At 35.3% G+C, this 144179-nt stretch overlaps 1 long non-coding RNA gene and 1 other non-coding gene across 2 annotated transcripts; both read left to right on the forward strand.

Annotated features, from left to right (window-relative positions):
- The first annotated feature begins 20281 nt into the window (after nt 1-20281).
- Nucleotides 20282-111904, forward strand: LOC131819572 (uncharacterized). The gene is made up of 5 exons (XR_009349243.1): nt 20282-20346; nt 28606-28672; nt 79300-79496; nt 97336-97488; nt 111730-111904. It is a non-coding gene; the product is annotated as an uncharacterized LOC131819572 (long non-coding RNA).
- LOC131822817 (U4 spliceosomal RNA) lies at nt 96162-96297 on the forward strand. Its single transcript, XR_009350322.1, has one exon. It is a non-coding gene; the product is annotated as a U4 spliceosomal RNA (small nuclear RNA).
- Nucleotides 111905-144179: the final 32275 nt, after the last annotated feature.

Here is a 144179-nt window from a genome sequence, read left to right on the forward strand (position 1 = left end):
AAGTAAAAAAAATAATAATAATAGATAAATAAATAAATAAAACCAAATCCTAGGGCAAAATGCTGGCAAATTATTTGATAGGTAACTTGATATCTGAAAAATGGAAATCATAACTCCTTCCAGCATCACTGTGGATGGAGGGACCTAAAAATGAACCTAAGTCACTGGAGTTATATTGCCATCATGTGGTCTTAAGAAAGGAAATATTTTTAAATACAGATACCTCATGTAGAAAAGTATACGGTACCTATGAAAAGATGACATTAAATTTGGATGTAGGAATTTAGTTCTTTGATTAGAGATATCACCTCTGAAAATGTAATTAATCCATTTTATCCAAAATTTGTATGACTTTTAGTATTAGAAAAACCGTTTAGTTTTTGTTCTTTAGATAGCAGGAAAAAATAACAATGCATTTTAAAAACTAAAATAAATTATGATGCATGAGAATTAAATGACAAAGCAAAATGGAAAAAGATATAAATTGTACTAAAAGAGAAAAAGAATATTTATAATAGAGGCAGTTTTCCCATGAAGCTTATGAAGCCTAAATTTAGGAACTGTCTCTTATATCCCTCTCCTTATTTTTGTATTAGCCATTTAAAATTTTCTTTTGAAAAGACCGTGTTTATCTTGGATCCCAGAATCTGAAGCAGAGTCTCATATGTGTTGTCTTTACCATACACACACACACACACACACACACACACACACACACAGGAATGCAATGACACAGGAAAGGGACAGATCCAGTTTTTATGGAACCTAAATCTTATTAACTTTAAGAGGTTGTGAAATCTTCATTCCCTACAGCTCTAGGTTTCCCCTAACTGTAATCCCTGCTGGTTTTCAAAGCCAGACATAGTTAGGGCTCATCCTTCTAGTGTAGGATCCAAGAGTTGGGATGCCTGCTGGCACATACAAATCCCTTGCTCCTTAGAGAAAAGCTCTGGGGTTCGTTCGTTTGTTTGAGATTACTCCCAATTGTGGGTTACAGCAACATGGGTATGATTTTTGGTTAGAGTATGTCTCTGCCCCTCCTACTCATTGAAGTGAAGTCCTTCTATCTTTTGTTGCAGAGCAAGTGTTCATCGAGGTCTCAGGTTCTTTTGAAAGGGAATTGTTGCATATATAGCTGCATATTTGTTGTTTACACAGGAAAACGTGACTTCAGCCTCTTCCTATGCCAGCATCTTGGACTCTCCATAGATGTTAGACATTGTAGATTAAAAGATATAGGAAAATGTTATCTTCCTCCTGTTCTTCTGACAGGTAGCAAGCAAGCAAATCACCTTAATCTTGCTGATGTCCTTTTAGTTTTTTTGTTTTTGTTTTTGTTTTTCAGGCTACTCTATTTTAGGTCTTTCTGGCCCTCCAAGGCAAGGTTGATATGCTTATGTCCAAAGGATTTGAGCTTCAGCCTCTTTCTCTCCTTCCTGAAGGCCTGTTACAATGTTGGCTCAGCTCTTTGGCTTCCTGGATGGTGTCTTCTGCTGGGATTACTATAATTACACCCTGGGCTTGCAGCTTTAGAGTTGTACTTAGGAGGAGGTTACAAATTCAGTACCTCATTTCCCAAGTAGTTTCCTCCTCTTTGGGATTCTGTGCCTCAATTCTCAGTTTCTTTAGATGCTTCCAACTACAACATTTGTCTCTACAGAAAAAAGGTAAGACTGCTACCACTTGCTATGATTCTATGCCAAATAGGGTTTTGGCAGCACAACTACCTTTCTGCAGATTAGCCCTAAAAAGGTGAAAATTCAAATGTAAACAAGTTCAGGTTATCAGCCAATTACTGAATCTCATGCTAATATAAAACTAAACATTCTTCAGAAGAAGATAATTCAGTCTAAAGACTTAACATATCCAAAATCCTCAGCATGTGATAAAATATTACAGAACATTCAAGGAAAGGGGAAAGTGTTACTCATAGTCAAGGTGAAAACCAGTCACCAGAAAACAACTCTGAGGTGCCCTAAATGTTGGATTTAGCTGAAGAAGCTTTAAAGTAACTAATACAAATATAATCAATGAATGAAATGGATGCATGTTCAATGAATTAAAGGCAATTAAGGGAATGAATAAGGGAAATTAATAGTGAATGAATAGGGAATCAATGCAGAGAAATGGAAACTATAAAAAATTATAAATTCTAAAACTGCACAAAGTATATCCAACATCTCAGAAACCATGAGAGCAAGAGAAGAATGGATTGAAATATTTAAAGTATTGAGAGGAAAAACTCACCAACCTAGAATTCTGTACCCTTCAAAATTATTCATCAAAAGTAAAGGAAATAAGGGCATTTTCAGACAAATAAATAAAAATTGAGGATATCCGGGGTGCCTGGGTGGTGTATTTGGTTAAGCATCTGACTTGGTTTTGATTCAGGTTGTGATCCATGGCTTGTGGGATCGAGCCCTGCATCAAGCCCTGGCTCCATGTTCAGTGGGGAGTCTCCTTGAAGATTCTCTCCCTCTCCCCCAACACTTGTCTCTTTCTCAAATAAATAAATAAATAAATCTTAAAAAAATAAAAAAGCCCAGAGGGTGCCTGGGTGGCTTAGTTGGTTAAGTGTCTGCCTTTGGCTCAGGTCATGATCTTGGGGTCTTGGGATCCAGTCCCGCATCAGGCTCCCTGCTCAACAGGGAGTCTGCTTCTTCATTTCACTCTCCCTCAGTGCTCTTCCTCTCTCTCCAATAAAGAAATAAAATCTTTAAAAAATTTTTATATCTTATCAAATTGGTATTTTCACATTCTTTGGGTAAATACCCAATAGTGGAATTACTAGATCATATGATAATTCTGTTTTTTAACTTTTTGAGGAAACTCCACACCGTTTTCCAGAATGGCTGCATCAGTTTGCATTCCCAACATTGCACAAGAGCTTTTTTTCTCCACACGCCTCTCTATATTTATTGTTTCTAGTTTTGTTTTTTGTTTTTTGCTTTTGTTTTTACCATTCTGAAAGATTCAAGGTGATATATCATTGTGGTTTTGATTTACATTTCCCTGAGGATTAATGATTTTAAGCATCTTTTATGGGTTTGTCAGTCATCTGTATGTCTTCTTTGGAAAAATAAAAAGTGTATTCATGTCCTTTGCCCATTTTTAATTGGATTATTTGGGTTTTTTGGTATTGACTTGTATAAGTTCTTTATATATTTTGGATATTAACCTTTTATTAGCTATATCAATTGCAAATATCTTCTCCCATTTGGTAGGTTGTCTTACTTTGTTGACAGTTTCCTTTGCTATGCTAAAGCTTTTTATTTTGGTGTAGTCTTAATAGTTTAATTTTGCTTTTGTTTCTCTTGCCAATGTGACTGTAGAAAAATGTTTTTATGGCTAATGTCAAAGTGATTATTGCCCATATTTTCTTCTAGGAATTTTAGGAGTTCAGGTCTCACATTTAAGACTTTAATCCATTTTGAGGTGTGTGTATGTGTGTGTGTGTGGTGTAATAAAGTTTTATTGTTTTATATGTAGCAGCCCAGTTTTCCCAACACCATTTCTTGAAGAAACTTTTTCCTATTGTATAATCTTGCCTCACTTTTAATATTTTAATTGACCAGAGAAATGTGGGTTTATTTCTAGGCTCTCTATTCTTTCTGTTACATTGATTTATGTGTCTATTTTTGTTTCAATATTATGCTTTTTGATTATTATAGGTTTGCAGTATATTTTGAAATCTGAAATCTGAGGTTATGATAGCTCCAGCTTTGTTCTTCTTTTTTCAAGATTGCTTTGGCAATTCAGGGTCTTTTGTGGTTCCATACAAATTTTAAAATTATTTGTTCTAGTTCTGAGAAAAATATTGTTAGTATTCTGATAAGGATTACACTAAATCTGTAGATTGCCTTGGGTAGTATGAATATTTTAATAATAATGGTTCTTCCAATCCATGAGTTTAGAATATCTTTCCATCTGTTTGTGTCATCTTCAATTTCTTTCACCACTCTTTTATGGTTTTCAGAGTATAGCCCTTTTGCCTCCTTGGTTAAGCTTATTTATGGGCTTTTATTTATTTTTTATTATTATCTTTGTTTTGGTTGTACTTCTTGATATTTATCCAAAGGAGTTGAAAACTATGTTCATATAAAAACATGCACATGGATATTTGTAGCAGCTTATTCATAACTGTGAAAACTTGGAAGCAATCAAGATGATGTTCTTCTGCTGGTAAATGTATAAACAAACTGTGGTATATCCAAACAATGAAATATTATTCAATACTACAAAGAAATTAGTTGTCAAGTCTTAAAACAACATGGAGGAAACAATTATATTACTAAATGAAAGAAGCCTATCTGCAATTGCACTACTGGGTATTTACCCCAAAGATACAGATGTAGTGAAAACAAGAGCCATATGTACCCCAATGTTCATAGCAGCGATGGCCACAATTGCCAAACTGTAGAAAGAGCCAAGATGCCCTTCAACAGATAAAGAAAATATATATGACCATATATACAATGGAATATTATGCCTCCATCAGAAAGGATGAATACCCAACATTTTATGAACATGGACGGGACTGGAGGAGATTATGCTGAGTAAAATAAGTCAAGCAGAGAGAGTCAATTATCATATGGTTTCACTTAATTGTAGAGCATAAGGAGTAACATGGAGGACATTAGGAGAAGGAAAGGAAAAGTGGTTTGGGGGAGACCAGAGGGGGAGATGAATGATGAGAGACCGTGGACTCTGAGAAACAAACTGAGGGTTTTGGAGGGGAGGGCAGTGGGAGGTTAGGTGAGCCTGGTGGTGGGTATTAAGGAGGGCATGGATTGCATGGAGCACTAGGTGTGGTGCATAAACAATGAATCTTGGAACACTGAAAAAATTAAATTAAAAATAAAAAGCCTATCTAAGAAGGCTACATACTGTATGATTCCAACTATATGACATTCTGAAAAAGGCAAAACTTTGGAGATAGTAAAAAGATCAGCTGTTAAGGGTTGGGGAGGAGGAACAATTGAACAGTTGAGGTATAGAGGAATCTGTTCTGTCTGACACAATAATGGCTGAAACATGTTATACATTTGTCCAAATCAATAGAACATATAAATCAGCAAACTTATTATATTTTATTAAGAAGGAAAGAATCACATGGCCATTATTATCTAAAAGCTGTTGCTTTGAAATAAAGATTTTAGGATAGTATTTTGTTGACTTCTTTATGTTATTCTCAAGGTTACTTAGTTTCATATTTCTTCTTTGGCCACTTCCTACAGATTTTTTTTTCTTTTCAGAAAATTGTCATTTTGTCTGTTTGCAAGCTTAGCACCATAAAGTGGTTCAAATGTTTGTTCTGTTAGTCATTTCCCTTCCTTCATTTCTAATTTTGGTTATTTGTGCCTTCTTTTCTCTTATTCCTTAAATAGTTTTCCCATCAGTTTACCTATTTTAGTAGTCTTTTTAAAGAACTGGTGTTAAGAAAGACAACTATCATATGATCTCCCTGATATGAGGAAGTCGAGAAGCAACATGGGAGGTTTGGGGGGTAGGAGAAGAGTAAATGAAACAAGATGGGATTGGGAGGGAGACAAACTGTAAGATACTCTTAATCTCACAAAACAAACTGAGGGTTGCTGGGGGCAGGGTAGGGGTTAGGGGGAGGATGGTGGGGTTATGGACATTGGGGAGGGTATGTGCTATGGTGAGTGCTGTGAAGTGTGTAAACCTGGCGATTCACAGACCTGTACCCCTGGGACTAATAATACATTAAATGTTAACAAAACATTAAAAAAAAAAAAAGAACTGGTATTGGAAAGAAATATATTCTTCATGCTTCAGAATTCAACATAAGAAAAATATTAGAGGCTAATGGTAAATTTGCTGCCTCCATCTCTAACTTAACTTATTAATTATAATTTTAATTATAAATCTATTGTTAGCAATTGTTAATACATTAATGGTTAATATTTATGTTAAATTTTAAGTAAATTTTGAATAATATTAAATACTGTTAAATTATGAATGTTTTTCAGAGAGAGAAAAGAAAAAGTAAAACTGATAGCTATTGTGAAAGGTGTAAATATTTAGCTTTCTATAAATGCTGTTTCTCCTCTCACTCCTTCTTTTAATTTTTCTCTTTCTTCTCAGCATTCATATCAATTTTTATAGAAGCTTAAGTGTTAAATAAAGGAGAAAATAAAAGGATCATAATCAAGCTATTGGGTTTGATGTTACTGTAGGAACACCGCAGAGAGCAAATTGATAATATAAACTGGTTTTGACTTGTGAAGCTATTACTAAAACTACAGGTTGTATCTCAATTTTCACTCACCTTTAAAGAGAAAATTTATGAGTTTAATCCCAAACCTCTTTTCCTTTTTTAAATTTAATTTTATTTTTTCAGTGTTCCAAGATTCATTTTTTAAGCACCACGCCTAGTGCTCCATGCAATCTGTGCCCTCCTCCAGCATGGCCTCCCAAACCTCTACCCTCCCCCCGTCCCAAACCTCCAGTTTGTTTCTCAGAGTCCACAATTCTCATCATTTGTCTCCCCATCTAATTTCCCCCAACTCACTTCTCCTCTCCATCTCCCAATGTCCTCCATATTATTCCTTATGCTCCATAAGTAACTGAAACCATATGATAATTGACTCTCTCTGCTTGACGTATTTCACTCAGCATAATATCCTCCAGTCCCATCCATGTTGATAAAAAGTCAAGTATTCATCCTTTCTGATGGAGGCATAATATACCATTGTATATATAGATCATATATTCTTTATCTGTTCATCTGTCCAAGGTTCTGAAAAGCAGAAACAATTAAATCACATGCAATCGTAAGTCTAATAAATGACACAAAGTCATAAATACCTGTAGGTGCAAGTATTACCAAATCTTCATTTATTTATTTATTTTTAAAAGATTTTATTTATTTATTTGACAGACAGAGGTCACAAGTAGGCAAAAAGGCAGGCAGAGAGAGAGAGGGGAAGCAGGCTCCCCACTGAACAGAGAGCCTGATGCGGGCCTCAATCCCAGGACCCTGAGATCATGACCTGAGCTGAAGGCAGAGGCTTTAACCCACTGAGCCACCCAGGTGCCCTCAAATCTTCATTTAGAAAAAATAAACAAAACCCTATAAAAACATTTTTGCCTTTCTTTATGCCCAGAGCACCTAAAAAGAAATACACAATTAAAAGTACTACATTATCTATGGAGACATCTAAAATGTTTCTTTCATTTCTCTCTTTGACAACAGAACCTTTAGGCTTTACCTTAAGAGTGGAGTGAATGCCTCCCAAATTTACCCTCTGTAGTACTTTTTAAAATCTAACTCTTGAATTGGATATAATGGGCTTAACACCTTAGACACTTCAGGGGGCAGAAATCCTTGCCTTTCTAAGTAAGAGTTATCTTCTGTCAGCCCACAGAAATGTTATCGAAAATAGAAAGTGTCAATAGAAATGTCATCTAAAACCAGAGCTTATAAGCTACAAACTATTCTGTAAATTGTTTTTGACACTTGGCTATGCTTTTTATGCATTGGTGCTATCTACTTATGCCTCCGCTTTATAACCAGTCCACTTTATTCCTGCAGGTACTTCATATTTTACATTCAATTTGAAATATCATTCTCAGATGGTCTACACTAAATTGAGCCAGATAATAATTGATTACCTGGAACGCTATTAGGATTTTCCTCTGATGGTTCTCTCTAATTTCCTTACATTGCAAGTTCAAAATTTTTATGAGATTCCTAAATGGGTCCCTTGATAGAGTAAGTTTGGAAAATCATCTATTGGCTAGTTCTTTTTTTAAAATAAAATATTAAATTCTCTGAATACTAAAAGAATTTTTAAAAATATTTGTTTAATGATGTTTTTCCAAACTTATGTAACCAAAGATTCCCTCTTATGCTACACACTTCAAATTAAACATATTAACATCTTGTAACACTGATTTTTAGTAAACACTTTTTGGGAAAAAACTATGTTGTTGTGCACATTTGTATTATGCATATGTTTTAAAGCCTCTAAAATTTGTTTTAGAACCTGTTTTTGATGGTTTTATCTGTTTCAATAGAGTATACTATCTAAATTAAAAATGCATCTACATGATGGTTCTAGTTATTGTATGCATTTATTAAAAACCTAAAAGCAATGATTAGGGGAAAACTTTATAGACTAGGATGTGAGTGGTACCATATAAAGCTGGGCAACATAGCACCCTTGTAATGACAAAGTTAAAATCAAAAGCAGAATGTGGTTGTATCACCACAATTGATTTATTCTTTATTAGAATGGTGCAGTTCTCTATTCTTTCTGCATGCAAAATGACTGATGTAGATTAAGTAGGCAAGAAGACTAATCATTACAGTTTAGTTTGTAATATTATATTAAGAATAAAAAAGTTCAAGACTACATCACTCATATATTTCTGATGGGAATGCAAAATTATAGAGCCTTTCTGGGGCACAGTTTGATAGTTTCTTAAAAATTTAAGTATACACTCACCATTAGATTCACCAATCTCACTGTTACGTGTTAACTGCAAAGAATGAAAATTTATAATCACACAAAATGCCCGTGTTTATAGCAATTATATTCATAATGGCCTCAAACTCAAAATAACAAAATGTTCTTCAGTGAATTAGTGGATAAACAAGTGGTACATTCATGTAATAGAATACAACTCAGTGATAAAAATATAACTTAGATGTCTCTTAAATGTATTATGCCAAGTGAAAGTAACCAGAGTTAAAAAGTCCCTTACTAAATGATTCCACTAATATGAAATTCTGTAAAAACTAAAACAATAAAGATGGAGAAGATATAGGTGGTTGCCAGAGACTAGGGTTGGGGGGTGCATTTGATAAAAAAAATAAGGGTGCTTGGGTGGTTCAGTCAGTTAAGTATCAGACTCCAGATTTTGGCAATGTTCATGATCTCATGGGTGGTGAGATGGAGTCCTGCATCTGGCTCTGTGCGTAGTGTGGACTCTGAGATTCTCTCTCTCCTCCCTTTGTCCCTCTCTCCACTCACACTAGCTTTCTCTCTCTCTCTCTGAAATAAATAAGTGAAATCTTTTCAGAAAATTAAGTAACGTAAAGGAATTTTTGAAGATGAAGAATCTGTTCTATATTCTGATTGTGGTGATAGTTGCATGACTCTTTCTATTTGTCATATCTCACAAAATTGTAAAAAAAAGTGTGAATTTTATTGTATAGAAATTTAAAAACCAGTATGTTAAATATTCAACATGTAATTAAAAAATAAATGGATGGCAATATATTTATTTTAGAAGTAGTTTCCCCAAATAGATATATAGATAGATAGATATAGTGATTATCTTTTTTATAAAATTATGTTAAAATTATAATATATAGTTACTAGAAATACAGACAAATTCAACAACACCATACAGAATGGAAATTAAGTGACTGTAATGGTTTACCTCAAGAAGTAGAATGTATGGCAACAGGATGGGGTGCCCACATTTTTGAATGAGGATTGCTCTCAGTTTCCTGGCTTTTGTTTCAAGTAGTGAGTTTTGGGTACTCATATTCTAAAAATATTACTTAGAAAACCATACATCTTTTCATTAAATAATCAAATAGACAAAACTTGATAGTAAGTTAGTAAAAGAGAAAATATTTCTAGTAAAATTATCTTGCAAGCAGTTGAGAGAGAAAGAAAACAGAAAAGTAAATTGTTAAGGAAGAGAAAATACGAGTTGTAATCAAGGTTTCACTAGAGACCCAAAAAGAAAAAAGATAAGAGAATAAAGGAACAGTATTATTTGAAAAGATAAAGAAGATAAATTTTCAAAATTGGTAAAAATCAGAAATCCTCAAACCCGCCAAGAATGGACAGCAATCCCTGTACCAATGGATGAAAGATTACTCTAAACTTTGCTGTGAAAGAAAGAAAGTGTGGAGGGTGGTGGGAGTCAAGGCTCAGAGACAAGACCCTTTGCCCTTCTTTGCTTCTGCTTTTATTGGTCCTTCAGGATAAACACAAAACTTTATCACCATTTCTCAAGCATGTGATGTGTGACAAAGGGTCTTACTGGAACTAGGAGGATGTATTTACAGGAATGATATAATATGCTAATCTCTCTGTTCTAAACTCAGCCAAACATAGCCTAGGGGACAATGCATATATCTCTTAGATCACAGGGCAGGTGTTTGGGCTAGGAAAGCTTTGGGGAAGGCAACTCCCTACAGCATTCCTATGGCCAAGTGGTTACAAGGGCCTTGGTATTCCAAAGACCTAAGCCCTTCTCTGAAAACTAAACCCCTTCACATGTCACATTTTACCAAGCCAGGTATTTTGGATGATTTCATGCTGTACATTAATCCCAACACAAGCCCATAAAGTCAAATATTTAGAAAGCAGGATAAATACAAAGAAACTGACACCTTTATACATTGAAGTATATTTCCAGAATATCAAAAACAAGAAAAAGTACTAAGAACAGAGAAAAAAGATAACTTGACAGCAGTCTTCTCAATAAAAACCAGAATGAAGATAATGATATCTTTAATATGTTGTCATTAAATAACTGCCAAACTATAATTCTATAATTAAAAAAGGTATCTTTTGAACATGCATGCAGAATTTTTGTCCTCAGTAATAGCTAAGTAAATTATCACATTGCCCTCTAGCAGATAAAAACTTGAGATGATATACAAAAAACACCCTGCTTTTAGGCACTAGAGAGTGACAAAAGCAGGTCCTCTTCCTTTTGTCTTCCTTGACACAGAGTTAACACATTTGGAAGGATGAAACAGTTCTGGATACATTTCCTGTTGTCATGGCACCTAGCATGAGGGCACACAGAGTCTTAATCATGTGGCATGGGTAAAGACTTCTTTACTCTTTCTGGTTTGAAGAACAAGACAACAGAACTGGGAAAACCAAAACTGTTGAAAAGTGTGGGGAGACCACAAGAAAGGAGTAGGGAAGAGGTACCCCCAATTCTGTTTATTAACTTCCCCAGTATTTGGGTGAAAGTGGAGCTACCACATGAAAGTAGAGTCTAGGGAGTCCAGCTAAACTGTGCTGAGGTTTTACCTGCCACCCAAGAAATATGGTCTAACCAATTTAATAGTCTATTAAAGTAATCAGCTAACAATTCAGTTTTAAAGAAGTAAAACCAACCAACCAACAATGACAACAATAATGAAAGTCTTCAGATAATATAACACAACATAGATACCCCACACATAACATTTACAATGTCCAGAATAAAATCTAAAATCACTCAACATGAAGAATCAAAGAAATATGACTTATTCTCAAAAGAAATGATTATCAAGGTTTAATAACCCTATAATGGCATAGATGAGGGAGATGTAATTAACAGAAATGAATTTTGAAGGATATTATATTTATGCTTGGTCAATGGTATAAAGGAATATATGTTTAAAACAAATGAAGTCATAAGAACTCTAAAGAGAGAAATATAAACTATAAAAAATAAACAATAGACATTCTAGAAACAAAAGTACCATATCTGAAATTAAAAATTCACCAAAAAGCCTTAAGAGGAAAATGGAATTGACACAAGAAATAGTGAATTTGAAAATAGATCAATTCAAGTCATTTGGTTCAACGAAAAGAGAAAAAGATTTGAACAGAAAAACAAAAAAACCGAGCCTCAGAAACAAGTGGAACAATATCAAAAGGTATAACATGTGTAACTGGAGTCCCAAAAGAGAGGACCAAAAAGAAAATGGCAGATAACGATATGTGAGAAAATAATGATTAAAAACCTACATAATTTGATGACATATATTTATTGGAGTCCCAGTAAAGTAGAAAAATATTAGAAGATACAATGACAAAAATATCCTCAGATTTGTGAAAGACATAAATTTATAGATTCAAGAAAGGAGTAAATTCTAAGAACAAATATTACAAAGAAGAAAAAAACCCATTCAGACACATAAGAGTCAAATTACTGAAAAGCAAACATACAAGAAAAACTAGCAAATAACTAGAATGACAACAACAACAAAAAGTAACTCATTACATAAAGAGAAACAAAAATTCAAATGACCACAATTTCATGGTCAGAAATTAGAGAGGCGGGCGCCTGGGTGGCTCAGTGGGTTAAGCCGCTGCCTTCGGCTCAGGTCATGATCTCGCGTCCTGGGATCGAGTCCCACATGGGGCTCTCTGCTCAGCAGGGAGCCTGCTTCCTCCTCTCTCTCTCTCTGCCTGCCTCTCCAACTACTTGTGATTTCTCTCTGTCAAATAAATAAATAAAAAAATCTTAAAAAAAAAAAAAAAAAAGAAATTAGAGAGGCAATAAATCAGTGACAAAAATGCTGAAATGAGGAAAAAATAAAATTAATCCAGAATTTTTATCTAGCTAAAATTTTCTTCAAGAATGAAAACAAAATAAAAACACATTTTGACACAGAAAACTGAGAACTGATCACCATCCTACTCATACAACCTGAACTACTGAAGGATGTTTTTCAAGCTGAAAAATTATATATAAACGATACATATCTTTGGAAAGAAATAAAGAGAATCAGAAGTGGTTTGGCAAAATATAAACGCTGTTTTCCTCCAAATTCCTTTAAAACGCAGAACTGTTTTGTTTGGCCCTGTTTGTTCATGGCCCTGTTTGGAAGATGGCCAGTTTGAGTTAAGACAACAAAAAGTTTTACCAGCTTTAGAGCTATTTCTCTCACTGTACCAAAGCAGGAAATCTAATTCATAACGCCACTCATTGTTTTTGCAACCTTCAGCCCGTCTGATGTAAGTACCTAACCAGAGGACATAGAAAGTTGCATAGCTGATTCAATAGCCCTGTGTACAGTGGCACTCAAACAGGGAACACAGCACATGGTTATTTGGTCTTCAGAGCAAAAGTGGTAGCCTCACCTGACCACAGCATTCAGTATACACTCTGGCCTGATTAAGGTCTCCAAGCAATAGGCTATACACACACTGAGTCTTGCTGCTCTGCCAGGAAAGGAAATAACTCATAGCCCGATCTGCTACCCATCTTCTTACCAGTGAGTATTTACTTTAAATGTAAATGAATTAAATTCTCTAATTAAAAACAGAAATGTTGAATGGATTAACAAATAAGATCCAACAATATGCTGTGTACAAGAGAGTAATTTTAGCTTTAAAGACATACACAGACTGAGAGTAAAGCAATGGAAAAAGACATTTCAATCAAATGGTAACCAAAAAAGGCAAAAGTAGTTATATATGCATCAGACAAAACAGATGTTTAAAATGGTTTAAAAAGAGGAAAAGAAAGTCATTATATAATGGTAAAGGGGTCAATATATCAAGAAGATAGAACAATTGTAAATATGTACCCAATATTGAGGCACCTAACTATACAAAGAAAAAACTAACGAAGCTAAAAAAAACATATAAACAGTAATACAATAATAATTGAAGACTGTCTCTCAAAGTGAATAAATCATGCAGAGACTCAATAAGGAAATGGTGCACTTGAACAACACTCCAGACCAAATGGACCTAACACACAGATACAGAACAGTATATTCAATAACAATAGAATGCACGTTCTTCTTAAGTGTACATTTAATGTTTTCTAGGAAAGATCATATGTTAGGCCATAAAACAAGTCTTAGCAAGTTCAAGAAGACTGCAATCATATCAAGTATCTTCTTTAACCACAATGGCATGAAACTAGAAATCAATAATGAGGAAAACCAGAAAATTCATGAACACAGAAATTAAACAACTCTTCCCAGACAACCAGTAGATCAAAAAATAAATTAAAAATGAAATAAAAAAGGTTTCTTGAGACAAATGAAAATGGAAACACACTCACCAGAACTCCAGAACTTGTGAAATGCATCAAAAGTTATTCCAAGACAGAAATTCACAGCAATAAATACATATATTAAGAAACAAGAAAGATTCCATATAAACAACCTATCTGTGCTTTAATGAATTTAAAAAAGAAAAACAAACTAAACCCAAAGTTAGCAGATAACAGGAAATGATAAAAATTAGAGCAGAAATGAATGAAATAGAGAAGAGAAAAACAATAGAAAAAATTAACCAAACTAAGAATTGGTTCTCCGAAAAGCTAAACTAAATTAACAAACTGTTAGCTAGAATAACCAAGGAAAAATTAACAAAATTGTAAATGAAAAGGGACACATTACAATGGTTCCTACAGAGATTCAAAGAAACTACTATGAACAACTATATACTAACAGGTTGAACAATGAGTAGAAATGGGAAAATTCTCAGAAACATACAGCTTACCAAGACTGAATCAGGAAGAAAGAGAAAATCTGAATAGACCAACTACTAGTAAGGAGACTAAATCGGTATTAAAAAATCTCCTAACCTTCAGTTTTTTTGGAACAGCTTCAGGAGAATAAGTATTATTTCTTCTTTGAATGTTTGATAGAATTCCCCAGGGAATTCATCAGGTCCTGGGCTCTCGTTTTTTGGGAGGTTTTTGATCACTGCTTCAATCTCATTATTAGATATTGGTCTATTCCAGTTATCAATTTCTTCCTGACTCAGTTTTGGAAGTTTATAGGTTTCCAGGAATGCATCCATTTCGTCTAGGTTGCTTAACATTTGGGCATATAACTATTGATAATAATTTCTGATCATTGTTTCTATCTCCTTGGTGTTACTCGTGATCTCTCCCTTTTCATTCATAATTTTATTAATTTGGGTCCTCTATCTTTTCTTTTGGATTAGTTTAGACAATGGTTTATTGAATTTATTGATTCTTTCAAAAACCATCTTCTAGTTTCATTGATGAGTTCTACTGTATCTCTAGTTTCTATCTCATTGATCTCTGCTCTAATCTTGATTATTTCCCTTCTTGTGTGTGGGGTTGGCTTAATTTGTTGTTGATTCTCGAGTTCTTTAAGGTGTAAAGAGAGCTGGTGTATTCTGGATTTTTCAATTTTTTGAGGGAGAATTGGATGGCTATGTATTTCCCCCCTAAGGACCACATTTGCTGTATCCCATAGGTTTTGGGCCGAAGTGTCTTCATTCTCATTGGTTTTCATGAATTGTTTAAGTTCTTCTTTGCTTTCCTGGTTGATCCAAGCATTCTTAAGCACCGTGGTCTTTAGCTTCCAGGTGTTTAAATCCCTTCCAAACTTTTTCTTGTGGCTGAGTTCCAGTTTCAAAGCATTGTGGTCTGAGAATATGCAGGAAATAATCTCAGTCTGTTGGTATTGGTTGAGTCCTGATTTGTGACCCAGTATGTGGTCTATTCTGGAGAAAGTTCCATGTGCACTCGAGAATGAGTATTTTGTTGTTTTAGGGTGGAATGTTCTGTATATATCTATGAAGTCTATCTGGTCCAATGTGTCAGTCAAAGCTCTTGTTTCTTTATTGATATTCTGCTTGGATGATCTGTATATTACTGAGAGTGGTGTGTTAAGATCCCATACTATTAATGTATTCGTATCAATATGACTCTTTATCTTTATTAACAGTTATCTTATGTAGTTGGTTGCTCCCATATCGGGGGGCATAAATATTTACAACATGTGTTGGAGAGGTTGTGGAGAAAGGGGAACCCTCTTACACTGTTGGTGGGAATGCAAGTCAGTGCAGCCAATTTGGAAAACAGTGTGGAGATTCATCAAGAAATTAAAAATAGAGCCGCTCTATGACCCTGTAATTAATTGCACAACCCTGCGATCGCACGACTGGGTATTTACCCCAAAGATACAGACATAGTGAAAAGAAGGGCCATCTGTACCCCAATGTTCATAGCAGCAATGGCCACAGTGGCCAAACTGTGGAAAGAACCAAGATGCCCTCAGTGGACGAATGGATAAAGAAGATATGGTCCATATATACTAGGGAGTATTATGCCTCCATCAGAAAGGATGAATACCCAACTTTTGTATCCAACATGGATGGGACTGGAAGAGATTATGCTGAGTGGAATAAGTCAAACAGAGAAAGTCAATTATCATATGGTTTCGCTTATTTGTGGAGCATAAGGAATAACACAGAGGACATAGGGAGATGGAGAGGAGAAGTGAGTTGGGGGAAACTGGAGGGGGAGACCAACCATGAGAGACTGTGGGCTCTGAGAATCAAACTAAGGGTTTTGGAGGGGATGGGAGTGGGAGGTTGGGGGAGCCTGGTGGTGGGTATTATGGAGGACACATATTGCATGGAGCACTGAGTGCATGAATAATGAATTCTGGAACACTGAAAATTAAAAAAAAAAAAAAAAAATCTCCCAACCAAGAAAAGCACAGCACCTGATAGCTTTTAAATATATTTATTTATTTATTTGACAGAGAGAGAGAGATCACAAGTAGGCAGAACAGCAGGAAGAGAAATGGGGGGAAGCAGGTTCCCTGCTGAGCAGAGAGCCTGATGTGGGGCTCAGTCTCAGGACCCTGAGATGATGACCTGAGCTGAAGGCAGAGGCTTAAACCACTGAGCCAACCAGGAGCCCTAGCACCTGATAGCTTTATAGGTGACTTTTACCAAGCATTTAAGGAAAAATTAGTACCTATCCTTCTCAAACTCTTCCCAACAAATCAAAGAAGAAGGAATACTGTCAAACTCATTTTATAAGGCTAGCATTATCCTGGTACCCCAAACAGAAAAGAACACTACTAAAAAAGAAAACTACAGGCCAATATCCCTGATAAATAAAAATGGAAACATTTTTGATAAAATAATAGGAAACCAAATTCAGAAGCAAAAATTGATCATTTTGGATTTATGCCTGGGATGCAAATATGACTCAACACATTTAAAGGAATAGAGTAAATGTTGAAAGCAATAATAAGTGAAAAATTTCTAAAGTTAATGATAGACACCAAGCCACAGATTCAGGAAATTTAGCAAAAACTAAGCAATATAAATAATAAAAATCTTTACCTAGAAATATATTCACACTGCAGGAAACAGAAAACAACAAAAATCTTTTAAAAAACCAGAAGGAAAGAAATAGGAGCAAGGTTATGAATTACATCAAATATATCTTTAGAAACTATATAAGTACGGAGAGAGTTGAGTGAAATACTTAAAGTGTTGAAAGAACTTGTCCTCCAGTTTTCTTGGAAAAGTCTCTTATGAGAAATAATTCTGAATTCTCTCCTATTTAAAATGGTGTGTCGTGCTTATATGTAGCAAAAACTTGTCTGGATATAAAAATCATTGATTCTTCTCTCTTCTCTTAAATATCCTGTAGATGTTACCTCTTTCACTGTCTGCAACTGTCTGTTGCTAGGGAGAAGTATAATCCCAATCTGATTTATTTTCCTTTACAAGTAGCTTATTTTCACTCAAATGTTCAAAAAATTCTTCCCTTAACTGAAGTCCAATGACTTTACTAGAGTATATTTCAGTGTTAAGAATTTTGGGTAGGGGCACCTGGGTGGCTCAGTGGGTTAAGCCTCTGCCTTCGGCTCAGGTCATGATCCCAGGGTCCTGGGATCGAGCCCCACATCGGGCTTTTTGCTCTGCAGGGAGCCTGCTTCCTCCTCTCTCTCTGCCTGCCTCTCTGCCTGCTTGTGATCTCTGTCAGATAAATAAAGAAAAATCTTAAAAAAAAAAAAAAATTTTGGGTAAATATTCCTGGATACAAGGTGTGCCTTTTCAATTTATAGATAAAGTTGTCTTTTAATTCAGGGAAGTTTTCTTGAATTATGGTTTTAAATACTGTTCAACTTTAATTTTTCTTTACATTTTCCATTATTTTGCCTTTTTTCTTCCTAATATACTGTGATCATCACTCACTGTTGCCTGGACATCTTTAACGAGACTTGCTGTACTTTTGATGTGATGATTTCCTTCACAGTCACAATCAATTTATTAAAAGACAATCAAATTTTAGTTTGTAATATTATAATCTAGGGTTCAACTGCTTTGTAATTACTTTGTAAAACTCATCTGCTGAAGTTAGGCTGTACTTTTCATCTTTCTTTCTTCTTTCCTTTTTCCTTAGAGTATTTTGGTTGTTAGAATTTTAAGATAACAAATCTAGGTAAATGTTAAATTTGGTTACAATACAATTAACTAACTCTATTACCATATTCCTGAACTGCTTACCTTGTTTGCAACACTGCTTCCCTAATTCCTGTAGCCATATGAGCTTTTCGTCAACAAGAATATATATTAGTTTTCTCAAATGAAGAAAAATTAGGTGTCCTTGATATCTTAGCACCATATATCTCACTAAAAATAGACCGAACTTACACTATTCTGCTTTTTCACTGGCACTTTGAAGAAAGGAAGTCTTCTCTCATCTTCAAACTAGATCTATGAACAAATTAATGGAGGTTCTCAGCAAGGTGATTTGTGTAAACTCTGGTATATGTTTGTACATATATATTTTATCCAGGGGTCGGGTTTGTGATTTTCCTTATATTCACAAGGGAGTCCAAAACCAAAAACAACAATAACAAAGGTTAAGGATCATTTGGATGGAAGAAAGAGTAGTAAAATAAGACGTAGGGAAATCACAATTTGTACACTTACTGGCTATGTCAGTACATCACTTACTACCTCTAGGGAATAAATGATTTTAAAACTTCTTGCCTTGAAAATTCTGTGATTCTAAGGCTAGAAGTTTTTCTCAAATGCTGGCTGTCAACAAATCTATAAGAGCAATTCACAGATATCCCTTCCTTGCTATCTTCATTATGTGGCACAATAATCCAATTTTGTGTTAGTCAGAGCTGTGGCCAGCTGAGCATAAAGCTATAAAATACTCTTTGTCTTAGACCTAAAAGACAGTGAAGATCCAACAGAGTGCACAGATTCCAGCACTTGAAGCCACTATTTTTTTTATGACATTTAGATTGAGCTTTTAAGGTCAAAGTTAAAAGAGAACACTTAATTTAGAAGGAAAGCTGCTGTGGACAGCAATTTAAAGTTCACACAGAAAAAGACTGGTCATTTTTCTCTGGTTATTTTTATGCTCAGGTTAGAAGTTAAGGTACTCAGAAATCCCTCAAAGGAAATTTCTAACAACTAGTCCTCCCCTAATCTCACACCCTTCACACCTTATTAAACAAAACAAAACGAAACAAAAACAAATCCAGTGTAAGAGATTTGAATCTATAAAAAAGCAAATATTCTGTAGGCAACAGCATAATTATAAAAGAAAACTATCATTTAGAGTAGTGGTATGAATTCCTTGCAACTCTACCTCAGCAGCCACTTTCTCTGGCAAATGACTATCAAACTAAATGAGACTTAAAGACCCTTCTTTAATCAGAATTTTCTTATTTATTTATTTACTTATTTATTTATTTGACAGACAGAGATCACAAGTAGGCAGAGAGGCAGGCAGACAGAAAAGAGGAAAGCAGGCTCCCTGCTGAGCAGAGAGCCCGATGTGAGGCTCCATCCCAGGACCCTGAGATCATGACCTGAGCCGAAGGCAGAGGCTTAACCCACTGAGCCACCCAGGTGCCCCCAGAATTTTCTTCTTAATCCATTATGATTGATTATAAGGTTTTGAATTAAAATTTCAGCACTAAATTAATTAATTAATTAAATTTAAATATTTATTTCAAATCCTGCCAAATTAATTATTTATTATTATATTATTAATTATTAATTATTATCATATTATTAATTATTATTAATTATTAATTATTATATTAATAATTATTAATTATTCTGCATCTCAGTTTTCTTACCTGATAGATGGGAATACAATAGTACTTACCTTACAGAGTTGTAACTTTTTTTTTTAAGAGAGAGGGAGAGAGTATGTGCATGCCTGCATGGGGAGGGAGGCAGAGGGAGAGGGAGAGAGAGAAAATCCCAAGCAGGTTCCATGCTCAGTGTGGAGCCTGATATTGGTCTAGGTCCCACCACCCTAAGGCCATGACCTGAGCCAAATTCAAGAGCTAGATGCTCAATCCACTGAACCACACAGGAGCCTCTAGGGTTGTAACAATTAATGAATAAATATGGGGTTGTAACAATTAATGAGTAAATATGATATATGAACATAGTAAACCCTATTATTAATAATAAAATTAGTAATTTCCACAAGTGAATGATAATGCATTTAAACTTTTGTACAGTATGAGCATTTTAGAGGTTGTACATTTATTTCAGGAAAGCAGTCGTAGTAAGCAGCCTCTAAGATAGTGACCAATGATCCTGCTTCCTGGTGTTCAGGCTATAGTGTAACCCTCGCCCCTTGAATGTGGGTTGGACCTAGTGATTCATTTCTAATGAGGAAAAATAAATGTAAAAGTGATAGGATTTCACTTCTGAGATTAGGCCACAAAAAGGCTGTGACTTCCTTTTTACTCTTTTTTCCCTTCTTACTCCTTCTCTCTTAGATCCATTGCTCAAAGAGAAAAGCCAGATGCCATGTTGTGAGCCGTCATATGGAGAGACCCCTGTGGTAAGGAACTGTCTCTGGCCAAAAGTCAGTGAGGACCCGAGGTCTAACAACACCCTTTTGGAGTAGCAAATGGTAGTTTAAAGATATTCAAAGAATCAAATTACAAGTAGTAGGAAAAATGGGATTCTTTAATTTCTATACCAACAGTTTTAAAATAATCCACCTCTTTGTTCATAAAAAAAAAATCATTAGAATTTCCAAGTTAAAAATGTCTGTGCTTTGAAACAAAGACATATTATTACAGATAGAGCCTTTATAGAAATTCTAGCATGGAAATGAAACTGAAAGCTTCATGTCAATTTTACCACTTGATGGAGCCAGAATGCCAGAGAACACTTCAAAAATCACCATGTTTACAAGGAAGCAATCTTTATGACAGATGTGAATAAAACATATCATTCGAAGTCTTGGTTGGGATCATTCTAGCGATTACCTTCTCCTGTCATCAAGCAATTTCTATAACACGTCAAAGAGAAAACTATATATAATAATCCCGAACTGTTAGGGGAGGAAAATTTGCTAATTTTTATTTTAATAATCTAGAAAATTTAAGGTTATTCCCTAGAAAATACTTACTTGTGCTGGGAAAGATATAATGTAATAAAATGTAAAGATGAATATTAAATCTTCTAAATATCGATTGTTTAATATTATGAGAAGGAAATGTGAACCTTCTTGGAGAGCAAAGGTTATGAAAGATTCTTGAGCCCAGCAGTAGTAGAAGAAAACGGATTTTTTTTTTCAAAGATGAAGGAAGATTCAAAGGGTGGAAGTGTTGGTCATGGGCAGACATAAAAGATTTATAGTCTCTATTCCTTATTAAAACTATTGTGTTTGGGGGCACCTGGGTGGCTCAGTGGGTTGAGTCTCTGCCTTCGGCTCAGGTCATGATCCCAGAGTCCTGGGATCGAGCCCTGCATTGGGCTCTCTGCTCAGCGAGGAGCCTGCTTCCCCCCCTCTCTCTGCCTGCCTCTCTGCCTATTTGTTTTTTTTTTTTTTAAAGATTTTATTTATTTATTTGACAGAGAGAAATCACAAGTAGATGGAGAAGCAGGCAGAGAGAGAGAGCGAGGGAAGCAGGCTCCCTGCTGAGCAGAGAGCCCGATGCGGGACTCGATCCCAGGACCCTGAGATCATGACCTGAGCCGAAGGCAGCGGCTTAACCCACTGAGCCACCCAGGCGCCCGTCTCTGCCTATTTGTGATCTCTCTCTCTCTCTGTCAAATAAATAAATAAAATCTTAAAACAACAACAACAACAAACTATTATGTTTGGTAAACACAGGTCCCTTATCCCTTCTCTAAAACTTTGGAGCCAACTGTGTTTTAGAATTCAAAATTTTTCAGATTAAAAAAGACCCAAATATGGCAGTTATATCATATAGTACATAACATTTTCAGCAATGTCTAAGGTAGTGCCCTTAAATAAATATGTTGTCTCGGGCTACTTGCTATAAGAATCAGACTCTGTGACAGGTACAGGGAAGGATGTTATTTGGATATACTCTTGGGACCAAAACCAGGTGAAGAGAATTGAAGGAGGCAGGATTGAGCAGAGGGGAATGTTCCAACAAGAGCTTGAGGCAATCACATGGGAAGTTCTTGACTTGTTGCAGTCCTTTAGAGTTGTTTCAAATTTGAGTGAGGAGGATGAGTATTCATACCCTCCGTTTTGACCAGTCATTGAATAGAGGCTGCTGCTGGAAAAAAGGATTTTAGGTGCTGTTATCTTTTTGTGATCAAAAAGGGCTGACACTTGGAGGCCTTCTTCTGGCAAACTTTCCAGCAGCTGAGAGAAGAAATCCTTCATTCCAGTGGCATTGCTCAGACCACCCTCACCAAGGTTTCTGAGCCTTAGGTCACCAAGCGCTTTTCAGAAAAAGGTTACTGGGGGCACCTGGGTGGCTCAGTGGTTTAAGCCGCTGCCTTCGGCTCAGGTCATGATCTCAGGGTCCTGGGGTCGAGTCCCGCGTCGGGCTCTCTGCTCAGCGGGGAGCCTGCTTCCCCTCTCTCTCTCTGTCTGCCTCTCCATCTACTTGTGATTTCTCTCTATCAAATAAATAAAATCTTTAAAAAAAAAAAAAAAAGGAAAAGGTTACTGAATTCTTCCATCAAACATCAAAACTTGGTGATGGGGCACCAAGAGGTATCAAAATGATTATCTGCATATTAAAAATATTGTTTCCTGTCCCCTTTGATTACTTCTACTAGTGAAAAATGTCAATTACCCTTAATGATATGCTACCACTTGCATTCTGGTCACTTGCAAGAGAAGCATGGATTATTTAGGAGGCAATTATTAGCTTATAGTTAAACAGGGGTCTTGCTGTGTGTATTGATGGAAAGATTCCCCTTTTGAGAGAAAAGCACCTGGAATGACAGGGATGAGAAGCACAAATTTGCCAAGTGAGTCACTGAGGATGATAGTAAGTGGAATTAGTCCTGCTTCTACACTTTGGTTCCTGGACCAACATATTTTTCTTATTGAGGCACAACATCATAAAAAGGTCTTTGAATTAAAGGGATACTGTCCTGGAGAAAATGGTATCACTGTAAAGTATCTCCTATAAACTAGCTCTTTGCCTCCAGCAGGCTATTTCGTTGCTCTATCTGGCCAGCATCTTTCAAATGACATGATATATAAGATGGCTGGTGGACCATGTGTTAGGATCAGCTGCAAACCCCCTGTTCTATCAAATGGGTCCTTTGACTCAACCCAATATTATATGGTGAGAGATGATTTTTTTAAAGATTTTATGTATTTATTTGACAGAGGGAAAGAGATCACAAGTAGGCAGAGCAGCAGGCAGAGGGGGGCGGGAAGGAGGCTCCCTGCTGAGCAGAGAGCCTGAAGCGGGGCTCGATCCCCTGGGATCACGACCTGGGCCTAAGGCAGAGGCTCAACCCACTGAGCCACCCAGGTGCCCCGAGAGATGATGTTTTATAGACCCTGGGACAGTGGTCTCCTAGGTCTCCTTTCCTAGGGCTCCATCCCTAGGAAACACAACTCCATAGACATAATATGTATTGATTCTTCTCAAAATGAATTATTATTTTCAAGGTGGAAGAGATCCAGTTTATTCAGCTGACCACCAAGTAGCTAGTTGATGCCATATAGAAAGAAGGCTCAGCTCTGGTCTCTGTTGCTGACAGGTTGTACATTCTAAGGCTTTGGAAAGTAGTAGCCCATATTATTGGCCCATGCATAACCTGCATCTCTGTTCTCATGGATACTTCTCTTAGGTCTCCTTTGTGTCAACATGGGGATGGTTGCTGGCTAGAGGCTGGCTCATTTCAACTAGCCCATTCAGTTTTGTTGATCAGGGTGTTTATTGGCTCTTCCATGTTGTCGGACTGCTGGTGCCCAGTATGGTGTGATATGAAGATCCCCACAGTACATGACTATTTTCATATGTTCATGTACAGGCCTCTACCCAGAACTCCTTGAAACTGATCTTTCATTTCTTTTCTCTTTCTAGGCCCCTGATCAGTCAAGCCATTTATTATTGTCCATTATTCCATACATACACTAAGCTTGAGCCACGTTTCTGTTTACATAAAGTAGATTACCAGGGAACGATTTGAACTTCTGCTCAATGACGATTTTCCATCGCCATTATTATTATTTTTTTTATGTGTTGTTTTCTTATCTTTGTAAACATTTTTTATTTAATTTCAGTTTAGTTAATATACAATGTATTACTAATTTCACGGGTATAATTCAGTGATTTATCAGTTGCATATAATACCCACTGCTCATTATATTAAGTGCCCTCCTTAATGCCTGTTTCCAAATTACCTCATCTCCCTCCACCCCACGACCTCCCATCCAGCAACTTTCAGTTTGTTTTTTATAGTTAAGAGTCTCTTATGGTTTGCCTCCCTCTCTGTTTTTATCTTATTTTTTCCTTCTCTTCCTCTCTGTTCCTCTGTTTTGTTTCTTAAATTCCACATATGAGTGAAATCATATGGTTTTTGTCTGACTTATTTTTCTTGGCATAATACCCTCTACTTCTAACCACATCATTGCAAATGGCAAGAGTTCATTTTTTGTTAGCTGAGTAATATTCTATGTATATTATTAATCCATATATACATATATAATGGAATATATTATATATACATATACATACATACATATGCATACATACATGTATGCATATGTATGTATGTATATTACCTCTTTGTTATCCATTCATCAGAGCTCTTTCTATATTTTGGCTGTTGTGGACATTGCTGCTATAAACATTGGGGTGTATGTACTCTTTTGAATCACTATTTTTGTACCCTTTAAATAAATACCTAGTAGTGCAATTGCTGGGTCATAGGGTAGCTCTACATTCAACTTCTTGAGGAACCTTCATACCGTTTTCCAGAGTGGCTGCACCAGTTTGCATTCTCACCAATAGTATAAGAGGGTTCCCCTTTCTCTGCATCCTTGCCAACATCTGTTGTTTCCTGAGTTGTTAATTTTAGCCATTCTGACCAGTGTGAGGTGGTATCTCATTGTGGTTTTGATTTGTATTTCTCTGATGTCAAGTGATGTTGAACATGTTTTCATGTGTCTGTTAGCCATTTGTATGTCTTCTTTGGAGAAACGTTTTTTGAGTGTTGAGTTTGCTAAGTGTTTTTTTTTTTTTTGTTTGTTTGTTTGTTTGTTTTTACAGATTTTGAATATTAGCCCTTTAATCTGATGTCATTTGTGAATATCTTCTTCCATTCTATAGGTTGCCTTTTAGTTTTGTTGATTGTTTCCTTTGCTGTAAAAGCTTTTTATCCTGATGAAGTTTCAAGTGTTCGTTTTGGTTTTGTTTCCCTTGCCTTTGGAAACGAGTCTAGCAAGAAATTGCTGGACAAAGTTAAGGAGGTTGCTGCCTGTGTTCTCCTCTAGGATTTTGATGGATTCCTGTCTCACACTGAGGTCTTTCATCCATTTTGAATTTGACTTTGAATTTGTTTTTGTGTATGGTATAAGGAAATGGTCCAGTTTCATTCTTTTGCATATGGCTGTCCAGTTTTTCCAACACCATTTGTTGAAGAGACTTCTTCGATTGGGTATTCTTTCCTGCTTTTCTGGTTTTTCTATTCTATACTGTTCTATACTGTTGATAAGTGTGTCTGTTTTTGTGCTAGTACCATACTGTCTTGATGATTACAGCTTTGTAATACAGCTTGAAGTCCAGAATTGTGATGCTTCCAGCTTTGGTTTTCTTTTTCAACATTCTTTTGGCTAGTAGGGATCTTTTCTGGTTCCACACAAATTTTAGAATTGTTTGTTCCATCTCTGTGAAAAATGCTGGTGGTGTTTTGATAGGTATTGCATTGAATGTGTAGATTGCTTTGTGTGTAATATAGACATTTTAACAATTATTTGTTCTTCCAATCTATGAGCATAGACTGTTTTTCCATTTTTTGGTGTATTCCTCAATTTCTTTCATAAGTATTCTATACTCTTCAGAGTACAGATCTTTAATCTCTCTAGTTAGGTTAATTCCTAAATATCTTATACCATCACTACTATATTACCCTGAATGAGGAATTCATGCAGTTGTTATGCATATATAGTTCTCATCTATGTCCACATACCAAGTGGACCCATTTAAGGACCCAAACCTTTCCATCACTGGTTATAAGGCATCTCTGTTGCAGACACAGATGTGAGCAGAAAAAAAGGCACTGGTACAACAGTGACAGATGACTTGAGGGTCATTATGAGCAATTGCATGCACCAGGTTTCTGATGGTTAACCAATGCCACTGACCTCCATTGTTTGGGGATATTATTCATTTTCTGTTGTTAGTAGTGAGTTCAGTCTCCCTGTCCTCCCCTTCCCACAGAAGAGAGCTATCACCTAAATTCTTAGTATTGTTGGTGCTACTCTCACTAATGTCATCCTTACTGTGTTGGAAAATGAGGTATCTTTGGGGTCTTTAATTTATTGGCTTTATTAATAATAGTTAAGACCAGAACAGAATAGAGATCCTAAAGTTAACCCATGCACATACGGTCAATTGATTTAAGACAAAGGAATCAAGAACATACAATGGGGAAGGGAAGTTCCTTCAATAAGGGTATTGAAAAAACCTTACAGCCACATGCAAAGAAATGAAACTGGATCACTACCTTATGCCATATTAAAAATGAACTCAAGATGGATTAAAGATTTGAACTTAAAATCTGAAGCCATAAAAGTCCTAGAAGAAAACATAGGCAGTAAGCTCCTTAGCATTGTAATTATGTGTGGTGATGAGGTTAACTACACTTACTGTGGTGATCAGTTTGCAATATGTACAAATATTAAAATGATTACCTAGTTCATCTGAAAATAATATAATGTTATATGTCAATTTTGTCTCAATTAAAATTATACAATGAGAACTATGCAAGAAGAAAAATAACTGTTGAATTTCAGAGATCTTTGTATTTTTGGAATTATGGATAAGGTGTTGTTAGGCAGAGAAATCCCTCTATGAGATTCCTATGACAACCTTTCATAAACAGGATGTCCAGAGAGAGCAATGTATCAGTGCTTTTTATTCTTCACAGTTCATGCCCATTCTCATTTGTCTAACAACAAACATGTCTCTACCCCAGACATCCTTCAAACTTCCTCAAGACCTTTTAATCTTTTCTTTACAGGCCCTTGAGCAGTCAAACCATTTGCCATTGCCCATGATCCCACATTTGTACTTTTAGTTTAGATACAGTACTGGGTGACTCAGAAACATAGGGATAGAAGCAGACTGGATACCAGAGTCTGATGACACAGATGCAATTATTTAATTGCAACCATTCACCTGTAACCCTGACCATCACGGGGCAGGAACATTAATATACCATAGTAGGAAGTTGGAAATCTGAGAAAATCCTCTTTACCTAAGTGGCTACTAGCTGACGACATAGCTATTGGTTAAATAATGAAACAGAAAAAAAAACACAAGTGGTTATTTCAAAACACTCGTCAAAGATGTAGTAGAAAAAAAACTGTAAGAAATTTTCAGTGTTCGTTTTGTAGATTGTTATCTTAAACTCAATTTACTTGAAATCAAAACAAACTTTGAGACTCAAAGATAGGGCATTCCAATGTTTATATTTCTAGCACTGGTACAGAGATCCTACATTCAACCAATCCTTACCATTTTTTCCCTTAAAAACTGATTCATTCTGCTTTGTTTCTATTGCTGGCTTCTGACTGCAGACCTATTTCAGTTTTTGATTATAAATTACCCTAATTGAGTTTTCCCTGTCTAAAGAGGCTGCCTACCACTGCGAGGTTAGTTTTCCTTAAAATATATTTTTAACAGTTCAATTTTGACCCCAAATTACAAAAAACATAAATAGAAAGCTGCTCATCAAATACCCTTAAACAGGTTTAAAAAGAAGGACCCAAATAGCAAGTTTATTAGCAAGTTTATTTTCATTATTACTTTTTAAACTTGTTACTACAAAAGGGATGCTTGCAACTTCTAAGCAAAAGGCTCCAAAGAAAAATAGGAAAATATCACAAGTGATAATTCACAAATGAAGAAATATAAACCGACAATGCACATGAAAAAAAAATTCGAAGTTGATAATAATGGAAATGTAAGTTAAAATACAACTCACACCTTTCTGTGCTACCCAGAAAGGGGTACATATGATATTCTGCATTCCCATTATAATTAAAGGTAAATTTTTACAATATCTAGAACCTTTGATATCCCACAAATGAAGGACAATGTCCTCAAATCTCTTGTAGCAGGACTCCACTTACATGCGCCAGACTTGACTTCCAAATGGAATAGTACATCTACAAAGGAAAAGAGAGCATCTATATCATAAACCTGAAGAGAACCTGGGAGAAGATTCTGCTGACTGTTTGTACTATTGAAAATGTAGCTGATACCAGTGCCATATCCTTTAGGAATACTGACTGGTGAGATGCACTGGTTTGCTGCACCACTGAAGTCACTCCTATTGCTGGTCACTCCTAGACACTTTGCCAACCAGATCTAGCCTTTGGGAGCTGTGACTTGTAGGAGTTACTGATCCTGGGGCTCACCGGTAGTCTATCACAGAGGTGTGTTGTGTTAATCTGCCTACTGCTGCTCTCCGTAACACAGACTTTGCTCTGCACTATGTGGACATTACCATTCCTTGCAACAAGGGAATTCATTCTGCAAATCTGATATGGTAAATGATGGCCCAGGGAGCTCTGCGCATGCATGGCAGGATCTCCCTTGAACTTCCATGGGAGGTAATGCATGATCTCTACTTACAGATATCCTGGAGAGAGTAAAGAGAACAGGCTGCTGCTGAAAAGCCTGTGACCAAGAAGGAATTTCAGGGTGAGTGGACTGCTCCAGCTCCCTAAATTTCCTGCTAACTCAACCTGAAATCTCAGGCTGGTCTAAAGGTACAGAGGTTCCCTTTGTGCCCATCCAGTAGTTTCTTACCGAAGATTAGAGTGCTCAGCCTGTCATGGAAGACTGGTCTGCAAGTCCTACTGCTCAGGCCACTGAATGAATAGGGATAGCCACTGAGACTTTAACCTCTTCTTCCATAGACTCTTAGACAGAAAATGGAAATAGGGGTAATGGAAAGTATTTTTTTTTTAAGATTTTATTTATTTATTTGAGAAAGAGAGTGAGCAAGAGAGAGAGAATGAGAGCAGGGGGAGGGAAGAGGGAGAAGCAGAATCCCCATTGAGCTGGGAGCCCAATATGGAGCTAGATCCTAGGACCCTGAGATCATAACCTGAGCAGAAGGGACTCTTAACCGACTGTGTCACCCAAGTGCCCCTGGAAAATAGTTTCTTAAAAAAGAAAATTCAGCTCATTATTAACTGGCTTTCATGTTGGTCAAGGTTACAAAGAATGATAATCAGTGAAGGAGTGAAAAACAGATCCCCTCAGGAATACTGCTGAATTGAATGTAAATTAATGTCGATTTTTGAGAGAAAGATTCCATAATTTGTTCTTAAAATTGAAAAATATGTAGGATCTTTTATCTAGGATTTACACTTTTAGAAATTTATCCTAAGAAATAATTAGGCATTTTCCCAAGATTTAGCTATAAAAATCTTGTCTCAAAACATTTATGCTGAAAAATGATATATGAAAGAAAAATAAGCAAATAAGCTGGTTTAAAAAATTGTGTAATCTGCATGTGGTAAAATACTTTATTCAATCATCAAAATGATGTAATAGAATATATTGTAGGGAAATATATCCAAGTTACAGCATTAGGTAACAAAAGCAAGTTTTGTTTTTGTTTTTTTAAATTTTATTTATTTATTTTGACAGACAGAGATTACAAGTAGACAGAGAAGCAGGCAGAGGGAGGAAGGGAAGCAGGCTCCCTGCTGAGCACAGAGCCTGATGCGGGGCTTGATGCGGGGCTCCATCCCTGGACCCTGGGATCATGACCTGAGCTGAAGGCAGAGGCTTTATTAACCCACTGAGCCACCCAGGTGCCCCAACAAAAGCAAGTTAATAACTAATATATACAGTATGAAATCATTTTTAAAGAAAATAAACATGCATTAACAGAGAAAGGTCTCAAAATACATAACCCAAAATGCTAATAGGATTTTCTGTAGTGACCTTTCTTTTCTTTTTTTAAGATTTATTTATTTATTTTAGAGAGGGAGAGAGTGTGGGGGTGGTGGAGCGAGTGGGAGAGCACGAGCAGGAGGGGCAGAGGAAGAGGGAAAGAGAATCTTAAGCTGACTCTGGGCTCACTGTAGAGCTGGTTGTGGGGGCTTGATATCATGACCCTGAGATCATGACCTGAGCTACAGACTCAACTGTCTATACCACCCAGGTACTGATCTTTCTTTTTAAATTAAAAAATACCTCTTAAATATGGAACATCTTATATAAAATGAATGAGTTTTTAATTGTAAAAATAAATGCCTATTACTTGCACTCTAAAGAGAATAGCTGAGGACCACAGTCGTTATAGATCCCATTGTCCTGTCATTTTTCTGTACTTACCTTCCCTCCCACATAACCAGCCTGGGCCACTGAATTAACACAACCCACTTAGTCTGGAGGCTCTCACAGGGAGGACAGACGACCCGGCTGCATAACAATTCTTCAGTATTTGTGTCCATGGTCCTCTTCAACATTCAGCTTCAGGAATGGCATAAATAGTTTCAATCAGATAAACCAAATTCCAAATCTATCCAGAATATTAACAGGGTGACAGATTTTGAAGTTAGATTTTCCTCATATTCAACTGAAAGAGTTATATTTAAGGATAGTATATTTGTTGTTCAAATGAAGGCTTTTAATAAATGTCTTCTCCAGCCAATTTAATTAATTAATTAAACCTGAGGAACAAATAAAAAATCCGTAATCTTTTGAAAAGTTAGAAGTAGTACTGGTAGCTTCCACTTCTTGTCTCAAGTTGTTATTATCAGTAAATTATATTCTCTTGGAATGAAACATATTTAAAAATCTCTTAAGCACACATAAGTAACATATACCTATAAACACAAACATGGCAATATATACACATCATGTAAGACAGAGATGGTATTTCTGAAAGGTTTAATCATGAATGGCAGCAGGTGTTATAAGAAAAATATTCCCTAGAATATGATCAATCTTCATTTTTAGCACAGGAGAACATTTCATTTCATAGTATACATTTCACAATGTATATTCATTTCATAATACCTGATTAAAATTCATTTCATAATACCTGATTAAAATCAGGGGAAAAGAACAATGTTATGGAAAGCAGCCAGGGGCCATGCATTGACCAGTTGGTGGGGGACCAGTTTCAAAGTCCTACCCATAAGGCACAGGGACAAGTTGTCAAATATTTACGTGTAGATATATCAAGAATTTACATGGAATTTTCATTTATTTATTTAAATTAAAAAAAATATTTCAGTGTTCCAAGATTCATTGTTTATGCACCACACCCAGTGGAACTTTTAAAATGTGCATTTCCTTATCTGTGTTTAAGATACGCTAATGTATCTTAGGGAAGCCTGGGTGGCTCAGTCAGTTGGGCTGCTGCCTTCAGCTCAGGTCATGATCCCAGGGTGCTGGAATAGAGTCCTACATCAGGCCCCTTGTCCAGCAGGAGCCTGCTTCTTTCTCTGCCTCTGCCTGCCTCTCTGCATGCTTGTGCTCTCTGACAACTAAATAAATAAAATCTTAAAAAAATATATACTCTAATGTATCTTAATAACGCATTTGATCATGATATTGACCAATTTGGAATAGAAGTGCCCCTTCCAAATAAGGAGTAGGATCGTTTCTAAATTCAATGGAACAGCAGTCTTCTTCTGTGGTCTTGACTTCCAGTGACTGCTGAATGACAAAATGTTTCCTTCTCCTGGTTTAGTTTCTCAGCCTCCTGTTGCTTCTGCTGTTCTGAACTTTTTAACATGAATGCCAATTGTTTGCTGACAACCATGGCTTCTGAAACACTTCTAAAACACTCATTTTTTGCTTCAAGTTGCAAATGATCTTCAAGGGTTTTATTCATCAGCTTCTGCTTTGTGGCAGAATCTTTGAAACTTCTGATTTCTCCTGCTTTAACAACATAAAATGGGGGCTTGAGGACTGTCTGCTGGTTCTCCCTCAGTCGTTCTTTCCTCTTCAACTTAGTCTTTTTCGTCATCTGAATTCTTAGAACTTTCTGCATCACACAGTTTTCCTTTTAGTCTTTTCTTTTTTCATAAAGTATTTGTTACTCTAAGAGTCTTCTTTCTTCACTAACTTTTTAAACAACTGGATTCAAAAGCTTAAATTCTTTACTTTCTTTCTCTACTTTGAAGTCAGTGTTCTCAAACAACTCTAAACCAATCATTGGTAAGGATATTATAAAGGCTCTTAATTTTCTTTTTCCAAGTAGATTTTTGCTTCTCTTTCTCGTCCTCAATTAATTTAAGTTTCAGCTTTTTGTTAAATTCTGGCAACCCTTTAACTGGACTCTGGGCACAACATCTGTCTTCTATCAGATCTTATTTTTCTTATATTCTTCATATGCAAATCACTTTACTGTCAGTTTCACCTGTGACAGAGTCTAACATCCAGGAAAATTCATGCATACATGCCTGGTGAAAATGAGATGGATGAGCCCTAAATTTTCAAGGTCTGTCTTAGTGACAAATTTGTAATCATCATAAACTACTTTCTGGATTCTTTTATAATTCTTCTGTTGAGTTGCCTAAAAAGAAACACCACCTGGAAGCAGAACTTAAAACTAGATAATTAGATTTTAAAAGGATGTAACTTAGAAATTACTAAGGCAGATTAAAGAGATGCACAGGGCGTAGGAGGGGAAAAGGGCCCAGAGTTTCCATACTTTTTCCTCGTATGCTACTTCCTGAAACTCTACATGTTCACCAACCCAGAAGTTCCCAGGATAAAGTATTTTTGTGAACCAGAACATGAAACATGGATGTCATATATAAAAGTATAATTATGGGTACAGTGAAGCAGCTTATTTTAACTTAGAATTGTTTTGGATAATCTGGGATATATTTGAAACATCTTCAAAAAGTGGTGGAAAAACTGCTTTTTATTATTATTTTTTTTTTGGAAAAACTGCTTGTCAACTTAGGTCCATTACCATCGCCAAGCTTTCAGAAAAAATGAGAAAAATTAAGGTAAGCAATTCTTAAGAATTTTTAGAGTATCATGATAAAAAAAATCAACAACAATTTTTTTTTCTTTTTATGATTTTTATTTTTTATAAACATATATTTTTATCCGCAGGGGTACAGGTCTGTGAATCACCAGGTTTACACACTTCACAGCACTCACCAAAGCACATACCCTCCCCAATGTCCATTTTTTCCCTTGCTTCCCTTGCCTTTTGCGTTGTTCCTAGGAAGATGTTGCTGCGGCAGAGGTCGAAGAGGTTGCTGCCCGTGTTCTCGTCAAGGATTTTGATGGATTCCTTTCGCACATTGAGGTCCTTCATCCATTTTGAGTCTATTTTTGTGTGTGGTGTAAGGAAATGGTCCAATTTCATTTTTCTGCATGTGGCTGTCCAATTTTCCCAGCACCATTATTGAAGAGGCTGTCTTTTTTCCATTGGACATTCTTTCCTGCTTTGTCGAAGATTAGTTGACTGTAGAGTTGAGGGTCTATTTCTGGGCTCTCTATTCTGTTCCATTGATCTATGTGTCTGTTTTTGTGCCAGTACCATGCTGTCTTGATGATGACAGCTTTGTAATAGAGCTTGAAGTCCGGAATTGTGATGCCACCAACGTTGGCTTTCTTTTTCAATATCCCTTTGGATATTCGAGGTCTTTTCTGGTTCCAAATAAATTTTAGAATTATTTGTTCCATTTCTTTGAAAAAGATGGATGGTACTTTGATAGGAATTGCATTAAATGTGTAGATTGCTTTAGGTAGCATAGACATTCTCACAATATTTATTCTTCCAATCCAGGAGCATGGAACATTTTCCCATTTCTTTGTGTCCTCCTCAATTTCTTTCATGAGTACTTTATAGTTTTCTGAGTATAGATTCTGTGCCTCTTTGGTTAGGTTTATTCCTAGGTATCTTATGGTTGGGTGCAATTGTAAATGGGATTGACTCCTTAATTTCTCTTTCTTCTGTCTTGCTGTTGGTGTAGAGAAATGCAACTGATTTCTGTGCATCGATTTTATATCCTGACACTTTACTGAATTCCTGTATAAGTTCTAGCAGTTTTGGAGTGGAGTCTTTTGGGTTTTCCACATATAGTATCATATCATCTGCGAAGAGTGATAATTTGACTACTTCTTTGCCGATTTGGATGCCTTTAATTTCCTTTTGTTGTCTGATTGCTGAGGCTAGGACCTCTAGTACTATGTTGAATAGCAGTGGTGATAATGGACATCCCTGCTGTGTTCCTGACCTTAGCGGAAAAGCTTTCAGTTTTTCTCCATTGAGAATGATATTTGCGGTGGGTTTTTCATAGATGGCTTTGATGATATTGAGGTATGTGCCCTCTATCCCTACACTTTGATGAGTTTTGATCAGGAAGGGATGCTGTACTTTGTCAAATGCTTTTTCAGCATCTATTGAGAGTATCATATGGTTCTTGTTCTTTCTTTTATTAATGTGTTGTATCACATTGACTGATTTGCGGATGTTGAACCAACCTTGCAGCCCTGGAATAAATCCCACTTGCTCGTGGTGAATAATCCTTTTAAAATACTGTTGAATCCTATTGGCTAGTATTTTGTTGAGTATTTTCGCATCTGTGTTCATCAAGGATATTGGTCTATAGCTCTCTTTTTTGTTGGGATCCTTGTTTGGTTTTGGGATCAAGGTGATGCTGGCCTCATAAAAAGAGTTTGGAAGTTTTCCTTCCATTTCTATTTTTTGGAACAGTTTCAGGAGAATAGGAATTAGTTCTTCTTTAAATGTTTGGTAGAATTCCCCCGGGAAGCCGTCTGGCCCTGGGCTTTTGTTTGTTTGGAGATTTTTAATGACTGTTTCAATCTCTTACTGGTTATGGGTCTTTTCAGGCTTTCTATTTCTTCTTGGTTCAGTTGTGGTAGTTTATATGTTTCTAGGAATGCATCCATTTCTTCAAGATTGTCAAATTTATTGGCGTAGAGTTGCTCATAGTATGTTCTTATAATAGTTTGTATTTCTTTGGTGTTAGTTGTGATCTCTCCTCTTTCATTCGATGATTTTATTTATTTGGGTCCTTTCTCATTTCTTTTTGATAAGTCAGGCCAGGGGTTTATCAATTTTATTAATTCTTCAAAGAACCAGCTCCTAGTTTCATTGATTTGTTCTATTTTTTTTTTTTTTTTTTTGGTTTCTATTTCATTGATTTCCGCTCTGATCTTTATGATTTCTCTTCTCCTGCTGGGCTTAGGGTTTCTTTCTTGTTCTTTCTCCAGCTCCTTAGGTGTAGGGTTAGGTTGTGTACCTGAGACCTTTCTTGTTTCTTGAGAAAGGCTTGTATCGGTATATATTTTCCTCTCGGGACTGCCTTTGTTGTGTCCCACAGATTTTGAACCGTTGTATTTTCATTATCATTTGTTTCCATGTTTTTTTTTCAATTCTTCTTTAATTTCCCGGTTGACCCATTCATTCTTTAGAAGGATGCTGTTTAGTCTCCATGTATTTGGGTTCTTTCCAAACTTCCTTTTGTGGTTGATTTCTAGCTTTAGAGCATTGTGGTCTGAAAATATGCAGGGAATGATCCCAATCTTTTGATACCGGTTGAATCCTGATTTAGGACCGAGGATGTGATCTATTCTGGAGAATGTTCCATGTGCACTAGAGAAGAATGTGTATTCTGTTGCTTTGGGATGAAATGTTCTGAATATATCTGTGATGTCCATCTGGTCCAGTGTGTCGTTTAAGGCCTTTATTTCCTTGCTTATCTTTTGCTTGGATGATCTGTCCATTTCAGTGAGGGGAGTGTTAAAGTCCCCTACTATTATTGTATTATTGTTGATGTGTTTCTTTGATTTTGTTATTAATTGGTTTATATAGTTGGCTGCTCCCACGTTGGGGTCATAGATATTTAAAATTGTTAAATCTTCTTGTTGGACAGACCCTTTGAGTATGATATAGTGTCCTTCCTCATCTCTTATTATAGTCTTTGGCTTAAAATCTAATTGATCTGATATAAGGATTGCCACTCCTGCTTTCTTCTGATGTCCATTAGCATGGTAAATTTTAAATCTGGAGGTGCCTTCGGGCTTAAAATGAGTTTCTTGGAGGCAACATATAGATGGGTTTTGTTTTTTTATCCATCTTATACCCTGTGTCTTTTGACAGAGGCATTTAGCCCATTAACATTCAGAATAACTATTGAGAGATATGAATTTAGTGCCATTGTATTGCCTGTAAGGTGACTGTTACTGTATATGGTCTCTGTTCCTTTCTGATCTACCACTTGTAGGCTCTCTCTTTGCTTAGAGGACCCCTTTCAATATTTCCTGTAGAGCTGGTTTGGTGTTTGCAAATTCTTTCAGTTTTTGTTTGTCCTGGAAGCTTTTAATCTCTCCTTCTATTTTCAATGATAGCCTAGCTGGATATAATATTCTTGGCTGCATGTTTTTCTCGTTTAGTGCTCTGAAAATATCATGCCAGCTCTTTCTGGCCTGCCAGGTCTCTGTGGATAAGTCTGCTGCCAATCTAATATTTTTACCATTGTATGTTACAGACTTCTTTTCTTGGGCTGCTTTCAGGATTTTCTATTTGTCACTAAGATGTAAATTTTACTATTAGTGACGGGGTGTGGGCCAATTCTTATTGATTTTGAGGGGCGTTCTCTGAATCTCCTGAATTTTGATGCTCGTTCCCTTTGCCATATTGGGGAAATTCTCCCCAATAATTCTCTCCAGTATACCTTCTGCTCCCCTCTCTCTTTCTTCTTCTTCTGGAATCCCAGTTACTCTAATGTTGTTTCGTCTCTTGGTGTCACTTATCTCTCGTATTCTCCCCTCGTGGTCCAGTAGCTGTTTGTCCTTCTTTTGCTCAGCTTCTTTATTCTCTGTCATTTGGTCTTCTATATCACTAATTCTTTCTTCTGCCTCATTTATCCTAGCAGTGAGAGCCTCCATTTTTTATTGCACCTCATTAATAGCTTTTTTGATTTCAACTTGGTTAGATTTTAGTTCTTTTATTTCTCCAGAAAGGGCTTTTATATCTCTCAAGAGGGTTTCTCTAATATCTTCCATGCCTTTTTCGAGCCCGGCTAGAACCTTGAGAATTGTCATTCTGAACTCTAGATCTGACATATTACCAATTTCTGTATTGATTAGGTCCCTAGCCTTCGGTACTGCCTCTTGTTCTTTTTTTTTTTTTGTGTTCAATTTTTCCGTCTTGTCATTTTGTCCAGATAAGAGTATATTAAGGAGCAATTAAAATACTAAAAGTGTGGCAACAACCCCAGGAAAATACGCTTTAACCAAATCAGAAGAGATCTCAAATCGTGAGGGGGGATAAACGGGATAAAAATAGGTTCAAAAAGGAAGAATGAAAAAAAAAAGAAAAAAGAAAGAAAAAAATAAGAAAAGAAGAGAATTTTAAAAAAGAAAACAAATAAGAAAAATATAAAAAAGAAAAAAATATACATATTAGATAAACTAGTTAAAAAACGTTAAAAAAGAAAAAGGTAAAGGTTAAAAAAAATTTTTCCAGAAGGCAAGAAAAAAAAACACAAAAAACTAAAAAGAAAAAAATTAAATTAACTGCAAGACTAAAAAAAATCACAGGGAAAAAGCTATGAGTTCCGTGCTTTGCTTTCTCCTCCTCTGGAATTCTGCTGCTCTCCTTGGTATTGAAACTACACTCCTTGGTAGGTGAACTTGGTCTCGGCTGGTTTTCTTGTTGATCTTCTGGGGTTGGGCCTGTTGTAGTGATTCTCAAGTGTCTTTGCTCCAGGCGGAATTGCACCGCCCTTATCAGGGGCCGGGGTGAGTAATCCGCTTGGGTTTGCTTTCAGGAGCTTTTGTTCCCTGAGTGCTTTCCGTAGAGTTCCGGAGGACGGGGAATACAAATGGCGGCCTCCTGGTCTCCGGCCCGGAGGAGCCGAGAGCCCAGGGCCCCACTCCTCAGTGCGCCCTCTGAGAACAGCGCCCAGTTACTCCCGTCTGCCTGACCTCCGGCCGCGCTCCGAGCTCACCGAGCCTGTGACCGGTTCAAGGTAACACCGAGCTGCGAGCTTACTGTCGGCTCTGTCTCTGTAGCCGGCTTTCCCGTTCCAATACCTGCAAGCTCTGCGACACTCAGACACCCCCGATCCTTCTGTGACCCTGCGGGACCTGAGCCCATGCTGACCCCGCGTGGGCTTTGCGCCGGTTTAGCCTCTGGAGCGATGTCCCTCAGTGGAACAGACTTTTAAAAGTCCTGATTTTGTGCGCCGTTGCTCCGCCGCTTGCCGGGAGCCGGCCCCTCCCCCCGGGGTCTATCTTCCCGTCGCTTTGGATTCACTTCTCCGCCGGTCCTACCTTTCAGAAAGTGGTTGTTTTTCTGTTTCCAGAATTGCTGTTCTTCTTCTCTCCGATCTGCCGATGGATTTTCAGGTGTTTGCAATCTTTAGATAAGCTATCTAGCTGATCTCCTGGTAGCTGAAGTAGTCTCAGCCTGCTACTTCTCTGCCATCCCTCCTCCTCCCCTCAACAACAATTTTTTTAAAGAAACAAATATACCAACATGTTCAAACTGAAATCATAGGATTAAAAAGTGATGTGACTTTTTAAAATGCATACCATATGCTAAGTACCTTCTTATATATTAGCTTCTTAAAGATACATATCAACTCCATAGGATATATATAGAAAGGAGTTTAGTCTAGCTAGTTAGCAGAAATACTAAGCGAAATTAAAAATCTCCTGACTCTCTGGGAGAGCTGGAGGAGAACCAGACTTGGATGCTACACTGACAGGAATGGTAGAGAAAGGAGAAACTCCCAAAAAGGACTTATAAATAAAAATTATTCTGAGAAGTTTAAAAGGCATGAAGGAAGTATTAATAATAGTTTCATCAGAAACTGAAATTACTTTAGAAAACATATTGAATAGCTTTTCTTAACTTTTACATGCTTGATCTGCATCCAATTTCATGGCCATTGTAGGTACCTAAAAGCAGTATGTGTCCTTCACACTTGCTGACATTAATTCTAGTTCTAATGACGATTAAACAAGTGTTACAAATTACAAGATGGTCAGTAAAGTGATTCTCAGTGGTGGGTTGTATTATTTGCTTGCAATTACTTGTCTCCTCCCCATCCTTGCCATGATTCTCAATCTGCAGGGAACAATCTCTTGCCCACTAACACTGATTTAGTCATATGACTTGCTTTGGTTGCTGGAGCGAGAGTGGATGTGGTATACATTTGTTCAAGTAGAAGTTTTAAATGTGTTGCCTGGGTTGGCTCTGTCCCACCTGAGCAGCTGTCCTGTGCCATGAGAACATCATATCACAGACGGTGGCTCCTCCTTTAGAAGAGATTCAGGAGCGAGAGGACTCATGGATCAGGGCTGAACCCAGTGGAGCCCAGCAGAGAACAGCCTCCAAATTATGCCCACAACAATAAAAACTGTGCAATGTGGAAGTGGCTGCAATTTTGTTGCCGCCATTTACAAAGTTGGCTAATATACAGATAAGAACTACTTTTTAAAGTGGGCTTAAATTTAGAATTTATTAAATTTGGGAAATCCTTAAGATTAAATTAAGACTGAATTAATCTTACTTCCAGACACCATCCCTAGTAATTTGCTTCTCCTTACAGAAATATATTTTAGCAAAAGAAATAAGAGTCCACAGGGGCCTCAATCTTGAAAGAGAGTATATAGCATATCTTTCACTTTTTATATAATATAGGAATACCTTTTGAGAATTTCCTAAATTGTATTTATAATTTTTTCTCAATCATAATCAGTTTCAGATACAAATAAAAATAAAATTGAATGCAGAATTCAGAAGTTTTGATAATTAGTATGAATTTGTTTTAAAACAATTTCTGTGAACTAAAAATTATTATTGTTGGTCATGTTTAATTATAAGGCAAACTTTTTTTTTCTCCTAAAATACTAACCCACAGATAACAGGATATAGTTACTTTATATCCAGGTCTTACAAAGTCTACGTATTGCAGTTCCTCTCTCTGTTTACTAAATTTGACTAATTAAGTTCTGTTTAGGGAAAAAAATACACTCCTGAAACTACATATGTCACTACTAGTATTAAGTGATTCATTAGTTGGTGACAAAGCAAGAAATTTTTTTTTTTTAAGATTTGACTTATTTATTTGACAGAGAGCGAGAAAACAAACAGGGGGAGTGGCAGGCAAGGGGAGAGGGAGAAGCAGATTCCCTGCTGAGCAGGGACCCCAATGTGGGGTTTGATCCCCATGATCTGAGCTGAAGGCAGCCGCTTAACTGACTTAGCTCCCAGACACCCCAAGAAAAAATTTGATACAGATTTCTTCATTACTCTAGTGAGCATGACTTCACAATTACAAGTGTTTGATTATAAATAGGCCTTTCAAAATTTGCCTAAAAAGCAAAGCAAAAAGTGCTTATGTTGGGGAGATCACAAATGCATATACATAGTACAATATAAAAATAATGTACTCATGTTTCTTGGTTGTATAGGTGTGTAGAGTTAGGATAGATTTTCCAGTGAGAATATAATATACAGATCCAAAATGGTTTTATCTAAAAAAAAAAAAAATGTAGACCAATAAAATGTGCTTTCGACAAAAGCATTAGAGGATATAACAAGCGACTCTAATGATGATGAGACTATTTTAGAAGATGCATATGGAAAAAGGAATACAATGCAGCCATCAAAAGAAATGAAATCTTGCCATTTGCAACGATGTGGATGGAACTAGAGGGTATTACGCTTAGCAAAATAAGTCAATCAGGGAAAGACAGTTATATGATCTTCTTGATACGAGGAAGTTGAGAGGCAACATGGAGGCTTGCGGGGGTAGGAAAGGAATAAAGGAAATAAAATGGGATCAGGAGGGAGACAAAGCATAAGAGACTCGTAATCTCACAAAACAAACTGAGGGTTGCCAGGGGGTGGTGGGTAGTGGGAGGGTGGTTGGGTTATGGACATTGGGGAAGGTATGTGCTATGGTGAGTGCTGTGAAGTGTGTAAACCTGGTGAGTCACACACCTGTACCCCTGGGGCTAATAATACATTATATGTTAATTTTAAAAAAAGAAGATGCGTATGGAGAGCTTGGCTAAAATATTTTTGAGAAATGTGAAAAAACATATTTCTATATTAATAAGGTAATTATATAACTTTTTTGGTTTGTTTTTTTTTTAGATTTTTTAAAAATTTATTTATTTGACAGATCACAAGTAGGCAGAGAGGCAGGCAGAGAGAGAGAGGAGGAAGCAGGCTCCCTGCTGAGTAGAGAGCCTGATGCGGGGCTCAATCTTAGGACCCCAGGATCATGACCTGAGCTGAAGGCAGAGGCTTTAACCCCCTGAGCCACCCAGGCACCCCGGTAATTATATAACTTGATTTTGAATACATTTCATAACTTACTTAACAATTTAAATATTAAAAGCTAATATTTAACCATTTTATATACATAATTAAATGTTTATATAGTAGAGTGAGTTTAAAAAAAAACTCTTTTTGAATCTTCTTGTGAATGGAATATAGGGGTTAACTCATAGTAGGGATATATGGTACCTGACTCAATTTGACCCATTTCCCTTTAATATTGACTACTATTAATCTCTCATACCTTTCCTACCCAAGATCAGTTCACTCATTCATTAATTAGTGAAGAAGACCAGAATGCAATTTGCAAGAAAAAAAATAATGTCCATCTCTCCTAACACCAGAAGGTTTACTAAACACTAAAGGTTCAGTAGAAAGACAGAGGTCTTATTTAATCATTCTAACATATGTGATTATTTTTTTTTCTTTTGATTAATGAAGAAGCAGCCAGAATTCAAGAGCCAAAGAGTATGCTGTCACGTCAGGCTCAGATCAACCCTTTGCTAATTAGGACACTGTTGAGCCCAATTAGACAAGTAATGATTTGACTACTATCATTGGTAAACGGGGACAGGCTCAATTGATTTCCGGCAAACACATTTAAAATGAATTTTCATGTGATCCATAAAGGCAGATTTCTTAAAAAAAATGGCAACAACAACAAAGGAAGACTACATTTTCCTTTTGGGGATCTCTTTTCCCATGGTTCTAATATTCCAAAATTAGAGGTTGTACTAACAGGAAAGGACACAAGTAGAAAGTACTTTCCATTGGTTTGTGAGTGTACTGAAATGAGTCCATCTAGGTTAATCCTGCCAGAATAATAATTAATAAGACTGTCAAAGTTATATCAGAAGTATGTACTCATGTCCTTTCCAGAAAAACATGGAAGACATAAGATAATCCAAAGATTCTCTTGGAGCCTACCTACAAAAAATTTAATTTTGAGCCCTTCAGGTTAGCTTGTTCCAGTATTTTAATTTTAAGAATTAGTCTTTTAAAGAAGCACTTGTGGGTTTAGACAACTTGATCTAAAACTATTGTAAAAATTAGTATTTTTATAAATTTGATTGGTTCCTACTCTCATCTCTTTTCCTGTGCTGCTGATTCCCATGCCAGCCAAATCATCCCCAGCTAATAATCCCTTGTCTTTTCATATCTGTGAGTGACGTATCATACATGCATGATGACTATGCTCAAGAGCTTTGCTCTTTGAAGTGTGGTCTGTAGTCAAGTTCACAAAAGAGTGGACTAGAAATGCACTCAAAGGCTGCACTCAAACCTATTCTACTAGAATCTGCATTTTTAAGATGACTGGTTTGCACTTTTGAATTTTAAGAAACATTGGTATTTCCTTATTGTTATTCTTCAGAACAATAGTTCTCAGCCCAAGAGCTGCACATTAGAATCACCTAGGAGAATTTCGAAATCCCTAGTCCATAAGTCCATAAGACCAGGCCTTATACCTGACTATATCAGAATCAGTAAAGGTGGTCCAGGCATTAGTATATTTTAAAGATTCCCCAAGTGATCCCAATGTGCAATCAAGGTTGAAATCCTTCAGTGTGAATAAGAATCATGTAGTGGGATTCTTTTTTTTTTTTTTTTAATTTAAACTCAATTAGCCAACATGCAGTACACATCATTAGTTTCAGATGTAGAGTTCAATAATTCGTCAGTTGTACATGGTGTAATTCTTAAAACAGATTCTAGCCTCTAAATGTCCAGCATTTAGTAGTAATAGGTAGGATCTAAGATGTTGTATCTTGAACAACTTCCAAATCACCTAGTGCTTGCTGTCCTAGTGGCCATGCTATGAGAAATATGAACTTAGAGGATGTGACTGAAAGGTAGAAATTCCAAAAATCATCACCTAGGATAAAGTTTTCAGCCTATCTCCTGCTATCACCTTATCAATAAATTGATGAACTCAATATTTATGATGCATCTGACACCCCGAACTTCTTTCTTCTAAAACCTCTATTACTACAATTCTTCATAATCCCAATCACAGAACCACGACATAGATTTTTTTCACTTTTAAAGGGTCAAATTTCATGCTAGGTGGATACACGTGAATACAACACAACCACACCTGCCAATTTCCTCTTTCTGGATTTTTAATCTCACTAAATGATATCATCATTTACCTCAGATATCTAATCTATCAGGCATCCATCATTTTTTATTATTTTTCTCTTTTACCTTATGTCCAATATGCCAAGAAGTTCTACTGATCATTTTCCTGATCATTTCCTTTAGTCATATCTCCTCCTTACCCTATAAACCAGGAGCAATCAGGTTAGTCTCTAACTCTTTGCAGATGATTATAGCTCCCTCCAGCCTCATCCAGTCAGGCATTGACTGAATTCCTAAAATATAAATTGCTTTGAACACAAAAATCTTGCTTTCATAATCAAGATGTGCCAATAGTTATCCATTACTCAAAATAAAGTCCAAAATAAATATGACATTCAGAAGGATACTCCTACAATCTCATCTTCTTTAATTACCTTTCCCGTCTGTCTCCCACAGCTTTTCTTTTCTTTTCTTTTTTTTTTTTTTTTAAGATTTTTTATTTGTTAATTTGACCAAGATCACAAGTAGGCAGAGGGAGAGAGGAGGAAGCAGGCTCCCTGCTGAGCAGAGAGCCTGATGCGGGGCTCGATCCCAGGACCTTGAGATCATGACCTGAGCCGAAGGCAGAGGCTTTAATCCACTGAGCCACCCAGGCACCCCTCCCACAGCTTTTCTTCATAAGCCTGCTGAATTTTCAGACCCACTAAATCTCTAATGATTCCACAAACATGCTATTAATTTCCAATCATATGCATACATACACACATATATAACTACAACATACAATATAGAACATATTCCATATAATATACACTATATTGCATATATATGCAACTAGAATATATAATTTGTATTCTGTGTAGTTCTATATACTTCTGTAATATATAAGTAGAAACCCTCTGTTCACTCTTCCTTTAAAATCCCAATCAGTCTTCAGGACTCAGATCTCTTACTGCCTCAGATACAAAGTTTTCTTCAATGCCCTCAGATAGAATTAATAACATCCCATTTTACATATTTTTATTGTTAGTTTTATATCCATATGTCTTTCTTCACTCATAATAGTATCCTTTACAGCATTTAGCAGGATCTGGCTCTCAATAGAAATTGTTGAATTTGTTATTATATAAGTGGCAGAATTATCAAATAGTAATTCCCTGCCCTTCAAGAGTGTTACTATGCCCCACTTTAAGCATACATAAAAAAGGCAGAATCATGGAAAATTCACTCTCCAATGTAGGCGGGCAATTCCTTTCCATTAGAAGTTCAAGTGGATTAGAAATCCTGATAATATACAGCCATTATCTGTTACTACAGTATTGCTATGAAAGTTACCAATTGGGATTCTGACCATATTTTGCACCACTTCTATTGTAAGAAAAAATTGGATAGGAAAAGGATAGGAAAAGAAAAAATTGGATAGGACAAGGATGGAAAAGGATAGGAAATTGGATAGGAAATGGATAGGAAAACTTCTGTTTTCATTAGGTAAGAGCTATATTCCTCTGACCCCTTAAAATAATTTTTTTAAATGATCATCTGTTTTTTGTCAGTTTCAAATACAGTTCTTTCATATGCATTTTCACATTAACATTGAAATTAAGAGAGAAAATGTTCCTATTTTTTCCAGTTGAATGAACACAGAGACACAGGGAAACTAAATAATTTCCATGTCAGGTAATTAGTGACAAGATTAAGATGTAGCTAGGAGTTCGCTTCTTGACACACCAGAATACTTTACGGCCAATAGCTGCTTTCCGTTTCAATTAAGTATCTAACTTAGAGCATGCTGAGAGAATGACAAGTAATAGAATATTTCTGGACTTACTGAAGTTTCAACTACAGTAAGTAAAACCAACTTGAAAGAAATATATTAAGCTACCAAAAATTTACAAGTTACTAATAGCAATTTAGTAATTAAGTAAATGTTTAGTAATTACTGAATAGTAATTTAACAAACATATTTCAAGAAAAATAAGTGAATCTTACAGCTTAAAAGGGTAATTTGTTACACACCACAATTAAATGTCAGCATGAGTCACAGTGAGGGAAAAAAAACACTTTAGTTCAGAAGCTATTCAGCTACTATTATGTTATAATCACATAAATTAATGTTAAAACAACCAAATTATGCAGAACTTAGGTACAAGAATATTTTGTGTGTGTGTTTCCTCATAAAGTTCATTATATCCTTCCTTGCCTAAATAAAGATAATATGTTAACTGTAATTAAGCTTTTACTTGATGACCCAGGGCAATTAATTTATATCAGTTGTGGACTACGGTATGGAGCCATTTCTTTTCTCCCTCCCCCATGCTCGACATAATCCTATGTGTAAGGTATATCTTTCTCTTTTTACCAAAAATTCTGCCAGACATTTATGTTGCTCCATTTCAGCTATGTCGTTTTCTTTTATGACCAGTCATTTGTTATTGCTGTCAGATTTTCAGTTTCTTCTTATCCTATGGCTTTTTTTTCTATTCTCCAGTTGTAAATCTGAATGGATTTAAGAATTATCAGGAGATTTCAGAAAACTAAGCCATAGAACTATCAGAAAAATATTGTCAAATACAGAGATTTGCTTTTTTCATTTTCACTTGAGAAAGTAGTGGGAGGACAAAACCCAGTGGGAAGAACTGGATCCACCCCGAAGATGATCAGTCACACTGGAGATAGAATCACAGAAGGACTTTACTTACACTTGAAAAAGCCATCCTGGGCTATTCTGAGTATCCTGGATAATAAGGAAACAAATGTGACCTTGTGGATGATTGGGGCCCGAGGGTTGTCTATTTTGGGAAGAAAACAGATTTTAGAACCTAAGGCAGGTTCTAACCTTGAGGTTAGGGTGAAGTTTAAAGGAACCAGTCTCTGAGAGGATGACATGAGATTGTACTCCAGATGGAAATAAGACTAACAAGACAGCCAGCCCATGCAGGATCTTCTAGCTCTTTCTTGAACATCACATCCAGTCTTAGGTTTCCTGTCCACCCTCATACCATTCATTATTCTGGACTACAGTTTCCCCTGATTGGTTGTCATGAAGTCTTCACTGAGTCTGTAACCTGTTGTTCTTGGTGGAGTTACAAGAAATTATGGGAGAGGGCACTAAAGAGAAATGGGACTTTCCTTATATGACAATTGCAACATGATAATAGAAGGATAGTGGCACTGGTGTTTTGGGGGGTGATTATGATAAAGTGAGTGGTGGCCCCAGGCAGTGCTGAGAGAGGCAAGGAACAGAAGGCTGTGTGGAGAAGCAATTGTTACTTGGTTTAACTCAAGAAGTATATGAAACATACATTTTTTTACTGTCAGCTATATCATAGAAAGATGACCCTTAATAGAAGAGGTCACAAGCTGTAATTTGAACTATAATAAATAGACTTTATGACTACTATTATTTTACTAACTACTGATTTGTTCAAGATTACTTCTGAAGTCTAAGGCCGCTATAAAGCTGCTGCTTCTTCTTCTTCTTTTTTTAAGTGATCACTTTAAGCATAAATACAGTCATACAGCTTTGCCAAAGCTAAACAAAAAACCAAAAATCCCAGGTATTCTGGAAAAAAATTATCTGCTGCTTTAGATTTACACAGTTAATAACCACACACACACACACACACCACAAAGACACACACACACACACACAGACACACAAGGACTTCATAAAGAATATGCAGTTTGCTATAGATCATTTCCTTATTTTTATAATATGCACATTTAGATATTTTGATGATCTAACTTATCTTTATCTGTTTAAGGCATACACTATATTCTTCCCAAGAAAATTGTTGTAATAAATATTTAAATGTCTAAAGTGGGTTACAGTACATTAGAGGTACATTTTGAGAATATTAGTTCTCTTTGGTAGCTTTTACAATCTGTTAAGGAAGTACAGTCTAGGTACATTAATCATTAACTAGAATAAATTGAATGATGGTACTAAAATTACAACATAAGGATTATTTCTCCACTAGGTATTAGAAAATAGTCAAACTTGGAAATTCTTGGTATTTTTAAATATGTATACCTTTTGAACCCAACTTCAAAATGGAGCTTTGCTGTTTTTGTGTCCGTAGCTGTACTAAGATGGTAGCCACTAGTCATATATGGTTATTCAAATATAAATTCTTATAATTTAAAAAAATTAAAGTGTTCCTTAAGCATACTATATAGCCATATATTTCATATGTTCAACAGTTGCCTTTAGGTAGTGGCTACCATATTGGAAAGTCCAGATTTAGAAACTTTCCAACATCCCAGGATATTCAATTGAATAGTGCTGGTGTATAGTATGATTTTCTTTTTTCCTTTCTTCCTTTTCTTCTACATTATCCAGGTACACATTAAAATATAAGCCATTATTACAGCATTTGTGAATGGCATATCCCAATATTCTGGCTAGCTAAAATGGAAAGCAGTTTAGTAATACAAGCACATTTTTCCCCATTTTCTTTCTTGGACTTAAGATGAATAAAGTTAAAAGCATTCAGAGTTCATTCAGTCCTTATATATAGCTAGATTATGACTATGCCCCTGAGAAAAGGAAATCCGGTTTTTTATTCTTTGCATATGCTGGTATATTTTTCTTGGATTTACAGAATCCTAGGGAATGATAATATACAATTTGGGAAATAACACACAGTTACAACAAAAGTACACTCCAATCCCCTTCTAGGAAACAGGAGAGCATAGAGATCTATACTTGCTCATGGAAGCATCAAATAATTCCATCAATCAGAGATCCTTGTATTAACTTCAGGCCTCTTCTGTGAATTCCCAGTGGATATCATATTTAAATGGCTCCCAGCTTCTCGTTATGTTGCCATTAGGACAAATGTAAGGTCTTTGTTGGTATTATTTCCTTCTCTTCCCCAGGTAATTGCATTTTGAAAATGTAATCAAGATTAGAAATTACCTTCAATCAGAGATGTGATTTGGTTAAATAGTAATACTTAGTATAACCAAGTAAAAAATACCCTATTTGAGGATGAGAAATCTATTAACTGGTTTGAGGCATTATCGTTAATGTAATGAACAGTGGATGTACAAGTTCTAGTTTGAGCTCCAGACTAGTACAGCCAGAGGGCTACTGAGGTTTCTTGGAGTCCTAAAGTAAATTAAAAAGTGACTAAAATTTTGCAGGATTCTATGGAGGTGTTGAAAAAGAGAACTACACCAGAGGTTAAGCTGTGGGTTAATTGTGCCTACAGTACTCAGCAATTAGGATTTCTTTTTTTTTTTTTTAAGATTTTATTTATTTATTTGACAGAGAGATCACAAGTAGTCAGAGAGGCAGGCAGAGAGACAGAGGAGGAAGCAGGCTCTCCAGCGAGCAGAGAGCCAGATGTAGGGCTCGATCCCAGGACCCTGAAATCAATGACCTGAGTCAAAGGCAGAGGCTTAACCTGTTAAGGCTTAACAGGCTTAACCCACTGAGCCACCCAGGCACCCAGCAATTAGGATTTCTGACAAGACTGGAAAGCCATGTCACCTGATAGTTGCTAATTTGGATTATCAGTATGTCTTGGAGGCAGTGGCCAACCTATAGAACTTTCTTGTGACCATGTGTCCCTGATACAGTCCTCAGCCCCCATATGTGTTTCCTTATTAGTCATCTTATATTACCTTAATTGTTTTCAGAGGTCTGGTTGACCCATATACCATAACTTCAATGTCTCACATAAAAAGCATAGGATCATCATTGAATAAAAATGCCATATTGCACTCACCTTGAATACCATGCAATTGAGATCTGATGTACGGTTAATATGGTTTGTATGAATGAGTTCCTCGTATTGGTCAAGAACATATAAGGAAACCATCCATAAAAATCACTATTGCTGTTCTTGCTGATAGATTTTTGGGGAGAAAAAAGATTGTTTAGAGAAGCTACCTCAAGAAAATTTGTGGCAGAAACTCTGCAAATTACCTCTCTCTTAGAAGACTGCCTAACATACATCACTTCAGGACAATGTTTGAGATGTTACCAAGCAGACCTTTCCTTGGCAAAAGAAAATTTTCTGTTACAGGAAATCTTCTCAGAAGATTAAAATGATCAGTACAATAAGCTTGTAGAAATTATTTTAACTAAATTGTTCTTGTACAAAGACCTTGCCCATATCATCTAAACCATGGCAGCACTGGGATTGTTTAACATTAAAGGTGGGAAATTAGTTGGAAAACTAGTTTGCAGCAGGAGCATCGTATTTATTCTGTAGTCTAGAATATGGAAGCTCAGTGGCATAACAAAAGACAGTGTCCAAGAGTTGCTGTGGGATTGCTCCATGTGTATCATATCTGTGATTTGGCAGACCAAAAGACCCTGTAAGATAGGTAGGGAAATCAAAGAATACTGATGAACAAAAGTCTTGATCCTCTATGACAGCCTCACACATGCTAGTATTAGTAAACACTTGAATCACTTAAGCCTAACAATAAAAAAAAAAAAAAAAAAAAAGAGAGAGAGAGAGAGACTTATTTATTGGGAAAAGAGAAGGCTCATCCCTATATACCATATACCATTACTAAAGGCATTTGAATTAATAGTTTGTTATTTTAATGTATAACTTTTACATGCTTAAATATATGGAACATAGATGGCCTTTATAAATGGTATATTGCTGGGAAGGGATTTTGCAAATGCAATTAAGATCCAAAATCAATTGACCTTAAAACAGGGAGATTATTTGTGATAGGCCTGAAATAATCACATAATCCAGAGGGCAGAGGGCTGGTCAAAAAGGAAGTCAGGAAGACTCAAATCATGAAAAGTATTTATTGCATCAATGCCAACTTCTACATGGATGAGGCCACATGACACGGACTGCAGGTTGCCTCTGGAGCTGGGAGCAGCCCCTGGCTGACAGCCAACATGGAGATGGGGACCTCAGTCCAATAACCCCCACCTCCAAAAGAATGAACTTGGAAGCACTTTTTCCCATCTCCAGATCAGAACTCAGTCTGGCCAACATCTTGATATCGGCCTTGTAGTACTCTGAAAACTCAGCCTCACTGTGCTGGACTTCTGAACTATACAACTAAGTGTTAACACTTAGTTGTTTGAAGCCACTGAATTGTGGTAATTTGTTGCATATCAACGGATAACTAATACACCTTCATTAAGACACTACATTGAGGACATTTTTAGAACAATGTGATTGAATGCCACTTTTTAAAAAAATCTTGGTTTAACATTTTGTCATAAAGAGATTAGAAGATCTGGCTTAGTATATTGTGATACCTGGCTTTAATCCCTGATAGCTAATAAAGATATCTCGCAAAGATATGTAAATCTTGGCTGAACTTATTAAATAATTTACTTATTTTTTACTTCTATCCATCGCAAAGGCCATTGTTGAAATTCAGGTAGCACATTTTGTATTTCCTAATGTTAATCAGTCATCCTCAAAACTAATCAGAAGATAGCATATTTTTGTATTTGTAATAAATCTGTTTGAATTTTGAATTAACCAAAATTCTTCATTTATAAGATTTTTAAACAGCTTAGAAATTTCTCTTGCCAAGTTTGTTACATTTTCAAAATCTGTGACATGTTCAAGCAGCAAAATCATATAATGCAAAGTATTTCCTAATATGTAGATCCATTTGCTATCTCTGTATTTTTGCTTGAAAAGCATTTGCTTACTCAGCTCTTTGTTTAAATTCACCTTCATTTTGAAGGGAAAGATTGTTTTTTGTTTTGTCTTTAACTGAACGTAACTTCTTGGAGTATACCACTGCCAGCCAGTGGTTATCACACACACACAAAAACAGAAGGAAGGAAGGAGGGCAGGCACGCAGGCTAGGGGAGGGGGGGAAGGACGAAGGAAGGAAAGAAAGAGAAAGAAATTTGGAACTCTTCATTTTTGTAAAATAACTCTGTTTAGCTTAATTTTTAAGTCCTCTGCCATGAACTAGCCAGTAAACTTCTGTAAATATCAAAGATTTTCCTGATCATCTACATCTTACTATGAAATATTACACTATCCTACTCCTTAAGAAAATGAATCCAGAAATTCTTTTAATGGGAACATGTAAACTGTAATGTGTCTCAAAATGGTGAAAGCAAATGCACAAAAAAAGAAAATACCTTGGGTATATGAATTTTTTTTTAAATAAATGATGCTTGGCCTATGAAAAAAGGTCAAGCCTTTTTGGAAGCCCCATGAAAAAAGACAAATTGTGAACAAATATAAAAATTAATTCCAAGTAGGTATAAACCTAAAGAAAAAAACCCCTAAATATTTTAGATGATAACATGGAGAGTGTCTTCACCATCATGAGAGTAGGCAAAAATTTATTAAACAGTCACACAAAAAAGAACTAACCATAAAAAAAATTGATAAATTGAACTTGACTAATATTAAGAACTTTTGTTTATCAAAAGATGCTAGTAAGAAAGTGAAAAAGGCAAGCCACAGAATGGGAAAATGTATTTGTAATATATTTACCTGAAAAAGGACCGACAAAGTCCTTGTATCAAGAATACATAAGAAATGATTTAAAAATTAAAAAAAAGATCATCTAAATAGGCAAAAGACCTAAAAGATGTTTTGAAAAAAAAAAAAAAAAAAAGGGTTCCCAAACAGCCAACACATATATGAAGAAATTATCAATCTCATTGGTAATCAAAGAAACAAAAGTTAAAATCAGTTATATATTGCCATATATCCATCAAAGTAGCTAAATGAAAGAAAATAATAATGACTTTGGTAAGAATATGAAGCAACTGGAATACTCATGATCTCATGGTAGGAGTGTAAGCTACAACAAGCACTTTGCAAAATAAAAGCACATGTTCTATAACCCACTTCTAGATATATGCTTTCCAGAAATGTGCATATATTCACCAAAAGACACTTAACAAAAGTTGTTAAACAGAATTATTTCTTAAGATGCCTGGGTGATTGAGTCAGTTAAGCAGCTGCCTTGGCATGACAGGTCATGATCCCTAGGTCTTGGGATCAGCCCTGCTCAGCGGGGAGCCTGCTTCTACTTCTCTCTCTCTGCCTGCTACTGGTGCTCTCTATCTCTCCATCAAATAAATAAATAAAATCTTAAAATAAAAAAAAAGGACAGAATTGTTTCTAAAATCCCCAAAATTGAAAGGACATAAATGTCCATTAGCTTACAATAAATGAACAAATTACAGTAAATGAAAACATGATATATTTACATAATGGAGTAATACACAGTCACTAAAATTAAAGTCTTTAGAACAACTTGGAAGAAATCTTATAAACATAAGGTTGAACAAAAGAAATTATATACAAATAAATACAGACTACACGATTCCATGTATTTAAAGTTCAAAAAGCAGGCAAAACTAAGCTATGCTAATTGAAGTCAGAAAAGTGTTATTTTCAGAGGAGGGGAAAGATGAATGAGAAGGCACCTGAAGAGGTTTCTGAGCTGTTGGTGATATTTCCATTAATAATCTGGGTATGTTCACTTTGTGCATATTTTTAAATATACATATGTGTATATATATATACTTTGTGTACATTTATATTTAAATATATATTTAATATTTATATATATATAATATATAAAGTATATAAACATTATAATATATAAAGTATATATATACTTTATGTATATACATTTTGTGTTCACCAAGGTATATAATGATTTATGTACTTTTCATATATTTCAACAAAGAGTTACTTTAATAAACAAGAAGAAAAATACCACCACTAGTATACTATCATTCTCTCAATACCCCCAAATACTAAACATGGCATCAAAGTATATAAACCAGATGAGGACTTTAGCTTCAATGGGGTATGAAATATTAAGACAGCTTAATTCCTTTCTATCTTATGCACATAAAACATATGCATATATGCACTTAAAACACAGTATGAATTTCTTCTTTTACCTCAATGGATTGCTTTGCATACTTCCTGGGATGTGCACACTCCACTGTAGAGACCATTGGTATATAATATAGAAATATATATATTTTATATATATATATAATATATTTTCTCTCTATATAAGAAATAATATATACTAATATGTATTAGTATATAGTGTAGTATATAGTATAGAAGTATATAGTATAGTAGGGATCTGTGGAATTAAGAATGTGTACCATACTAATCACATGTAGGGGAGCAGTCGTGGGCAGTCTTCTAATGAAATTCATCCCTCAATTCTTGTTCTCCCAAGTGCTCCTCTGTGATCCATCCATCTCAGAGGAATTGTATCAGAAGCAGAGATCTACATTTATTTACTCAACCATTTTATCGTATTTCCTGAGCAGAGTTTCATAATAAAAAGAACTGAAATATTCTTATAGCTTGTTTTCTGATCTATTATTTCTTGTTTTAAATAGAGAATTTTTATTAAATATTTGTGGGAAATTGAACCTTTCTCCTCTACCTTAACTCTTCTGAATTAGTAATGACCTGTTTTGAAGACTGGGGACTTGGGTAATATTGCAAGTACTATATAGTTCAGCTTTCATTATAGATTTGTAAGTCTTTATGACTGTCTTGGAACCAAATGTCCATTTTCAACTTTGTTTATAAGGACTAATTTTTCCAAGTTTCGAACTGACCTATAAATTAACCTTTCTAGAACAAATCTATCTGTAAACTAGGGATTTCTTATGTAACTGAATTGTGGAAAATGTAAAAAACAGAAACATATTTTTTATATTTAAATAGATTTAAAATGTGTTTTAGAAAACATGTTTTTCAAATGTAATATATGTTAAAAATATCGTAGGAATGGCATAGGTAGGGATCATTTTCTGAGATTAAGGCAAATTAATTATCTTCAATCTGGGATGGAGATGACTAACAAAGCCAGGAATAGAATAGTAAATGAAAATTGAGAATTTTTCCCAACCCAAGAATAATATAAGGTCAACATAGGATTATGTATTAGTAAATCTCCATTATTATAGTTGGAAAGTAGTTTTAGATTCAGTGAAATATCACAATGAATGAAAAACATCCTTTTAAAAATAGAAGCAGCGATCAAGCTAAGCAGATAACATTGTTCCTTCTGATTGTTTTATTTTATATAACTCAGTAGGATTTCTTGAGATTTAAAATTTCTTCAAGCACTTGACTGAAAATAATTAAATGCAGCTGTTGAGAGCAAACATTTTGAAATCATACCTTTATTAAAATCTCAATCTACTTTCCAGTGCTTGGCTTTTGACAAATTCTTTGACTTTGCTGGGTGTCAGTCTCCCCACCTGTGAAATGGAGGTAAGGACATCCCTCTTGCAACATTGTGAGGATTAAATGAGATAACTCATTTAAAGCATTTGGCATCATACCTGGAATATCCTAAGTGTTTAACAAATAGTGTTCTCTGTAAATCTTTGTATTTAGTGCGGGTTTAATGTTGTCAAGTTGCTTTCATTTGTGGTAAGGAAACATGAAAGGTTAACCCTGGATCATGCTGTCTCTTCATTGATATTTAAATTATCATATTCAGCTGTAAGGAAATAAGAACCCTTCGTTCAAGCACAATGAAGATCATGATTTCATCCAAAAAAGTGGAAGTAGATGTTTTATTCAATAAACAGAAATTGCTATAAAACCGAGGTAACCCTCAATTATGTCCATGCAGATGACATAACTGATAAAAATGTACTGGAGTACTCCAGAACAGTACTGGAAAAACTGCCTTTACCATATTTTTCCAAAAATTTATTACACCTAGTTATGAGATGTTAGCTTATATGGAAGCATTGATGTTGCTTCTTTGCTTTTGTTGCTTTCTGTGAAAGATGTAAAATCTACACCTTAAAATCTGCACTATTAACAGATTTCGAATAAAAAATGGAAGGGAAAAGGAACGCACTTGTGCTTGAGTTCAGCTTGTGAATGAGAACTGAGGAAAAACAGAGATGAAAAGGTCAGAGATCAGGGCTGGCTGGGCGGCCCAGTCGTTATTAGGCGCCTGCCTTCTGCTCAGGTCATGATCTCAGGGTCCTGGGATCTAGCCCTGCATCAGGCTCCCTGCTCAGAGAGAAGCCTGCTTCTCCCTTTCCCATTCCGCCTGTTTGTGTTCCTTCTCTCATTTTGCCTCACTCTGTCAAATGAATAAATAAAATCTTTAAAAAAAAAAAAAGGGCAGAGATCAGATATAGGTACAACCCTGTTCTGTTCTGTAACATTAAAAATCCAGATGACAATCTGTAGAGAATTAAGTCCAGGTTTTCAAACAGTGCCAACAATGATGGTTTTAACTTCAAAAACACTGACTGTTTTCTCAGGATTGGGGGGTTTATTTCACATCTGAGTATCCCTGTGTATCTACTGTCCGTCTGGGCCACTCAGCTCTCCCAGCCAGATGTTAATCCATTTCCTCTCCTTCTTCCAAGCATCTTCTGGCCATTGAAACCACCCAACACCACACCTCTCCATGCTCTTCACTTTCACTTCAATCAGCAGAAAAGTCCTGGATCTCCTGATACTCACTGGAAAACAAACCAATTCCATGGGTTATTTTGTTTTGATTTTCAAAATTAGAAGAATTAAAGGGCTACTGAAGTAAAGTAACCAATAGAAAAGAATGAAAGCAGAGGATTTGTTGACCTGTGATGACAGGATATAATATGCAGAGAATGATTTCTTTATCCTTACACAAGCCATCTGTGGTTGCAACGAGAAGACTTTTCAAATGTGCTAAAGGAAGTTTCTTCCTTTATCTTGAATGATGTCATTTGTTTCAAGTTTGCTTTTTAATGACATCAACCCGAGAAGAATAATTTCTTATAATCAGATTTACATGCCATCATCTTTTTTTTTTTAAATAGTTAAGAACCACTTAAAATGGCAGAATTGGTGACTGAGTGCTGGAAAGTTTGCTGAGTTTATCATTATACTTATAAGAATTTATATTAATAATAATAATATCATTGTGGCAGCAAATGGAGTAGAAAATACCTGTTTTTTCTTCTGTTCCCAACCCATCCTCACTTTCAATTTTTTTTTTAAGATTTTATTTATTTATTTGACACAGAGAGAGAGAGAGAGATCACAAGCAGGCAGAGAGGGAGGCAGGCAGAGAGAGAGGGAAGCAGGCTCCCTGCTGAACAGAGAGCTCGATAGGGGGCTTGATCCCAGGACCCTGAGATCATGACCTGAACCTAAGGCAGAGGCTTAACCTACTGAGCCACACAAGCGCCCCCTCATTTTTAATTTTTACAATCAAATTATTTGGCAAAGAAGAGTATTTTCCTCAACTTGAAGCCAACTCTTCACATCCAATCAGCCTGGAAATTGTCAACTGTATTATTATTTACCAACTAGTTATGTTCCATACTTCATACTTCTATCACATGCCAATGTATAGACTTCAGGACTGTGGGAATGAGCGCAGGTGTTTTTACGTGAAAATGATTATCTTACATGGTGCAATTACAAAATACCATTTCCATCCAGAATGAGTTTAGTGCTGCTACTCCTTTAAAGAGGAGATCAGAAAAGTGAATTCAGAGTGTGGTACAGTTAGCAAAAATGTCTCAAATATCAAGACAGAGCAGTGAAATAATTATAGGAAATCATTCAGCATTCTCGTTTCCAAATGAAATCTTCTACAGCTCTGGTTAGATTAGCTCCTTATGAAGGTAAGATGGAAAGCATTTAGACATGTCTATTGTAATTGTAACTTACACTTTTTAACAGCATTTTCTTGTAGGTCTCAAAAGAACCTATGAAATATATTTACCTCTTAGGTGTATATGTTCATTCCTGACTTGTAAATAATGGGGCACTCATAGCCTTTATGAAACAATGAAATTTCACTGGGTTATTCAAATGATTTATGTCCATCTGATTCAATAGATGTCTGTGTTTACATTCCAGTAGCATACACTGGTATTTATGTAAAGTGAGCTATAAAATGAGTCATTATACATAAGATGTTAGGATTCTTGCTTCTTTGAACAGAGGATGAGATACATATTTTGTCCAGACTTGTTCTCAATTAGTGTTAACATACATTCTAAATCTTTTTCTGCAGGTAAATTATGGGCAGTGTAAGATGAATATATACATGCCAACATGAATGAGAGACACACCAACAATTAATTACATTAGTATTTGTGTAGGTAAATAAGCACTGGCAATTGCATTGAACTATTTAAGAGAAAATACTCATATCAGGAAACAGATATCTTCCTGTTTGATTTTAGTTTTTACTATAGGAGAAGGACTTACTCATAATATTAACAGGCAATTCATGTCATTTGTTCTACATGTTAAAACTTTTTAAACCCTCATTCTTAATCAGTTTAAAACTATTTTCTAACCCTATCTCCAAAAAGAATGCTTCATTTAAAGAAGATCATGTTTCTATATTCTTGGAGCCTTCTGACATACTTGATTATTTGTGCATAGAGCCAGGAACTTACTTCTTTCTTAAAATTTGCTTCCTTTTCAGTAGCAAAGAAATCCCAATATATCTCCATAATTATTTTACCATGTTTCTTTTAAGGAAATATTGGTATCCCTCTTACAAATATTACTCAATAGAATTTTGGACAGACTATCATCATGGTTCTAACACTAGGTTCTTTCAAGTTAAAAAGAAAATGATTTTTCTTTAATTGACCTCAGATTACTTTGTAAACTCTCTTGACTTTGAGAAAATATTCAAGTAAAATCCTATACATGTTCCTAAAAAAAGGAATGATTTCTGACATGGTGATTTAATTTGGTTTGTGCATTGACTTCCAAAGCAGCACATTCATTCATGTAAACTTTACATGTAGGCAAGTCATAGGATTTTTCCTTTTTTTATTTTTTATCTTTTTCATTAGAAATTCTTAACCTTCATAAACTTTGGAGATCACCTTTTACTTTTTTGATGAAAGTTTCTCTTAAAACCATGGAGATCTTTTCATAGAGAAACTTGTAAGTTTTTTTTTTTCTTTAACCTTCCCAAATAGACACCAGTCATTTGACAACATCTCTCCATTATTGCTATTCAATTCCTAATCTATACCTTATGGTCTACTCGACATTTCCTCTGGGATATTTAATAAGCATCTTAACCCAAAAGCCTGATCCTCCTTTTCTATCTTAATGAAAGACTACTTCTTTCTTCCAGGTTTTAGGCAAAAAAAAAAAAAAAAAAAAAAAATCAACTTTTTAATTTAATTTAATTTCTTTTCAGTGTAACAGAATTCATTGTTTATGCACCACACCCAGTGCTCCATGCCATACGTGCCCTCCATAATACCCACTACCAGTCTCCCCCAACCTCCCACCCCCAACCCCTTCAAAACCCTCAGATTGTTTTTCAGAGTCCATAGTCTTTCATGGTTCATCTCCCCCTCCAATTTCCCTCAACTCCCTGCTATTTCTTGTGTTCCACAAATAAGTGAAACCATATGATCATTGATTCTCTCTGCTTGACTTATTTCACTCAGCATAATCTCTTCCAGTCCCATCCATGTTGATACAAAAGTTGGGTATTCATCCTTTCTGATGGAGGCATAATACTCCATAGTGTATATGGACCACATCTTCCTTATCCATTCATCTGCTGAAGGGCATCTTGGTTCTTTCCACAGTTTGGTGATCGTGGCCATTGCTGCTATGAACATTGGGGTACAGATGGCCCTTCTTTTCACTACATCTGTATCTTTGGGGTAAATACCCAGTAGTGCAATGGCAGGGTCATAGGGAAGCTCTCTTTTTAATTTCTTGAGGAATCTCCACACTGTTCTCCAAAGTGGCTGCACCAACTTGCATTCCCACCAAAAGTGTAAGAGGGTTCCGCTTTCTCCACATCCTCTCCAACACACGTTATTTCCTGTCTTGCTAATTTTGGCCATTCTAACTGATTTAAGGTGGTATCTCAATGTGGTTTTAATTTGAATCTCCCTGATGACTAGTGATGTTCAACTCATCTTTGACTCGGTCTCTCACATCCCACATTTACTCTATCATCATATCCTCTCAGCATACCCTTCATAATCTATTCAATATCTTATTACTTACCACCTACCTCCACTGCTACCTCTACCTTCTATGAACAAATCATCATCCTCCCTCCCCTGGACTACTGAAGTCTCCTTACCTTACTGTAATTTTTGTGCAATTACAGTTTATTTTCAACATAGCAACTACAGCAATTCTCCTAAGAAGTGGTAGATCACTTCACTCTCCTGTGCAAAACCATCCAATGCTGACCATCTCATGTCTCATGCAGAGTAAAGGGGAAGATCCCTGCAAAGGCCCACACATCCCTCCTAGATCTGCCCACCTCCTCACCTCCCATACCCTCAGTGCTCTAATTCACCTTCTATACTGTCACCTCACTGACTCCAGACACACTGAACTTCTCATTGTTTCCCCAGTAGAACAAGTATGCTGCCTCTGGATCTTTTTTTCTTTTCCCCCTCTGTTTATAATGCCTTACCTCCAATATCCACTGGCTCACTTTGTCATTTCCATTGATCTCTTCTCAAATGTCATCTTATCAAAGAGATCTTCCCTGAACACCCTATATAAAATACCATCCTGTCACCACCACCAATCTCTAAGCATTCATTCCATGGATTGCACTTATTACTATCTGACATGTTATATATTTCTTGAAATTTGTTTTGACTTTGTTGACTTCAAAACTGACTATAAACTCAAAGAAAGAGACTTTGTCTTGTTCAATCTGTATCCTAGTGATTGGCATATAAAAAAGTCTCAACAAGTATTAATCAAAAGGATGTGTAAATGAACTGCACAACGTTCTGTATTATATGCTCCTGGGATTATAACACATGTCTGAGGTTGAAATAGTCATGTAAAAAGTATTATCCACACCCTAATTTCTCTTTAAAATAACCCCTTTTACACAGACTATTTTAATGAAGCGTGAGTACCTGTGGAGTCCTCAAACTCTTGGTTAAATAGTTTTTACTTTAACTTCTAAAACAAAATACACAAAAACCTGGGTTCATCATTATTCTGCTGAATGCTTTCTTTATGTTCCCTATCAGCATCACCATCAACTAATATTTATTGTTCATTTGCTGTGTTTCAGTCTTTGTACTATTACTACTCTAGTGGCTCACACTTTGTCTCTAGAGAAAAAAGTAAAGTTTGTTAGATTAAAAGAAAGAGAATACATATACTCTAATACGAGCAATGGTCAGAATTATTGTCAAATAACTGTAATTTTATTGGTTCAGAGCAGACTCTGAAATATTTCCAGACAGCTCTTTCACCTACCAGGATGTTTTAATAGTCCTCTATTTTCATAATTATTTCATTCATTTCTTACTAATTCCAGGTGGTAGGATTGTGGTTAAAAAACGGATGCACATTTGACTGATGATTGATGAGAGTGTAGGGCCTTACAATACAAGGAATCATGAAGGAACCCTCTGCTTTATTTTTAACACTGAAAGCACTGCTTTACTACTTGTTTTCATTTTTTTCTTGCCTTCCACTGGGAGTATGTTCTAGTTCCTAGTCACCTCACACTTAATCCTTTAATTCCTTAGCATCCTGGCCACTCAAATTTAATCTTAAGATAACAATCTTATAACTAATATCCATATTTAATTTTCTTTTTGTAGTTTTCTCAAAACTCCTTCTTCAGCACTTGTATTTAAAAATAATACCTGAGAATGAATTATTTACATTAAGCATAATGATTTTTAGGCTTCTATAAACCTTAGGTTTTATAAAATTTATTAAAATAGTATACAGACAAGAAAATATGCCATCACAAGCAAAATATCCCATTACCTGGTATAAGACTTTTCTTACTTGGATAAGCAAATACATAAGGCCTACCTTTTGTACTACAAGGATTTCAAACGCACTAGCAAGCTTTAATTCCTAAACACAGAAGACTAGTTCACTTACTACATCTATTGCCTATATGATTATAAAATAACGCTGGAATTTGACATGTTAAAGAATAGGCATCCTTCTTTAAGTGTAATTATTTTAGACCCTAACTGGGTCTGTAGTTATTCATTTAAAAATGAGATTTTTGGGGGGAGGGGTCCATCTACAAAATAATTTGTGAGTATCTGGCAATATTTAACACTGTACTTTGTTCTTATTGGTACTGTAGGATCTGTTTCAAAGTTAAAAACAAATATATTTATGATGCATTGGAGAGTCTAAAGTTGCTTGGAGCAGTGATAGAAATATTTTTTACATTACTGGGTGCTTTCTAATCTTTCAAACTAGAAACATTTTTCTGCCTTTAAGCTCCCCTTAGATATCAAATGCTAACAAGTTTTATTCCTCGGGCTCAGCTGTGCATCAGTTCACCAAAGGATTAATGACTCTTTGAAAAAATGGTCTTTTGAGATCAGTCTAGGATGGGGAAAAATATTTTACTAAACCTTCTCTGCCTTTGTAAATGGTTGGGGACCACTAGAGAACATGTTTCCAGGAGGCAAGGCATTAAAACTTACATCAGCAAGCCACTTGGGATGAATTTTAAAGTCAGGACCTTGACTCAAAGATCACATTTTGTAGATGAAGAAATGAGCTGTTTTCAATAACAAATAGTGTTTTGAGAACTAATTAGAACTTTGAATAAAAGAAGGCAGTGATTGTGGCTAGTTATGAAATTAGACTTATTTGTAGAAGCTTAAGGAAGATGTGAAGAAAGGTGAACCAACTGAACATTTTGGTTTCTGTGAGAAGGTGTGTGATGTGAATAAAAGAACAGAAACTTTGGAGAGAGACAAGGAACTGTGTATCTAACCTTGAACATTTAGCAGCTTGGCACCTTTGTTATCTTGGGCAGACCACATATTACCACAACTATATTTCTATTATCACTGCTATTATTACTACTAACTATACCTTAAATAACTTGCTCAATCCAAAGAGAGATTAACTTCTCTAAGTATCTAATTTATTTTAGAATTTATCTTATTTTATTTTACTTAACTCAACCTTTCGTGGTGTTTTAAGAATTAGAGTTAATTTCTATAAAGATGCTGGTTGGCATTTAGAAGAACTTTATTTTTTTAAAGATTTTATTTATTTATTTGACACAGAGACGGCGAGAGAGGGAACACAAGTAGGGGGAGTGGGAGAGGGAGAAGCAGGCTTCCTACTGAGCAGAAACTGGATGTGGGGCTCTATTCCATTACCACAGGATCATGACCTGAGCCAAAGGCAGAAGCTTAATGACTAAGCCACCCAGGTGCCCTGTCATTTAGCAGAACTTTAAAAACTGAATACTCTTCCGTTAATAGTGGGTATTAGGACACCCATGTATAGATCTTAAATCTCAACTTACTGAATTTAGCCAGAATTTAATTGTAATAGTGGCAGAAAGCAAGAATTACTTTCCCATATTCTTAAAGCTTTTTGAAATTCAAGGAGCTCACATGGAGTTTAAGGCTACTTTTGATCATAATCCAGTTTCCTAAAGACTATCAAATGGTCATGTTTACATGCTTGACTCTCAATATATATTTGTTGAATAGAATGTATTGAATCCATACATATAAGTAAAAATGCTAAAGACTTTAGATATCTTTTTTTTTTTTTTAATGTAGTTTCCACACCCAGCATGGAACTCAGTGTGGGGCTTGAACTCATGACCCCGAAATCAAGACCCAAGCTGAGATCAAGAGTCAGACACATAACCAGCTAAGCCACTCAGGTGCCCCTTTTCATATCTTTTTTTAATGAGAATATTGAATTTAAAAAATTGCACCAAATCTGCCGGGGAATTGGAAGTAATTTGGGAGAGAAGAAAATATTGTTTATAATTAACTTTTATGTCCCAGGTAATCAACTAAACACAACTAGAGGAGTATCAAGGTCAATTATGAATATACAAATAGTTTTTTTTTTTTTCAACAACTGTCCTAATTGTGCCATGTTGAACAGTCATTCCACCCACAATTAACAGTGAACATCTACAGGGAACATCTCTAGGGGACACATTCACCTTAAAATTCTCTTCCATTACTTTATTTCAATCCACATGCACAGTTTATTTTCAATAATTTTATATTACTAAACAATCACTATTGTTTTCCTACTCAACGCATCCTGGGAGGTTAAACTTCAGCAGCTAGGAGGATTAAAAGTGTGTGTGTGGGGGAAGGGACACTCTGGTTTCCAAATCTCTGCTCCACACTATCCCTAATGTGTGCCTTTCTAGGAAAGTTAGAGTTGGGTTAAAGGAATAGGGGGGCAGTCTCCTTGTTTCACTGCCCAAGGCAAATGATCTCCTCTTTAATTGGTGCAAACTCCTCAAATTGCTCATTGTCTATGGGCTTGATGTTGACCTATTCACCCTATAGGTAAAGGTTCCTTCCTATGCAGCTCACGAAATTAAGCCACACTCTTTCATCCTTCTGGCAGCCTCATTCCTCATTCCTCTGAAAAGTACACACCTCTGACCCACATCCCTCTGATCCCCTATAATACTATGGCTATATGTATTATTTAGTCTCTTTGTGAGTTCTTAGACTAGAGACACCTATGGGATCAGACTCTGAGGTGACACTGCTTTTCTCTCCTTCTCTTAGCCTGGAAAACCCTGCAAAACCTCATCTGTAATGTTTTCGCCCATGCTTTGTAGCACAAAGAAGCAGGAAGTCTGATGGCTAAGTAGATATCTAACCAGAGAACAAAAATGTGGGTCTCTCTTTTCACAGGTACCCCAAAGTGTTTATAAGAGATTTTCTTTGAGACTCCCACATTGGTTTTACAGAGAAAAAACATGCCACCTATTCAAAAGGGAGATGAACAGATGGAATGGCTACTTTTTATAAAATGTTCTATGATTTTTTCTCGTAATCTTCATTTTGAATCAATAAGAAACAGTAATGATAATCGTATCAGAAAAGGTAATGGTAATAAATCAGAAAGGAGGTAGCCTGAACAGTCAGAGATTCTCTGAACTTAAGACATAAATTTCTAATTTGTGAGTCTTACTCATTAATTTTGATGCATATTCTATTATCCTAGATGGATTTTTACATGTTTGGCATTCACAATTCAGTATGCTTTAAAAGAAAGAGTATATATGATTTTGTAGTTAAATTGGACCTGGATTTCAATCTCTACTATCTATTAGCTGTATTAATTTATGCTAAGCTGGGGCACAGGGATAGCTCAGTAGGTTAGGCCTCTTCCTTTGGCTCAGGTCATGATCTCAGGGTCCTAGGATCGAGCCCCACATTGGGCTCTCTGCTCAGCAGGGAGTCTGCTTCTCTTTCTCTCTGCTCCAACTCGGAGCTCATCACAGGACCCTGAGATCATGACTTGAGCTGAATCCAAGAGTCTGGCACTCAACCAACTGAGGAACGCAGGTGCCCCAGGATATTTTTTAAATATACAGTGCTATAACCCAAATTAGAAGCAGTGAGAAAAGTATAGCAAAGGAAAAACAGGAATCAATGTAAAATGAAATTAGCAATGGGGCAAGTTCACAAAATAAGTGCTATGAAGTCCTATGTATTTGATAATAGTGGGATGCTGATAAACCTCTCAGAGAAAATCATAATCAATTACACAACTCAGATCTAAAAATGAATACCTATTGTTTAATGGAAACACAACACTGGTCTGCTCCTTAGATCAAAATGTATTTCCCTTAAGGCTATTTATGAAGAGGATGCTGAGCAAAGGATTTCAATGTCCCTAAGTGCATCCTTACAGCAATAAACAAAATACCTCAATATAGGCTAATGACTTATACCAAATGGAGATTATGGGGAGCCAAAAATATTCATGTGCAGCTCTGATAAATTAGCAGTATATCTGAAGAATCCTTTGATCAACCTTAGGTTTTAAAAGAGTCCTTGACTCTCTGAAATTATGTGAGATATTTAAATATGAATACGTACATGTAATATCCTTAAGTATTCAAACTGTTTTCATCAGAAAATTAAATGCAGACCTTTTGTGGTTAAACAATCATGGAGACTCATGCTAGCATCCTTTACAAAGTATCTGTGTCCCCTGAAAGGTCACCTCACCTCAGCTTTAAGCTAAATGTAACTAGAAATACCTTCCAGGATTTGAATATATTCTTATGTCAGGCACAGACATCATCTCTAAAATCTAGATTTATGCACACTAATTGATCATTATCTGTCATTACAAATTTGAGGACACAGATCCAAGGTTTGGGGCCAAAAACTGCCAAAAGTGGCTTATGTCTCAAACCTAATTACACAGAAAAGGATAAAAAGACTTTAACAACTATTTCTCATTATTCCCATGATAGATTTCTAATAAGCATCTATAGAAAATATTCAGGTTTTTGTCTTATAAATGCTCTTTTATATACCTAAAATATTTAAAAGTTTTGAATAGCAAAAGCTTTAACATTTCTGTTTATATAAAAATATGTAATTATTATAGATTATCACTGTGCTTATATTTTCCATTGTTTAGCCCAAACTCATTTACAGATACCAATTAATTTATTGCAAATTCCATTTTTCATCTACAATATAGATGTAAATATTAGATTAAAAAAAACTTCAGCAAGGCATTTTCAGCCTATCTCTTAATCTTATAATGCTATTTCTTTCTAAATAACTTAGGATATTTAAATACTTTTAAAATACTTTTTAAAACTAATAGCTTCAGCAATAAATTCAGCTCTCAGAAATACCAGAACTATCTTAAAATGTCTTAAAGTCAGGATGCTTCTCGTGAATATTTTTTCTTTTTACTTTATCAAATGTAAAATATTATTTAAATTCATTTTAGTTTTAAGGAGGAATCAGCTATTCTAATCATCTCTGTGGAAAAATATATTGAAAGCCATTAAAATCTTGAGGAAAAAGTAATGGAAGCATACATTTCATCAATGGGAGACCTATAACTCAATGCTAATATTTAAAAAAGATGAAGAGAATTAAAATTTTATTGAAATCAATATATTGACCAAATTATTACCTACTATAGCAGTGGGAGAATATTTCTGATATGCCAATGTAAAAAAATGAAACAACATTTAATGTTAAATTAGATAATATTAGTTACCAAGCTGCTTCAAAGTACCCTAATTATATGATTCATTACTCCAATTAATAATTACCACACATTCAAGAATATCTCTTAGACACATTATTGCTATAAATCATGCAATTATATAATATTAGAAGTTGACCTTTTATTATTTAATTATATCCTCATATCCATTGGAGATGAGAAAGTTGAAAATAACATGAGTATTGGATTAGCATAAGATCTGATATCTCTGTCTTCCGGATAAGCACTTACCACATGACTAGTAGAATGTTACTTCATTTCCTTGACTCTGTTTTATTTCTTTTTTTTTTTTAATTTTTATTTATTTATTTATTTATTATAAACATATAATATATTTTTATCCCCAGGGGTACAGGTCTATGATTCACCAGGTTTACACACTTCACAGAACTCACCATAGCACATACCCTCCCAATGTCCATAACCCCACCCCCCTTCTCCCAAACCCCCTCTCTCCAGCCACCCTCAGTTTGTTTTGTGAGAATAAGAGTCACTTATGGTTTGTCTCCCTCCCAACCCCATGTTGTTTGATTTATTCTTCTCCTACCCCCTTAACCCCTTAACCTGTTAAGTTGCATCTCCACTTCCTCATATCAGGGAGATAATATGATAGTTATCTTTCTCTGATTGACTTATTTCACTAAGCATGTTACCCTCTAGTTTCATCCACGTCGTTGCAAATGACAAGATTTCATTTCTTTTGATGGCTGCATAGTATTCCATTGTGTATATATACCACATCTTCTTGATCCATTCATCTGTTGATGGACATCTAGGTTCTTTCCATAGTTTGGCTATTGTAGCATTGCTGCTATAAACATTCGGGTGCACGTGCCCCTTCGGATCACTACGTTTGTATCTTTAGGATAAATACCCAGTAGTGCAATTGCTGGGTCATAAGGTAGTTCTATTTTCAACACTTTGAGGAACTTCCATGCTATTTTCCAGAGTGGTTGCACCAGTGTGCATTCCCACCAACAGTGTAGGAGGGTTCCCCTTTCTCCACATCCTCGCCAGCATTTGTCATTTCCTGACTTGTTGATTTTAGCCATTCTGACTGACGTGAGGTGATATCTCATTGTGGTTTTGATTTGTATTTCCCTGATGCCGAGTGATATGGAGTACTTTTTCATGTGTGTGTTGGCCATCTGGATATCTTCTTTGCAGAAATGGCTGTTCATGTCTTCTAACCATTTCTTGATTGGATTATTTGTTCATTGGGTGTCAAGTTTGCTATGTTCTTTATAGATTTTGGACACTAGCCCTTTATCTGATATGTTGTTTGCAAATATCTTCTCCCATTCTGTCAGTTGTCTTTTGGTTTTGTTACCTGTTTCCTTTGCTGTGCAAAAGCTTTTGATCTTGATGTAATCCCAATAGTTCATTTCTGCCCTTGCTTCCCTTGCCTTTGGCGATGTTCCTAGGAAGATGTTTCTGCAGCTGAGGTCGAAGAGTTTGCTGCCTGTGTTCTCCTCAAGGATATTGATGGATTCCTTTCTCACATTGAGGTCCTTCATCCATTTTGAGTCTATTTTCGTGTGTGGTGTAAGGAAATGGTCCAATTTCATTTTCTGCATGTGGCTATCCAATATTCCCAACACCATTTGTTGAAGAGGCTGTCTTTTTTCCATTGGACATTCTTTCCTGCATTGTCGAAGATTAGCTGACCATAGAGTTGAGGGTCTATTTCTGGGCTCTCTATTCTGTTCCAATGATCTATGTGTCTGTTTTTGTGCCAGTATCATGCTGTCTTGATGATGACAGCTTTGTAATAGAGCTTGAAGTCCGGAATTGTGATGCCACCAACTTTGTCTTTCTTTTTCAATATTCCTTTGGCTATTCAAGGTCTTTTATGGTTCTATATAAATTTTAGGATTATTTGTTCCATTTCTTTGAAAAAAATGGATGGTATTTTGATAGGAATTGCATTAAATGTGTAGATTGCTTTAGGTAGCAAAGACATTTTCACTATATTTATTCTTCCAATCCAGGAGCATGGAACATTTTTCCATTTCTTTGTGTCTTCCTCAATTTCTTTCATGAGTACTTTATATTTTTCTGAGTATAGATTCTTAGTTTCTTGGTTAGGTTTATTCCTAGGTATCTTATGGTTTGGGGTGCAATTGTAAATGGGATTGACTCCTTATTTCTCTTTCTTCTGTCTTGTTGTTGGTGTAGAGAAATGCAACTGATTTCTGTGCATTGATTTTATACCCTGACACTTTACTGAATTCCTGTACAAGTTCTAGCAGTTTTGGAGTGGAGTCTTTTGGGTTTTCCAAATATAGTATCATATCATCTGCGAAGAGTGATAATTTGACTTCTTCTTTGCCGATTTGTTGTTGTCTGATTGCTGAGGCTAGGACCTCTAGTACTATGTTGAATAGCAGTGGTGATAATGGACATCCCTGCCGTGTTCCTGACCTTAGCGGAAAAGCTTTCAGTTTTTCTCCATTGAGAATGATATTTGCGGTGGGTTTTTCAAAGATGGTTTTGATGATATTGAGGTATGTGCCCTCTATCCCTACACTTTGATGAGTTTTGATCAGGAAGGGATGCTGTACTTTGTCAAATGCTTTTTCAGCATCTATTGAGAGTATCATATGTTTCTTGTTCTTTCTTTTATTAATGTGTTGTATCACATTGATTGATTTGCGGATATTGAAGCCCTGGAATAAATCCCACTTGGTCATGATGAATAATCCTTTTAATGTACTGTTGAATCCTATTGGCCAGTATTTTGGTGAGAATTTTCACATCTGTGTTCATCAAGGATATTGGTCTGTAGTTCTCTTTTTTTGATGGGATCCTTGTCTGGTTTTGGGATCAAGGTGATGCTGGCCTCATAAAATGAGTTTGGAAGTTTTCCTTCCATTTCTATTTTTTGGAACAGTTTCAGCAGAATAGGAATTAGTTCTTCTTTAAATGTTTGGTAGATTTCCCCCAGAAGCCATCTGGCCCTGGGCTTTTGTTTGTTTGAAGATTTTTAATGACTGTTTCAATCTCCTTACTGGTTATGGGTCTGTTCAGGTTTTCTATTTCTTTCTGGATCAGTTGTGGTATTTTATATGTCTCTAGGAATGCAACCATTTCTTCCAGATTGTCAAATTTGTTGGCGTAGAGTGCTCATAGTATGTTCTTATAATTGTCTGTAGTTCTTTGGTGTTAGTTTGATCTCTCCTCTTTCATTCATGATTTTGTTTATTTGGGTCCTTTCTCTTTTTGATAAGTCTGGCCAGGGGTTTATCAATCTTATTAATTCTTTCAAAGAACCAGCTCCTACTTTCGTTGATTTGTTCTATTGTTTTTTTGGTTTCTATTTTATTGATTTCTGCTCTGATCTTTATGATTTCTCTTCTTCTGCTGGGCTTAGGGTTTCTTTCTTGTTCTTTCTCCAGCTCCTTTAGGTGTAGGGTTAGGTTGTGTACTTGAGACTTTTCTTGTTTCTTGAGAAAGACTTATACGGTTATATATTTTCCTCTCAGGACTGCCTTTGCTGTGTCCCAAAGATTTTGAAGCATTGTGTTTTCATTATCATTTGTTTCCATGAACTTTTTCAATTCTTCTTTAATTTCCTGGTTGACCTATTCATTCTTTAGAAGGATGCTGTTTAGTCTCCATGTATTTGGGTTCTTTTCAAATTTCCTCTTGTGATTGAGTTCTAGCTTGAGAACATTATGGTCTGAAAATATGCAGGAAATGATCCCAATCTTTTGATACCAGTTGAGACCTGATTTATGACCCAGAATGTGATCTATTCTGGAGAATGTTCCATGTGCACTAGAGAAGAATGTATTCTGTTGCTTTGGGATGAAATGTTCTGAATATATCTGTAATGTCCATCTGGTCTAGTGTGTCATTTAAGGCCTTTATTTCATTTTTGATCTTTTGCTTGGATGATCTGTCCATTTCAGTGAGGGGAGTGTTAAAGTCCCCTACTATTATTGTATTATTGTTAATGTGTTTCTTTGATTTTGTTATTAATTGGTTTATATAGTTGGCTGCTCCCACATTAGGGGCATAGATATTTAAAATTGTTACATCTTCTTGTTGGACAGATCCTTTGAGTATGATATAGTGTCCTTCCTCATCTCTTATTATAGTCTTTGGCTTAAAATCTAATTGATCTGATATAAGGATAGCCACCCTTGCTTTCCTCTGATGTCCATTAGCAAGGTAAATTGTTTTCCACGCCCTCACTTTAAATCTGAAGCTGTCTTCGGGTCTAAAACGAGTTTCTTGTAGGCAACATATAGATGGGTTTTGTTTTTTTATCCATTCCGATACCCTGTGTCTTCTGACTGGGGCATTTAGACCATTAACATTCAGGGTAACTTGAGAGATATGAATTTAGTGCCATTTTATTGCCTGTAAGGTGACTGTTGCTGTATATTGTCTCTGTTCCTTTCTGATCTACTACTTTTAGGCTCTCTCTTTGCTTAGAGGACCCTTTTCAATATTTCCTGTAGAGCTGGTTTGGTGTTTGCAAATTCTTTCAGATTTTGTTTGTCCTGGAGGCTTTTAATCTCTCCTTCTATTTTCTTTTCTTTTTTTTTTTTTTTATTTTTTTTAAAATATTTTTTTTAAAGATTTTTTATTTATTTATTTGACAGAGAGAAATCACAAGTAGGCAGAGAGGCAGGCAGAGAGAGAGAGAAAGGAGGAAGCAGGCTCCCTGCTGAGCAGAGAGCCCGATGCAGTACTCGATCCCAGGACCCTGAGATCATGACCTGAGCCGAAGGCAGAGGCTTAACCACTGAGCCACCCACACGCCCATCTCCTTCTATTTTCAATGATGGCCTAGCTAGATATAGTATTCTTGGCTGCATATTTTTCTCATTTAGTGCTCTGAAAATATCATGCCAGCTCTTTCTGGCCTGCCAGGCCTCTGTGGATAAGTCTGCTGCCAATCTAATATTTTTACCATTGTATGTTACAGACTTCTTTTCTCGAGCTGCTTTCAGGATTTTCTCTTTGTCACTAAGACTTGTAAATTTTACTATTAGTTGATGGGGTGTGGACCTATTCTTATTGATTTTGAGGGGGGGTTCTCTGCCCCTCCTGGATTTTGATGCTTGTTCCCTTTGTCATATTAGGGAAATTCTCTCCAATAATTCTCTCCAATATACCTTCTGCTTCTCTCTCTCTTTCTTCTTCTTCTGGAATCCCAATTATTCTAATGTTGTTTCGTCTTATGGTGTCACTTATCTCTCGAATTCTCCCCTCGTGGTCCAGTAGCTGTTTGTTCCTCTTTTGCTCTGTCATTTGGTCTTCTATATCGCTAATTCTTTCTTCTGCCTCATTTATCTTAGCAGTGAGAGCCTCCATTTTTGATTGTACCTCATTAATACCTTTTTTTATTTCAACTTGGTTAGATTTTAATTCTTTCATTTCTCCAGAAAGGCTTTTATATCTCCTGAGAGGGTTTCTCTAATACCTTCCATGCCTTTTCCGAGTCTGGCTAGAACCTTGAGAATCGTCATTCTGAACTCTAGATCTGATATATTACCAATGTTTGTATTGATTAGGTCCCTAGCCTTCGGTACTGCCTCTTGTTCTTTTTTTTGTGGTGAATTTTTCTGCTTTGTCATTTTGTCCAGATAAGAGTAAATGAAGGAGCAAGTAAAATACTAAAAGGGTGGCAAAGACCCCAGGAAAATATGCTTCAACCAAATCAGAAGAGATCCTAAATCGCGGGGGGTGGGGGTGGAGAAAGGGGATAAAAAGAGGTTCAGGAAAAAAAAAAAGAAACATTTTAAAAATGAAAACGAATAAAGAAAAAATATAAAAAAGATATAAAAAAGAAAAAAATATATATTAGATAAACTAGTTAAAAAACGTTAAAAAAGAAAAGGGTAAAAGTTAAAAAATTTTAGCAGAAGAAGAAAAAGAAAACAAATTGAAAGAGAAAAAAACATTAAATTAAGTGCAAAACTAAAGAATCATGGGGAGAAAGCCATGAGTTCCATGCTTTGCTTTCTCCTCCTCTGGAATTCCGCTGCTCTCCTTGGTATTGAACCTGCACTCCTTGGTAGGTGAACTTGGTCTTGGCTGGATTTCTTGTTGATCTTCTGGGGGAGGGGCCTGTTGTAGTGATTCTCAAGTGTCTTTGACCCAGGCAGAATTGCACTGCCCTTACCAGGGGCCGGGCTGAGTAATCCGCTTGGGTTTGCTTTTGGAAGCTTTTGTTACCTGAGCGCTTTCCGTAGAGTTCCAGAGGATGGGAATGAAAATGGCAGCCTCCTGGTCTCCGGCCTGGAGGAGCCGAGAGCTTGGGGCCCCACCCCTCAGCGCGCCCTCAGAGAATAGCACCCAATTACTTCCGTCTCCCTGGCCTCCGGCAACACTCCGAGCTCACCGAGCCTGTGACTGGTTCAAGGTAACCCCGAGCTGTGATCTTACTGTCAGTTCTGTCTCTGTAGCTGGCTTTCCCGTTCCAATACCCTCAAGCTCTGCAACATTCAGACACCCCTGATCCTTCTGTGACCGTGCGGGACCTGAGGCCACACTGCCGCCATGTGGGCTTCACCCCGGTTTATCCTCTGGAGTGATGTCCCTCAGCGGAACAGACTTTTAAAAGTCCTGATTTAGTGCTCCGTTGCTCCGCCGCTTGCCAAGAGCCAGCCCCTCCCCCTGCAGTCTATCTTCCAGTCGCTTTGGATTCACTTCTCCGCCAGTCCTACCTTTCAGAAAGTGGTTGATTTTCTATTTCTAGAATTGCTGTTCTTCTCTTCGATCTCCCGTTGGATTTGTGGGTGTTTGCAATCTTTAGATAAGCTATCTAGCTGATCTCCTGCTACCTGAAGTAGTCTCAGCCTGCTACTTCTCTGCCATCTTTCTTCTGTTCCCTGACTGTTTTCTTGAAAAGTACTTTAAGGATCGAATGAGATAATATGTATGGAAGTACTTTATAAGTGATGAAATTATTGCTTTGTGAATCATGGAATGTTACATTTCCTTGCACAGTTTGCATATTTACACACCACTGAGAGACTCTATTTTGTGCACCCTAGGGGACTTGGAAGGACAGCAATGGAGTTTGTACTTTGCCTATCAACCATAAGTCCCACTGCATCAGTTATATTTACCAATGTAAAATGGCTCAGGAGGGAATACTGGAACAAGATAAGAAAGAGATGGAGAATCCTTATCCTACTTTAGGAATTAGCCAAAGAAGTATTAAAAATGATCTTATCCAGGATGCCTGGGTGGCTGTCAGTTAAGCATTTGACTCTTGATCTCAGCTCAGGTCTTGATCTCAGGGCTGTGAGTTCAAGCCCCATGCTGGGCTCCATACTGGGCTCCAAAAAATTATCTTATCCTTTTGTCCTTCCAGAGTCTGGAAAGCCTAGAACCTACTTTTCCCAAGATCCCTTTGCAGCAGAGTACTAGTTTAGGTTCCACCTTTGGGAGGCACCACACAATATTTGGAAGGTGAAAGAATCATAGCCATTTTGCTCTGGCAGTAAGATAAACATGTTTTTCAAGAAGCTTCATGTATTCTGTGAATCACCTACATCAGTGGTGCAGGCAACTGATGGTTAGTGGTGTCCTGAAACTGATTATTTCCTTTGTCTTTGCTACAACTTTTAGATTTCCTAAATGTTAGTGATGCCTTTCTTGACCTTTGTTTTTCTAGCTTTTCTAATGCCTTTGTATGCACATAATTTATTATATTAAAGTTCTTCTGTTTTCTTTACAAAAGCCTGACTGATATGATATCTCACTTTGCTGAGATATTTGTGAGAATTTCTTTATCAAATACCTAATTGCTAGGGCACCTGGGTGGCTCAGTAGGTTAAAGCCTCTGCCTTCGGCTCAGGTCATGATCCCAGAGTCCTGGGATCGAGCCCCACATCGGGCTCTCTGCTCAGCAGGGAGCCTGCTTCCTCCTCTCTCTCTCTGCCTGCCTCTCTGCCTACTGTCTGTCAAATAAATAAAATCTTAAAAAAACAAAAACAAAACAAAAAAAACCCCAAATACCTAATTGCTGCATAAAACACCACTCAAAAACTTTATGACTTAACTGAACAGTGATGGAATTAAACTAGGAATCAATTAAAGAAAGATATCTAGACAATCCCAAAACATTTGTAAACTAAACAGCACACTTTTAAATAACCCACTGGTCATAGTAGAAATTGAAATAGGAACTAGAAAGTATTTTCAACTAAATAAAAATTGGAGCACAACATATTAAAATTTGTGAGGAGCAGATAAAGCACTGCTTAGAGAGAAATTTATAGAACTAAATGCCTGTATTAGAAAAGAAGTAATATTTGAAATCAATGACTTCAAATTCTATCTTAAAATACTAGAAAATTAGCAAATTAAATTCAAATTAAGGACAGTAAATAAAAATTTAAGAACACAAATCAATAAAATAGAACATAGAAAAATAATAGAAAAATAAATGAAGCAAAAACTTGTTAACAAGATCAACAAAATTAATAAATGGCTAGTTAAACTGCTCAGGAAAAAAAGAAAGAAGGCACAAATTAACCAATATCAAGAATGTTACAGGTAACGTAACTACAGGTCTTGTAGATGTTTAAATTATAATAAAGAAATATTTTGAACAAATTTAACAATGATAAATTTGACAACCTAGATGAAGCACATTGTAAGACACCAACTACCAAAGCTCATCAGGAAAAAACAGTTAAACAGAATGGTCCTAGATTTATTTATATGTTGCATTTGTAGTTAAAAACTTTTCTTCAAAGGAAACTTGGGGCCCAGATGGTTTCATTGATGAATTCTATCAAATGTTTAAAGAAGAAATAATTCCAAATTTACATAAATTCATAAATTCATCCATAAAATTTAGGAAGAGAGAATACAATTTATCCCATGAACTCAGTATTTCTCTAATATCCAAGAATGCAAAGAAAGAAAGTCATGGACCCACATACCTCACAAAAATATGCAAATTTTTTTGCATCTTAACAAACCTATGTTAATGATTTACAAGGGGAATGGAACATAATGATCAAGTGGGGATTATCACAATAATATGGTTTGTTTAATATTCAAAAATTAACCACTATAATTTATCCTGTTTACAGAGTAATATATATATATATATATATATATATATATATATACATTACTTCATTAGATACAGAAAAACTATTTCTATCAGCAAATAAGAAATAGAAGGCATTTCCTTGAACGTAATTAGGAAAGACTGAATACCTTCTTCAATATGAGGAACAAGAAAAATATATCTGCCTCTGATTTCTATTCAACATCATTCTGGAGATTCTATTCTATTCTATTTTGTTACAATAAGGCAATAAAAAATATATAAAGTATCCAGATTGGAAATGGACAAGTAAAACTATATTTACAGATAATTTGATTGTCTATGTAGAAATAGAAAGGAATCTATAAAAATAAGTCATTTGATAATCTTTGAAGGAACCCAGAAATTCACCTCATAATCTAACCTCCATTTATTTCCCTATTTCCATCTAATAATTTCTGCTAGTCTTCAAGCATCATCATTAAAGATTTCTATTATGAAATGCTAACAAGCACTTCATGTATTTTATTATTTAATTAGCTTTTTTACAACAGTAGTCTTTAATGTATGTATTTGTTTATGCTAATACACAGCTTTCAAGCTAATTTTAATTTAAATAAATTGGGATAAACCTAAAAAAATTAGTCATTTTAGCAAGGTTGCACAATACAAGGTCAATATATACTAACAATATGAAATCTAAAACAAATTTTAAATACCATTTCAAATAGCAACAAGTTAAGAAATTCTTGGTGATAAATATGTCAAAAATATTCAAGACCTATAAACTGAAAACAACAAAATATTACTGAGACAGAGTTAAAAAAAAAAAAAAAACCAAAATAAAGGTAGGTATCATGTTCAGGGATGGAAAGCTCAGTATTGTTAAGACGTCAGTTCTCCCCCCACTGAATCTATAGATTAATTCCAATCCTCACTCACCCTCCAAAAAAAAAAAAAAAAAAAAATCCAAACACCTTTTTTTTGTAGGAATTCACATGGTGATTGTAAAATTTAGATCTACAGAATCCAAAATTATTTTGAAGAAAACAAACTTGAAGACTTAAAACCTAATTTCAAAATCTATTAAAAGGTAATTAAATAGTGTGTTATGTTATGTAGCTAGAGAAATATATCAGTGAAACAGAAAAGAAAGACCAGAAGTAGACTCACACATATATAGTCAATTTATTTGAGTTTATTTTATTTGTTTTTGTCAATTGATTTTTGACAAAATTAACAAAGCAACTCAATGTGAACTCACATTTTCAGTGAATGGTGCTGGAACAACTGATTAGCTATATGCAAAAACACGAACTTTGATCCTTATCTTTTGACTAAAACAAAAATTAATTCAAGATGAATCATTGCCATAAATGTAAAACATTTTTTTCTATAAACAAGCATAGGAAAAATATTTGTGAACTTGGGCAGGTATTTTTTTAAGATTTAACAGTAAAAGCATAATTCCTAAATTAGTATGTATCAGATGGTGAATGGCTGAAAATGGCCTGAGGTCACTAAAGATGGTGGTAAGAAAATAAAAATTAAGAAAGGTATTTATAAAATGTTGCTTTTGATTCTCCCTCTCTTATCTTTGCCTAATTACTGTCTGCTTTTTATTAATGGAAATTGGTAGCAACATCTTACACTGTTGACATTGATTCTGATAGAATAATAACCACAGAGGAGAAAATCCCTGTTGAGGTGATGGAAATACTTACAGATTGCCTAGGCTTTTGCTCTTTTACTACTTCCCATTCTAGACCTCAGAGTTGGGATTTATTTCTCTCTACAGCTTACACAGCTGGGATTTACTTCTCTATGCAGCTTACAGATGAAACTGTGATCAGAAAATCTGCCTGATACCAAGCAAAAATAATATATGATAATTCAGACTTCTGATTGGATTCAGAAACAGAAACCATTAATATGTTCCATACAAAAGATCTACTTAAAAACACCCAATCTGGGTGAAAATAAAAGGATGGAGAGATATATACCAGGTAAATATAACAAAAAAGAAGGCTAGGGAAATAGTATCGTACTTGATAAAACAAATTTTAACAGAAGAAGATATGATAAGGGTAGTTCCTATAAAAGATATAATAGGGCAAGGAGATCTATATATCATAAGCATATGTCCATCTAGTAATATAGACTCAAAGTATTTCAAAGCTATAGCTAAACAGCAGGAAAACAGGTATAAATCAACAACTATAGCTGTTGGCTTTTTGAAGACCTTTCTCAGAAACTGATAGAATAAGTAGACCTAAAATAAACATAGACCTTGAAGACTTAAAGAATATAATGAAAAATTTTGAGCTGGTATGTATTTGTATCAATCTACCATCTATCTATCTATATCTCAGCTTTACTCAACAGATATTAAATACATTGATGATCGCTCCCTAGAACATACAGAATATTAATAAAATACATCATGTACTAAGCCATAAAGGAAGCTTAAATAAATTCCAGAGGATCAATATTTTACAGACTTCTTTGTTACCAAAATGAAGTGAAATTATAAATAAAGAATAAGAGCACCTGGGTGACTTGGTTAAGTGTCCAGCTCTCGGTTTCGGCTCAGGTTATGACACCAGGGTCATGAGACAGAGCATCAAGTGGCGCTCTGTGCTCAGCAGGGAGTCTGCTTGAGAGATTGTCTCTCACTCTGCCCCACTCCCCACTCTCTCTCTAAAATAAATAAATCTTTAAAAAAAAAAAAGAACAAAAGAAATACAAAAGAACAGCTAAGAAAAACCTGTTATTTTTACACTAAATAACATTGCTTAATAGTTTTTGGCAAAACCTATAAATTGCAAAGGAGATGTAAAGATATTTAGAACTTAATACAGCTAAAGCCATGTTTCTAGGAATATTGATACCGTTCAATACTTTTATCAGGAATTAATAAAGACTAATGAACCAAATATTCAACCAAAGAAGTTGCAAACAGAACAAAAGAGAGAACTCAAGGAAAGAAGAAGGTGGGAAATAAAGGCAGGAATAAATGAAATAAAGTATAAACAGAAAATACCAACAAATTCAAAATCACATTCATTAAAAAGGGTTGAGTGGGCTAAAAGTGGTCCTATCTCTTTCTCCATTGCCTGATAACTATGAAGCAACATGTGGCATTTTCCTGGCACAGTGTAGGTGTCTCCCTCAGTAACTGAAGACCCTATCTGTGTTAGTAAGAGGCAAGTGGAGGTATGCTGGGGATATTCAGAAACAGTTTTCTCATTCTCATTCCCTTGGCTGCCAGAAATCAGTCTACTCTTCCAGTTTGGGACCATGTGGTATAGAATATGAGTCCTAGAAGTGTTACAGCCACTTTTTCTTTCCACTGGGAAGTCAAGTCTAGCAGAGAATGTTATGTGATCACCAAAACCTGTTTCCTATTTCTTCCTAGAGCTATAATGCATTTTTTATACCCTATAATTTAGGGATATCACATATCCTTATGACTAAATTCTGGTGACTGCAATATATATATATATATATATATATATATAAAGTGTTTGTGTTGCTTCTGAGCAAAGTCATAAGAATTAAATATGTCTCCCTTGTGTACTCTTTTGTCTGACGCTAGAGAACCCAGGATTTAGAAGAGAGTAGAACAACAAAATTGAGAGGAGTCTGGGTCCTGAACTGGCAATATAAAAGGCAGCTTGACCAGAAACACTCACAGAATTCAAAATTATTTATTATAGCAGTTAATTAAATTTCTTGCCTTGGAATTAAGTTGATACAAAGAAGACAGTAAAGATGGAAGAACAACTAGGTGATACCACTGAGCTGCTGAATCAAATAATCCCTGAAACTCAAATTATCCTGAATCTTTCAATAACAGGAATGAATAAATCCCCATTGCTGTTTAAATAGTGTGATTTGGATTTTCTTTTACTTTTAGCTGAAAGAAAATTTCATGAACAAGAAGACCAAAACCAACCAATGAACAAAAGACACAAGACTAAGCCAAGCCACAAAGAACAAGGAAAAGAGATACATCAACAGAACTATTATGCAAAATAAGCAAGGTTCTAGCAATAAAGCAGAACAGCTGATCTGACCCAGAACTATCAAGCTAAGAATCGTGGATCTGAGCCTGTAACTATCCTTATTTCTTTTAAGTTATTTCCAAATGTGAAATGTGTTTTATTTTTAATTAATTATTTATTTACCTATCAACATATAATATAATTTGTTTCAGGGGTACAGGTCTGTGATTCATTAGTATTAGACAATACACAGCACTCATCACAACACATATCCTCCCCAATGTCCATCACCCAACAACCCCCTCCCCTCATCCCTCCCTTCATGCTCAGGCTTAAAAGTCTCTTATGGTTTGTCTCCCTCTCTGGTTTCCTTTTGTTTCCTTCCTTCCTCTCTTCCCCTATGATCCTCTGCCTTGTTTCTTAAATTCCACATATCAGGGAGATCACTTGATAAGTGTCTTTCTCTGATTGACTTATTCTGCTTAGCATAATACCCTCTAGTTCCAGCCACATTCTTACAAGTGGCAAGATTTCATTTTTTATGACTGTGTAATATTCCACTGCATGCATATATCTATATATATATATCTCTATCTATCTATCTATATATATATATAACACCTTTATCCATCTGTCAATGGACTTATCAGCTATTTCTATAGTTGGGCTATTGTGAACACTGCTGCTATAAACATTGGGGTGCAGGTGCCCTTTGGATCACTACATTTCTATTTTTGGGGTAAATACCTAGTAGTGCAATTGCTGAGTCATAGGGTAGCTCTACTGTCAACTTTTTGAGGAACCTCCATACTATTTTCCAGATTGGCTGCACTGGTTTGCATTCTCACCAATAGTGCAGGAGGGTTCCCTTTTCTTTGCATCCTCGCCAACATCTGTCATTTCCTGACTTGTTAATTTTAGCCATTCTAACTTGTGTGAGGTGATATCTCATTGTGGTTTTGATTTGTATTTCCCTAATGCTGAGTAATGTTGAGCACTTTTTCATGTGTCTGTTGGCCATTTGGATGTCTTATTTGGAGAACGGTCTGTTTACATCTTCTGCCCATTTCTTGATTGGATTATTTGTTCTTTGGGTGTTGAGTTTGATAAATCAGAGGGGGAGATGAACCATGAGAGACTGTGGACTCTGAGAAACAAACAGAGTTTTAGACCAGAAGGAGGTAGGGGATGAGTGAGCCTGGTGGTGAGTATTAAGGAGGGCACATATTGCATGGAACACTGGGTGTGATACATAAAACAGTGAAACTTGGAACATTGAAAAAAAAAGATAAGTTCTTTATAGTTTTTGGATACTAGCTCTTTATCTTATATGTCATTTGCAAATATCTTCTCCCATTCTGTCAGTTGTCTTTTGGTTTCGTTGACTGTTTCCTTTGCTGTATAAAAGCTTTTTATCCTGATGAAGTCCCAATAGTTCATTTTTGCCTTTGTTTTCTTTGCCTTTGGAGACATGTCTAGCAAGAAGTCGCTGTGGCTGAGGTGGAAGAGCTTGCTGCCCATGTTCTCCTCTAGGATTTTGATGGATTCCTGTTTCACATTGAGGTCTTTCATCCATTTTGAGCCTATATTTTTGTGTATGGTGTAAGGAAATGGTTGAATTTCATTCCACATGTGGTTGTCCAATTTTCCTAGCACCATTTATTGAAGAGACTGTCTTTTTTTTCCATTGGATATTCTTTCCTGCTTTGTTGAAGACTAATTGACCATAGAGTTGAGGGTCCATTTCTGGGTTCTCTGTTCTGTTCCATTGACCTATGTGTCAGTTTTTATGTCAGTACCATGCTGCCTTGATGATCACAGATTTACAGTATAGCTTGAAGTCTGGAATTGTGATGCCCCCTGCTTTGTTTTGTTTTTTCAACATTCCTCTGGCTATTCAGGGTATTTTCTGATTCCATACAAATTTTACGATTATTTGTTCCAGTTATGTTATCCTTATTTCTACTCTTGTTCTACTCTATCCTTTGAAGGAAGGTACAGTGGACTGAATGTGTCTCTCCAAATTTCTTACATTAAAATCCTTATCCTAATATAACAGTATTTGGAAATAAAGTCTTTGGCAGCTATCTTGACTATAAAGGTAGAGTCCTCATGAATAGGATTAGAGTCCATATAAGAAAAGGTCAGAGAGCTAGTGCTCTCTCTGCCATGTGAGGATACACAAAAGTGTCAGTGTGTAACTCAGAAGAGGAACCTGAGTACTGACCATTTGGTCTCAGACTTCAAGCTTTCAGAACTATGAGAAATAAATTTCTCTAATGTATAAGCCACCAGTTTATGGATTTTTGTTATAACAGCCTGAGCTGACTAAGGTAAAAGGGCACCCAGAGCTGGCGTGGTACTCATATTGTGGCCATGGTGTTCTTCTGTTAAACATAATCTCACAGATGACCAATATCTGACAAGGCCACTCTGTGATCATAGTGCAGCAAGACAAAGCAAAACCAGTTCATAATCATTTTTGAGCACAGATACATACTAGGTCACTGTGAAAACCTAAAAACGGCCAAATACCTCTCTCTCCCAGCTAATACAAATAACTGACTTTTTGAATGTAAAACTAAACCGCTTACAACTTTAGCCTTACTGTTCTGGCTTCTGAGATAAAATTCATTAAGATATCCAATCATATAGGGGCACCTGGGTGGCTCAGTGGGTTAAGCTGCTGCCTTCGGCTCAGGTCATGATCTCGGGGTCCTGGGATCGAGTCCCGCATCGGGCTCTCTGCTCAGCAGGGAGCCTGCTTCCTCCTCTCTCTCTCTCTGCCTGCCTCTCTGCCTACTTGTGATCTCTCTCTGTCAAATAAATAAATAAAATCTTTAAAAAAAAAGATATCCAATCATATATACCTCATCTTCTTTATCTTATAAAGAAGATGAGGTATATATGATTGGATATCTTAATGAATATATATAATATATATATATTTTATTTGTATATATATATAAAATGCTGGGAAAATAAGTTCATAATCATTTTTAATCATAATCATTTAAAAACCAGTTCATAATAATTTTTGAGCACAGATACATACTAGGTCACTGGGAAAACCTAAAAACGACCAAATACCTCTCTCTCCCAGCTAATACACATAACTGACTTTTTGAATGTAAAACTAAACCACTTACAACTTTAGCCTTACTCTTCTGGCTTCTGAGATAATATTCATTAATATCCATATATATGGATAAAGAAGATGAGGTATATATGATTGGATATCTTAATGAATATATATATATATATATATATATATATATATATATATATATATATAAATGCTGGGCAAAATAAGTTAATCAGAGATCAGAGAAAGTTGATCAGAGAAAGACAATTATCATATGGTTTCACTCATATTTCGAATATAAGAAACAGAGCAGAGGATCTTAGGGGAAGAGACGGAAAACTGAATGGAAGGTCATCAGAGAGGGAGAAAAACCATGAGAGACTATTAACTATAGGAAACAAACTGAGAGTTGCTGGATGGAAGGTTGGGGGCTGCTAATTGGTGATGGGCATTAAGAATGGCATGTGATGTGATGAGCACTTGGCGTTATATACAACTGATGAATTATTGAACAGTACATCTGAAACTAATGGTGTACTATATGTTGACTAATTGAATTAGTTAAATTAAAAAAGAAGATATCCAATCACAGAAGTACTCATTCTTCCTGACAGCATCTTTGAACCCACCCTGAAATCACCTACCACAAGCCCAAATACTATAAAAAGTTTTTCCTATTATTTTCTTACCAAGGCACCCCATGGTTCCCATGGTTATGTTTCCTGTGCTGTAGCAAACATTAATAAGCCAAAGTTTGACTACGGTTGTGTTCCTGGTGATCTTTGACTAGTGGACACCAACTTTATACAATTAGTCTCAATAATGTAGCATATTTAATTTTTTAGGACAATATAGTCTGATTAATTACATACAATCTAAAAGGCTTAAATTCCAGGTTCTACATGTAGATTCAAGAAGTCCATATCACAAAAGCTTTATGTGGTTACTTTTCCATCTAGCACTACTGTATCTCTAGCCCATTATATATAAACTATTCTTTGAGCCACTAATTAGAAGCCTTTTCTCTGATCATTAGACAGTAAAATTTTTTAAAAAATTAAGAGGTATATTTTGGATTCACATCAATTAACAAGTAAAGCATAGCTGCAAGATAATGGAAAATAACTAAAGAATCCCTCACTGAATCTTTAAAGTATGCATATACTCAAGTGCAGGAGCTACTCTAGGATACTTTTTATATTCAACTGGGGTCAATAGTAGATAAATAAATACAACTATTAACATTATGTTGCAATTCTTTAATAGAGTCTTGATTAACATTAACCAAGTGAATAACACAGAAATCAAGTGATGCTTTCATACCACTTGATGGTATTAACTCTAAGCAACACAGGAAGTTCAAATCCTGTCCTGCCAATCACTCATGATCAATCGTATCTGGTTTCCAAATAGTTATTCACAAAGATCATGAGCTGAATGGGGATCTATAGAATTAATGCTCTTAGGGTCAGACTTTGGAAAATGCTGGGCAAGTTATAGTTACAAGATTAAAAAAAAAATCTCCCTTATACCAAAATGTACAGACAACAATGATTTATTTCTATCTTTATTCATGCTCTCATAATGTTCTACACTATTAATAGCAACACAGGCTCCAGATGTGCCTTTAAATACTTTTATAAATATGAAGAGCTGACTCTGGAATCTTTCTTTGTTTCTCAGTTCACAATGTGTACATTATGTTTGCTAAAGCTGCTATAATAAAATACCACAGATTAGGTGGCTTAAACAAAAGTAATTTATTTCTCATAGTTCTAGAACTTAAAAGTCCAAGATCAAGGTGTAGGCAGGTTGATTACCTTTGAAGTCTCTGTCTTTGGCTTGCAGATGGCCAACTTCTGGCTTTGTTCTTGTATGGTCTTTCCTGTATATGCATGCCCCTGGTGTCTCTCTGTGTCCAAATTTCCTCTTACAAAGACACCCATCAGATTCCATTAGGGCCTACCAATATGACCTTATTTAATTATAATTACCTATTTAAAGACCCTAATTTCAAATAAAGTCATATTCTTAGGTACTGGGGGTTAGGACTTTAACATACGAATTTCAGGGGAAGGGTACACATTCATCCTATAACAACATGTAATGTACTCCCTTTCCCAGCCCACTCCCTTCCTACTTTTATGTTTTCTCTTCATCACTAGTTTTCAGAAATTTGTATGATGGATTTTGGTGTGGTTTTCTTTGTGTTTTACCTTTTTTGGGGGGGCATTTATTGTGCTTCTTGATGTGTGGTTTTATAATTCTTTATTAAATTCAGAGTATTTTTGGACATTTTTCCCCTCAAATACATTTTAGGTCTTCCCTTTACTTCTGGAATTCCAATTACACATATTCTCAGATTTTGTATCTCTGAATTGTCTATTTGAGTATTTTGTCCCTTTTTCTAGTGTTTTTATTTAGCATTTTAGCACACATTTTCTAAAGTTTATTTGTCAATAATATTGGTCATTTTCTATGAAATACATTGCATGCATTTTTTCTCCAGTTTATCATTTGTCTTTTGAATTTGTTGTTATGTAGAGTTGGGGTTGGGGGAGCATAAAGAATTTTTTTTAATTTTTAATTTTTTATTAACATATAATATATTATTAGCCCCAGGGATACAGGTCTGTGGATTGCCAGGTTTACACACTTCACAGCACTCACCATAGCACATACCCTCCCCAATGTCCACAACCCAACCACCCTCTCTCTACCCCACTGCCCCAGCAACCCTCAGTTTGTTTTGTGACATCAATAGTCTCTTATGCTTTGTCTCCTTCCCGATCCCATCTTGTTTCATTTTTTCCTTCCCTACCCCCAAACGCCCCACATTGCCTCTCAAATTCCTCATATCAGGGAGATCATATGATAATTGTTTTTCTCAGACTGACTTATTTCGCCCAGCATAATACCCTCTAGTTCCATCCACATCATTGCAAATGGCAAGATTTCATTTCTTTTGATGGCTGTATAGTAGTCCATTGCATATATATACCACCTCTTCTTTATCCATTCATCTGTTGATGGACATCTAGGTTCTTTCCATAGTTTGGCTATTGTGGACATTGCTGCTATAAACATCCGGGTGCACGTGCCCCTTCAGATCACTACATTTGTATCTTTAGGGTAAATGCCCAGTACTGAAATTGTTGGGTCATATTTTCAACTTTTTGAGGAACCTCCATGCTGTTTTCCAGAGTGGCTGCACCAGCTGTGCATAAAGAATTTTTTAAGGTGGCTGAATTAATCTGTTTTCTTTCTTTGCTTCTGATTTTTAATTATACAAAGACACTCCTTATATCCAGAATATAAAGGAATTAACATGTTTTCTTTTAGTACTTCTATATTATTTTTTTAACATTTGGTTTTCTGGTTTATTTGGAGTTCATGTTTTAAACTTTGTGAACCATGGTTTGTTGTTTTTTTTTTTTTTTTTTTTTTTTGATTTTTTATTTTTTATAAACATATATTTTTTATAAACATATATTTTTATCCCCAGGTCTGTGAATCACCAGGTTTACACACTTCACAGCACTCACCAAATCACATACCCTCCCCAATGTCCATAATCCCACCCCCTTCTCCCCAACCCCCTCCCCCCGGCAACCCTCAGTTTGTTTTGTGAGATTAAGAGTCACTTATGGTTTGTCTCCCTCCCAATCCCATCTTGTTTCATTTATTCTTCTACCCATTTAAGCCTCCATGTTGCATCACCACTTCCTCATATCAGGGAGATCATATGATAGTTGTCTTTCTCTGCTTGACTTATTTCGCTAAGCATGATACGCTCTAGTTCCATCCACGTTGTTGCAAATGGCAAGATTTCATTTCTTTTGATGGCTGCATAGTATTCCATTGTGTATATATACCATGGTTTTAACCTTATTTTTTTTTTCCCACTGACTACCATTTTTCCCAGCTATTTTTTGCCATTGCCTAGAGTCCCATATTTATCATATGCTAAATTTCCATGTGGATGTGTATCTGTTTCTAACTTTGCTATTCTTTTCCTTTGGTCTTCTGTTTATTAATGGATCAGTATTATAGTTTTAAGTATGGTTTACTTAAACTACAGTTTAAGTATTGTAGTATTTCAATAACTATTAAACTAATCACTTGCAATTGGTCTTCTGCTTTAGGATTTACAAACAAAAATTTTATTTTTATTATTCTGTATGAACTTTAGAGTCAACTTGTCTAGCTCTATGAAAAAAATAACTTGGCTGATTTTTATTCAGGTCATATTTATAAATTATCTAAAGCAGATAATTATACATGACATCTTTATAATGTTGAACAACAGATTTTTTTTTCATTTGATGCAGCCTACTTTTGTGTTTTTCACAAGTGTTTTAAAGTTTTCTTCATACAGATTTTACATATTTCTTAGGTTTATTCATAAGTAATGTCTTCTATTTTGTAGCTTTTGTAAATATGGTTTTATTTTCAATTATATATCCTCATTATTGTTGTGTTTTCATGTGTATTGATTTTGTATGTTAACTTCTTCTCCTGCTACTGTACTTACTTCATTTATTGTTTGAGTTCATAGTTTCATTGGTAGGTATTGGGAGGCATAACTTGAATGAGTGTCCTGGGAGCTAAGAAGCACAGAAAGCAAAGTGTTAGTAGACTTAGAATTTGTATCACTTCCTTTGATTCCAGTACCAGATGGCAGGTCTAGAATCATAAAACACTAGCTAAGATGGACAATACTTGTGAAAGCATGGTAGGCTGAATTACAAATGGAAGGCAGTTACTATGCCTTCCAGGTATTCTCTTCTTATAAGAAGAGACTTTTCTAGAAGTATTCATACTGTTTTGCCTTGCCAAGGCCATTGCCTTTTTAGAGACCCATGAGTCTTCAAGAAACTATTAAATTATTATGAGTATTCATTTGTATTCATCTCAATTGTCAAGGGATGAGGAAAGCCTGGACAGAATCTTTTCTAGAAATACAAATAATGTTGAGGAAGATGCAGATAATACACATAAACATAATTTGATGAGCAACAAGCCAACAGTCAGACAAAAGGTAGTAATGCTTCCAAGATGGTGCTTCACCACAATTACCCTCCAGTTTAAGGTCCAATTTGGAGTAGAGGAGAAAAACAATATGAGAGAGACATCTAAGTGCAATGCAGTGTGTTGTTCTGGGTATCTCTCTACCCTCTGGCTGCTGGGTCACTAACTTTGGATGGCTATCCTCAGGGCATACATAAGATTAGATAGGAAGTCCAGCTGACCTGTCAGTAAGTGGTGATTCATTTATGCTGGTACAATGGTATTTATTTCCACTATTCTATTTTCCCATTTTTATGTAGGTAGAATAATACTGAATTACATGTAACATATATTTTACAAATATAGATTCAGTGGTGATTTTGGCAGATTAATTCTTGCTGTAAGACCCTCCTCCAAAAAAATTGCAAAGGAAAACTAAGTGGGATGACACCAGAATCAAGGCTACTGAATGCCTTTTGATCTATTATTCATTCTTGGTTTTAGATGCTTCTTGCTACCAACTGGTAGAAAGTGGAAGGTAGGGGAAAAAAGGAAAGTGTAGAAAAAAGACCAAATCAATGACTAAACCCTGGACCTGACATAAATAACAATTCATAATCTCTATCACCCAGTTTCATTTCTTAAAAAACATTAATGAATAAATTAAGTGAATGAATGAAAAAGGAGCTCAATATACATGTTATGGATATAATGCAAAGCTGATGTAAATAAAACATTAATGGTAATGTCTTATTTACCATTTTCACTCACTATTCGTATCATCTTTATATTCTCAACAGTCTTTTTTTTTTAAGAAAATGAACTTTAGTATAATAACATTTAAACCTGGCAATTACTATTTATTTAAATTTTTTTTTATTTGAGTGTGGCTGACACACAATGTTACATTAGTTTCAAGTGTACAGTATAGTGGTTCAACTTCTCCATACATTATGCTATGCTCACCATAAATATAACTACTATCTCTCACCATACAACCTTATTACAAAATCATTGACTATATTCCTTATGCTGTGCCTATTACTACCATGACTTATTTATTTCAGAACTGGAAGACTATTTCATATTCCCCTTCACCCATTTTGCCCATCTCCCAATTCCTCTCTCCTCTGGCAACCATCAGTTTGTTCTCTGTATTCATAGGTCTGATTCTGCTTTTTGTGTGTTTGTTTATTCATTTTTGTTTTTCAGATTCTGCATGAGTGAAATCATATGGTATTTGTTTTTCTGAGTCTGACTTACTTCACTTAGCATAATACACTCTTATTTATCCCAGAAACAGAAGAGCCCATGATGTTAAGCTCTTTAAATCAATGTTTAACTCTCAGATGATTATGTTTAAAGCAAATACACCACTTATTGTAAAACTGCAATCCAAACTTAGATGTTCTTTATTTTCCAAAACACACTCTTTTAAAAATGAGTAACAGCCCCAAAATTTCAGAAACATAATTCTGCATGAATCTAAGTCAGAAAGTCCCTGCAAAACTGTGTGTGGTTTTGATATATATTTATGTCTATTATATATGCAGTTTAAATTAGATATTTCCTGATTACATTATATTTGCTTTATTTAGCTTAGTTTTATGCTTGTTACACACACATATTTTAAAATTAACACCTTATAAAATTCCAAAATGCAATTCTAAGTCATTATTTGGCTATGTGTGGTTTTGTACAAATTCCAGTAAATTTTCTGCCTGGGTCCTACTAATAAACATCAACTTAAGAATGAAACCATATTCCAACACAAAATTTCTTCTAGTGATAAATAGCATGCTAGCTCTGGAAAATATTTACCACAACATTGTGCAGTGTGACCTTCTTCCAAGATCAGTCAGAAACAGCTGGTCATCCTAATTCCCAGTGTAAGCATTATATTAAGGCAATGTAAATTCTCCTTAGATTGTACCCAATACTTGGCAAGATATCAAAAGTGGGTGTGAGAGAAGGCAAACACCCAGGAATCAAGATAAATAATATTCTAATAAATTCAATAACTGAATTTCAATAAACTCAAAAACTAAATAACAGACTTCAAATTATTATATATTTTTAGATTTGTATTTATTTACTTGACAGACATCGATCACAAGTAGGCAGAGCAGCAGGCAGAGAGAGAGGGGGAAGCAGGTTCCTCACTGAGCAGAGAGCCCGATGTGGGGCTCAATCACAGAATCGAGATCATGACCTGAGTCGAAGGCAGAGGCTTAAGCCACTGAGCCACCCAGGAGCCCCAAATTATTTTTTTAATGTGATAAACATCAAAATTTTATATGAAGACAAGATCCATCTATACTTGCAAGACCCCATCTCACTCAACTCATCCTACTCTAAGTTCTGGTTTCAATACAACTTTATTTACAAAAGTAGATGGATAGCCCATAGGTCATAGCTTGTCAGCTTGTTTTTTGTTTTTGTTTTTGTTTTTGTTTTGAAAAATGTGTGTTTTGGTGCTCCCTTAAAATACATTTGAGATGAGTACTTCATTCATCTCACTCTATATGTAAGTATACAGCTGGCTCTTGTGTCTATGTATGGCAAGCCCTATTGAACAGTATACTTCAGATATCTGTAGTTGATTAAACATAAAGTATATCTCAATGAAGCTGTTAAAAATAATAATGAAAAACTCTTCAGTTGTGAAGCTGTAGAAACTTTTATTTACTTTCACTCCCATTCACTAATCGATTCACAGGGCATAAATTTTACTGGCTTGTATTTAAGGAGAATGTTATCTCCTCTATTTCCATGTTCTTCTCTGTACTGATGTAGATTATGGTAGAGTATGAAAAAGAAGGGACCTACGATTACTTTCTGACAATGTAGTTGTGTACTAGTTGGAATTAGGTTTATCTGTGAGTTATAGAATAATAGCAGTAGTTTAAAAAAGATAAAGTTTATTTCCTTCTCTCTTTTCTTTCTGATCTACAACCTTTATCCTTCTGGCTTAAGTAGGTGACCTCTGAGCTCCTACAGCAAAATAGGAAAACAAAGAAGAGGGTAAAGGGGACATTCCAGCTGTCTCTTTGGGAAGGTTTCTGGAAGCTACTACCATAACATACTTCTGTTTTCATCCTTTCCACAGATTGTAGCCAAATAGACACATAACTTAGCTGTAAGGAGCCCCAGAAATTATTATGGGTGGCCATACATGCAGAATAATGGATTATTATTCATTAATAATAATGAACTAATTCATTATTAATTAATAACAAATTATTATTTCACAAATAATATGAAATATATTATGGTACTATAAATAGTAATATAATTAAATATTATAACATTATAAATAGTATAAATATAATAAATAAATTATAAATAATTTATGAAATTATTATTTCATAAATAAAGATAATTTATCTTTTATCTTTATGGGATTAGGAGTCACCTTTCTCCTCTCTAAAATAAGGGGGTTTGCTTCATGACCTAGAGGTCTTCCCAAAATTTAATATTCTGTATTGTAATTAAATCAGAAGCAAATGTGAACCCAATTTAGCGGACATTGGGAATGAAAAGAGGTAATAGGGGACGCCTGGGTGGCTCAGTTGGTTAGACGACTGCCTTAGGCTCAGGTCATGATCCTGGAGTCCCGGGATCGAGTCCCGCATCGGACTCCCAGCTCCATGGGGAGTCTGCTTCTCTCTCTGACCTTCTCCTTGTTCATGCTCTCTCTCACTATCTCTCTCTCAAGTAAATAAATAAAATCTTTAAAAAAAAAAAAAAAAAAGAAAAGAGGTAATAGTAATAAAGTTAAACCTGAGTGAAAATGGGCTCTCTGGTTTGAGTTCAATAACACACAAGGAAGTACATTTTAAAAAGTAGTTATACAGAATGGTTAAAATGCCTCTTTAAATCTGTATTTATATATTCTAAACTGGATATAAAAACTGGGAGTTATTTTAATAACGCTTGTCACTTACATTTGAAAACATGTTTAATTTTTTCCATGAATAAAGACCAACCTTTTTATCCTTTTTCTCTTGATTAAAAACTATTTTAAGCTAACTAAGATATGCATGTTCAATCTGATGTTTTTTGTCTTTTGGGGAAGATTTAGTAACAATGACTAATTTGTTCAAATGTTATATTGCAAGACAGCAACCAGTATTTAAAGATATATCTGGGGGCGCCTGGGTGGCAGTGGTTAAGCCGCTGCCTTTGGCTCAGGTCATGATCTCAGGGTCCTGGGATCGAGTCCCACGTCGGGCTCTCTGCTCGGCAGGGAGCCTGCTTCCCTTCCTCTCTCTCTGCCTGCCTCTCCGTCTGCTTGTGATTTCTCTCTGTCAAATAAATAAATAAAATCTTAAAGATATATCTGGAAGATTTTAGAATCGTTTAACCTTAAGTAGCTAAAAAGAAAGCATGGAAATAAAGATATTAATGTATTTTTTAAGTAACTGTAAAGATCTCTGACCAGAGAAATTTAATAAAGAGCAGGAAAGTTGAGTGATTTTTGAGAAGACACTTGGGAACTGGAAAGATTTGAATTACAGCTTATTTTGTAAATGTTCAAAACTTCCTATTTTCCTAAGGTCTCAACAGCCTCACAGACCCTGCTATGAGAACCCCACTCAGGTGACCAGCAGTATGGCAGTATGGCAGTATGGCAGTATGATAAGTAAGGTTGGTCTCTGCCACAAGTTCCCCTTCTTACCCTCCCCTGACTGTGATCTAGTGACATTCAAATACATCAATGAAATCACCTCACCCCTTTGCTTGTACACTCCACTCTGATTCCAAATAAAGGTACCTGCCCACAGATACTCTCTCTTAGTTTCTTACCCACTATGCTAAGTCCACTCACACAGAGCTCCTCCTGGGTGGCTTCCTGAATGGTATGCAAGTAACTTCCTCTTCTAGGACCCTGAATATAACAAATCTCTTTCATTTTCATATGTCTCTCTATGCTGTTATTCTATGTCCATACCAGACTGAGCATCAAAAATGGTCCACTTTAAGTAACATAATTATCCCTTATAACATGGAGTCCTTGAAGCTGTGCTGGAGTGACTTAACCTCTTTGAGCCTCAGTTTCATCCTCTAAAACAAAGGGTTGACAATATAACCTGTATAATAAAGTAATGATACTGCCTTAATATCATCATGCCTATGAACTGCTTAACTTGAAGCCTGTTACATGGGGATTACTCAATAAATGTATTTATCATTTGTTATCATTGTTAAAATAGGAGAGAACCCAACAAAAGGAGGGGGAGCAAGAAAGGCAAGTAGGTTTGTGATGAGGAAATGTAGCAATTTTTTATACTCAGGAACAATAGCATTTGTGAGGAGCATAACGTGGTGGAATCATAAACAAATGACTTTAGGAAAAGCCATGATTCCTAGGTGCTGGCATAATGATAATGGAAAGGAATATATGTAGATGACACCATTCCTGTGTAAATTCACCACACTCAACCTGTATTCCATGTGCCTCAAACCCAGAAGCATTTGAAAAACATGAAAAGTCTCGTGATATATGGGTTTTAACCAGGAAGCACCTCAGCTGTCTTACTGTGGAAATCACACAATCAAAATGTTTCCCAACCATACTTTCTCACACACACTTATTCCTTACATCTGCAGAATGGCACCAGAGGTATGACGTCTGTGAGTTTTATCTGAATAGTGGATGACCACAAGTCCAGCATGCCATAAAATACTCATTTTGCCTGGCTTCACAGAAAGAAAATACATGATTCTTAGCCAGTGTGAAACAGTTTGATGATACATGGGAGAGAACAAGGGAAGGGTGAAATATATCCATTGGCTACTTTGCAATGCAAAATATAGTAAATATCCACTACTCTGTGTTTGTAAAAATAGAAATATACAGTATAATGCAACAAAGAGACATAACAGACTAAGGACAAAGGGCACAATTTCTGGAATGAGTTAAATTAATAAATGTATTATTGAGTCATCAACAAAATGCTGGAATAAATTAGGTACTCATAAGTTTAACTCTTAGTTTAAAATATCAAGAGGGGTGCATTTGGGTGGCTCAGTGGGTTAAAGCCTCTGCTTTATTCCTAGGGTCCTGGGATCAAGCCCTGCATTGGGGAGCCTGATTCTCCCTTTCCTCTGCCTGCACTATACCTACTTGTGTGCTCTCTGTCAAATAAATAGTCACTTCTGAATATTTTCTCCCATTCTGTAAGTTGCCTCTTTGTTTTGTTGACTGTTTCCCTTCTCATGCAGAAGCTTTTGATCTTGATGAAATCCCAAAAGATCATTTTCGCTTTTTATTTCCTTTGCCTTTGGAGACATATCTTGAAAGAAATTTCTGTGGCCAATGTCAAAGAGATTACTGCTTATGTTCTCCTCTAGGATTTTGATAGACTCCTGCCTCATGTTGAGGTCTTTTATCCGTTTTGAGTTTATCTTTGTGTATGGTGTAAGAGAATGGTGGAGTTTCATACTTCTATATACATAGCTGTCCAATTTTCCCAGCACCATTTATTGAAGAGACTGTATTTTTTTTCCACTGGGTATTTTTTCCTTCTTTGTTGAAGATTATTTGACCATAGGGTTGAGGGTCCATATCTGGGGTCTCTACTTTGTTCCACTGGTCTGTGTGTTTGTTTTTGTGCCAGTACTATGCTCTCTTGGTGATCACAGTTTTGTAATAAAGCTTGAAATCAGGCAATGTGATGCTCCCACCTTTGTGTTTCTTTTTCAACATTTCCTTAGCAATTCGGGGTCTCTTCTGGTTCCATACAAATTTTAGGATTGTTTGTTCCAGCCCTTTGAAAAATGCCAGCGGGATTTTGACCGGGATGGCATTCAAAGTATAGATGGCTCTAGGCAGTATAGACATTTTAACAATGTTTATTCTTCCAATTCATGAGCATGGAATGCTCTTCGATCTTTTCGTGTCATCTTCAATTTCTTTCATGAGTGTTCTGTAGTTGTCGAGTACAGATCCTTTACCTCTTTGGTTAGGTTTATTCCCAGGTATCTTATGGTTCTTGGTGCTATAATAAATGGAATTGATTCTCTAATTTCTCTATTTTTTCGCTATAGTGTAGTAAGAAAGCAACTGATTTCTGTACATTGATTTTGTATCCTGCCACATTGCTGAATTGCTATATGAGTTCTAGTAATTTGAGGGTGGAGTCTTTTGGGTTTTCCTTATAAAGTATTATGTCATCTGTGAAGAGAGAGAGTTTGACTTCTTCTTTGCCAATCTGAATGCCTTTTATTTCTTTTTGTTTTCTGATTGCTGTTGCTAGGATTTATAGTACTATGTTGAACAACAGTGGCAAGAGTGGGCATCCTTGTCATGTTCCTAATCTCAAAGGGAAGGCTGTCAGCTTTTCCCCAATGAGGATGATATTCACTGTGGGTTTTTCATAGATTTTATGAAGTTCAGGAATGTTCCCTCCATCCCAATACACTGAAGAGTTTTAATCAGGAAAGGATACTGTATCTTGTCAAATGCTTTTTCTGCATCAACTGAGAGGACTGTGTGTTTCTTTTCTCTTCTCTTATTGATTTGTTCTATCACATTGATTGATTTGTGAATGTTGAACCATCCTTGCATCCCAGAATAAATCCCACCTGGTCATGGTGGATAATCTTTTTAATGTACTGTTTGATCCTCTTTGCTAGGATCTTGTTGAGAATCTTGGCATCCATATTCATCAGGGATATTGGTCTGAAATTCTCCTTTTTGGGAGGGTCTTTGGTGAATATGTTCACCAATGACAGTACAGACAAACGCTGATATCCAAGATCTATAAAAAACTCCTCAACTCAACACACACGAAACAGATAACAATGTCAAAAAATGGGCACAAGATATGAACAGACACTTCTCCAAAGAAGACATACAAATGGCTAACAGACACATGAAAACATGTTCATCATCATTAGCCATCAGGGAGATTCAAATCAAAACCACACTGAGATACCACCTTATACCAGTTAGAATGGCCAAAATCAACAAGACAGCAAACAACAAGTTTTTGGAGAGGATGTGGAGAAAGTGGAACCCTCTTACACCGTTGGTGGGAATGCAAGTAGGTGCAGCCACTTTAGAAAACAGTGTGGAGATTCCTTAAGAAATTAAAAATAGAGCTACCCTATGACCCTGCAATTGCATTGCTGGGTATTTACCACAAAGATACAGATGCAGTGAAAAGAAGGGCCCATGTACCCCAATGTTCATAGCAGCAATAGCCACAGCCGCCAAACTGTGGAAAGAACGGAGATGCCCTTCAACAGATGAACGGATAAAGAAGATATGGTCCATATACACAATGGAGTATTATGCCTTTATCAGAAAGTGTGAATACTCAACTTTTGTATGAATATGAACGGGACTGGAAGAGATTATGCTGAGTGAAATAAGTCAGGCAGATTCAGTTATCATATGGTTTCACTTTTGTGGAGCATAAGGAATAATACAGAGGACATTGGGAGTTGGAGAGAAGTGAGTTGAGGGAAATCAGTGGGGGAGACAAACCATGAGAGACTGTGGCCTCTGAGAAACGAACTGAGGTTTTTTTTGGGGGGGTGGTGATCCTGGTGGTGGGTATTATGGAGGGCACGTATGGCATGTAGCACTGGGTGTGGTGTATAAACATAAATTTTGTGGTGTAAAAAATGAATTTTGGAAGACTGAAAAAAATTAAAGAATGGAAGAGCAGCTTTGCGCAGTGGCAGTATCGTAGCCAATGAGGTTTATCCGAGGCGTGATTATTGCTAATTAAAGAATGGAAGAGAAAATCTAGCTTATCATATTTTAAGTGGCTTGCCTAATACTTTATTATTGTTCTATCCACTGATTTGAAATGTTACCTTAACCATTAATCAATTTCCCTTAAATAATAGGGTCTCTTTTGGTATATTTATTCTGTAATTTTTTTTGTTCATTTATTTATTGTGTCAATGCCAAATTATTCTAATTATTGTACTATTGTATTTTAATATATAGTAAAATTAAATTAGCCCCTCATAACTCTTTATTTTCAGAGTATTATGGTTATTTTCACATTTATTTTATTCCAGATAAACCTGGAATCATTTTGTCACATTTTATATCTGCATTACATTCCAAATAACTTAAATTTATATGTTAGTAAAGAAAAAAATCTTTTATTTAAATGTTGTATCCCTACCTAAATAAATAAATAAATAAATAAATGAAATGAAATAAAATAAAATACCAGAATGGTAAATATAAAGGCCTAAACTGTAGTGGACTGGTCTCTGATGTCGTAGGAAAATCAAAATATCATCAGTAGTATGTGTAATGCTGTATTTATGATGCCTTTTTATGGACATTGGCTTAATTATAAAATTCTATTTTTTTCTTTTTTTAACTTTAGAATCAAAGGAACCCAGGAAATGAGGACAAAGAAAAAGAACATTAATTAGTAGGGTCTCAATGAGCATTATAGTAATAGGGTATCATGCTGGTCTTTCTAATACACAGTAGAAACCCAGCCAGTCATGTCCGTAGTGATTAATTCATAGATTCATAGCTCTAGATATTACATTTCTCAGTCAGGATGAATGAGTCCAATCAGCCAGGTCTGCAATGACTCCTAGTTTTAGTAGATGTTTTGATAGTAGTTGTTTTGATAGTAGTAGTTTTGATAGATGAACAGTTTAGAATGTCTAAAATTCCCAGTGAAAGCTCCTGGTTATAGTTGAATTAAGATGGTCCAATTTTATATATATATATATATATATATATATATATATATATATATATATATAATCATTAACAAATATTTTTAAAATGACAATTATTATTAAGTTTTTCTAAAGAATTATGTTGTCATAAATGGATTTTTTTTTACTTGACTATTTCTAGGTGCAAAGTGATAGTGAAATACTACTTAATCTAATACTCTTCTCAGAATATACTACATAAAAATGAAAATGCAAGAACTGTGATGTGTTACCCAAAAGTCCAACCTGATAAACCAGTAGAGGCAAAGAGACTCCAAAATTGGATCTTCTGGTTGTACGTTACTTCTTTCTTATACATATACATTATTGTATTTTTTTTGAAAATGGCTATTATATTTCAAAGTATATTTAAATAGTAATTTTAAAATATTAAATTTTATATAAATGTGTCAGTACCAGTTCCTCACAGGCTTGGTATTTCTCACCTCTTTTTCTGCTCTCCATATTCATTGGCTAAATATATAAATATATAAAGTCAACATGTTTACATTAAGCCCTCTCATTTTCACACAAACAGAGTGCTTAAAAAATCAAAATTAAACCTTTTTCTTAAAGGCAGAGTGATTTATATGTTGCCTAAATTTTCATAAGACAAGAAGCTAGAAAAATCAAGGAAACAGACCCTCTATGCTACAGTTTTCAAAACAGAATCTGCCCTGCCAACACTTTGATTTTAGCCCAGTGAGATCCATGTTGGATTTCAAACCTGTATAAATATAAATAATATATATTACATATTTTTATGTATAAATATATTATATATATTTCATTTACATATTTATTATGTATATATTTATCCTATATGCTTTATGTAAATATATAAAATATATAATATATAGTCATATATAATATATAATTTATATAACTTACATATAATATATAATTTATATAATAGATAATTATATATAGTTATATAGTATGTAATATACAATATATATATCTGTGAATAATATATCTGTGTTGCTTTAAGCTACTAAGTCCATCATGATTTATTATTCTAGCAATAGACATCTAAGTAACAGCAACTATAAGCAATATATATAATATACAGATAAATCTATGGTAAATGTAAGAAATACAAATTAAATATTATAGATATATATATTATGTATGTGTATATATATTATACTTATATTCAATAATAGCTCACCTTGCTAAAGCGAGCAAGTCATCCAAACATGAAACAATTGGAAGGTAATAGAAATTACTGTGTAAGCAAGTGCTAACTTGTGCGATTTAGAGAAAATATAAGACTTCAGAGAAGGATGTGTTTGAGTATCAGTATGAGCGCATGGAATTAGATAAGACTTCTTAAGGAGAGAATTGCAGGATTATATGCAAGATGTGATTAAGAATTCCTTGATAATATTGACCATGAAGAATAGCTGAAATTACATAACACAATAAAAAAAAAGAATAACTGGAATTAAAGAAAATTTGGAATTCTCATCTTTTTGTAATTCTTTCAGATCATAGATGAAGTTTTTTGTTTTTCTTTTTTTAAATTTTTTTGGCTTGTTGTTGGGTTTTGTTGGTTTGTTTTTTCTTTTTTCAAAATAGACAGCTTGCTTTGATTGATGGTGAGGCCCTGGAGATCTGGGATAGAATTCGAGACCTTATTTGGCCTCAGAAGGAAATGGTGCCATGGTATATTAAGGTCCCAGAGAAGAGTAAGACTTCCCACACTTAGTTTTTATATTACCACAGCTGATATTTAGCTCATGCCAGTTGATAAAATATGGAACTATAGTAAACAATATAAACTATTCAGGCTGATAAAAAGTGACTCTCTAACTCCACAAATATCTCACTATTACCTTGGCTACTTTGATTCTACCATGGGACCCTGAATTATCCCTAATTTAGCAACTATGGAACTAATGTGCAGTAGCCATACTGGTTGCTTTATTGAATAAAGGTAGGGTGTTAGACTAGATGATTTTTTCAAGGTCTGTTTGAATCCTATGTTTATGTAGTACCTAGAACAAACAGAATATATATACTTGGTTAAAGGAATATATTAATTTATGTTTATAGATGTAATGTATTCTGAATAAAATGGAAAAGTAGCTGTATTAAAATTTAGTTCTTAGGAAAAGCCTGTTAATCACCATCATGGAAAAGCTGTTGGTATAAACACTTAATAAGATGCTTAGCAATGACCTCACAACAGTAGCAGGAGTTGGCAGATGCATGCCATTCAGTTTTCTCAGGCCAAATAGTACAGTTTCTTGGCACACTTTGAAAAAATTCTAAAAATGGCATTTTCCATGTGTAAAGCAATGAGAATGGAATGTCTTTTCTGTTACCACCATATATAGAAGGAATCTGGAGTTTCTTACAAACATGTAAGTTTTGTTGTAGTAGCTAGACACAATACCAACATACGGCGGCTAGAGAAACAGACATTTAGAGTTATCTTATGTAAGAGAATTAAAAAAATGAAAAACATTTCATTAGCAGTCATGCTGGGAGAATGTATGACTGTATTTAAGTCATGACCATATAAAAACAATTACTAAGGAAATGGCACCATATTCAGGTACAGCTGCTGTTCTCATTTATGCTTTTATCTATGAGGTCATGGTTGACTTGTTGAACTAGCCAAAACTGGACATTTTCTGTAGAAAGCAAATAGGTTGCCAGAAATTATTCTGTAAGAACAATTCCCTCTATGTCTCCCAAGCCTATGCAAAATTACATATTTCATATGTTTATCCCAGTCTTCACCTAGATTATCTATTTTACCTGAAATCTTTGTGCAATCTGGGCACTGAGCCAGTTGAATAAGTCTAGGATCTATGATATAGATCTTGCTTTTAAGGAAAATTAAACAAAATACCAGAAATGAGAATAACCCCGAATTTTATTGCTTAGTTATACTCTGCCATTAATGATATTTAAATTGCATTGTTGCTAAATCTAGACCTAAAATTTCTTTACTACTTTTTATCAAAGTTCTTCTGGGCTTGGCAATATGTTAAACTTCAAATTTGAGTAAAAAACGAACATATACAATCCAAGAGCATAGAATGGTCTTCCATCTTTTTGTGTCTTCTTCATTTCTTCCATGAGTGTTCTGTAGTTCCTCAAGTACAGATCCTTTACCTCTTTGGTTAGGTTTTTCCCAGGTATATTATGGTTCTTGATGCTATAGTAAATGGAATCGATTCTCTAATTTCCCATTCTGTGTTTTCACTGTTAGTGTATAAGAAAGCAACTGATTTCTGTACATTGATTTTTGTATCCTGCCACATTACTGAATTGCTGTATGAGTTCTAGTTGTTTGGGGGTGGAGTATTTGGGTTTTCCATATAAAATATCATGTCATCTGCAAAAAGAGAGAGTTTGACTTCTTCATTGCCAATTTGGATACATTTTATTTCTCTTTGTTTTCTGATTGCTGTACTCGAGGAACTATAGAACACTCATGAAAGAAATTGAAAAAGACACAAAAAGAGTGTGAGTTCTTTATAGATTTTGGATACTAGCCCTTTGTCTGTAGTGTCATTTGAGAATATTTTCTCCCATTCTATAGGTTGTCTCTTTGTTTTGGTGACTGTTTCCATTGCTGTGCAGAAGCTTTTAATCTTGATGAAGTCCCAATAGTTGATTTTCACTTTTGTTTCCTTCGCCTTTGGACACATATTTTGAAAGAAGTTGCTGTGGCCAATGTATAAGAGGTTACTGCCTATGTTCTCCTCTAGGATTTTTTTTTTTTTAGTGATTATTTTTTTTTAATAATTTTTTATTTTTTATAAACATATATTTTTATCCCCAGGGGTACAGGTCTGTGAATCACCAGATCTCCTCTAGGATTTTAATGGATTCCTGTCTCACAGTGAAGTCTTTCATCCATTTTGAGTTTATCTTTGTGTATGGTGTAATACAATGGTTGAGTTTCATTCTTCTGTATGTAGCTGTCCAATTTTCTCAGCACCATTTATTGAAGAGACTGTCTTTTTCCCACTGGATATTTTTTCCTGCTTTGTTGAAGATGATTTGACCATAGAGTTGAGGGTCTATATCTGGGCTCTCTGCTCTGTTCCTTCGGTCTATGTGTCTGTTTTTGTGCCAGTACCACACTGTCTTGATGATCAGAGCTTTGTAATATAGCTTGAAATCAGGCAACATGATGCCCCAGCTTTGTTTTTCTTTTTCAACATTTCCTTGGCGATTCAGGGTCTTTTCTAGTTCCATACAAATTTTAGGATTGTTTGTTCCAGCACTTTGAAAAATGTCAATGGAATTTTGATTGGGATGACACTAAAAGTATAGAGTTGGCACTGAAAATATAGATTGCTCTGGGCAGTATAGACATTTTAATGTTTATTCTTCCAATCCATGAGCATGGAATGTTTTTCCATCTTTTTGTGTCTTCAATTTCTTTCATGAATGTTCTGAAGTTCCTCAAGTACAGATCCTTTACTTCTTTGGTTAGGTTTATTCCAAGGTATCTTACAGTTTTTGGTGCTATTGTAAATGGAATCAGTTCTCTAATTTCCCTTCCTATAGTTTCATTGTTAGTGTATAAGAAAGCAACTAATTGGGGAGCCTGGGTGGCTCAGTGGTTTAAAGCCTCTGCCTTCAGCTCAGGTCATGATCTCAGGGTCCTGGGATCAAGCCCCACATTGGGCTCTCTGCTCAGTGGGGAACCTGCTTCCCTTCCTCTCTCACTGCCTGCCTCTCTGCCTATTTGTGATTTCTGTTGGTCAGATGAATAAATTTTAAAAAATCTTAAAAAAAAAGATAGCAACTAATTTCTGTACATTGATTTTGTATCCTTCCACATTACTGAATTGCTGTATGAGTTCTAGTAGTTTGAGGGAGTCTTTTGGGTTTTCCATGTAAGATATCATGTAACCTGGGAAGAGTGAGTTTGACATATTCTTTATCAATCTGAATACTTTTCATTTCTTTTTGTTGTCTGATTGTTGTTGCTAGGACTTCTAGTACTGTGTTAAACAATAGTGTCAAAGGTGGACATCCCTGTCATGTTCCTGAACAAAATGGGAAAGCTCTCAGCTTTTCCCCATTGAGAATGATTTTACTCTGGGTTTTTCATAGATAGATTTTATGAAGTTGAGGAATGTTTCCTCCATCCCTATACATTGAAGAGTTTTATTAAGAAAAGAATGCTGTATTTTGTCAAATGCTTTTTTGGCATCAAATGAGAGGACTATGTGGTTCTTCTCTCTTCTCTTATTGATTTGTTCTATCACACTGATTGATTTGTGAGGGTTGAACCACCCTTGCATCCCAGGGGTAAATCCCACCTGGTCTTTTGGTGGATAATTTTTTTAATGTACTGTTGGATCTTATTAGCTAGGATCTTGTTGGGAATCTTGGCACCCATATTCATCAGGGATATTGGTCTGTAATTCTCCTTTTTGATGGTTTTTTTTCTGTTTTGGGAACCAAGGTAATGCTGGCTTCATAGAAAGAGTCTGGAAGTTTTCCTTCTGTTTCTATTTTTGAAACAGCTTCAGGAGAATAGGTATTTTTCTTTCTTTGAAATGTTTGGTAAAATTCCCCTGGGAATTCATCAAGTCCTGGACTCTTGTTTTTTGGGAGGTTTTTGATCACTGTTTCAATCTCGTTACTAGATATTGGTCTAGTCATTTCAATTTCTTCCTGTTTCAGTCTTGGTTATAGGTTATAGAATTCCAGGAATGCATCCATTTCTTCTAGGTTGCTTCACTTATTGGTGTATAACTGTTGATGACTGTTTCTGTTTCCTTAGTGTTAGTAGTTTGGCAGTTTCTTATAAAACTAAACATACTCTTACTGCTTTATGGTCTAACAATTACACGCTTGGTATTTATCCAAATGAGATGGAACCTTATGTCCACACAAGAATCTGCATATGAATCTTTATAAGTAGCTTTATTCATAATTGCCAAAACTTGGAAGAAACTAAGATGTCCTTCAGTAAGTGAATAGATAATTAAACTGTAGTACATTCAGGAAATGAGATATTATTTTGTGCTTAAAAGAAATGAGCTATAGGGGCACCTGGGTGGCTCAGTGGGTTAAAGCCTCTGCCTTTGGCTCAGGTCATGATCCTGAGGTCCTGGGATCGAGCCCCGAATCAGGCTCTCTGCTTGGTGGGGAGCCTGCTTCCTCCTCTCTCTCTGCCTGCCTCTCTGCCTACTTGTGATCTCTGTCTGTCAAATAAATAAATAAATAAATACATCTAAAAAAAAAAAGAGCTATAAAGCTACGTAAACATATGGAATTTTAATCTAATAAAGAAAGGAAGTGGAATAGAGAAGGGCTACATAAAAATTATTTATTTCTATTACACTATTGATCTAAAAAAATAACTCTTTATAGCAATAATAGTAGCAATGTATTAGGTACTTATAGCATATGTATAGGTAAAATGAATGACATCACTGTCACAAGGGATGAGAGGAAGGAATTGGAAATACCCTGTTAATAAGTTGTCTTCACTACATATGAAGTGGTACCATATTATTTGAAAATGAATTTAGATTATATAAAAATATATATTTTAGACTCTAGGGAGACCAGATATTTTTAAGAAGTATAACTGACACATTAAAATAGAAGGTAAAATGGACTCATGTAAAAATGTTCAATTAAAACCAGAGAAGCCAGAAAATGGAAAAACAATAAAAAATTTCCAAGAATAGAAAACAGTTACAAACATGGTAGATGTTGTTCAGCTGTACCAATACCTACTTTAAATGTAAAATGGTTTATATATACCAATTAGAAGAGATTATCAGAGTGTATACAAAAAAAAAAAAAAAAAACAACCAAACCACCCAAGTATATGTTGTCTACACTAATCTCACTTTAAATATAAAGATTCATACAGGATAAAATGAAAGATACAGGTACAGATATGCCATGCTAACATCATTAATCAAAAGAAAATTTAATAACCTCAGACAAAGCAGATTTCAGAATATTATCAGTCATAAAAAGGTTTGAAGTGGCAGGGGTGGGAGGTTGGGGGAACCAGGTGGTAGGTATTAGAGAGGGCACGGATTGCATGGAGCACTGGGTGTGGTACAAAAATAATGAATACTGTTATGCTGAAAATAAATAAAAGAAAAAAAAAGGACACTGCATTATGCGAAAGGGGTCAATTTTCCAAGAAAACATATTAAGCCTAAATGCATTCATCTAACAAAAAAGCATGAAAATAAATGACACCAAAGCTGATGGAACTTAAAGGAAAGCAGACAAAACCACTATTAAAGTTAGAATTTCAACACATTTCTTTCCGTTATTAATAGATAAAGTAGGCAAAATAATCAGTAAGAATATAATGACAGCACCATGAATCAAACGGATTTAATTCGCATTTCTAGAACACTCCATCCAACAGAAGAATACATTCTTCTCAGACTCAAATGGTATATTCACCAAAATAGATTGCATTCTAGATTATAACACATACCAAAACAAATTTAAAAGAACAGAAATCATAAATAGTACATGATCTATCAGAACAAGATGAAAATGGGCTGGATATCAATAATAGAAATATAGCAGAAAAATCCCCCAATATTTGGAAATTAAATAGCACCTTTTTAAATAATCCACATAAAGTAGAAAGTTTAAGAGAAATTTTAAAATATTCTGAAATAAAAGAAAATGAAAATACACCTTATCAAAATCTGTGCTATGCAGCAGTAGCAATGATTGGAGGGAAATTTATAGCATTAAATGCCTATTTCAGAAAAGAAGAAAAATCTCAAATCAATAACTGAAGTTTCCATATTAAGAAACTGGAGATAGAAAAGCAGAAATCAATGAAATTGGAAAGAGGAAAATGATAGAGAAAATCAGCAACAACAATAACAATGAAGATGGCTCTTTAAAGAGCCATAAATTCATGAAACTCTAGTCAGTTTATTAAGAAAAAGAGAAAATACACAATTTACCACTATTGGAAATAAAGTCATCACTACTTATCTCATGGACATTAAAAGAATAATAAAGGAATGTTATGAGAAACTCTATGTCCTCAAATTTGAAAACATAATTGAAATGGACCAATTCCTTAGAAATTATATGTTTATAAAAAATAAAAAAAAAAAAAAAAAAAAAAAAAAACTACCAAAACTCACACAAGAATATCTATCAAAGAAACTACATCAATAATTAATAACCTTCCAAAAATAAAACACTAGAGGGCAAATAATACATTAAATGTTAATATAAACATAAAATAAAAAAAAATAAAAATAAAGCACCAGATGATTTCACTGATACACAGAATTAAACAGTTGATCTCACAGAAGCAGAGAATAGAATGGTGATTGTCAAAGGCCAAGAGGTTGAGGCAAATGGAGAAATGTTGGTGAAATGGTACAAAGTTTCAGTTATTCTGGATAGATAAATTCTGGAGATCTAATGTTCAGTATGATTCAGTATAGGTAATAAAATTGTACTGTATACTTAAAAATTTTGCTAAGATGGTAGATCTTAAGTGTTCTTACCACAGAAGAAAAATACTATGTGAAATGATAAATATGTTAATGAGGTTGATTACTGTAATTTCACAATGCATACATATATCAAAATATCAGGTTGTATACTTTAAATATATAGAATTTTGGTTAATTATACCTCAATTTAAAAATAAGATAAAATAGAGCATCAGGCGCAGATCGTGTCAGTGGTGAATTCTACTAAACATTTAAAAAAGAAGTAACAGAAACTGTCTCTGGTTTCTTCCAAAACATAGAAACAGAAGAAACATTTCCTAACTCATTCTAGGAGGTCAGTATTACTCTGTAACAAAATCCAGATCAAGATATTGCAAAAAAAAAAAAAAAAGACAAACAAACAGAAAGACAACTACAGACCAACATCTCTCATAAGTACAAATAAAAAAAAACTCCTAACAAATTTAATCCAGTAGTATAAAAAATATAACATAATGACCTGGTGGGATTTATTCCAGGTATACTGGAATGATTCAATATTTTATAGATTATATTTATATATAGATTTATATTTACATATATTATATATAAAATATATATTTATATATATTTATATTTATATATAGGTTTATAGATTATATTCAGTCAATATAATCTACATATTGACTAGCTTTAGAAGAAAATACATATATTAATTTATGCAGAAAAAAAGCCATTTGACAAATTCCAACATTCATGATAAAAAAATCTCTCATGTTGCATTTCTACTCAAAATATACAAAGCCTCTTAAAATTCAACAATAAGAAACAAAAAACTCAAAAATTGGGCAAAATATCTGAACAGACACCTTATAAAAATATACAGATGACAAATAAGCATGTGGGAAAATGCTAAATATCATATGTACATTGAAATAGTAATGAGAAATGTCAGATACCATTACACACTTATTAGAACGGCTTCAAAAGAAAAGAACTGCCAACTTCTCGCTAGGATGCAGAGCACGAGAAACTCTCATTCACTGCTTGTGGGGAAAAAAATGGTATGGTCACTCTGGAAGACAGTTTGGCAGTTTCTTATAAAACTAAATACACTCTTAACATTCGATCCAGAAATCACACTTCCAAGTACTTACCCACCTGATTTGGAAACTTAGGCTACCAACAATCTGAATATGAATGTTTCTAACAATTTAATTCCTAATACCAAAAACTGGAAGCAAACAATATGCTCTTCAGTAGGTTAATGGATAGCAAACTATGATTATTCATACAATGGAATCCTATTCTTCAATAAGGAGTGAGCTATTGAGTCATAAAAAGACATGAATGAACTTCAAATGCATATTGATAAATGAAAGATTTAGTCTGAAAAATGCTGCAGACTTTACAATTCAATTTATATGACATTCTGGGAAAGAAAAAACTATAGAGACAGCAAACAAATCAGTCATGTAAGAAACTTGGTTTTGGGTGAGGGTGTTAAATAGGTAAAGCACAGAGAATTTTTTTAGGATGGTGAAACTCTTCTATATAATGATGTTATGGTGGCTCTCTGATACTTTATATTTACAAAACCCATAGCACTTTACAGCAGAATGAGCAAACCTTAATATATGCAGATTTTTAAAAAATCACATACAGGTTAAATGATCCCTGCATAAAATTCTGTGACAATAAAAAAATCTAACTATATTACAAATATATGAACTAACCTCATGGAAGGAGTATATGAAAAAATTGTTCATTTCAGTAACCTGGAAAACAAATGGAGTCTGTAAGACTAAAAGCAAAAGGAACTTCACGTAAGTAATGAACTCTATCTAGTTCATAAAGTTGTTTCCTACAGGGTTATGGCTTAACAGACTGACACCACTACACATGTGAACTGCACTTGAACAGTTAAGTAAATGAATGGTGGGTGTTGGGCGTCAGGTTTATCACTGTTGGAATGGAAGGTTTTAGACAAGCAAAAGGAGAAGGCTTCAATGACCCCTGTGGTAATTGATTGGTCAGAGACATTAGTATGAACTCATGCTCAGCAATTTTCATAAAGATAAATAATAAAGGAGGTAGATTATTATTAAGCCTCATGAATAGTTGTTAACAAAATGTTTCTATAATTTGAATCTAAATATGATAGAGTACTATGAGGCAAACAATTGTAAAACAAAAAAAATTTTTTTAAATGCTTTAAAAGAGAAATCTACTTTGTAGGGCTATTTCAGCTTCTTTTTCTTACCATTTTCTTATGATACAGACTATAGGCTTACATCTAATGTAAAGGTTTTTTTTTTTTTTAAGATTTTATTTATTTATTTGACAGAGATCACAAGCAGGCAGAGAGGCAGGCAGAGGCAGGCAGAGAAAGAGGAAGCAGGTTCCCTGCTGAGCAGAGAGCCAGATGCAGGGCTCAATCCAAGGATCCTGGGATCTTGACCCAAGCGGAAGGCCGAGGCTTTAACCCACGGAGCCACCCAGGCACCCCCTGATGTAAAGATCTTTTCTGAAAACTTAGGTCTATTATGCTTACTTCTTTGATAGTAAAATTGTATTTCTAGGTGACTTAGATGAACAGTAATTTTAATACTTTCTACATAGACAAAAATTTAAATATAAGCTATAAATATTTATAGCTATATAAATACATGTTAGTATGTATGCATACATTTCTTTACTATTAGCTGAAAGTGCCTAGAAGCAAGACATCCTAGTAGCAACAAACATATTAGTGCTCAGATTTTGGTTTCTAGTACTATTTTCTAATAAAAAAAATCGGGCTTCTTGGATAAATGGTTTATATAGAACTGAAGCATAAATACATATGAACTTGGAGCATTTTGTAGAGTCAAAAAGTATTTAAACACATACACATTCACATACAATGATGTGGGTATATCAAAGAGACATAGCAGCCAACTGAAAGACCTTCCAATAACCAAAGCTGGAACAAGTTTAGGAATAAATAAGTAATATTATATTTTTTCAACATTTTGAGGAACCTCCATGCTGTTTTCCAGAGTGGCTGCACCAGCTTGCATTCCCACCAACAGTGGAGGAGGGTTCCCCTTTCTCCACATCCTCACCAGCATCTGTCATTTCCTGACTTGTTGATTTTAGCCACATTGGGGAGTGCTGTGAAGTGTGTAAACCTGGTGATTCACAGACCTGTACCCCTGGGGATAAAAATATATGTTTATAAAAAATAAAAAATTAAAAAAAATTTAAAAAAAATAAAAAATTAAAAAAATAAGTAATATTATATAATAACCTAAACTATAAAATAAATATCTCTGAGTCCTCACTGATATATAAATAATTGAATAAACAAATAAATAAATAAGACAAATCTCCCATCCAGTAGAGTTGCAAATTATTGTAGATACTCCACCATCAAGAAAGTGGAGTGTAACTCTTTACTCCTTAAATATGGGTTACTCATAATGACTTCTTTTCAAAGAGAGAATATAGAAAGGCAGAAAAAGGAGTACCTTTGTTGTTGAGAAACACTACTTCAGGTCACCAAGGTCAACATTGACAGTGATAAATCATGTTGATAGTATGTACCTTTGATGTGATGTGGTGACACTGACACTTTACTTCCGTGGCCTTCTTAAAAACCTAGACCCTCAGCCTAGTCATAAGAAGAAACACAGAAAAAAATTCCATAAAAGACTTCCCTACTCTTCAAAACTGTCAATGTCAAAAAAACAAGTAAATAAAAACAACCTGTCAATGTCATCAAAAACAAGGAAAATCTGGGAAAGTATCACAGTCAAGAGGAGCCCAAGGAGATGTGATGACTAACTAAATATAATATGGTATCCTATATGAGATACTAGAATATAAAAAGACCATTAGGTAAGAATTAAGGAAATCTAACTAAAAATATAAACTTTAGTTAATACTTATGTATCCATTAGTCCCTTAAATGTGACCAGTATTTTATACTAATGTAAGATGTTACTAACAAGGGTAATAGTGATTGATATTCTTTCACAACTTTTTTTAATCCAAATATATTCTAAATAAAATGATCAATAAATTTTTAAATTTATAGATAAAACAACTTAAATTTTAGATGTACACATCTATAAGAGACCTTATACATCAACTATTCCAACTTCCTCTTTTTACAACATAGAAAACTGACACCAGAGGTCATGATTAAGTCAAGTCCACACAAGTCTAGAACCCTTGTCTCTACTACTCAACTTTGCCATTATGCCTGTTCCCACTGGGAAATTTCAGTTTCTTCAAAATTCAAAGTGTACAACTCATTAATATTAATAAATATGTAAGATGTCTATAACATATTTTATAAATCCTTTTAACATAACATGTTAACTTGAATTTTTCCTAATGTATGTTTTGTCAAGTGTGTTGGGTTCAAGGAAAGCCATAAGTGCTTAAAAATCATGATCTCAGTATTACTCATAAGAGAACCATTTATTCAGAGTAATGGTAATCATAAGTTATGCTGCCCTCTGAGTCAATCTTCTCCAGGAATAACTTTGCAAAACAAGCCTGACTTTCAGAATAGCCTTTTAGCTAAAGAGAAGAGTGTTCAAAAAATATCCTGTGCTTTTTTTCCTGTTAGAAAAATAAACATCCTAGGAAATTATAACCCAAAGGAGTTACATGAATTCCTTATAGTAATATATTAAGTCAATGGCATAATTCCTTGTTAATCCATCTAGTTTATATTTCTAAATTCTGTATATGTCATAATCATACTAAAATAACTCAAATATGATTCTACAACATAAAATAAAATTGAATATATTAGAACCCAAGAAATAAAAGAGATCTTTATTGAGGGCCTCACAGGAAAACAGGCAGCATGCCTTCTCTTAATATTTTCTCTAATGCCTACTTTGACATCTTTCATTAAATATTTTGAAAAGTTTTGTTTCCAGAAATAAAAGTAATGAAATGATAGGATACCTTGTAGGACCTACAGAAATATTAAATCTATTTTGCTAGGTTAGTCAGTATGTAAAGCATTCAATATCACTCAGTTATTTTCATCCATCTGTTCAATATTCAGGAAAGTGGCCTTTCTAATCATCCTTTTCTCCATGAAAAGAAACAAAGTGAAAAACTCAGCAATTTTCATAAAGATAAATAATATAGGAGGTAGATTATTATTAAGCCTCATCAACAGTTGTTAACAAAATGTTTATATAACTTGAATCTAAATATGATAGAGTACTATTAGGCAAACAATTGTAAAACAAAAACAATCTTTTTTTTTAAATGCTTTAAAAGAGAAACCAACTTTGTAGGGCTATTTCAGCTTCTGCTTTTCTTTACATTTTCTTATGATACAGACTCTATAGGCTTACATCTGATGTAAAGATCTTTTAAGAAAACTTAGGTCTATTATGTTCACTTCTTTGACAATAAAACTATATTTCTAGGTGACTTAGATGAACAGTAATTTTAATACTTTCTAAACAAAAAAAAAATTAAGAGCCAAACCTCAGAGTCCTAAGTCTTCAATATTTTTTCTGGCTCTTTATGAAATCAATAAAATACTGGTTCGTTTTTCCCCATAAGTGGTCTTTCTATTAACATTATTCACTGATTTGCTTGCTTTTTTTCCTGTCTCCTAGAATTCCTGATTATTCTATCACCTTTTAGATTATTCTACTAATACCAAACCAGTTATATTATTTTCTCCTTTTAATTTTTTTTCATGGCTTAAACTAGACACAATTTCCTTTGTAGACTTCATTCTTTTTTCATACCAGGACCTTCTTCCCCTTCTTTAATTCAGCAAATCAACTTATAATCATATGGAGTTCATATTACACATTCAGTTTAAGGATTTAAAATAACACACAAGTATACTAAATTTTATTTTAATTTTGTTCAAATTAATTTTTTTTTAGTATATGTGCTGCCAAAGTGAGCACAATTGCTCAACTTAATTTTTAAGCTGCATAGGCCAATTCTTGTAAAATGTGTGAAAATCTGGTTCATTATAATTTCATGAGTGAAAAAATGGCCTTAATAAACTTATACCATATTGGAAAGGAGATGCCCTAAAAATGACATGCACTGCTTTTTCCATATCATAGGGGCTGACTGACAATGCTGAATACTCCTGAAATTGCCAGCTTGCTAGGTAATAAAACTAAAAGAATGCTGCACATGGTCAGGCTGACCAAAAAGATTGATGGTGAGGTATTAAGTTGTTTTCTCTTTTCTTCCAAAAGCTGATGTAAAGTAGCAACTGAAAATACAACATAGCATTTTCCTTCCTCCTATCACTCCCTAAAGTAAAGTTTCCAAAAACTAGAACATGTTTGACTTGCTTGTAAATTATTTAAAGCCAAAATCAATCATTCATATGTTCTGCAATGATGTGTGTGCATACATGTAAATGCACACACATAATATTACACAACTAGTTTAGGTAAAATAAAAACTCACCAAAATCTTCTTCCTGTGATGCAATACCAATCTATTTATTTTATTTATTATTTTTTTTAAAGTAGGTTCAATGCCCAGCTCAGAGCCCAATGCAGATCTTGAACTCATGATCCTGAGATCACCTGAACTGAGATCAAGAGTCAAATGGTTAACCAACAGAACCCCCTGGTGTTCCCCAAAATAATCTATTAAAGAAAGAAGCCAAATATAAATTAATTACTTTTATCATAAACATCTATTGACTATTTTACACTTTATACATTATTATTTTTCTGGGAATATAAGGATTAAGGAAAATTTTTTCAACTTAAGAAACATAAAATGTAGTTGAACACAGGAGCTGACATGGGCTTCAATTAATATATTATAGGATGGAGAATAAGCGACTAAGAGAAGTATGAGGAAAGGGTTGTGGCAGCTTGGATGGAAGAGTTTCCCGTGTGTGTGTGTGTGTGTGTGTGTGTGTGTGTGTGTTGACAATCTGAGGGAAAAATTTTAGCTGACTCTTGAAAGTTCACTAAAATTAGAACACATGAAAATGGTAACATAAAGACATTTTCTGGGGGCACCTGGGTGGCTCAGGGGGTTAAGCCGCTGCCTTCGGCTCAGGTCATGATTCCAGGGTCCTGGGATCAAGCCCCGCATCATGCTCTCTGCTCAGCAGGGAGCCTGCTTCCTCCTCTCTCTCTCTGCTGGCATCTCTGCCTACTTGTGATCATTCTCTGTCAAATAAATAAAATCCTTAAAAAAAATAAAGGCATTTTCTGACACTTAATAGAGCATGGAGGAATGGTTGAAAAAAAATACATATATGAAACACATTAAGGAATTGAAATTTGCCAAGAGGGTTGAAATTAAATGGAATGGTGGAAAGTAGAGTTGAGAAGACAAATAGGTCAGATCATTTAGGAGTATGAATTTGTAAGCAATGAAACTAAGTACTCTTCTGTAGGCAATGGGAAGTCAATAATGATTTTATGATAAAGGAGTAACCTAACTGCAGTCAGCATCAGGAGGACAACCTTGACAACAGAGTATAAGAACGGAAGTGAGGACTCATACAAGACACTGAGTATGCTTTATTTATTTATTTATTTATTTATTTATTTATTTATTTTTTCAATTGGCAATGAGAGAGAGAGAGAGAAGAGGGCAGAGACTTGGTTAGAGAACCAAGAAGATTTTTATCATCTTTCATTTGGGTTGAAAGATATAAGGTCACTATTGGCCCAAATGTAAGAAGGAAAGATTTAGGAGAGGACACCATGAAGCAGAGATAGTAATAATTCTCTCTTAAAGGAACCACATATGCATGCAAGATTCTCCAAGATGGAGGAAGGGAAAAGAATTGATGTTTCGATGTTGGTGACAATGCCTCTGAATTCTCCCACCGCTCTTGGGTGAGTCTCTAGATGGAGGTGGGGGCTGAGAATGACCTAAAACCACCTTAATTCTCTGAAGAATTCTGAGGGTCAGAAGTCTTTGGAAAAATTTCTCATGTCAGAGTCATGTATTAATGATAGATTAGGAATGACAAAGTCTAGTATCTTGGTCAGAGAGAAATGTGTTATCCACATCCTGAATCCTCTGAGTCCTGAAGCCTAAGTGTCCCTGGAAAGCAGCTGAACCTTCCCCAGCTGAACTGTCTCTATCAGAGACTTAAGAAGTTAGCTAAGGAGATAGCACAGTGGAAAATGGAGTGAACATTTAAAGACTATGATTGGGTCACAGATACCACAGCAAAACAAATGGGATGAACACTATGACTAGACTCTATGGTTTCTGCTGACTAACTTCTGTCCCTCTCTAAAGACCACTACCTCTCTCTGTGGTGTTCACATTTCCAAAGGAAAATAAATTATTTGTTCAAATGGAATTTAAGTGTAAATATTATTGAAAGGTAGAATCTGAGAAATAAGAGACCCATGTAAAAAAAAGTTTTTTCAACACATAAACTGTCACAATGTAATCCATAAGACAGTGAAATACATTTTGTAAACAGGTAACAGAAGTGAAAATACAGATAAGGGTGGCCCACCGGATAAAGAGACAAGTGATACATGCTGAGGAAGTCACTAAGGGTTGCATTAAATTGTCCATGTGAGCCAGTTTCTGTGATGTTTTGTCAATGTCCCACAGAGTACTGAGATGAGGCTTGATGGAAATGAGCATTTTGACACGTACAACCTATAAAGGTTACAGTTTACTGCTATAAACACAAAAGATAAATTCTGAGAAAATCTCAACAGGAGATACGAAGCTGGATGATAGTGTGTGAACTGGGCTTCTATAGTCTCCTCAGTTCTTCAAGGGAACTATGTTTAGATTGGAAGTGACAGTATTCAACCTGTCCCAGATGAGTATTTTGTACCCTAACAATATCAGCTTGAAACGTATAGTGTATTTACACATAAGTAGCAAATACTATCTTTAGAAAGCTTCATGATCCAGCTTCTTAGTTTTGGGTTCAGTTTCTTATACTACAACCCACGGCTTCTTCATACATTGTCCGTATGTTATACAGGAATGTCACACACAAAGGACCTCACACTACTACTATGTGACAGGAACTAGATGGTGAGCAAGTGAAATCAGTTCAAAGCCTGGTTGGAGGTGAGCACTGTGAGTCTGGTTAAAATAAGCTATAGGGCTGGCAATGTACAAATTTAGGTTCTTGTCTTCCTTCCTCATTTGTCCTCCATTTCTTACTGCAAACTCAGTGTGTCTTGTCCTTACAAAATGGATATTCCCAAATAACTGAACTTTCCTCTGCTTCCCATCTTTCCTACATAACCTACCTGTTCTACCATGTTCTTTTGAAGAACATGGAAATACATTTATACTATTTTATCCCCATCATTATTGGTATCTGCTAATTTTCAGCAAAATCTTCCCTTTCTCTAATGGTTTGAGAAAATACTTAGTACAGTGAGTGTGAATTTAAATGCATAACATTTCATATGCAAAAACATAATATATATTTTTTAGAACTAAATTTAATTTTTACTTTTGAATCTTCTTTCCACCTGAAACCACAAAATGCATCCATGTCACCATAAAAAAATAATGAAACTCTTAGGTGGGGCCAGCCACAGCATTAAATGCACTGAGAAGCAGACACTCACAGGGCACCTGGGTACCTCAGGTGGTTAAGCATCTGCCTTTGACACAGGTCAGAATCCCAGGGTCCAGAGAATGAGTACCACATTGAGCTCTCTGCGCAGCAGGGAGTCTGCTTCTTTCTCTCTCACACTCCTTCTGTGCTCTCAATCTCTCTTAAATAAATTCTTAAAGAAAGAAAAAAAAAAAGCAGATACTCCCTTTCCTGTTGAGCTGTGGAAAAGGGAAACATCAACCTAAGGAAGAAGAGAGAGAGGGGCAAGATGTCAATTTTTTTAATGAGCTGAAACCTAATTTAATCTGGAAATGACTAGGGTTACCTAGCTTTTTAATCATAAAATAATTGCCTCTAATTGTCAACTTTACAGCAAGACCTAAAAGATGTGATTCAGGAAACAATAGGAAGTCCATCCTTCATTCCACAATAAGAATACACTCTACAATTTATTACGACCATCTTTCAACTTCATTTCCAGGACTTGTGTTATTTGGATACATACATACTGTCCAAAGAATCTTATTTAACTACTCAGTGATACTGGTGACATTCAAAATCACATCAATAAGACTATCTGTGTATCCTATTTATCATTCACTATTTTAGTCCCTCAGCTGATCATAAAACAATAATTGATTTTCTCTCTACTTTCTGTTCTCTTATAAACTGAGTCCTACTCTCTCTTCACTGCTCTTCCCCAAAACTTTCATCATAATTGGAATTATATTACCTTTAAAATAAGGTATAGGGTCTAAGAGGCAGGTACCTTTTTCTGTTTTACTCACTATTCACAGTGTAGAAAAGTAGCTATTATCTCGTACATGTTCAATAATGAATGTGTGTCTTCCCCCACTGTATGGAAGGTCCACATAGCATAAATACATCAATACTGCACACTTTCCTCTTCATGGTACAAAATTCATTTTGGAGATTTATACAGTAGTCATTCCAACTTCTTACTCTTTGGGCCCCACTTACATTTCCTCTCATTAACTATTCTGCACACACTAGAAACTTCACCCAGTTGGCAAAGCCCCAACTCTCTTGACACATGCCATGCATTTTTTTTTTTAATTGAATTCTCTCACCACTAATCTCCTATTTAAAACCCAATCAATCCTTTAAGATCTTGCTCAATTGGGGCTCTAGGTAAATACAATTAAAGTCCTGTAATTAAATACAAATCCATCTAATGTTTAATTCACCTAACAAAGTATATGAAGAATTCATTTTGCTAAAATATAAAACATCTTCCATGTAATGAGTTAATTTCACCTTTGAGAATTTTTGCATATGTATTTGTATTTTGTGTACTTTTGAATATTTCAAATGTCTTACTCAATTTACTTAAAGCATCCTGTAAAACCTCAATTCTATATTGTTTTATTTTTCAATTTAATGTGTTATATTGACAAACTGTGGAGTTCTTACTCATTTGGGTATTTTCAAATATTTTCATAAATTTTTAAGTATGATCTAAATGGCTCTGATTGGTTTGCTCATGAAGGGGGTACACTACAATAGGAAGTGGATGGTTTTTTAGAACTTCAGTTCTTTGGATTCATCCCTTACACGACATCTGTCACAAGGAAAATGATGTGTTGAACACTAGTTGTGAACAGAGACAACAAATCACAGTAAATGTAGCAACAGCCAATTAGCAGAATCACTGCATTTGTTATGGTAACTGACTATGAGAAGCTGTGATGATGGGACTTCAGAAAAATCTCAGAATCTTTCATTTCTTTGGTTGGCTTTTGTTGTCTTTTTCTAAATCACAGAACAAAAAGTAAATCCTAAGTACTACACAAGAAACTTACATCTTAAATCTTTTTGTCCTGATTCATTAGTTGGATTTCAGTCTAAATGCCCTCTTTGTGTTCCCATAGTACCCCGTCACTTGTAGCACTTATCCATATCCCCAATGAGAACGTCCATTTGACAGTGTCTTCCATCAGAATGTGAATTCAATGAACGTAGCAATCATATCTCTATTGTTTACCATGGTATCTTTAATGAAGTTCCTGGAACAAGGTAGTCTCTTAGGAAATATTTTTGCATGAATAAGTAAGTGAGAGCATTCTAAATTCTACTTAAACACAGCATATTAACATCAACCCTAATTTATTTCAAATTATAGGTTAGATAGTTTTCTGAAACTATCAAACACATGTAATATCATATATTCAGTTTATCACAATTTATACATTGCATCATTCTAGCAATGCCTCACACATCAAAGTCTAAATAAGATGCCCTTATGTTTATGCATTATCAGTCTGAGTGGCCGCACATGGAAGTCCTGATAAATGCTGACCTATAGCACCACCTAAGATCATAATGGAAGTCCTGATAAATGCTGACCTATAGCACCACCTACGATCTTAAACCCTCACAGGGTTTAAGAGCACAGGAAACCCATCGGGAGTCTTAATCTTATTATAAACCCTTAATGATATACCATTCTAACTTTTCAAAAATAGTAAAGTTTTAAAAAGAGTGATTTTCATTAGATGCAGTTTTGGGTTTTATTTATTTTGGTTTTTGGTTTTTTGTGTTTTGTAATGATTTTAGAAACAAACCTTCATATAAGATGTGACTCTGTCCTAGTTAAGATCCATCAAAAACATGAATTTTAAAAATGTTTTCCCTCTACTCGTTTAAATTATACCAACCATTGTAGAGAATACTTGATCTTATTCATTCAGCTTTCATTCACAGCTCCAACTATAAATACAGCTCCTTCTTCTGAAAGTTTTAAAATACATTTTGTTTATATAACCCTTTGGTAAGACATCCTGACACAGGAATGAGTTGTTTTACACATACATGTTCTCGTTCCTAAAATCTTGGTATAATACAAATCTCTTTGCATCTTCCTAAATACCAAATTATGTGATTTATGTAGAAGGGGCATTGACTACTTGATCTGAGTTTGTATTGGGCAACCGGCAAAACCGAATGTATATTAGCTTGTACAAAAGTTATTATAATCCTTTGACTCATGTAAGAGGAAAGTTAAGAAAGGACCTGGTTTCAGGATGACTGGATCCAAGGATTCTATGATTATTGCCTAGAAGCTTTTACTTTTCTATCCAGTTTTCATCTGTGTTCTTGTTTTTATTATTGATTTTCTCAACATGAAGCCAAAAATGGCTTTCATAAATCCTCATTTCCACCCTCTATTTTAAAAAAGGCATATAAGCTTCATACCTACATTTCAATCACTGTTAATCTTTACAACTTTAATGCAAATTTCATGTGCTTATCATATTGTAATAAAGAATTCCTTTAAAGCACTCAATATTGTGGTGAAACAGAGTGTTACAATAAATTTGTAATAGAATCTAAACTCTTAGAAATATCCTAACTACACATTGTTTTCCATGTTAGAACAGAATGATTCTTTTTTATCAAAGCAATACAGTAAATAAAACCTATTTCATCACATTCAAGTTATGTGATAGCAGAGAATAATTCACTCACTTTCCTACCTGAGATCAATATGTACCTTTGTTTTTGTGCTTGGAAAAATTTGTATGATGTTTGTTTAAAATACAACGTTTCTATGTGTTGCATTTTCCTGGGAACACAGATTTCTGAGGTAATTAGGATGGAAAGTCATAATATCAACAACCATAAAAAAGAAATCATTTTTGCTTATATATGGTCATAGGAAATTTCTACAGTTGTAACTTAGGTTATTATTTCTGTAACTTAGCTGTTTACATAAAACAGAGGCTTATTGTTCAAGAATTAGTATTTATTTTCTATCGCTGCTTCTCTTTGGGGAACTCAGGGATGAAGTAGAGAAAGCATAGTACCAGATGGCATATGCTTCATTTATATTGACACTGAAGCACAGAAAACATGTATTAGTTTTCTATTGCTGCTAAAACAAACTGCCACAAACTTCACAGTATAAAAAACCCATATTCATGACCTTAGAGTTCTGTAAGTCAGAAGTCCAAGGGATCTTATCAAAGTGTTAGCAGGTTACACTCTTATCTGGAATCTCTAGAGAGAATCCATTTTCTTGCTCATTCAAGTTGTTGGCAGAATTCAATTCCTTATCATTATAGAATTAGCATTTCCATTTCATTGGTGGCTATTCAAAGGCCACTTGATTCTTTGACTCATGGCCCCCTTCTTCCACCTTCAAAGCCAGCATCTGTGGGCCAAATTCCTCTCATGCTTCAAATCTCTCCTATATCTTCCCTGGTCACACCTTTTACTGAGTTTTCTGTCTTCCTCTACCACTGAAGAGTCGATGTAATTACACTAGACCCACTCAGGTAATTCAGGATAAAATCCCTTCTTTAAGTCCACTAATTAGCAATCTTAATCACATCTGCAAATCCCTTTTCCTACATTTAGGTTCAAAGGATTGGGATATAGACATCAATCGGGGACCTACCACACATACTTATAAAATGCTCTTTAAAAATATTTACTCGCATAAAGACTGATTTTTATGAACTGGCACATACAATAACCTCAATCAGTACTAGACACATTGTTTTCCTATAAAATATTGGTTATTATTTTCTTTGTTGGAAGTATCTACTGTTAAAGAAAAGATAGCAAGCCCATAAATGGAGGCACCTATGCTAAAACCTGTGTCAGCAACCCAAACTTAATAATGTAATTTCAGTTTTACCCCCCTAGGAGTATAACCTTTAACTAGTCAATATGGCATTACCTGATTATTCCTATAGATGATCTGCTAATAGACCCCCTTTTTCCATTCCCCTTAAGAAGATCCAATCTTTATTAAAAATTTATTTTCACCCTCTTTCTGCCCTTAAAAACTTTCCTTTTCTACAATTTAACAAAACTCCCTTCTGTTGCTAGATGGTATGTTACCTGATTCATGAATCACTAAATAAAGCCAATTTAATCTTTAAATTTATTCAGCTGAGTTTTTGTTGTTTAATACTAAGAAGGAACTAAGTTTCTGTTACCCTTATTTAAATCCCTAAAATTTCTCAAGGGATAAACAAAAACAAAAAGAATTGTTGATACTTTTAGGTTATTACTTTACTTCATTCATTTAAAGAATTCAAAAACCTTTCTAAAAAAAAAATAAAAAATAAAAAAAATCTTGATTCTTCCAGAAGGTATCCAGCTAATGTCACCCTTTCTGCCCTACCTCATATACTTGGCAGACATTACCTAATTTAGCTATTCTAAGCAGATAGGAATCTCCATGTTTCTTTAATAGCAATGAGGCTATAAAGACTCTTAACTATAGGAAACAAACTGAGGGTTTCTGGAGGGGAAGTGGGTGGGGGATAGGGTAACTGGGTGATGGGCATTAAGGAGGGGACTTGATATACTGAGCAGTGGGTGTTATATGCAACTGATGAATCACTAAACTCTACCTCTAAAACTAACAATAAACTAATGTTAACTGAATTTAAAGAAAATAAATTAAAAATAACAATGAGTCTCTAAAGCTTCAGTTTATCATTTCTTGCTCATGAATATCATATATTACTGTCAGGAAATCTTTCTTGGTATTTCACACAAAAACTCCATGATATAATTTAAAGCTTTCTAACTTCCTCCTTTGGAAAGTAATGGATTTGTACCTTGAAGTGCTACTGAAGTTTTGTAAGTTCTTCTCATCTCTTCTCCCTCAAAAGTCTTTTAAAAACCCAGAAGTTTCTTATATTGAGCTATGTTCCCTCTAAACGTATTTTTTGAGGGTTTTTATCATGAATGAATGTTGTACTTTATCAAATGGTTTTTCTGCATCTATTGAGAAGATCATTTGGTTCTTAATCTTTCTTTGAGGGGCGCCTGGGTGGCTCAGTCATTAAGCATCTGCCTTTGGCTCAGACCATGATCCCAGCATCCTGGGATCCAGCCCTGAGCCCTACACCGGCCTCCCTGCTCTACAGGAAGCCTGCTTCTCCCTTTTCCACTCCTTCTGATGTGCTCCCTCTCTTGCAGTGTCTCTCTCTGTCAACTGAATAAATAAAAATCTTTAAAAGAAAAAGAAAAAGAAAACCTTCCTTTGATTAATGTGGTATATCATGTTGATTAATTTGTGAATAGTGAACCACCCTGACAACCCAGGAATAAATCCTACCTGATCATGGTGAATGATTTTTTAAGGTATTATTGGATTTGGTTTGCTACTATTTTAGTGAGAATTTTTACATCCATGTTCATCAGGGAAATTGGCCTGTAGTTCTCTTTTTTTTTTAGTTGGGTCTTTATCTTGATTTGGTGTCAGGGTAATGCAGGCCTCATAGAATGAGTTTTTTTCTATATTTTGGAATAGTTTGGAATAGTTTGAAAAATAGCTATTAACTCTTTTTTAAACGTTTGATAGAACTTGCTTGTGAAGGCATCTGGCCCTGGACTTTTGTTTTTTGGGAGTTTTTTGATTATGGATTCAATTTCTTTCCTGGTTATTATTCTGTTCAAGTTTTCTATTTCTTCCTATTTCAGTTTTGATAGTTTGTATGTTTCTAGGAATTCATCCACTTTTTCCAGGTTATCCAATTTGTTGAAAGACTCCACCAAAATTTAGCTAGAACTGATACACAAATTTGTCAAATATTGTCAAAATGTCTATAATACCCAAAGCTATCTATACATTTAATGAAATCCCTATCAAAATACCAACAGCATTTTTCATAGAACTGGAACAAACAATTCTAAAATTTGTAAGAAACCATAAAAGACCTCCAAATAGCCAAAGCAACCTTGAAAAAGAAAAGCAAAGCTGGAAGTATCACCATTTCAGACTTCAAGTTATATTTCAAAACTGTAATGATCAAAACAGTATGGTACTGACAAAAATATAGACACATATTAACAAAACAGAATAGGAAACCCAGAAATGAACCCACAACTATATGGTCAATTAATCTTCAACAAAGCAGGAAAGAATATCCAATGGGAAAAAGACAGTCTCTTCAACAAATGGTGTTGTGAAAACTGGACAGCAACATGCAAAATAATGAAACTAGACCATTTCCTTATACCATACACAAAAATAAATTCAAAATGGATGAAAGATCCAAACATGAGACAGAAAGCCATCAAAATCCTAAAGGAGAACACAGGCAGCAACCTCTCTGACATCAGCTGTAGCAACTTTTAGGAAAGGGGAACAAAAAGAAGAATAAAGTAGTGGAACTTCATCAAAATAAAAAGCTTTTGCACAGCAAAGGAAACAATCAACAAAACTAAAACACAGCTACAGAATGGGAAAAGATATTTGCAAATGACATATCTGTTAAAGGATTAGTATCCAAAATATATAAAGAACTTAAAGGAGCACCTGGGTAGCTTGGTCAGTTAAGCATCCAACCCTTGATTTCATCTCTGGTCATGATCTTGGAATCCTGAGATCAGGTACCATGCTGGGCTTTATGTTCAGCATGGAGTCTGTTTATTCTTCTCTCTCTGCTCCTCCCCCTGCTCATGCACTCTCTCTCTAAAATGAATAAATAAAATCTTTTTAAAAAATAAGTAAGTTATAAAACTCAATACCCCAAAAATAAATAATCCAACTAAGAAGTAGGCAGAATTGGTGTAGTCTTTTTGGAGAACAGTGTGGAGATTCCTCAAGAAATTAAAAATAGAACTTCCCTATGACCCTGCAATTGCACTCCTGGGTATTTACCCCAAAGATACAGATGTAGTGAAAAGAAGGGCCATCTGTACCCCAATGTTTATAGCAGCAATGGCCATGGTCGCCAAACTGTGGAAAGAACCAAGATGCCTTCAACGGACAAATGGATAAGGAAGATGTGGTCCATATACACTATGGAGTATTATGCCTCCATCAGAAAGGATGAATACCCAACTTTTGTAGCAACATGGACGGGACTGGAAGAGATTATGCTGAGTGAAATAAGTCAAGCAGAGAGAGTCAATTATCATATGGTTTCACTTATTTGTGGAGCATAACAAATAGCATGGAGGACATGGGGAGTTAGAGAGAAGGGAGTTGGGGGAAATTGGAGAGGGAGGTGAACCATGAGAGACTATGGACTCTGAAAAACTATCTGAGGGTTTTGAAGGGGCGGGGGGTGGGAGATTGGGGTACCAGGTGGTGGGTATTATAGAGGGCATGGATTGCATGGAGCACTGGGTGTGGTGCAAAAATAATGAATACTGTTATGCTGAAAATAAATAAAAAATAAATTTAAATTAAAAAAAAAAAGAAGTATGTCTTCTTTTTCCAAAGAAGACATACAGATGGCCAGCAGACACATGAAATGATACTCGACATCATTCATCATTAGGGAAATACAAATCAAACTACAATGACATCACCTCACACCTGTCAGAATGGCTAAAATCAACAACACAAGAAACAACAGGTGCTGGTGAGGATGTAGAGAAAGGGGAACCTTCTTACAGTATTTGTGGGAGTGCAAACTGGTGCAGCCTCTCTAGAAAACAGTATGGAGGCTCCTAAAAAAGTTAAACAGAACTACCCTATGATCCAGCAATTGCACTATTAGGTATTTACATAAAGAAAACAAAATACTAATTCCAAAGGATACATGCACCCCAATGTTTATAGCAGCATTACCTACAATAGCCAAATTATGGAAAAAGCCCATAAGTCCATCAATTGATGAATAGATGAAGAAGATATGGTGTGAATATATATATATATATATTCCACAAATATATAATGGAATATTACTCAGCCATAAAAAAGAATGAAATCTTGCTATTTGCAATGACATGGATAGAGTCAGAGAATATTATGCTAAGCAAAATAAGTCAGTCAGAGAAAGATTAATATCAAATGGTTTCACTCATATGTGGAACTTAAGACACAAAACAAATAAACAAAGGGGAAAAAAAAAAGAGAGAGAGGCAAACCAAGAAACAGACTCTTACCTGTAGAGAACAAAGTGATGGTTACCAGAGAGGAGGTGGACCAGGAGATGAGTTAAACAGATGATAGGAATTAAGGAGTGCATTTGTTGTGGTAAGTACCAGGTATTGAATGGAAGTGTTCAATCACTATACCATACACCTGAAACTAGTATTACACTGTATGTTAGCTATTTGGAATTTAAATTAAAAAAAACCAAAAAACTGGAGTTTCAATAATATCAAATTAACATCTATAGGAAGTCATTGTTATTAAATTTATGTAATACCAAAATATAATTGTTTGTCAATATCATGACAAATTATTAACAAATAGAATATTTGTAAAAGTAGAACTGAGTCATCAAAATGTCAATATAAAAATGCAATTAAGAAACACAAAACTATTTTTGTGCCTCTAATCACAAAGAACAAATCTAGTGTAAGAAAATGTAAATTCTATTGACTCTGCCACTAACTTAAGAAATGTGTTTCGCAATGGCTCAACTGGTTAAGCTCCTGCCTTCAGCTCAGCATGCTGGGATCCAGACCATCGTTGGGCTCCCTGCTCAACGAGAAGTCTGCTTCTACCTCTCCCTGCTCTTGGACTCTCTCTCTCTCTCAAATAAATAAATAAATAAAATCTTTAAAAAAAAAAAGAGAGATGTGCTTTAACTGAAAAACAGGTATTGTTAGTGCTTATGAATTCTTTGTCAGGGATTGTAAATGACAAGGAAATTATCCAATTTGGGAAAAGAAAAACTTAACTATGGAAAAAATAAAGGAAGTAGGAAGACAGATCAAATTCCTTCTGTCTAGAGAACCACAATATATGAAGAATCCAAACTAATGAAATTCCATAGCATTTTGTCTGAACTTCTTTGTTGAAGCTTTCAACTGAATACACTGTATCATAATCATTATGAACATGTCTTATCTTCCATTTTTTAAAAGACTTTATTTATTTTCCCGAGAGACAGAGAGAGAGAGAGAGCCCAAACATGGGGAGCAGCCGGCAGAGGGAGAAGCAGGCTCCCCACTGAGCAGGGAGTCTGATGCAATGCAGGACTCCATCCCAGCACCTTGGGATCATGACCGGAGCTGAAAGCAGATGCTTAACTGACTGAGCCACCCAGGTGTCCCACGTCTTATCCTCTGAACTGGAATTACAGAACTATTGATTTGAATCATTCCAGTTCTTACCAAGCACTTACACAAAAGAATAAAAGTGTTCTGCTCTAGGATTACTGCAGTACTCTAATTCATTGGGTAGAGGTCTGTGTTGGAAATATTCGTAGATGTCACTTAAACTCAGAGGCAGCTAACCCCATCTGATTAGTAAAGATGTATGGAGGAAGTTAAATCCTGCATGAATTCACCTAGCCTCGCTAGGTAAGATAAGATAAATACAATTCTCCTTGACAGAGTTTAATTATAAAGCAAAGAAGGAGTGACCAGAAGAATGCTTGGCTAGCTAAAATATGATAAACACAATCTTTCTTGGGAGAAGCTAGTTGAAAAGCAAAGAAAGAGTGACCAGAAAACTGGGCCTCCTTTTAGGTTTTTGGGCTGAGAACAGTCAGATCTTATTTGTGGCCCAACGCTATCTCCCAGGGGACAGGTTAGATATAAATCCTTAATAGTTACCTACTCCCTGCCTGCAAGCCACAGACTCAGAAAGTTCTAACCCTACAATGCATGTAAATGTCACCATCCTAGTTACTGAAACATTACATTCCTTTCTGATCTTCAGTCTTTGATAACATGCACAATAAAAACAGAGGTAGAGCTTCACCGCTAGAGTGTCTGGTCCCCAGGTTCTCTGCTTTCTCCCACTTCGGTGTCTGGAGTAATATTTTTATTCACCATCTTGGGGTTTACTGGCCAGACCCGACAAACTCCAACAAGTTTTAGCAAGGTGAAGAAAGACAAGGGAGCAGGATGGGTATCCTTGTAATGGGAAACTACATAAGTAAAGGAAGGGAGATAGAAATATCTTTTTAGAGTGATTTTGAGGAAGCTCACAACATTAAGCAAGAGTAGAAGATGAAGGTGAAGATGTAGACAGGAACTGGACACTGGAGTAAAATTACATGAAATTTTTATAAGTGATTCCATACTGCTCTATCTATGCATGCCAGCACTGGACATGTGTATTTGTGCCCCCCCCCCCCAATTTAATAGCTCTCTAAATTACCAGAGCTCCACCTCTCCCTAGAAAACACAAAGCAGAACACCTTTATGCTCCTTCCCCACTACAGGACTTCTGATGTGGGATTGAAAGCCTGTTTTTAGTCTCACAATTCCCTTCACTATTTCTCTCAGGCAGCCTAGGGATGCTCATGAAAATGGAAATTTGCTATGGTTTCCTTTCTTATACTAGAATTCTTTGGGTAGATATGCCCAGTGTATCTGCTATTCTGTGTGTGTGTGTGTGTGTGTGTGTGTGTATTGGTGTATATATGCTTATATACTACCCATTTTGTCTCATACATAGAGTACACATTCAGTAAACATTAATAGAATAGAAAACAAAGGGACCAATCAATCAACCAATCTCACCTGGTGCATACATACTAAAGCACTCAACAAATGTTTTAAATATGAGTGAATAATAAATATACACCAAGTTAATACCATGTAAAAAATGTAAATTAATTTGACATTAAACTGCTGAAAAAGGATGAGATCAGTATATGGACAGAAATTATTAAATCCTAAGTAACATGTTTGAGATAAGTAGTCTAAAAATTAATAAAAGGAAGACAAAAAAGTCCAAGAAAATATATAAGGAAGTGGAAACACAAGTTGTATCTTAAAGGATAAGTAAGCAGTGACTTTCAATCACTCTCTATATTATACAGATAAACAGTGGGGATGGGATAAGGAGGTTAGAACATGTTTATGAAAAGGCCCAGGAACAAAAATATACAGAGAACATGTTTGAGGATCCCAAGTTATATGCCTCATGTTCTCAATCTTTAATAGAGAAGTCACCAATCTTTGGTAGATTTACTCCATTCCACGGTTTCCATGGCTATAGATTCAAAGGCTTGGAAATTACATAGCTTTTCCTCTGCCACAAACCTGCTAACAGTGTCATCAATTACTCTCACCCAGGGCAACGACACAGTAACTATTCTATGGTTCACCCGAGATTGATAATATGCCTCACAGATCTGGAGATAAAGACTTTGGACCAACGATTTATAGATGTAGATTCATGTGCATTTTTTCCAATATCCCACAATATTGCATTCACTATGCAGTTAGTCTTTTGCTGTGAAATGTGGGAAGATAAATTGGACAATACATTAGACTGAGCAGAGCACCCAGCCGTTTGCTAAACATGAAATCATGACCCAATTTCTGCAATAAAAAGTGATTCAGAGAGATTCTCTGCTGCATTCTGTATTTGGAAAGCTACCTGAAGGAAAGGAGCTTATATATAATAAAAACAAACTGAAGGATTACTCATAAGCATAAGTTTGTGGAGAATAATGGAACATATTTAAGTACTGTAGATAGATTAAAACAATAATCCAAAAAAATAAAAAAAAACTAGACTGGATCAATAGGTATGAACTTAAAGATACAGTTCATTAGAAGATCTATAAGCCAAATCCCTAACACTACTGTCAGGAGAGAAAATGAGGAACATACACTCTTTTAGAACAAATTATATATCTATCCATCTATCTGGCATTTGTCTATCTGTTATTTATCTATCCATCATCTACAATTTTAACTTACTACTTTCTGATATTGCTTTACTTCTAAAAGATGCCAGCCTACATAATTCCTACAGTAAAAGTTTTTGTTGTGATGTGAAAAATTGCTTTATTGGTTCTATTTATTTTATATATTCATTCTTGGTTTTAGTAAATATGTAAAATATGTATTTACATATGTATATGTGCAAATACATATGTACATATGTAAATATGTAAAAATTTAGTTAAAAAAATGAAGATTATTTTATTATACTTCAAACCAGTATAGCTATGCTTTTCCACATTTTACTGAAGAATAATATATATATAGAAAGTACATATTTCACAAACCATATAATGACCCTGGTCAGAAATGTAAAATGGTCCAAACCATTCATTAATGAGTATGTCTTACTTATGCAAAAAATCAAAACATCCAATCTTCTATATCATCTATGATAATAAAATCTTTATGACTCCTAAAACTACTGAAAATGCATTGATCTTTCAGAATATTTTGTCTCGTAACTTCCTTCATTAAATTTATTCTTTCAAGTTGCTGTAACAAAATAAGTGAAATCTCTCCTTTTAGTTAAATTAAAAAAAGATCGTAGAACTATATCCACAATTGTATTACTTACATACTTCTGCATAACAATATTAACATGAACTTTGCAGGTAAAAATAATACAGATTTATTATTACACAATATCTGTGGGTCAGGAATATAGGTAAGGTCGAGCTCAGTCCCCTGCAAGCCTTCAATCTAAGTGTCAGACATGACTGGGTTTCATCTAGGGTCATCTGGGAAAAGATCTACTTTCAAGCTTTCAGTTACTGGGTTTTAGTTTCTTATGGACTACCAGACTAAGGGCTACTTTTATTTTATTTTATTTATTTTAATTAATTAATTTATTTATTCGTAACTAAACAAATTATTTATTTATTAAATAAATATATTTTATTTATTTATTTATTTATTTATTTATTTATATGCTTACTAACATACTTGGATAGACCAAATCCACACCATGATAACTAACAGTTGCCAAAATATCAGTGGTTTGAAACAAAAGTGTTTATTTTTCACTTACACCGAATGTTTTTTACAGGTCAATTAGGAACATAATCAGAGTTAAAATCTATTTGACAGACACATTATATCTATCTATATGCATCTGCCCAATTTTCAGAAATACAAATATGAAATATAATCTTTCAAATAAGGTCATTTATTTGTGAATAATTTCAATGAATAAATCTTATACAAACATTAAAATTCACTTTACATTTTTCAAATCAGTCAACTTATAAATGATTTTGAGGAACTTTCCTATTGAATAGAATTACTCATAGACATCATAAACAATAATCTTTTGATGCCAAAAGTAAATCATGAAATTTTCTTGATGATCTTTAACAAAGATAGACATGGAATAAATTCACTAATTTTTTTTTAAAAGAAATATAGACATGATAAAGAAATGAATTACTAAGATGATTTATATTCCTTCCTGCTTGTATGTAATATGATATACTAGATAGCCATACCAGCTTTCTTTCAATATGAAAGTAACAATTACATTATCTTCAAAATATACCGCCATTAGAATGGGCTTCTAGAAATAAACATTGTTTTCCTTACATAAAAAGATGATGACTGTTTTTGTCCCTCTTGAAAGAATATGCTGTCAAACATTCATTTGTTTAAATAGCATCTTCATTTTACTAAGTGACTGCTTCTCTTTGGGCATACTACCAATAAAATTTCCTAGCATTGAGCAAAATTATATAAGAAGTAATTATAAAATTTGACAAATTATAAAATTTGGCAACTATAAAATTATATAAGATTATAAAATTTATAAAATTATAAAATTTGAATATCTGCCACATATAAATCTGTTCAGGCAATGACTGAAAACAGAATTTAATGCAGTTTATCTGGTTAGATTGATTATATTAAAAAGTTAAAACTGGGCACCTGGGTGGCTCAGTCTTTAAGCGTCTGCCTTCAGCTCAGGTCATGATCCCAGGTACTGGAATCTAGCTCCACATCAGGCTCCCTACTCAGCGGGAAGCCAGCTTCTCTCTCTCCTACTCACCCTGCTTTATTTCCTCTCTTGCTGTCAATTTCTCTCTGTCAAATAAATAGTCTTTTTTTTTTAAGTTGAAATTATGAATGATGCCACAAATTTTTAACAAGTGCCAACAGAATCAAAGCTATGGAGATAAGACTTACAGGAACTGTGTATATAAAATTTAATGTTTCTGAAATAATTGAGCTTCTGAATTTCTCTTTTCAGAACCTACTTTAAAATAGTAATAGTTTATTCTTTTAATTTAATTTACTTTTTTTTAATGTTCCAAAATTCATTGACTGTTTATGCATCACACCCAGTGCTCCATGCACTATGTGCCCTCCATGATACCCACCACAAGGCTCCCCTCCTCCCCCCAACCCAAAACCCTGTTTGTCTCCTGGAGTCCATAGTCTCTCATGGTTTGTCTCCCCCTCCAACTTTCCCCAACTCCATTTTCCTCTCCATCTCCTAATGTCCTCTGTGTTATTCCTTATGCTCCACGACTAAGTGAAACCATATGATAAATGACTCTCTCTGCTTGACTTATTTCACTCCGCATAATCTCTTCCAGTCCCATCCATGTTGATAGGTAAGTTGGATACTCATCCTTTCTGATGGAGGCATAATACTCCATTATATATGTGGACCATATATTCTTTATCTGTTCATCTGTAGAAGGGCATCTTGGTTCTTTCCACAGTTTGGCAACTGTGGCCATTGCTGCTATGAACATTGGGGTACACAGCCCTTCTTTTCACTACATCTGTATCTTTGGGGTAAATACCCAGGAGTGCAATTGTAGGGTCATAGGGAAGCTCTATTTTTAATTTCTTAAGGAATCTCCACACTGTTCTCTAAATTGGCTGCACCAACTTGCATTCCCACCAACAGTGTAAGAGAGTTCCCCTTTCTCCACATCCTCTCCAACACTTATTGTTTCCTGTCTTGTTGATTTTGGCCATTCTAACTGGTATAAGGTGGTATCTCAGTGTGGTTTTGATTTGAATCTCCCTGATGGCTAATGATGATGAATATGTTTTCATGTGTCTGTTAGCCATCTGTATGTCTTCTTTGGAGAAGTGTCTGTTCATGTCTTCTGCCCATTTTTTGATGTGATTATCTGTTTCGTGTGTGTTGAGTTTGAGGAGTTTTTTATAGATCTTGGATATCAGCCCTTTGTCTGTAGTGTTATTGGCAAATATGTTCTCCAAAGACCCCACCAAAAAGGAGAATTTCAGACCAATATCACTGATGAATATGGATGCCAAGATTCTCAACAAGAACCTAGCTAATAGGATCCAACAGTACATTAAAAAGATTATCCAGCATGACCAGGTGGGATTTATCCACGGGATACAAGGGTGGTTCAACACTCAATCAATGTGATAGAACAATCAATCAATCAATTAATCAATGTGATAGAACAAATCAATAAGAGAAGAGAAAAGAACCTTATGGTCCTCTCAATTGATGCAGAAAAAGCATTTGACAAAATCCAGCATCCGTTCCTGATTAAAACGCCTCAAAGTATAGAGATAGAGGGAACATTCCTCAACTTCATAAAATCTATCTAAGAAAAACCCACAGTAAATATCATCCTCAATGGGGAAAAGACGACAGCCTTCACTTTGAGATCAGGAACACGACAAGGATGTCCACTCTTGCCACTTTGTTCAACATAGTACTAGAAGTCCTAGAAACAGCAATCAGGCAACAAAAATAAAAGGGATATAAATTGGCAAAGAAGTCAAACTCTCTCTCTTCACAGATGACATGATACTTTATATGGAAAAAACCATATTCTTTTCCATGATACTTTATATGGAATAGACTCTGCCCCCAAACTTCTGGAACTCATACAGCAATTCTGTAATGTGGCAGGATATAAAATCAATGTACAGAAATCAGTTGCTTTATTATACACTAACAATGAAAAAAAGTAACAAAAGTTTATGATTAATTACCAGGTGTTAGTGTTCCTACTGAATTAATTAGTCATGGCACCATTTTGTCTTGGCCATAGTAATTGAACTTTACAACCTTATTGTACTGAAGAATACCCTGGAGTTAGACTCAGAGCTTATATGGTGACTGAGTTAGAAATGCCTAAAAAGATAGAGAATATAAAAGTATAATATAATGTACTATAATCCTAGCTCTTATTATCTCTGGTTAATAAAAAGGGCAGAAATGTTTGGGATATATATTTGATCTTTAGAGAAAAAAATTCCATTTTCTTTTCCCAATAAACTGAAATCCTCATAAAACAATGCTAAGGCAAATTAATTTTTAAGTGAGTGTGTGTGTGTGTGTGTGTGTGTTTGCAGTGCTTCATATATGCTGTGGCTGTTTTTATAATGACTTATTGAATGTGATAAGTGAAAATAAGCCATAACAGTTTGCCTGACAGAACCATTTAACAACAATTATAAATCACATGCAACCACTTGGAACATAACACTGTATTCTTAGAGAAATACAACTATACAGGACATTACCCTCTTTGATTCTAGAATTTATAGAAAAATCAACAGTACCTGGAGCATGAAATAAAGTCCCTTATTATTTTATATTGCAACACTCTAAAGGCAGAAACACAAACTGAAATGCTCAGTTCTTTGATACTGATGTCAGGCTCTCTATATAAGTTCAATGAACAGAGCAATTAACAATGAAGATCAATGGCTTATTATAGTTCAAAATAGACTTTTTGCTCAAATAAAGAGTTAAATTTTTCTACAGTGTCTGCCACAGATAGTTAAGAAGAGCATTTCTCTCATTTGACTTTGCTAATCATAGAACTATGTTGACTGACCTACCATAAATTCATGCTGACTGTTTTCAATTGGGTTCTCAAAGCTACTTGACAATCATATTATTCATTTCTAGATGATAAATTAGACCATTCCCTATAACTCGAATTCCAAATCTCTCATCCTCTCAAATCTTCTTGCTTAACTTTCTCAAACACTCTAGATCTTCAGGTATCCTGTCTTTTTGTTTACTGAAAACTTTTTTTTAAGTGGGGGGAAAAAGCCATAGGAATTCATTGGAAAAATAGATCACTCCTTTTTTTGAAACACAAGTGAAGACTACTTAGTAAATAGATAAATAATGAGTGAAGTGAGAGCTTCAGCTTAACAGTCTTAATATTAATGTCTTCAGCAAATGGGGATTAAAGAGTCCACTTTAAAAAAAAAAAAAAAAGTCCCCCCCAGCCACCTCTCCTCTGGTAACCATTAATTTGTTCTTCATAGTTCAGAGTCTGTTTCTTGGTTTATCTCTCTCATTTTATTTTTCCTTTTGTTCCATACAGATTATAGGATTATTTGTTCCAGGTCTGTGAAAAATGTTGATGGTATTTTTATAGGGGTTGCATTGAAGGTGTAGATTACTTTGTGTAGCATAGACATTTTAACATATTTGTTTTTCCCATTCATGAGCATTGGAATGTTCTTCCATTTCTTTGACACTTCCTCAGTTTCTTTCATAAGTGTTTTATACTTTTCTAAGTACAGACCATTTACCTCTTTAGTTAGGTTTATTCCTAGGTATGTTATGGTTTTGGGTGCAACTGTAAATGGGGTTGATTCTTTGATTTCTCTTTCTTCTGTCTCATTGCTACTGTATAGAAATGCAACCCACTTCTGTGCATCGATTTTATATTGTCATTTCACTGAATTCCTGTTGAGTTCTAGCGATTTTTGGGTGGAGTCTCTTGGGTTATCAACATAAAGTATCATGTCATCTGCAAAAAGTATACATTTGAATCCTTCTTTGATGATCTGAATTCTTTTTATTTCTTTTGGTTGATTGCTGAGGTTAAGAATTCTAGTACTATGCTGAACAACAGTGGTGACAGTGGTAATATTCCTGACCTTAGTGGAAAAGTTCTCAGTTTTTCCCTGTTGAGGATGAGATTCACTATGGTTTTTTCATATATGGCTTTTATGATATTGAGGTATGTTCTCTCTATTCCTACACTGCAGAGAGGTTTAATCAAGAAAGGATGCACTTTATCAAATGTCTTTTCAGCTCTTTTGAGAAGATCATATAGTTCTTGTCCTTTCTTTAATTAATGTTATGTATCACACTGATTGATTTGCAGATGCTGAACCACCCTTGCAGCCCAGGAATAAATTCTACGTGGTCATGGTGAATAATCCTTTTAATGTACTGTTGGATCCTATTGGCTAGTATCTTGGTGAGAATCTGTGCATCCACGTTCATCAGAGATTTTGGTCTGTAATTCTTTTTGTTGAGGTCTTCATCTGGTTTGGGGCTCAAGGTAATGCTGACCTCATAGAATGAGTTTGGAAGTTTTTCTTCCATTTCTATTTTTTAAAATTGTTTCAAAAGAATAGATATTAATTCTCCTTTATTTAATTTATTTTTTTATTTTTTATAAACATATATTTTTATCCCCAGGGGTACAGGTCTGTGAATCACCAGGTTTACACACTTCACAGCACTCACCAAAGCACATACCCTCCCCAATGTCCATAATCCCACCCCCTTCTCCCAAACCCCCTCCCTCCAGCAACCCTCAGTTTGTTTTGTGAGATTAAGAGTCACTTATGGTTTGTCTCCCTCCCATGTTTGGTAGAATTCTGCTGAGAGGCCATCTGGTCCTGGAATACTATTTGTTGCACCTGGGTCTGTTCATGTTTTCTATTTCTTCCTGTTTCAGTTTTGGTGGTTCATGTTTCTAGGAATGCATCCATTTCTTCCAGACTGCCTAATTTGTTGGCATATAGTTGCTCATAACATGCTCTTATAATTGTTTATATTTCTTTGGTGTTGGTTGTGATCTCTCCTTTTTAATTTTTTATTTTACTTATTTGGGTCCTTTCTCTTTTCTTTTTGATAAGTGTAGCTAGGGATCTGTTGATCTTATTAATTGTTTCAGAGAATCAGCTCCTAGTTTCAATGCTCTGTTCTACTGTTCTTTGATTTATGCTTCATTGATTTCTACTCTAATCTTTACTATTTCTCTTCTCCTGATAGATATGTCAGAGAAAGACAAATATCATATGATTTCATTAATAAGCAGAATTTAAGAAACAAAACAGATGAACATAGGCGAAGAAGAGGAAAAATAAAATAAGATGAAAACTGACAGGGAGGAAAAACATGAGACTTAACTATAGGAAACAAACTGAGGGTTTCTTGAGGGGAGGTGGGTGGAGGGATGGAGTAATTGGGAGATAGGTACATCATTACTTGGTGTAATGAGCAGTGGAGGTAGCAACTGATGAATCACTAAATTCTACCCTGAAACTAATAATACTGCATATGTTAACTAAATTGAACTTAAATTAAAAAAAAAATAAATAAATGCCTCTCAGTCCCACCTCTCACTCCTAACACTGCTACCTGCTTTGTTAATGTGCAATCATACCTCCTCATCTTAGGCCTCCCTGTCTCTCTCTTGTCTCAGGATATAAGACCTCTCTGATGCTCTGGTGAGGGTTTTCAGTTGAAACCTTCTCAAAGCAGTCTACAAATAAGACAGAGTTCATGCCTAAGGGGACACCCTTATTCCCTGGGCAGAAAGCACAGAAAATCATTTCGTATGATTCCTTATAAGGTCCCAGAGAATCTAGCCCTAGTGCTTGAAGCAGTGGCCATTCTGCAATGAACCCTTGTTTTGGCTTTGCCTTCCTCCTTGTTTTATTACCTTGTACTGCTTTCCTACTTCCTCAGATTATATTTCCAAATTAACCTACTGTACCCAATCCTTTGTCTCACTCAAAAAACAAAACAAAACAAAACAAAACAAACCTAGGCTAAGAAACAGTAATATATAAAAATGTAAGAGTACATATAAAAAATATGCAAAGGTATGTATCTTTTACTCCTCCAATTCCATTTTTGGAATTTCTCCAAAGGTTGAAAAGAAGGAATGAGGTAGACACAAAAGATCTATATACAACTATAAAACATATTCCTTAAATGTCCAATTTTCAGAATGTGACAGACTAAATTTTTGCATTAGAGATTGTTTTTTGGGTCAATGTAGCTCCTTCTTTTAGAAAGTCCTCAGTTTGTTTATATAATTAGGAAATCTATATCCAAGTTTTGACATTGCTATTAAACACGTCTAAATACTATGAAAATATGGCTGAAAGCCATTGTCTGTGATGCTTATAATGATAGCCAAAACTTTAAGTAAATTTGTACTCTGTCTTTGTTTATGAGCATGTATTAGTTTCACTATAAAAATAGTACAGTAAACCTTTTCAGTTTATGATTAATTTAAGGGTCTGTGGAAACTTCCCAGATCCTAAGAACAGAATGTAGGTATGTGTAGTAATTTTATCATTGTTTTATAATTCCTCAAAATTAAAATAGAGTAGTAAAACAAGTATTTTCACAAACTAGGGTTGATATACATTAATCTTTATCTTTATAAAATAAAATGAGATATTACTGGGAATTACTTTATTTCATACATGAAACATGGGCAAAGAAATTTGATGCTTTATTATTCTGTAGGGTATCACAACAAGAATGCCAAGAATCCTTTTAAAGCTTAAAAATCTGAAATAAGATCAGTTACATTAGCAAATTGTTTCTGCAGACACTTACAATTAAAAAAAATAAAATGAAAATATCTGGAAGTAAAGATTTTTAAGGTAATTTACCTAGAATAACCAATTTTTAAAATTTCCTTAGAGCTTTCCAAAGAGTTGACCAGTTTTTTGTTAAGTACAGATAATAAAATGTCTCTGTTAAGTTTCAGGTGAAATTCAAATTTTAGTTAGTTTGTTATATGTATTCTTTTTCCCTATTTATTTTTTCATTATGAATAAGGTTGAATATTTTTAATAATTTTTTGATATTATTTTGTCAATTGTCTTTTATGTACACTGCATAATTTTTCCATTGGGTCTTATTTTCTTTTTGGTTTTTGAGAGTTAATTTTATACTAAGAAAATTACCTAATTTCAAAATATAATAAAACATTTGGTTATTTAATTATTGAGTTAATTGCATCTTGGAGAACATGCTCATTTTATATTTGTATAGGTCAACTTTTTAACTTTTTTGAAAATTTTACATCAGTGCATCTTTCTTGTCAAGTGAGTGACAAATAATTTTTCTAATTTTTCAGTTTTTTTTAACTTTTCAAGGATTTCCTTACATTATGTAATTTTTTAAAGATAGATTTATTTATTTATTTTAAAGATTTTGCCCCAATTATTTATTTATGATCCCAGGGTTCTGGGATCAAGCCCTGCATGGGGCTCCCTGCTCAACAGGGAGCCTGCTTCTCCCTCCCACTCCACCTGCTTGTGTTCCCTCTCTCGCTGTCAAATAAATAAATAAAATCTTAAAAAAAAAAGAAAAGAAAAGAAAACGAAGAATGCTTGGGGCATACAGAGGTAGAATTATTTACTAAGCTCAGAGCTTGGTCAGAGGGGCAGGGTTCATAGGAGAACTTCTCCAGGAACAAAGGAGCTGGCAGGCTCCATTTCCCTCCTCTGACCCTCAGCAAGGCCATCTGCAGGAACCAGAACAGAAGACATTCACTACTTAACTTGCTTACACTAAGCCCCTCTCCTCTATGTTTTGGTGATTCCACCCTTTCCAGTCATACTTGCTTCAGTGTCAACATTGGAGATCCCCTCCCCAAGAAGACCAGTTTAAGCCTTGCCAACAGTATACCTCCCAACCAGGGCACTATGCAGGGTCTTGGTTCTAATGGTAGTGGGCGCCCCCTCCACAGAAGACTGGCAGTCACCTTGTTAAAACTGCATGTCCAGCCCACACATGCTTGCTGATTTGCCCCAATTATCCAGCCCAGGGACCGTAGTAGTTGCAGACCAGCAAGCACCTTATTAAAACATACACCCTGCCCCTCCAATACACTCTTGGCTGGAGCCCTTTCAAACCAGGGCCACAAGCCTGGCAGTGTGCTAACAGTCCTAACAGGAGCCAGAATCACTCCAAAGTGATCCTAATCTTGGGTGAGGGGATGATAACCACACATACCAGTCAGATGGTGGCAGCCCAAGCAGGGGGCTAGGGGCAGAGAGCTTATCTGATCATCACTGGCCCAACCAACCAATCTCAAAGGATAGCACTGGGAAAGTGCCCTGCAGTTTGATGTGACTGCACTAGCAAATGCCTGGCCTGACTCAGTTCAAGCCCAACATGGCCCCAGACTGGCCCACTAATACCACAGGGACCAAACACTGCACACAACAGGAAAAGAGAACCACTGTAGATGACTAGATAGAAGGAAAAAGTGGCCAAGACACAATAGCAGAGGGCACACAATACAGACAGAAGACACCCCTGATGTGCCAGGTTCTAGTGAACAGGGAACAGTGCACTGCTTTGCACAACAGGCCCTCTTCTTCATAAGGCATTACCCTCAAGAACAGGAGACATAACTGACTTACCTAAGAGATAAAAAGACACAGAGAATTAAGCAAAATATGAAGACAGAGGAATATGTCCCAAAGGAAAGAACAGGATAAAACCACAGCAGGAGACCCAAGTAAAATGGATAGAAGCAATATACCTGATAGAGAATTTTAAAAAAGGATCATAAAGGTACACACCAGACTTGAGAAAATAGTGGAGGACATTAGTGAGACCCTTAAAAAAGAGAAATAAAAAACAGTCAATCACAGATGAAGAATGCAATAAATAAAATTTGAAAATACTAGATGGAATAAATAGCAGGCTAGAAGAAGCAGAAGAATGAAGTAGCAACCTAGAAGACAGAGTAATGGAAGGTAATCAAACTGTGAATGTGAGAGGAAAAAAAATTATGCAAAATGAGAATAGATCTAGAGAACTTGGTGACTCCATCACGAGTACTAACTTGGGGGTCCTAGTGATCCTTATAGGAATCCTAGAAGAAACCCCAGAAGAGAGAGAAAATGGGGCAGAAAATTTATTTGAAGAAATAATAACTGAAAACTTTCCTAATTTGTGGAAGAAAACAGATATCCAGAACCAGGAGGCACAAAAATCACCCAACAAAATCAATCCAAGAAGGTCCACATAGACACACAGAATTAAAATGGTAAAAGTAGTGATAAAGAGGGAAAAAAAGATGGTTACATACAAGGGAAACCCCCTAAGGCCATCAGCAGATTTTGCAAGTGAAACTTTACAGGCCAGAAAATGGAGTGGCATGATATATAAAAATTGCAATAAGGGAAAAAGCTACAGCCAAGAATACTCTATCAACAAGGCTATCATTCAGAATAGGAGAGAGATTTTCCCAGACAAACAAAAGCTAACAGATTTAAGACCGCTAAACCAGCTGATGCCAAAATTCTTGCTTTCTTGCCTCATATGAGGGCAATAGCTAGATTCAGTACTAATTTACTGTATTACAACTTACTTTTCTGACTGAGACACCCAGGTGCCCTAGCCTAATTCATTTTTATACAATCATCTCCTCTCTTCACTATATGGCCATTGATTCTTCTTTTATTCATGTTCTAATGATTCCTTTGTATCACTTTAAATTTTAAATTAAATAATTAGTTTACATTTCTAACTTACAGCATATTTCTAATTTATTTCAGGTTAGATAGGATATTAGTAATAAAAAATAAATTACTGAATTTAAGGTGAAATTAAGGTGAATTTAAGGTGAAATTATAAAAACAGAGTATATATTTGGGATTGCTGAGTATTTCTCTTTCCTTCCTTTTCTTTTTCTTTTTTTTTTTAAGATTTTATTTATTTATCTGACAGAGAAATCACAAGTAGGCAGAGGCAGGCAGAGAGAGAGAGAGGAGGAAGCAGGCTCCCTAATGAGCAGAGAGCCCGATGTGGGGTTCGATCCCAGGACCCTAGGATTATGACCTGAGCTGAAAGCAGAGGGTTAACCCACTAAGCACCCAGGTGCCCCTAAACATACTTAATTTTTAGATTCCATTTTCCTTTCTCTTAAATGTTCTTACCTTGAAACTCACATAAATACAGTACTTCTGCAACTATATACTGAACAGCTAATCAGACTAATGATTAGCAAAAAGCTTTATAAAATAGGAAGGGAAAAGGATGTAAGAAATGTAGCAGCATTAAAAAATACTTCCATCTGGGGGGAGGGAGGTTGGGAGAAGGGGGTGGAATTATGGACATTGGGGAGGGTATGTGCTTTGGTGAGTGCTGTGAAGTGTGTAAACCTGGTGATTCACAGACCTGTACCCCTGGGGATAAAAATATATGTTTATAAAAAATAAAAAATTAAAAAAAATACTTCCATCTAAAGATCTTGTAATATGGATTTATGTATTACATACAGCCTACATAAGCTACATAAGTTATTAGGATATTCCCATCCAGAAGACTATAGTGGAAATTTTAATATTTAAACTTATGTAAACTAATAGTATTTGTGCATGTTTACTTCCATGTATGTGTATTACATGAAGTATCCATAAGCATACATAAATAAATGCATAGGGCGAAGGACAGCAAGGTTAAATCATACAAAGTCAGCAAACTTTACAGATCATTAGAAGTTAGGTGATAAAGAAACTTAAATAAAATTTTGAATTAAATTAGTGTTTTTCAAAAAAATCCTGTATATTTACAAATATAATATAAACTAGAAGTAAAAAACTGGTGACCCAGAGAAAAATCCATTTCAAAAATTTATTTCCATTGTCCTAACACCACGTCATTTACCAGTTTCATAAACTGTAAAAAATTATTTGTTAACATTTAAGTAGATATGAATTCTCATAAAACCTAGATTTGGGGACTCTTGAAAAATCAAATTTCTGGCAGCACTGGGCCTGAGTTCCCAAAAGGCAATGATGTGCTGGAACTGTGCTGCAGCTTGTCTTCATGGTTTTACAACACTTGGGGAATTCTTCCTATTGCTTCTGCATGACTAAGGACATCAGTGGCCTAATGTTTTCATAGTTTTTTTTTTTTAAATGAAACATTTCTGGTATCCATATTGTCAAAAATAGGAAAATGGAAAGATCAGCAGCAAGGTCTATGTATTTCAAAATAAAGAGGGAGTGAGGAAGGGGAAAAGCATATGGTGGAAGCAGAGACTGTTTCTACATGTTTAATATCAAGCAATAAAAGAAGGTTTTGTAAGAAAGAGTAGTCTTGCCTGCTTTACTCATTTATTCATTCCATTTAAGATTATAAACTTTGTCTTAAAACTTATCTGTTCCTGTTTCCCTATCAAATTAGAAAGAATAAACAGAAAATATCCTAGCCCTGCCAAATCTAAATTCCACTAGATTACTATTTCTTACCCAACCCTACTTCTATTTCACCACTATGTTAAAAATATTACCAAGTGCTTAACTCCATGACAGTTGTTTTCAATCCTGGCTGTATACTAGAACCACCTGGGGCACTTTAAAAATACCACTATCATACCACTATCATACCTCCATCCTTAAAGGTTCTTATTTAACATTTGTAAAATGTGTCTTTTGCATCAGTGTTTTTCTTAAAAAGCTCCCTATATGATTCTAATAGGCATCCACAGTTAGGATCACTGCTGTATGGATTTTGCCGCCTGTTGGTAATGAGTATATGCACCCTCTGCCCTCTCTTTTCTGCAAATTTCAGGAGTGTATGTAGTCACTTAACCTGGTTAGATCTAATATATTTCCTTATAAAATGCTATAGGAGGCATCACCAGACCAGTTCTTCCAGAAGCCAACCCAAAGCAAGTATTATAGTGAAAGGCACATTACCTGCTTGCAGGAGCACAAAGGCTCCTCACAAAGGCTGTGAGGAGAGCAGAATAAGGAAGGGAGACAACCTAACCACAGGTGAATTTCAGGAAAATTTCCAGACACCCTGATACCATGAGGAATTCTGGCCTGTAACTATACCTCAAGGTTGATCACACAGGAGGCAAAGAAATCTGGTGTTTATACTCCTAGACCAATCAATGACTATGGGGCATTGGGAAATATCCTAAGAACTCCCAGATGTCGAGAAACTTCTCCAGGTGAAAAGTCTCCACTGCAATCCTCCAAAAGTCCCAGGTAAGAGGCATTGGCAGGAAAGTACCCAGGACCTGGGGGATGGGTGAATAGAGAGAGAATAAGGGATCCCAGTGGGCACCTCTGTTGGACACCATGCAAAAGCATTCCTTACAGCCCATAGTTGCACTCCTAAAGAAAAGAAAGTATAAAATGGTGGTGGAGAATACAGTGGTGTTGAATTAGAAGATATCTAAGACATTTGCCTGGTTAAAAAAATAGTTACAAGACACTATCTGAAACAAGCCCTTTGGATCTTTATATTCTAACTAATAAAGATTTAAAGATTCTACTTTCTTTATGCTTCAATAATCTTTTGATTCCTATTTTGGTAACTGCTTGACAGTTTGACAGGGATACTGATTAACACCTAAAATTTAATTCTTTCAAGAGGGGTGAAGGAAACACCTTAGAGCTTTAAATAATGAAGGAGAACATGTTTCACAATAGCACTTTTTCACTCTTACCAGTCAGAATGCTATGTTACTTGTAATCAAATTTGGAGCCATGTAACACAACCAAAGATTTACATAAATGGGGATGTATGTAAAAGATACACTTTTCTATTTACCAAATATTTATTTAAATATGAGTACATAAAAATAATGAATGTATTAAGCAAGAGGCATCTATTTACAATTTAGTTTCTGTTATCTGCTTTAATAAGAAATCCCATGAAGGGCTATGTAAGACTTATGTTTAGATGGTTTAGGCTTACAGGAATTACATTACCCTATTTGCAGGGAAACTTTTTTCAGGCAGTTGAAATCCTTTCGACAGGGAATACTATAACAAATGGAACACAACATTTTCACCCAAAATGAAAAATGGTAACTAAGTAATTTACCCTAAAAAGTATAACAATAATCCTAAAGATAATATTTTCAAGCATATTAAATTTGACTTGCTGAGAGTCTTGGAGAAGTACCACTGTTGTAGAAATTCATGGTACAACCCCAATATTCAGCCACAGAAAATCAATTCAGGAATCCTGACCAAGTTTTTGGACCACTCCCTGCAGCTTTACTCAATCTTTTTAAAAATATGTCACTTTTTGATGAGGAGTCAAGATGGCGGAGAAGTAGCAGGCTGAGACAACATCAGGTAGCAGGAGATCAGCTAGATAGCTTATCAAACCATTCTGAACACGTACAAGTCCAACAGGAGATCGAAAAGAAGAAGAGCAACACTACTAGAAACAGAAAATTGACCACTCTCTGAAAGGTAGAACCAGCAGAGAACTGAACACGGGAAGATAGACTGTTGGGGGAGGGGCTGGCTCCTGGCAAGCAGCAAGCAGCGGAGCACCGGAGCGAAAAATCAGGACTTTTAAAAGTTTGCTCCACTGAGGGACATCGCTCCAGAGGATAAACTGGGGTGAGGCCCACACGGGGACAACATGGCCCCAGGTCCCGCGGGGTCATAGAAGGATCAAGCGTATTTGAGTTTCGAAGAGCTCACAGGTATTAGAGTGGGGAAGCTGGCTACAGAGACTGAGCCGAGAAGTAAGTTCTCAACTTGGGGTTACCTTGAACCGTAATCTGTGACACAGGCCACTGCTCTGTGACTGGGGTCCCCACAAGATCCAGGGAGACGCCCTGGAAGAGCTCAGGGATTGGCGGGGGTCCAGAGACTCCAGGCGGAGCTGTGTGCCAGAGACAGAGACGTTTGGTCACAGGCTGGGTTAGCTCAGATCGCAGCAGGAGGCCAGGGAGATGGGAGTGATTGAGCGCTTTTCTCTGAGGGCCACTGAAGAGTGGGGCCCCAAGCTCTCAACTCCTCTGGTCAGGAGACTGGGAGGCCACCATTTTCATGCCCGTCCTCCAGAACTCTAGGAAAGCATTCAGGAACAAAATCTCCCGAAAATGAACCCAAGCAGATTACTTAGCCTGGACACTGGTAAGGGCAGTGTAAGTCCGCCTGGGGCAAAGACACTTGAGAATCACTACAAGAGGCCCCTCCCCCAGAAGATCGACTAGATATCCAGCCAAGACCAAGTTCACTTACCAAGAAGAACAGTGGAATCCCAGAGGAGGAGAAAGCAAAGCATGGAATTCAGGGCTTTCTCCCCATGAATCTTTAGTCTTGCAAAGTTAATTAATTTTTTTAATTTTATTTTTTTTCTTCTGCTGAATTTTTTTTTAACTTTTACCCTTTCCTCTTTTAACTAATTTATCTTAACAATACCTTTCATAAAACAAAAAAATCTTTTTAGAACCTTCATTATTATAGTCATATAATTCATTGTATTTAAATTTACTTTTTGTATACACATAGGGTTTTTTTCTTCTAAAAAATTTGGGTACAACTTCTTCTACTAGATAAAAA

This window comes from Mustela lutreola, chromosome 1, assembly GCF_030435805.1.
Source record: "Mustela lutreola isolate mMusLut2 chromosome 1, mMusLut2.pri, whole genome shotgun sequence".
NCBI classification, from domain to species: domain Eukaryota; kingdom Metazoa; phylum Chordata; class Mammalia; order Carnivora; family Mustelidae; genus Mustela; species Mustela lutreola.